The sequence below is a fragment of the Benincasa hispida genome, chromosome 5 (assembly GCF_027475165.1).
Source record: "Benincasa hispida cultivar pf3 chromosome 5, pf3_genome.v1.1, whole genome shotgun sequence".
Classification (NCBI taxonomy): Eukaryota; Viridiplantae; Streptophyta; class Magnoliopsida; order Cucurbitales; family Cucurbitaceae; genus Benincasa; species Benincasa hispida.
Window position 1 is genome coordinate 69,809,032 of NC_143482.1, and position 144,179 is coordinate 69,953,210.

Here is a 144,179-nt window from a genome sequence, read left to right on the forward strand (position 1 = left end):
TAATTATTCAAGCATGAGTGGTGATTCATGCAAGGTTGTTAGTTGCATGAAAGTCATGCAATATAAAGTTGGAATTTTGAGTGGAATGGAGTGATAGCAATCGTTGCTGAAGGATGAGAATTTATGTTTGAAGAAGTGTTCTTCACACTATGTAAAACCAGTAACCTCCTCTCCAATTCCCTTCGATTCAAGGTTGTTTTGAGTCCCACAACTCAATCTAAGGCTCCAAGAGAATAGTAGGGAAGATCTGGTGGTGGTTCACATCCAAAGAAGAAGGAGATTGCAATTAAAGATCGTGATTCAAGATGTACTTCAAAGGTTAGTGTTGAAACTCAGTTTTAGTTTATGAGCATGCTTAGTTTGAAGCCATAATTAATGAATTAGAATGCTTAATGATCCTGTTTTTCTTCCGCTACTTGCTTCCTGAATCCAACAAGTATAGAGGTAAATGTATAATTATTATTAAGTTTAAGTTGAGTTTTAAGTTCTCTATTGAGTTTGGTTTGGAGTTAAAAGGGGGAGTTGGTTTGTTTCAATTCATTAATGTTCTTAATTGAGTTTTGAATTCTATATTCATTTGGAAATTGGTATATGGTATATTGAGCATTAAACTCATTTAAATTTGTATTTGTAAGTATCTCAAAATTTATGTTGAGGATGCATCTCTCGACAGGCGTAGTTAGGATGTATAATTGTGTTTTATGTAGTTTGTTATCGTGTATTATTACTTTGGAGTTAAGGATTTTGGATGTTATGTATTTCAGACGAATAGTATTAGTAAGTTGTTTACTTGACAAACTCTTGAGATTCAAACATATTTTCTATATATTATTTACTATTATAGACATCTACTTGATTCTGGCAATTTTTATTTTAGTTTATTTGATATTTTTCAGATTCAAACAAGTATGACATTTGGAAAAAAAAAAAAAAAACAAAAACAGATATAAAATATAGAAAATGAAGAAATTTTTTTATGCGTTTTTAGCTTTTCCCGACGCTAAGTATGAAGGAGTAATCCAACAAGCAGCGGAATAAATCAGAATCAGTAAGCACTCTAACTACTCTTGATTTGAGTTTTAAACATGTTATTCAAAAGAAGTTCAAAGAGGATTTTAAGCAAGACTTACCTTTGAAGACTTAATCCACGAGTTCAGCATAATCACTTCAAGATTGGGCTTGAAACTTCAATAAGACCACCATCAAGATCTTCTCTACAAAACTCAAGAAGGAATGTGTGGCGGAAACACTCAAATCAAGCTGAATTTTTTTATGATTTTTTTATGGTTTGAGAGGGTTTTCAATTATTGTTCGATAGACCATTCTTTGAATCATTACCTCATCAAGTTGCATGGAGGTCTGATTTATACACTTAAATAATGCAACAAAGTAGGGTTGCATGGAAGGTAGCTCCTATTTGGAGAATTGATGAGAGCTTAATGGAATTTGATAATTTACCATAAAAAAGAATAGTGGATTTTTCCAAGATTGGAAAAATTCCCTATTCTTTTTATTTTAAAATCAATTTACTCAAAATTGATTTTAATTTTGATTTTTCATTTTAAATAAAACTATTTTATTTAAAATTAGTTTTATAATTTAATTCAAAATTAATTAATTTAAATAAAACTAATTTTATTTTAATTAAACCTTTTTAATTAAAATAATATTAATTTAATATCTTAATATTAAATTTTAATAAAACATCAATTCCACTAATATGACTCAATTTCATATTTAAATCATAATTTAATTGATTCTCCAATTAAATTTAACTTCATCTAAATTAAACGTTTTTAATTGTATCAAATACAATAAATTGAAAACCCTAATAAATGAATTTGAACATTTCAAATTCATAACCCTAATTCCAAAATTCATCCAATTTATTACTCAATTTGTTATTCCATTTTATAAGCCAGTAAATGGACGTAATGAACCTACAGATCATGAGCTCCAACGATTTGTAATTAATTCATTAAACTCTTTAATCAAATTAATTGTTATTCTTAACTATCAAGACGTACCACTATAGTTCGATAGTTGAACTCTTCTCACTGTAGATATATTTCTGTCCACATACACCATAATCAGTAAGACGATCCTTCACAGGTCGTTCGTAATTACAACTGGGTCATAATTACTGTTTTATCTTTGTAAATACATCTTGTTCCTTAAGTTCCCACTGACCCTCTAATAAACAATTTAATTCATAATACCACTTATGAATCATATCCTCTCTATCATGAGAAGGCGGGGCCCCAGTTGTTCAAAACCTGGAATCAGCACTGAAGAGAACAACCCATCTACTAACCTAAAAATGGGTAGGAGTGAATTCCATCTTGCAGAGCTATGTCCCCAGCTTCCCTCTCCGGCTTGCTCCACCAGTAGTAGGAGTCTCTGCACAGAGCTTCAATCGGGTATATAGCAGGTCGGATTTGAGATTTACCTCTCGGCCTTATCTTGTTCTCTTCCCAGATTTCTTCTCTTCAGCACTCAGCTCAGTCTTTTCTTTCTAAAATCTTACAGCACTTAGCCCAATATCCAATAGCATATTTTTCTCTAAAATCGCTGGGGTATTTATAAGAGCAGATCCTTTGACTCCGGCCTTGTGATCCCCATGTGATGTTTATGGTAATTCCGTAGATGGAGGGATATTATTCCTTCTGTTATGAAATTAGACTGTCAATTTTGCACAACCGTTAATTGTACACGTGTCTCAATCCTCCGCTCTCACGTTGTTCAGTTGCATCTTCGATCATGGGTTCGCATGAGGTGTTTGTTTTTATTACCGCATGCGGTCGAAGCAAAGCTCTGGACCGACTGTCGCATCGTGTCGTTACTTCGGTAATCGTCTCTTCATGGTTGATCGACGGGCACAATGTTACAGAGATGCGTTGATTAGTTTCTCATGAGCCTTGAGCACAAGCGGTAACTTGGTCTCCTGCAAAACAAAGTAAAGTTTGGCTCGTCCTCCATCTTTTTGGCATTAGTGGGTGTAATTGCAAACATTTATAATTATTGTCATACTAGGTTAATTTTCATACAATTGGCGCATAATTACTAACTTTTGGCTGCAATATCTAGATAAGGTGGCATAAATAACTTGTATTTATACAAGTTATCATCTATCTTTGTGATGATCACGTCTCCTCGGTGTACTATCTCTCTAATGAGATGGTACTTTCTCTCAATATGTTTTCCACGTTTGTGACTCCTTGGTTCTTTCGAGTTGGCAACAACACTACTATTGTCACAATACAGTGTGATAGGTAAGTGCATATCTGAAACTACTTCCAAGTCAGCTAAGAATTTGTGTAGCCATACTACTTCTTTAGCGGCTTCACATTCAGCTACGTATTCTGCTTCCATTGTGGAGTCAGCGATACAACTTTGCTTAATGCTTCTCCAAACTATAGCTCCTCCATTGAGAGTGAAAACTAATCCTAAAGTAGATTTCCTGGAATCCACATTAGTCTGGAAATCAGAATTAGTGTATCCAATAATGATAAAATCCTTAGGTCCATACACAAGCATATAGTCCCTCAATCTTCTTAGATACTTGAGGATGATTTTGACAGTAGTCCAATGGCTATGTCCTGGATTGGACTGGAACCTACTGACGTTTCCAACTGCAAAGCATATGTCAGGACGTGTACATAACATTGTGTACATCAAGCTCCCAACTATAAATGCATATGGAATTCTTGTCATTTCCTCAATATCTTGAGGTGTCTTAGGACACTGTTCCTTTGACAAATGAATTCCATGTCTAAAAGGTAACATACCTTTTTTGGAATTTTGCATATTATATCTTGACAACTGTTGGGAATGTCCTAGAACTCGCAGTTCGTGTTAAACATTCTATTTATCAATAATAATGACTTGTTGATTTTGCATCTTATTATGAAAATCCAATAAACATATACTTGGCTATAGTCTGAATATTGTAACTTTATGTAGTGACATAAAGGGGATTAAATTAACAGTATATAGCTCAAAAGGTCTAATAAGTATATGGTAAAATTGGATATCTCATCCTGGTAACACTATTGGATGCGACCCACTCTATAGTTGTTACAAGAAGTTGTAAAGTGCTACAAATAATGTGATCCACAGATCGTTCATGTTGAGACATGTGAGTGGGGATGTCCTATGCAATGAGTTTGCATATAGACTGGACCATGAAAATAGTCACTTTTCTTTATAACGACCGTTTACTGTTAAAATTGACTATTTAATTTATCAAATAACCTAGGTTAACTCGATCTTAATCTTAAACTAGCTATAGACTCCTGTTTGTTCGGGATTATCCTTTGATCTACAAACGGTGAGAGTAGTCCAACAACACTGCTCGATAAATTTTCCATTTTGGGGATAAGACCGGATGAATAGCTGGGGACATAGCCTCGTAAGATGGAATTCACTCCTACCCGATTTAGGGTTAACAGATAGGTTGTTCTCTTAAGTATTGATTCTAGGTCTTGAACATCAGTGCCTCGCCTTCTTATCGTAGAGAAATGATTTGATTCATAAGGATTATGAATCAGAATTGTTCATTAGAGGGTCAGTAGGAACTTAAGGAACAAGATATATTCACAGGAGTAAAATAGTTATTTTGACCCAGCTGTGATTATGAACAACTTGTGAAGGATCAACTTACTGATTATGGTTATAAAGTGGACATAATATATCTATATTGAGGGGAGTTCAAGTCTGGGCTACAGTGGAGTGTCCCATTAGTTAACGAATGGGGGTTAGATTGGACTAATGAGTTTAGCCGATTAATCTCGAATTGTTGGAGCCCATGATCTGTAGGTCTGCGAGCTCCCTCTACTAACTCGTAAATAGTTAAGCTTTAGAGTAGCTTAAGAAATTATTTTGAAACGTTCAAATTAAAATTAAACGGATTAGGAGAATATATATTTAAATATGATTTAAATATATGAAGATGGTTTTGTGCAAAAATTAATTTAATATTTGATATTATTAATATTTTTAGAAAATTAATTTTTCAGTTTTAAAATCAAAATGGTTTTTAAGTCAAAATTTTGATTTTAAGATAAAATTGGAAAATTGGAAAACATGCACAAAATGATTTTTCATGGTTTTCCATTATCATCTTCTTTATGCTCACACAAAAACCACTTCCTCTTCTTCATTAAACTCCAAGCATGAGCTGGAAGCCATGCATATTTCTTCTTTGCATGTTCATCTGCATATTTCTCCTTGTGTTTACATTGCTTTAAGTTGTTCTCGAGTCCCATAACTCAGTCTAAAGCTCCAAGAGGATAGTAGAGAAGATCTTGAGGTGGTTCACGGGGATCTTTGGAGAAAACTGTTGCTGTTTGATCGAGATATTGAAGAGTTCTACAAAGGTATGATCTAAAACCCTCTTATTTAGATGAGCATGCTTTAGTTTCTGCCAAAATTAGTAAATTTGAATGTTTTCGGATCCTTGATACTTCCGCTGCATGTTATTACACTCTAACAACAACATCTTGTCAATATAAGATGCCTAAGATAGTGCTAGGGTTCTATTCTTTCGATTCTGAAAGATCTGTGTTCCTAGAACGTATTGAGCATCACCCAAATCTTTCATTTGGAACTGTGTTGCTAATCATCTCTTTACGTCAGCAAGGAAGCTTGTCTCATACTTAATGAGCAAGATATTATCAACATAAAGAACTAAGAATGCTACAGTCTTATTGACTATTTTCTTATATACACAAGGTTCGTCAACATTCTGTTCAAAGTCATAAGATTTGATCGCAGTATCAAATCTTATATTCAATTATCTTGAAGCTTGTTTTAACCCATAAATCGATCTTTTAAGCTTATAGACTTTCTGTTCTTGTCATTGTTTAATGAGCCCTTCTGATTGAGACATAAAAATACTTTCATCAAGATGGTCGTTCAAAAAAGTTGCCTTTACATCAATTTTCCATATTTCATAGTCATAATATGTGGCAATAGATAGAAGTATTCTAATTGATTTTATCATGGCAACAGGAGAAAATGTTTCTTCATAATCAACCCCTTCTCTTTGGGTAAAACCTTTTGTTACGAGTCTGGCTTTGTAGGTTTGCACCTTGCCAGTTTGATCTCGTTTTCTTTTGTAGAACCATTTGCAACCTATAGGTTTAATCGCATGTGGTTGATCTACAAGTTCCTAGATAGAGTTGAAGTACATAGACTTCATTTCAAAGTCCATGACTTTTATCCACTGTTCCTTGTCAACATCTTCCATTGCCTTTTTAAAGGTTAATGGATCCTCTAATCCATCATCATGTATGATGTTTTTAGTTTTAGTTAAACCCATATAGCATTCAGGTTGTTGAACAACCCTCCCACTACGTTGAGGCATACTCAACTATTAAGACGGACGTAACGGGACAACAACAGTTGTTGATGCACCAGCTTGATCAACAACTCTTGTTGATTTTTCTATAGCATCTTTGGTCATTTCTTATAATATTAGTTACTATGAGGTAGATGATTTTTAATATGATTTTCTTCCAAGAATGTAGCATTTGTCGATACAAATACTTTATTTTATTGGGGATCATAGAACAATCCTCCTTTTGTTTCTTTAGGGTATCTTACAAAGAGGCATAACTTCGAACATGTTTCCAGTTTCTTAGGATTTTGTACCAACATGTGTGTTGGACAACCCCAGATACGGAAATGACGTAAATTAGTTTCGCGTTCTTCCCATAATTCATACAGTGTTTCTAAAACACTTTTTGAAGGAACAACGTTTAGAATATATACTGCAATCTGCACTGCATACCCCCAAAAGGATTGAGGTAACTGAGCATAACTCATCATTGATCAGACCATGTCTAACAAGATTCGATTTCTCCTTTCTATAACACCATTTTGTTGTAGTGTTCCAGATGTTGTGAGTTGGGATTATATTCCATAATCAACTAGATAGCTCTAAAATTGTAAATCCATATACTTACCATCTCGATCAGATTGAAGTGTTTTAATTCTTTTATTGAACAAATTTTTTGTCTCGGTCTTAAATTCTCTGAACTTTTCAAGAGTTTCAGACTTGTGACTGATTAAGAAAATGTAGCCATATCTCGAGTAGTCATCAATAAAACTGACAAAATATCGATAGCCTCCTCGTGCTTTTACACTCATCGGACTATATAGGTCTGAACGTATAAGTTCGAGAGGCTCTTTGGTGTTGGGATTTGTGTCTTAATTTTCTCGGAGTCTCGTAGTTTGTAAACTGTACACATTGTTATGAATAAAATAAGTTATTTTATTTTGCATTTACTCATATCCAATAAACAAAACTTCATGGTTATTGTATGTAAACTTAAGCATGTATATGAGATATATAAGTGGATCATGCCTTAAGTGATAACCTAAAAAGGTCTGTAGTATACGGATTAAGGAGGGATACCTAATCCTAGTGACACTACAGAATACAACCAACTTTGTAGAGGTTTACAAGTGTTGTGAACTACTACAGATGGTAGATCCTGATCATTCATGTGGAGACATGCGATGGGGGGTATCCTATATAGAGAGTTTATATAAGACCAGACCACGAGATGACTAGTCTTTTTATATAATGTCGTTGATACTTGAGACTTACATCTCACTTAAACGACCATAAGTGATATAACCTTAATCTTGAGTGTTTTAGAAACTCCTGCTTTTAAGGGCGGTCCTTTGATTAGTATGGCTGAGAGTGGCCAGATTGTCAACTCAACATGCATACCTTTTTAGGGATTTGTCTGATTTGGGAGCTGGGAACTCAGTTACACATTATGGAATTTACTCTTTCCCCGAAGCAGGGGTAAGTAGATAGATTGCTCCCTTAAGGGCTGATTCTGGGTCTTGAACATAGTGGTCACATCTTCTCTTTGGAAGAGAGGACTCAGTCATAGTAGGAATATGACTTATGTTCATTAGAGGGATCAGTGGTACTTAAGGAGTTAGATGTAACTACATGGGCATAACGGTAAATTGGCCTAGCTATACTTATGGGCAATCTATGAAGGGTTATCGCACTGTTGATTGGTTGATATTGACACAAAATATATCTATAGTGAGGAGAGTGTAGTTGTCGGTCTTTAGTGGAGTGTCCGACAATTAACGGATGGTGGATCCCGTCACTAAAGAGTTTAGTTAGTTATTCACGTACTGTTGGAGCTTCAAGCTACAGGTCCATAAGGTTCCCTTGGTAGCTTAATGGATTCAAGTTGAGAATAAGTTCTCGGGGTTGATTTGAAATATCAAATTGATAAAAGAAAATTCGATTATATATGATATAATTGGTGTGATGTATGAGATACATTAAGTGGAGGATTAATATAAATGCGATTTACATTAAGTACCATAAAATAGAAAAAGCGTTATGGTTTATATGTTTCATGAGATGAAATATTAAAACTATAGGTTATAAATATAATATGATAAGTTGATTATCATATATATTTATAATAATATTAATTATTGGATAATTATCTATTTTTCTCTAATAACCGATTGAGTAGTAGGTTATTGGTGGTTTTATGGTAACCGTGAGATAAAAGGAAAAGTGTGTTCTTAAATTTAGAAGAGTTGCTTAATTAGGAAAGGAACTCACGGATTTCTATTAAGTGGAATCATTTCACTAACACAATAGCTCATAAAGAGACTAAATGATCATGGAGTGTTACTATGCGATAATTCACTCAGCTGGTCGTAGCTAAACGATCGTAGAGCATTATCTATACAATAGGTTGCTTTGTTCTACACAATTGAGCATTCATCTATACGATAGACTCTTCTCATCTCCCACTTGCTCAATCGTCTACATGATTGTTGTTCCTCCAAGTCTCTTCCTCTAACCAAGTCCACACAGAGCCCACACTTTTAGATTCTCACACTGAAAATACCAAGGTAACCATTGTGGTGGTGTCCTCACTCAACTCGACCGAGTTTGAGATTTTAGAGGTCGTTCGTTGTGTGTTCGCATTGTTCATTTGGTGGTTCTTGTTGATCGTGCAATGTTGCGGTCGTTGTGTTCGAGCGCTCGTCTACTGCAGTATTGGAGACTGATCGAGCATTCGTGATCGAGGGAGTTTGAAGAATGAATCTTCAAAGGTATGATACTTTATCCCTCGATCTCATCTGTAAGCATACTGTAATTTCATATTGTGCACGACCTGTTAGTTTCCGTTTCTTGACTGTAATTGTTAGTGTTCAATTTCGAATGGAATTTGGAACGATCATTTCGCTGCTCATTGAAATCCTCATGTTTAATTTTCTTCATTTGGCATGAAGACCTTTGTCATAAAAAAAAAATCTTTTTGTCATTTTTCCCTCAAGACATGATTCACATGGAGGTAAAGAACTATTTTCTAACTGACTTAATGACCATTTTTTTTACTAATCTCTCAATCTTGTTGAGATTAATGTGACTAAGTCTGAGGTACCAAAGATAAGCGTTGGGATAAATTTTCGTTTTTTATTTTGAGTCTCAGCCGTTTTAAACATCTCTATATTTAGAATGACCTTTACTTCAGTTGGTTTTAATATGTACAAGTTATTTTCGAGTCTTGTAGAAAAAATATAAACACCTCTCGAAAAAACAAACACTTCATTAGATTCAAAAGATATTTTGTATATATTTTCTAGCAGACAGGAAATGGAGATTAAGTTTCTTTTCATCTTAGGTACATAATATACATTATTAAGTAAGATGAAAGATTTCCCAAAAATAGCTTGACATCTCCCACTGCATGAGCTGAAATGACTTCACTCATTTCCCACCATGAAAGACATTTCCTATTTAGAAAGTTGTCTCTAAGAACTAGTTTCCTGTAGAAAAGTGCAAACATGATTAGCGGCGCCTGAATCTAATATCCAGGTTAGGCGAGTATTCTCCACTAGACATGCTTTAACTACTAAGATATCTGAGTTACCTTGTTTTGCCTTTTTTCGCTTTCTTTTCTGCCAAATACTTTGGGCAGTTACACTTCCAATGCCCATCCTCTCCGCAATGGAAACACTTTCCTTTGGGAGTCTTTTTTTTGTTTTTCTTAGCAGTGGTTTTTTTATTCCCTTTACCCTTCTTCTTCATTTGTACAGATTTATCTTTAGAAGAAGAGGGAATAGACTTCTTGTTATCAGTGGGTCTTGTTCCAATATTCGACCATAACTTCTTAGATCAAGAAATAACATTTACTTCTTTTTCTTTAAGTTTCATCATCGACTGATATGTTTGCAACTCGTTCAACAACATAGTCAAATTATAAGTAATTTTGTTCATAACAACATTGGTTTTAAAAGGCAGATAACTCGACGGGAAAGATTCCAATATCATACTGACTTGACTTATCTCATCTATCATCGCTCCATGAGCCTCAACAATATTATAATGGACCATCATATCGAGAACATGTTCTCTAACATTGGAACCATCTTTCATTCGAGTACTGTATACATACTTAATGGCTTCATGTCGAACAGAGGATGACGGTTGCCCGAACATCTCCTAGAGCGACGCCATTATCTCATGGGCGATGGATATTACCTCATGTTTCTTATTAAGTACATCAGATATACTTGCTAAGATATAGGCCCGAGCTTTTTTGTTAGCTCTAACCCATCGATCATAGATGTCCCGAACATTTTAGTTCACTATTATATTGGGAATCAGAGGACGTTACTCTGTCAACACAAACCTCAAATCATCCACAACTAATATCGTATTGATGTTATATTTCCCTTTTGAATATCCTTCACTGTTAAATTTATCGGAAGCTAGTAGTTGTATAATTGAATTCGACATTGCTGAAAAATTTAAACAAATTCTATTAGATTTTATGCATCTAAATCCAAATTTAACAAATTAATAAAGTACCCATAAATCTTTATTCATTTGCAACGATACTTTAGTGATTTAGAATAGTTTCTACCATGGGGCAGTCAACAATTCCTTCACTGAAGCAAGACAATTCTTGACTAAATATTATATCAGAATAACTCTTTATTCCTATAGTTCTTTTGGTTATCGTTTTCGATCAAGATCTTTACTAACAATTAGTAATTCTTGTAAGTGTGACCCGCCATTTTCAGATTTTATAGAATGGTATGAACATGCCCCTGAGATGGAAGACAATATCCAAGACGAAACTATAAGACCCTATTTATTACTGAAGCTTGGGTTGTTCTGAATCCTATGTTACAACCTTCCGTGGGGATCGCCGTGGTTAACGACTAGTTAACAGCTGGGTCAAATTCATTTAATTTAATCTAAATTAAACATTTTTAATCGTATCAAATACAATAAATTGGAAACCCTAATAAATGAATTTGAACATTTCAAATTCATAACCCTAATTCTAAAATTCATCCAATTTAATACTCATATTGTTATTCCATTTTATGAGCCAGTAGAGAGACCTAATGGACCTATAGATCATGAGCTTCAACGATTTGTAATTAATTCGTTAAACTCTTTAATCGAATTAATTACTATTTGTTAACTATCAAGACATACCACTATAGCTCGATAGTTGCATTATTCTCACTGTAGATATAGAAAGCGGGCACCGATTGTTCAAGACCTGGAATCAGCACTTAAGAGAACAACCCATCTGCTAACTCTAAAAATGGGTAGGAGTGAATTCCATATTGCAGGGCTATGTCCCCAGCTATCCATCCAGTCTTATCTCCAAAATGGAAGGCTTAATGAGCAGTGTTGTTGGACTACCCTCACCCATGCAGAGCAAAGGATAATCTCAAATAAACAGGAGTTCATAGCTAGATCAGGATTAAGATCGAGTTATCCTAGATTACTTTAACATGAAATAGTCAGTTTTTAACAGTAAACGGTCGTTATAAAGAAAACTGACTATTTCGTGGTCCAGTCTATATGCAAACTCATTGCATAGGATGCCTCTACATGAATGATCTGTTGATCACATCATTTGTATTACCTATACAAAAATGGTCGCATTTAATAGTGTTACCAGGATGAGATACCCGATTTCATTCCTATACTTATAAACCATTTAGGCTATATACTATTAACTTGATCCTGTTTATGTCACTACATAAAGTTAGAGTATTCATACTATAGTCATGGATATGTTTATTGGATTTTCATAATAGAATGCAAAATCAACAACTTTATTGAATAAGATACTCAATAATATTTTATTTGATAAATAGAATGTTTAACACAAAATTTATGAACTGCGAGTTCTAGGACATTCCCAAAAAAGTAACTAACCCCCGACGGTATAAGGGGTCGGGAAAAGTATAATTGCACACTAAAATAGTCCCAATATAACTTTTGCCCACGGAAGCATCGTCGGGATAACCATTATATCTAAGCAGCGAAAAAGAGTCATCGGGGCTACCTTATCCCGATGGCCGTAAAACTTCTCCCGATGGCGTAAAAACACTGTCGACATTAACTAATATCGCTCGACAGTGACAATATATGTGCCAGTTAAGGGAGAGTAAAGCATAGGGGCGTGAGGAATTTTAGCAGCTCTTTGATGTACTTGGATAGTGAGTCATACGAAAGGATGCGTCCGATATTCATGTCCACGACCAATAAAAACCAATGCTGCTTGTAGTTGACTGGGCTATAGATGTAATCGACATCTGGCCATCTTGGCGGATGTTTAGGTACCAGTCTGAGCACGTAATCAAACTACGTGTGCTCTTTCTCCCATACTTTAACAACTTTTTCCATGGTTTTCCCATGTATGGTCTCGAACAAGCTATCTGGACTTTGGAGGTTCAAACGACTCTGCAAAATAGATAACAATAGGTTCAAGTGTATATCAATAATGCAAAATTGCACATTAAAATTTAAACCCTCTATAATACGTACCAATATGCCATGTGGCAATGTCGTGAATTGATGAGCATATATCTCCAGCCAGCTAATAAACTTCTGTCGAAGAAACATGAATAAAGAATCGAGAACTTGTAGTTTGCAAGTTAAGTCAAAGAATGGGAATAGTAATTAACAAGCATATAAATATAATAAAGGATGGTAACTTACATCATTTTCAACCCAATTACTATTACGTGTTAGCTCCTGGAACAACTCCATCGTGCAATTCGTCCTGAATAGAATTCATTCCCCAATCAGTGAGGAGCCATGTCCACGTTGTTCAACCAGACCATGAACTTATTCATCAAGTGCTATAGAATAGCGTGTGTCGGATCGTAGGGGACGATGTCAATCAGATGTTCACTGAGTTGAATATATTTCTGCCTTTTTCCAGTCGCCCTTACCGTGTCAACTGGAAGGTGTACGATTGTGTTGGCTTCCTCTTCTTACTTGTCCGTCTATGTTCCCTCTCATAGTTCATAGGCTCTGTTGAAGGTGGGGGAATGAGGTTCTAGATCTTGGTGGCTGATGGAGGAATGAAGTCACATGACTCAGGTTCCATTGTGTTGGTCTTGGTGGTGGGTGAAGGAATGGGGTCCTGGAACACTGGGTCATGGGACTTAGTGGCTGCTGGATGGGTAGGGTCACGGGTCTCAATGGAACGTGGAGGAATGAGGTCAACAGTCTCGGTGGACTCCATGCATAAACCTTATATAATTTATGAAGTATGTTAGGTCAAACACAACATGATATAGATTTATATCATAATAAGTTTAAGATTATATTACGTACCTGACACACGTTGTAGGCTGGTGATTGTTCGTACTTCGGCTTGAAGGACACTCAAGTCATACTTCACATCTTTCAAGTTTGACTGTACATCGTCCAATTTATGCTCCATCGTAGCCACTTTCTGATCTATATCATGGAGTGATATGCGAATGCCCATACCTCTCATGGGCTCAGAATGCGTTGTATTCAACTAAAGCAACCCTTGCTCCTCAGTTGAGGGCACATGCTCTTCAGTAGAGAGCTCGTGAGACTCGTTCTGAAGAGGGTGAATCTCATGCTCATCGGTAGGGAGTTCGTGAGATTGATGCTCATCGAGTTATAGCTCGTGACTCTCGTAGTCATTGGAGTGACTACGAGCATCCTTATCATGGTGTGATGTATATATCTCTAAGGATGTCGTCTCGGCATCAATGTCCGTATACGGGTAGTTCATCGACCCTAGTGTACCTATACCGCCCTTCCTTATCGCAAATGATCAATAGTGTGGGTACGGTCCTAGTTTGTACAAAACAACGAACAATTTGTTAGTTATATGTGTCATTTACCTTAAATCCAAGTAAACTATGATGTAATACACTAACCTCGATGGACTCAAACACGTCTCGCTCTATTTTTTTTGGTTGGAAGTGAGTATGTACACTCCCAACCCAGGAATGGAGGTACGACATATCCATTGAGTGGGTTGCAACTTTTTCGAGAACCGTTGAAATGATCTCGTATGCCCACACCTACCATAATTCATAAACGATTATAAGACAAGCATAAGTAGTAAGTGACATTAACACTAAAATTAGTAGATCTCCTATGACCAATGAATGGATATTACCTTAAAAGCATGAGGAAACCTAGGTAGGTTGTACTTGACGAGGTAGTTTTTTTTTTTATTTTATTTTTTTTTATTTTTAATCTTTTACCTTTTTTTTATAGTTCTTGAACTTGCCACTCAATCCTCTTTGTAGTCCAAGTACGGTCCTCTCCCACAAAACATTTCACCAATCCATGGAGTTGAAGTAATCTAAATCCTCCACGTCAATTAATAAGATCTTGTCGACATTGGTCTTCATCTTTTCCCTTCCCATCATAGCCAATTCAGTGTAGTAGATCAATGTCATCTTTACAGCATCCCTATCATTATCAAATTCCATCTCTTTATACATTGTCTCTAAGGTACCAATATGGATGTCCCCTGCGAAATCCTTCCCCAAGTACCTATTATATAGAGATTTAGTTCCTTCAGCCCTCCTCACAACTACTGGATTGGGTGACTGCCACAATCCCGTCACAATAGGAAGTCTTCTTTAGTGAATGTTACAATTGTACCATTCAAATAAAATGTCATTTAATCATTCATATGGTCTTCAACCTCCCTCAATATAATGTAGTGGACCAATGGACTATTGAAGATAATGTCCACGTCCACAAATCGGCCAAATACAGTCTTCTTGAAAAGGACAAGCTGAGTGAGAGTAAGCTTCTCTTTCACAATCTTGTTAGTCATCCCAATGTGAGAGGATAGGTTGGTTATTTGGTATGGGAAACGATCATGGGGAGGAATCTTGAATTGTCTAGCCATACTGCATAGAATAACAAAAAACAGGGAAAAATAAGCATTCTGTTCAATACTCGATACACGATGCACGTTCCTCGATGCACGATACGAGATACTCAATTTCTTGATACCCAATACATGCTACATGGTGTCCCTTACTTGCTACATTAAAAGTGACTAGATGGTCGATTGTCAAGCATTCAGTTTGATTTTCCACCTTCATGCATTATCGAACTTAAACCCTAAACTTCAGGCGGTCTGAAATAATAAAAATTTGAAAACTGAAACGAAACAAACTCGTGTTGGGTTGTATGTTTTAAAACTCGCAATTTGTAATATTAGACATATTCTATTATCAATAAAGAAGTTATTGATGTTTATTCGATAACATTGCTATTGAATATGTGAACTGTACTTGTAAAGTCTAAATCCAATAAACTAAAGATCCATGACTATTATATAAATACATGAACTTTATGTGGAGACATAAGAGTGGATCGGGTTTAGTAAATAGCCAAAATGGTCTATAGTATACGAATAAAGTTGGGTCCTTATTTTAATAACACTATCGGATACGACCCATTCTGTAGTTGTTACAATTTGTTGTAAAGTGCTACAAACGAAGTGATCCTGATTTGTTCATGTATTGTCATGAGGAGCGAGGGCGTCCTATGCAATAAGTTTGCATAAGATCGTACGAAGAATTAAGTCATTTTTACTTTACGATGTTGTTTATTGTTTAAGACTGACTATTTCAAAGCGATGATCTAAGTAACTTGACCTTAATTTTGAGCTAACTGTGAACTCCTATTTATTTGGGATTATCCTTAGATTTGCATGGGTGAGGGTTGGTTCAACAATGTTTGCTCAATAAGCCTCCCATTTTAGGGGTAAGATCGGGTAGATAGTTAGGGACATAGGGTATAAGACGAAATTTACTCCTACCCACTTTTAGGGATAGTAGAGAGGTTGTTCCCTTAAGTGCTGACTTTGGATCTTGAACAAGGGGCCTCACCCTCTCATTGGCCTGAGAGGGACTCGATTTAGTGATTGGATCACAAACCAATTATTCATTAGAGGAGCAGTGGGACTTAAGGAGCAAGATGTAATCTCGGGGGAAAACAACTTTTGACCCAGCCGTTATTACGAACAACATGTGAAGGTTGACTTACTTATCATGGTTATATCAAATGGACACAATATATTTATAGTGAGGGGAGTGCAACTACAGGCTATAGTGGACAGTCCTGTTAGTTAATGAATGTTAATTAACTTGGTTAAAGAGGTTGACCGGTTAGTCTTTGATCACTGGAGCCCATGATCTGTAGGTCCATCGAGTCTCCTTGATAGCTTAATACAGACAAAATTGAAGAACTAGGTGAAGTAAGAATTTCAAATGTTCAAATTTGGATTTTAGGAAAAGTTTTATTTTCTATGAGATATAATTTACAATTAAATAATTAATTTATTAATTATTTATTTTTGAGAGTATACTTGATCATTAGCATGAAAGCATTTTTTAAACTTGATTCATGTGATTAATCAAAGCTAGGTATCATAAACAATTTAATATGTGATATTAAAATTGTTTATTTTATTTAATTGAAGTTGTTTTAATTAAATAATTTTCAAATTTTCAAATTGTATTTCATTTTTTTTAAATAAAAAATTAGTTAGTGGAAAAATCCAATTGTTAGATTTTTCCACTAACTAAGTTGTTAGATTTTTCCACTAACTAAGTAGACTTTGAAGTGGCACTTCCCAAGATTGATACCTAGAGATTACATGCTAGTGAAGTTTGAGGTGGAAGACATGCAAAATGGGATTTTGTATTTGTTTTCTCTATAAATGGCTTTGTTTTTTAAATTTTCAAGACCAATGCTTCCACAACTTTTGACCTAAATTCTTCCACCTCAACTCTCATTTACTCTCATTCTTTCTATGGTGAAATTCCCTTATTTTCACTAACATAACGGTCCCACCACCGTGTTCTTCAACTGGAGAATAGCGAGGATTTTCCATTGGTGGTATCGATTGAGCTCGGAGAGGAAGTTTGTGGTGGAGTCTTCAAAGTTTGTATTTTCTATCACTTTTGCATGCTTATTCTTGTTTTTATTGCAATGAAGATGTTATCGATCCTTGCTTCCACTGTGCATGTGTTCTTTATATTCCATCAACTCGAAGTCCAACCAAACATGCAAGATATGAAAATCGTGTCAGTCAAGATCGAGCAATATGCAAATGCATATCGAGGAACATGATGCAGAGATAGTCGAGTTTTGAGTGAATGATGCCAAAATACAAAACACGAGAATAATGTTACTTGATGATAATCAAGTTAAACTACAAACAAGAAGAAAAATGTTACCTGATGCAGAGATAGTGGAGTTTCGAGTGTAGAGGTATTGTCGTTGAAGGATATACAATCGGATGAATAGAGAGAATAGTCTGAGCTCGTGGGAAGTGGTGAAATAATGGACTTCAAACGCCTTCAAACGGGTTTTGAATTCAAAATAATTGAGTGAGTATGACGTTAGTATGATTGAGTATACACGTGTCGATTTCAACCGTATCGAGTGACCATGAAGCTGGGTATCGAGTGACCGTGCGTCGAGAAACATGTGACGAGCCATTGAGGATCAAGTAAATTCGTATCGGCTCGTGCGAGAGGTGCATCTCAGGGGCGAATCGGTAAAATCACATATTATGACGTAAGCAGAAGACCACCTTCCATTATTTTCTTGAGACCATTTTTTATATGGGCCTCCTAAATGAGGCCATCCGTATAAAAAAACCCTTAAAATTCATACATTCTTAAAAAAAACACAAAGGTCAAAATTCACACCAATTTACAAAATTGAAAGAAAAGTTACATATTTATAAAAATCCCGGTTATGTAAGAAGAGCATTCCCATCCCAAATTACCTTTTTTCCGCTTCTCTCGTTTCCTTCTCCCTGCCGTTTCTGTTCTTGCAGAAAACCTTCCTCTTGTTTCCGTATTGCCGCTTTGGACGATTAATACTGACTCGCCGAGATATATTCGCCCGCAGTTGATCTGCACCGGGCATCTTGTACCCTGAATACAGATAAAATGGCCTATTTATTCATCTCTGACGAGGAGTTCTCTCGACACTCCGACGACGCCGCTTTTTTGGCCGAGAAGGCCGATGCCTTCATCCAAGGTCTCCGCAGCGAGCTCGAAACCGTCAGAGCCGAAGCTGATGCTGCTTCAATCACTGCGGAGCAGACTTGTTCTCTTCTTGACCAGAAGTTCATCTCTCTTTCCACTGAGTTCTCTGACCTGCAGTCTCAGAATGCACAGCTTCAAACGACCCTTGAACTCAGACTCTCCGAGCTTGCCGAAGTCAAGTCCCAAAAACATCAACTCAATCTACTTTCCGTAAGAATACTATTTTTTTCCTCTCATTACATTCGTTTACGCATATATAACGAAGCCCTCCATTTACATTGCCTTTCGTTAATATTAGATATTTCAAGCAATGGCTTATTTGATGCTTACAGATTGGGAAGGATGGGGAGATAGAGAGGTTAAATACAGAGTTGTCTGAACTTCATAAATCAAAAAGACAGTTGATGGAGCTCATCGAGCATAAGGACTTAGAAATTGGTGAAAAAGATTCCACTATAAAGTGTTATCTTGATAAGATTGTAAGTTCCTTTTACAACTCCGACTTGCCATCCATGTAATAAGATTTGTGGTATGAGTTAAAATTTCTGCTTTCCTGCTAAAAATGTTTATTTTTGATCGTTTTGAAGGTCAATCTGTCTGAGACAGCTGCTCAAAGAGAAGCCCGTATAAGTGAGGTCGACATGGAGTTGGTGCGCTCTCGGGCTGAATTCGCTCGTCTTTCACAGGTAACCACTTCCTCAATGTTGGTTTAACCTTCTCAAGAAACAGAACGCTCATTTTGGACATTTGAATTTTATAATTTTTTTGAAGAATTATCTCTATATGTGATTAAGTGTTTAGAAGTTGAAAAATTAACTTCCTTTGAGGTAAACTCCCATATTCCATCTCATGTCCGCTTCCCTCCCCTCTTTGTTGTCGTCCTCCATCGTTCCTACCTTCCTATCCAAGGGCTTATGGTGATCCCCCTTGGGTATCATTTTGATAGCTTCTTGGAAGTATTGTCTGCTTTGGTGTTCTGTAAGGTTGCATTTGATGAAAATTATGAAGTGTAGTATTACGAGAAATTCCGACTCTCAAGTTTTAGGAGGTTAACAACCTTTGCCAACTTAATTGAGCTTTATACTATAACTAGGATTGCAACATGTTCCCAAGACATCTAGGCCCCGAATTTTAACGTTTGTGTCTATTTGGTCCTTGAACTTTCAAAATTGCAAATTTAGTCGTTGAGGGGGTATTTGGGCCATTTACTTGGATTGAGTTGAGATGGGTTTTTAACTCAATTCAGTGTTTAGTCGACCTGTTTCATAAGTAGGTATTATATAACTCAACTCCACCAACTTCAATTGTGTTTATTATTGAAATTTGCACGTTTATCGAAAAACTTTGTCTTTCTCTCTCCCTCCCTCCCTCCTTCCAATGTTTCCAATAACTCCACCCATCAGCCACTACAAAATGACCAATTCTCGCGAACATCTTCGCCGACAATGACCACTTATGGTGGACAACTCCGAAAACCACTTCTGACATCCAACTCTTGGCAACAACCACCATCGGTGTCTATTATCGCCTCACTCTGGTGATGTGCTTTGACATCCACCTCTAATGGCTAAACTTTGGCAACCACCTCTAATGGGAACCACTCCAGCAATCATCTCCAACGACCACCTCCGACGTCCAACTTTGCGCGACTACCACCTCCGGCGGTCGACTTCGATGATCACCTTTGATTGATGACTAACTCCGACCACGAAGTCTTGCGATAATCTCCAACAACTAACTCTAATGACCATAACTCAGGCGATCATGTACCATAAAAACAAAAACAAAATAACTTGGTCGGTGAAAGTGTTTTTAAATGCAAATTTGAAATTGTTAGTTCATAATGTTTAATAGTCGTCTTACGTAGTAATTTAATATTAATAGAAACATTTTGAACATTTAGCCAACCAAAGCAAAATTATGTATAAAAAAACACATTTGTTTTGTTTCTAAACAGCTTTTATAGAAAGTGTTTGAATGCAAATGACTTTTTGAAATACATTTCATTGATTGTTCGAAAGCTGAATAACGGATGGATGCCACTGTGACTACATGTTTTGAGGCTCTCTGCTTCTTTAGTCGGCACCCAAGGATTCTATTGACATGACTAAGTCAAGACCCGACGCCGCTTTAATATCACTAGTTAGAGACAACGAACCTCCAGATATCTCAACGACGGTATGATATTGTCCATTTCGGCATAAACCTTCATGCTTTTGTGCGAGGTTCTCAATGCAAGTTAAATTTCTAAATAAGATCCACAAAATTTGGAAGATGAATTTTTGATAAGTGTAAGCAATGAAAAGCTTGAAAGAGAGGCAGCCGAAGAGACCAATGCTTTTGAAGACATCCTAGAGGACATGGACTATTCTTTGGACCTGTTATTTCAGTCAAAAGAAGATCATCCACAAGCTAAATGTGAAGATTTCCCCTGTCCTTCCCTAAACATGAAGGATATCCCCCAAAATTTGCATTCCATCCTGGCTGATTGTGATATGGCTCCTGCCTGATTGAAGGGGTAATAAGATACAATCAATATTCATATTTCCTGGGTTATCTATAATGTAGATTATTTCGTAGAATACAAGGGGTCTTGGGGAGCAATAAAAGAAGATTGATTCCTAAAAGATTTTTGAAAAAGATCAATCCTGAAATAGTATTGATTCAAGAGACAAAAGAGACTGTTTTGATGGAGCATTTATAAAAAGTCTATGGAGCTTGAAAGATGTAGGCTGGTCCTTTGTGGAAGCTAAAGAAAGATCAGGAGGAATACTCACAATGTGGGATAATAAAGGAGAAATTTCCATAGTAGACACCTTCAAAGCTGAATCTTCCTTGACAATTAAGTGTTTGACAATTTGCAAAACATAGTGTTGGATAACAAATGTATATGGCCCCATAGATTATAGAGGAAGAAGAAGACTTTGCACTGAACTGTCTTCCCTAGCTTAAATGTGCCCTGAGCCTTGGTGCATTGGTAGAGATTTCAATAGTATATGTAGAAGTTGCGAGCGGTTTCCTTTGGGAAGAGGCTTTTGAAAACTCAAGAGTGGCTAGGCAAGCAAGAACCATGTCCGATCACCTTCCCCTTCTTTTGGAAGCTGGTGCTTTTGGATGGGGGCCATCTCCTTTTTGCTTTTGCAATAGTTGGTTGAAAATAAAGGAAAGTTGTAGGCTGGTTGAAAGATCTTTAGATATGGAAGAGTAGCAAGACTGGCCTGGATATTTAATCTCCTCAAAATTGAGAACCAAAACATCACTAAAAAATGGCTAGCTGATTATGAGAAAAAGATGAAAAAAAAGGGAGGAATATATTTTAAAAGATATTGAAAGAAGAGACCATTTGACTGTTGATGAAGAAGCTCAATCTTGGGAAAAAGATATAAGAATAGCTTTTAAAGCAAAATTATTTGCAATTTACCAAATGGAAGAAAGAAATCTTATTAAAAAAAGTAAACTAAATTGGCTAAACTTGGGGGATGAAAACAAGGGGATCCGCGTTCTCCTTTCTTATTCCTTTTAGTAAGTGAAGTGCATAATGCTTTAATCACACGACTGCATGGAAAGGGGAAATATGAAGGCTTTAGGGTGGGAAAAGATAAAATCCATGTCTCCATCCTACAATTTGTGGATGACACTTTAATTTTTGCAAATATGAAGATGAAATGCTAGATAATCTTCGGAATACTTCTGATCTTCTTGAATGGTGCTCGGGCCAAAAAATTAATTGGGAGAAATCAGCTCTTTGTGGCATAAATGTAGAAAATGATAAGCTGATTTAAGTGGCTGCTAGATTCAATTGCAAAGTTGAACATCTCCCTTTTAAGTACCTTGGTCTACCTTTGGGAGGGTATCCAAAGAAGGTGGAGTTTTGGCAGCCGGTTATTGATAAAATACAAGGCAAACTGGACAAATGGAGAAGATACAATCTGTCTCGGGGAGGAAGAGCAACCGTTTGTAAGTCTGTACTTTCAAATCTTATCTACTTACTATATGTCTTCCTTTTTGATTCCAGGAAAGGTGCTATTGAAGTTGGAAAAAATTATGAAGAACTTCTTATGGGAAGGCCACACAGGAGGAAAGATAAAACACTTAGCCAAATGGGAGCTAGTTTCTAAGGCCCAAAGGATGGAGTGCTTGGTTTGGGAAGTTTAAAAGAAAGGAATTTGGCCCTTTTAGCCAAATGGGGATGGAGAGTTATGAATGAGGATTCCTTCCTTTGGTGTAAAGTTGTCAAGAGTATACATGGTAGAAGTTTGTATTGTTGGCACACCTCGGGCAAGGTAAGCTGTAGTCTTTGAAGCCGATGGATTAATATCTCTAGGTCGTGGCTGAAAATGGAGGTTTTGGCAGTGTTCAAACTTGGTAATGGTAGCCGAATAGCCTTTTGGTTGGACTCTTGGGCCGATAACATTCCTCTAAAAATCAGATTCCCAAGCTTATATCAAATAGCACTCCACCCTAATGGTTCGGTGTTGGACCATTGGGATAATAATACTTCCTCTTGGTCCATCTCCGTTAGAACTCTTGAAAGATGAGGAAATCTTAGAATTTCAAGGCTTGTTAAGCATTGTTGCAACTAAAAAAGTGAAGGAATGCAATGATAAACGATCATGGTCATTAGAAACAAATGGTATTTTCACTGCCAAATCACTAGTCACTCATTTATGCAAGGCTACTCCAATTGATAAAACTTTAAGAAAGGTGTTATGGACTCTTGAAAGATGAGGAAATCTTAGAATTTCAAGGCTTGTTAAGCATTGTTGCAACTAAAAAAGTGAAGGAATGCAATGATAAACGATCATGGTCATTAGAAACAAATGGTATTTTCACTGCCAAATCACTAGTCACTCATTTATGCAAGGCTACTCCAATTGATAAAACTTTAAGAAAGGTGTTATGGAAATCTAAAAGCCCCTGACGAGTAAATATTGTCTTATGGATAATGTTATTTGGAACTCTTAACTGCTCTAATGTTTTGCAAAAGAAGCTGTCCTCCCATTATTATCTCCAAATAGATGTGCATTGTGTAAAGGAAATTGGGAAGACCTACAACACCTCCTTTTGAATGCAGTTATGCTCAAAATTGCTGGGTTTTTGGAGGAGTTTTCAGGGACAATATCTTGCAGATGTTGGTAGGACCAAAACTCAAGAAAAATCAACAAATTTCTGTGGGTTAATGCAGTTAAGGCAGTGCTGGCAGATTTGTGGTTTGAAAGAAACCAAAGAGTCTTCCATGACAAGGAAACTCCTTGGTTTACTAGATTTAAGGTTGCTCGGCTAAATGCATCCATGTGGAGCTCTCTCTCTCTAAGGCTTTTGCGGATTATTCCAGCCAAGAAATTAGCTTGAACTGGCACGCCTTCCTCTCCGAGATGGTTGCTGGCTGTGTAGTTTTCTAATTTGATGGTTGCTTGCTGTGTAGTTTATAATTATAGTTGCAGCCTATGTATTTGTCTTATGTCTTAAGTTTTTTGGGTCAGGTTTGTGTTTTGATTAACTTCATATTTGTCTGGGCTGTATTGTAATATATTGTTCTGAAACATTCTAATTATGTCCTCAATTTTTGTCCTAGGAGATGATGATGGTGCTAAGGGGGTGTCAATCTAGTTGAGAATTCCTGGTGCACCAGCTGATCCAAAGTATTATCTTGTCGTATTTTTGTATTTTGAGCATTTGCCTCATTTCATTGACTTAATGAATAAAAAGACTTGTTTTCTTTCAGGAAAAAAAAAAAAAAAACATAACCTACAATTTGACATAAGATGCCATAAAATGGCCTAAACCCATTGATGGCCTACTTGATTTGTGTGGTTATTACACTCATACATTTCATCAATGTGAAAGTCTATTACAATTTTGTTGTTTGTATGAAACAAGAGTGTTTTGTCTATCTCAATTATAATGGTTAAATGTAAAAAATTCTAAAATATATGTAAAAGGTTTTAAGTTGACATCTTAATTGAGTGTTAAAAATCAGAGAAAATATGTGTGCCATTAATTGGAGGGGTAAACAAAATCAACCCCTAGAAAATCGTACTTTTTAGATTACAAAAAAATTCATCAGTTACCCTTGATTTAATAACTCAACTTTCCACCCGAAACACAAACTTTCTAACTCCAGACTATACCACTTTGCACCTCAAACACAAACTTTCTAATTCTACATATATTAACTCTAGACTTCAGAACTCAATTCAGCATTCTAGATAACCCTTGAGCTTTCAACTTTTTTCTTTTTTTTAAAATTATTATATATATATATAATTTTGATAATGGAGGGATCTACTCTTCACAAATTGAAGGTTTAGAGTTCAATTAGACATAAATTCAACCGACGGCAACAGGCGTTGGCATTCAAGATGTGACGTTCCATAGGAATTAGACAAATTCAAATTTATATCTAGATCAATTAGTTTCTTTAAAATTTTGAATTTGTCAGGAACTTACTAAACATGAAATTGAAACTTTAGGGACCTATTAGATACAAAACTGAAAGTTTAGGGACCTATTAAATACTTTTGAAAGTTTAGGGACCAAATGGACACGAACGTTGAAGTTCAGAGACTAAACCTGTTATTTAACCTTGATTTAATACCCTTCATTCAGTTTTTTGGTTCCATTTACGTGCTATATTTACATTCTTCTGTTTTTTGTGCAGGAGAAGGAACTTATTGAGAGGCATAACGTGTGGCTTAATGATGAGTTAACTGCTAAAGTAGGCAATATCATTGAGCTGCGTAGACTTCATTCTGATACCGAGGCTGAACTGTCTGCAAAACTTAGAGATGTATGTGGCTTTACAGGAGATTACATTCCACGTCTTACAAAATTTGCAGATGTTTATGCCTGCTGATCACTTTTTGGTAACTTCATTGATTTTAGGTTGAGAGACAGTTGGATGAATGCTCTAGCGCCTTAAAATGGAACAAGGATAGTGTGAAAGAACTTGAGATGAAGCTAACATCCGCACAAGAGGTGTTATATGTTCTCTTTCCTGCTCAAGAAGTTGAAATTTCTCCATGTTCTTCACTGCTGATGAATGCTAATTAATTGTTGCTTGTCCAGGAATTGTGTTCGTCAAGAAAAATGGCTGCGGAAAATGAGGAACGTCTTTGTGCTGAAATATCAACAGTGAGCAGTTTCTTGAACATTTATGTTTGACGTTAATTTTAATGCATCTACATGCTTTCTAATTATTGTTCTTAAAAGACACCCGTTGGCATTCAATTATATTCTTATTTGGACTTTGCAGTGTCAATGCTTGTTCCTTTTTGTTATTGTAGTGGCGTTGGCGATTGACTGTGGACGTAATGAGGTCCAATGAGCTGTAGCGTGTTGTTAGTTGTGGATGTTGGGTCAACTTTTTTTTTTTTTCCTTTTTTTATAGCTTTCATTGAGAAAAAAACTGAAAGAGTACAAGGCAAAAAAAAAAAAAAAAACAATGTCACAAAAACCCTACTAAAGAAGTTCCAACTCAGTAAAATATTCCGTATAGAGTAATTAGAAAAAGTGTTCGAAATTAAAGTCCATTAGTTTAAATAAGGAAGTTGAATCCCGAATGGAATTCGTGATGTGTGCTAGATGGGAGGTGCTGAAAACGTGAAAAATTAGTCACGTGAAGATTTATGAATTAAGAAGAAAGAAGCTTTGTGGGCTTGAAATTAATGATTTCTATGAGGCTCATTTGTTAGAGAGACCGGAAAGGGGTTGCATTGTCATAATGGCTTGGGCTGCTTTATCGTCTCTTCTTATGTTAGATTGGGTTTCATTTAGTGTCTCCCCTTACAATTTTGGTTTTATTGATTTGGATTGTTGGTTATATTATCAGTTTTGTTGAAGTTGAAGCTGGTTTTCTCTCCCTTGGATAATCTCCTAATAGTTGTCCTCATCACCTGGTTGTTTATTCTCTTTGTTTTAGATACAATGGTTTTTGGAATTTCATTCAAAGAGCCAATTTGTTCCGTTATGTGTTGTTTTGATTGTATTTGCTTTACTTTTCTAGACTAGTCTAGCTATGGGCTATATTTGGGGTTGTATTTGCTTTATCTTGCTAATTCTAATTTTGATTTTGGGAGTGGGTATATGTCACACCCCCTCCTGAGTTTTATCTCCCTATCCCGAAAGGAGATGTGAAGACAACCGACACCACCCTTGTGATATCAACTGTCCATCTTTTACCAACTCATAAGATAACAAATACGTATAATTTTAATTAACTTTTAGCAGCAGTTACAAGTATTCATTCTAGTACATTTCTAATCCTAGTTAATCCTAATAACTTTCAAAAGTAACCCGATTCGAGTTTCACTCTGTGAGAGAGTGGCAGTTCCAGACCTTGAGTGGCTTTTCTTAGAACGTTCCGCTTCCGCTACTTGGGGGAGGGGTGGATAAAACATTGGAAAACGTGAGCTAAAAAGCCTAGTGAGTGGTGTACTTTTTCAAGAAAATACGTTTGTTTTAGAAATTCTTTTTTGGAAGCGAATTTCACAATTAAACAATCATAACACATAAGAATGACCCTTCCAGCTTGATAACTGGCTATCCTTGGCATGATCATGTATTTCCTGGGGATTTCCGTGAACTTCCCGATATGCATGTTGAGGAAACAATCCCAGTACCCTTATAGCCCGCCGGATGTGTACATGTCGACAATTTTCCGTTAGACGTGCTTGAGACATACTAATAATTTCCTAGGGTACAATCTCAGTTTCCAATGCAATTCATGTTATGCAAAACAACAAGAATCAAATCAACAAATAAAGTCCAGAAAACACATTTTCCGATCATGCCAATTTCATATCTCACACACACACACACATATATATAAAATAACATGTATATAGTTCAAACATGTGAAATAGGAAAAACCCACTCACAGTCCTCTTGTTAATTCCCTTTACAATCCTCCTAGAACAGCCCTTGGTCTTGTTTTCCTGAATTTTACTTATTATTTCCAAAGAAATCCTAAATTAGCTTGAAATTCCTCAAATAAATCAATTTTAGCTTCAAATATATCCTTAGATTGAAATAACTAGCTTACCAAAAATAGGTCTAACGCCTTAAAACACAGCTTTTGAGGTTGTTTAGGCAGTCTAGTGGGCGTGGGCAGCAGTCTGTGCACTGGGTCCGTGGTTGGACGGCAGACCTCGCACAGACGCAACTTGACAGGGTCGCAGGACGTGGGCGTGTGTGCGCGAGGGGTTGGGCAGCATGCACAACGCAGGCATGCGTTGGGTCGCTGGGCCGTGCGCGCTAATAGGCGTCCATGTTGTCCAGATGCGCGCTTGCGCTGTGTGCCAGGCGTGGGCGTGTGCGATGGCGCCTGCCCTGTGCGTCCAACTGGGCCTTTTGCCTTCCAACGCCATTTCTTCACTCCTCACTTCTCCAAATTGAACGGCAGCCCAGGGTCACTTAGTACACTCCTTTCTCAATACTTCCACACAAATTTCACTGGATTTTCACGAGTGAATTGTGAGAGTTGAGGTCCCCTTGCTGCCCTATTTATAGAAGCCCAACAGCCCTCGATGCTTGACACCTCGCTTGCCCTGCATGTCCAGATGCCTTCACCATGCATGTGTCAACACCTCTACCTTGCCACCACCTCCTTGCATGTGGCTGAAGTGTCCTCATCCTCTTCAACCAATGCATAGCCTTCCTTTGCATGCTTTATGGTGCGCCCACCTCCTCCTTGCTTCAGCCCAAACTTCACTAGATTTAGCCACTTGCCCCGATTTGCTGTCAACTTAGCCTTGTTCCCCAAGTTTACTCAACTCAACGCATCACCCCTTGGCCGCATAACCTACTCATCGCATAGCCACACTTGAACGCCTATCATCTCACTTGGTCACATAGCTTTTCCCAACATCTAACCTCACTTGGGTGCATAGTCCACAATTGACCGCACACTCCTTCCAATGCCCAGTCTCCCTTGGCGCATACCCATTTCGTCCAACGCATGCCTTTGCGCCCAACGTTTAATGTCATGGCCTTCCTCCACGCCCCTTGCCTAGCCTACGCACAAGTCTTCCTCGCCTAAGGCCTATTCTTGCTGCATGTCAACCTTCCTAACCTCAACATGCTTGACCAACGCATGGACTTAATGCAAGGCCTCCTTCACCCTCGGCCATCACATATCACTCTTGGCTGCATGGTCTTGCCCAAGGCCAACGCCTAGGCCTTCCTAGCCCGTAGCGCCCTTGCCTAGCATCATGCCATCGCCTAGACAACACACTTATACCATCGCTCGGCCATGCCATTGCTTCATGCCTTGCCTTGTCGAGCACAACTCACCATCACTTGGTGTCCTCATGCGATCAACACTTAGCCAACAAGGCTAACTCTTCTAGGTGCTCGTCTAACCTCTAAATGACAAGGCCATCACCCATTGAGTCCTCACACAAACGCCTCCCATCCAACATAGTTTCCATACTTAGTCAATTTTTTGCCCCCCTTAACCAAGCTCAACTATATTCTATGTTCAGCCCTCGAAAGTTTCATACTCAACACTTAAGGTATTTTCCTTCTCTTTTAATCATCTTTTTTTTTTTAAAAGGAAACAAGCCTCCTTATTAGAAAAAATAAAATGAGACTAATGCTCAAGGTATAAGAGAATTATACAAATAGCATGAAAACAAAACAAAATAAAACAAAACAAAACAAAAAGGATCAGGAGGTGCACTTGGGCATCTCAACTAGGTTGACACCCCTTTAGCGCCCTCATCATGTCCATACAGGAATACCAAGACCAAAGATATAAGAGAAAAGCGATACAATGAAAATCCAAAGCTAAAACCTGACCAAAACTTCTAAATAGCTGGGTAGATGAAAGCCTGCCAATTCAAACATAGATCTTGTAAAGAGAAGCCTTAAAAAAAACTACTTAAGGAACACCATGCTGAAGCATTTCTTCGCGATGAGTCATAACGATCCATCCAACTTGTTTCTTTATCATGGAAAATTCTTTGATTTCTTTCAAACCATAAATCTGCGAGAAGAACCTTAACCATATTGATCCAAATTAACCTTGGTCGCTTCTTAAGAGAACCCAATAAAAGATGTTGTACATTACTTCTAAAATTGTCTCCGGACACCCCAACGAAGTTAAAGTTGGAGAAAAAATTCCACCAACAGCTTACTGGCAATTGAACCAGAGATGTTGCAAGTCCTCCCCTGCCTTTTTACATAAAGGACAAATAGAAGGCGACAAACAAGCCAAGTGGAGTTTTCTTTGCATGACCGAGGAGCAGTTTAGAAGCCCAAAAAGCATTATCCAGATCTGAATGTTAACTTTCCTCGGACTTTTAGTCTTCCATAGAGCCTTGAAAAGACTTTTATCCATAGGGGACGAAGGGGAGAGGTGAGTGGTGAGAGATTTAATTGTGAAAATACCTGACGCTTCCAAAGACCACGATCTCGAATCAGGGCTGTCCGAAACTGTCTTGCCTGAAAGAAGCAATAACAAGGCCTGAAAATGTAGTATTTCCTCATCTTTAAGCAAGTGATGAAAAACAATGGACCAAGAGTTCAACGAATGATCCCAATGAGAAGCTATGGAGCCCTTTGGCAACAAAGTGATCCTAAACAAGCTTGGATAATGAGTGGACAAAGGGATTGAATCAATCCAAGGATCGGTCCAAAAAGCGATTCGAGTACCATCCTCGAGATTAAAAGAAGCCAAGGACTCCACTTTTAACCAGCTTCTCAAGATACTAATCCATGGGCTTCTCAAGCTATTCCCACACTTCCCTGCTGAGTGCTAGTTGAAAGGGCCTTTTCCATGGATGCTAGCGATCACTTGTCTCCATAGGAAATTTTCCTCTTATCATAAAACGCCAACCCCATTTTGCAATAGAGCCGAATTCTTAATTTTTAGTCCCCCCAAGCCAAGACCTCCATCACTTAAGGACTGAGTGACAATGCCCATTTCACCAGATGGTTTGCTTTGCTTCCTTTGTGTCCTTCCCAAAAGAAATTTCACATTATCCTTTCTAATGTAGATATCACTTTTTCTGGCATTGCGAATAAGGACATATAATATGTTGGAAGATTGGAAAGAATTGAGTTGCATAAAGTTGTCCTTCCTCCTCTTGATAGGTTAAATCTTTTCCATTTATCCAGTTTTTTATGGACCTTATCTATCACTGGCTACCAAAAAGAGGCTTGCTTTGGATAACCCCCTAGTGGCAAACCTAGATGATTAAAAGGCAGCATTTCGGCCTTACAAGTGAGCAGACCAGCCATTTGTAGCAGTTCTCCTTCATCTATGTTGACTCCACTAAGGGCTGATTTTTCCCAATTCACTTTCTGCCCTGAGTACCATTCAAAAAGACTAATGGCTTCTTTCAGTTTTAATAGCATTCCGCTATCATATTTGCAAAATATGAGGGTGTCGTCTGCAAATTGGAGTAGTGGAACATGAATCTTCTTCTTTCCAACCACAAAGCCTTCAAATAGACCATTTCCATATAGCTTGTCAAGAATGGCACCCAACACTTCACTGACTAGAAGGAAAAGAAAAGGAGACAGAGAATCACCTTGTCTAATCCCCCTAGACGCAAAAATATGACCTCGAGGTCTTTCATTAATGATAATAGAGAATTTAGGATTTTGAATGCAACCCAAAATCCAAGAAATCCAACGTGAGTCAAAGTTTTTTGCAATTAATACCTTCTCTAAAATGATCCAATCCACCCGGTCGAATGCTTTTTCCATATCAAGTTTAAGAATCCACCCCTTTCTTTTTTTTACTCGATAATCTTCCACCACTTCATTAGCTATTAACACTGGATCTAATATTTGTCTTCCTTCAATGAAGGCATTCTGGGAAGGGCCGATAATGGAGTACATAACTTTCTTCAATCTTTCTGCGAGGACTTTTGGAACTACCTTATAGGTTAAGGTAGTGAGGCTGATTGGTCTGAAATCCTTTATGGAAATTGCATCCTCTTTCTTTTGTATTAAGCAAATAAAATTCTCTCTGACACAGGCATTTAATCTTCCATTTTCAAGAAAATCTTCGAATAACGCTATAAAATTTTCTTTGGCCAAATACCAAAATCTTGAAAGAAACTCCACTGTAAAACTATCAGGCCCAGGTGCTTTATTTTTCCCCAGTGATTTTAGAGCCACAAAAATTTCAGCTTCGGTAAATTGAGCAATTAGCGAAGTATTCTGCGACTGGGTGACACAAGGCCAATTTAAAAAGACCGGCAAATATCTGTTTCCAGGAATGCTTGTGTATAAGGTAGGTTAAAAGCTCAGAATAAGGCATTCCATTTCATGGAATGACTTGGGAGGCTCCCCCTGGTCATTTAGCAACTCAATGATTAGATTTTTCTTTTTCCTTGCTACCAAGAATCGATGGAAAAATCTAGAGTTTTCATCCCTCAATTTCATCCAATTCAGCTTGCATTTCTGAATGAAATCCCTTTCTGCCAGTCTGTAAATGGTCATAAAATCAGCTTTTAATGTAGAAATGTAACCGGCCACTTCTGAATCCCAACCCAAAATTTCAATCAGAGCCTCTTTCTCAGCTAAATCTTTTAACAAAGCTTCTTCCTTTCGAATTTGAGTTTCCTGGAAATCAGTAAACCAACTCTTTATTGCAACTTTAACCGATCTCAATTTTGCGTTAATGACAAAGCCTGGCCACCCATTCATATTGCTGTTTCTCCAAGAATTCTCAATGGATCTGATGCACTCCTTATTTAAAATCCTACTATTGCATAATCTAAAAGGAGAGGGGCTCCAAGCGATTGTACCTGCATTCAACAGCAAAGGATAATGATCTGAACAGAGACGGATCTGGCGAGTTACTCTTGTGTTAATAAAGAGCTCATCCCACTCTTTATTTATAAAGAATCTGTCTAACAAAGATTTAGAGGAAGACCTTCCACCCCTGGACCAAGTAAATCTTCCATTTGACAAGGGAATTTCCCGTAACTTGGCTGAATCAATAAACTTGTTAAAGTGCCACATCCCTTTAGTATTTATTCCAATGGGGGACCTTTCATGTGCCCATCTTGTTATATTAAAATCCCCCCCTAAGCACCAAGCCTCTGAACAGTAAGCTGAAAGGGCGAATAATTCAGGCCATACATACCTCCTTTCCTTATAATCGTTTGGTCCATATACATTGGTGATCCAACAAATTTTTTTGCACACAGTAGAACATTTGACTGACAAGGAGTATCCACCTTTGAGGGATTCATTTACCTCTACCTTGCTTTTGTCCCGCATAATTAATAAGCCACCAGATTTGCCAAAGGATTCCACTGATTCCCAACCAATTTCCTTAGAACTCCAAAGAGATTTAATGAAGGCAGCATCGAACTTCTCTTTTTAGATTCTTGGATTAAGACCAGATCCGGATTCTGATTCTGAGGAGCCTTTTAAGAGCTATTCTTTTGTTTGGATCTTTGAGCCCCCTTGTATTCCAGGACACTAGCTTCATTGCGCTTTAAACAATAGAGGACTGCAGGCAATGAGAAAGGGGATGCTTCGAACCAGAACAATTCCACAATCCTTAACAATGGATGTTAAGTGATCTGGAATTTCAGATGAGTGCAAGGGGGAAAAGCATGAAAGGCGTTGCTCCAATTTATTCACCTCAGCTTCATTAGAAAACAGAGTCTGTAGATCCAAATCATTGAGGTCTTCTTGGGCACTGTCCGCTTGGGCTGAAACAAGCTCCAAATCTTCCAATTCTTCACTGCTTACACTGAATGGAGAGTCTAAATCCGAATCACATTTTCTTGGTATAAGAGAGGGGAAACAAGGTGAACCTTTCAAGAAATTACTATTTGAGTTAGGGATGGTGAAGTTTGAGTGCTTGAACTGTTTGAAAGCAAGTGAGGAGTTATCAGAACTTGAGGAGGAAAAAGGGACTTGAATTTTTGTGCAACAAGCCTCCAGTAAATCTGGGTTGGTTTCTGTTGCTCTTGGTCTGATAAAGCTCAAATTCTCTTTAAACTGGCCATCAGAGGAGTCAAAAACTTCTAAGAGACTAAGATTTCTTCTTTCCATTGATTGTCTATCTTTTGTAGCTGTCCATCTATTAATGAAGGAAGTTCGTTTTCTGGCAAAATGCTTGAGAAAAGGTTTCCAAAGTCTGGAATGATTTAGTCGAGAAGCTGAGGAGACAGGGGCAAGCTTCCTTCTTGGAATATTCACCTGTTCTCCTTGTTATCCAAGTTTGACCTAACTTGCTTAAATGAGATTCGCGGGTTTACAGTATATGTGTATTTTTTGGTGCTTTACACCTTAAAGACAAAGTGTTTTGAAAGGGTGGGGTAATCTAAGGGTCCTAGTTAGGGATATTAGTATGATATTAATAAGGGAGCATAAGAGTAATTAGTTAGGGATTAGTTAGTGTATGTGGTTATAAATAGAAGTTATAGGAGTTGAAATACCTGAAGTCATTCTCTTGTTGGCAGAAGTTGCTGCGGGATATTATATCATCTTGGTGTTTTTTATTGAGATCCAAGCATGTCAGTTTGTTTTGGCTTCATTTTCAAGCTTCATTCGCTGCCAATGCTCTAAAACCTTAGAGTTGCTAGTTTTTCCTTTGATGGAAGTTTTTGGTTGGAAGGATCTTTTGTCTCAAGATTCTTGAAGCAGTGTTGAAGTCTCAGTCTCAGTTGGTTTTTGAAGTATCTCAGTTTCCGTTGGTTCTTGAAGTATCTTTCTGCACTACTTTGCATTGTCCTTGCTACACATGGTTGTTCTCATAGTTTCAGATTCTGTGGTTTTCGTTCAAGAGCCAATTTGTTCCATTATGGCTTGTATTTGATCGTAAATTTGTAATTGCTTTACTTCACTGGCTTTGTCTAGTTAAGGGCTTCATTTAGTTGTATTTTTCGTTATTTTGCTTATTCCGTTCCTTTGTATTTTGAGCATTAGACTCTTTCCATTTCATCGATGAAAAACCTTGTTTCCTTTTAAAAAAAACTTGAATTTGACTGTAATTGCTTTACTTTTCTGGCTCACGAGTTTCTCCTTATCACAATTGATCCCCCAAATCTAACATTTATTCATTAATTTTAAGCCCGAATACAGCATGAGAGAACCCCAACATATAGTTGAGAGTCGAAGGAATCCTCCTTTTTGATAGTATCATTGGAAACTAGTGGGTGAGACAGGGACACTTTCTCCTTAACAATTTTTAGGGGCTCAAGGGTCAACATATGCATTTACTAGCCTTGGCTGTACTTGATAGCAGATTACCATTTTCAACTATCGTACTCTTTCATTTGATCTTTTTCTTCTGTAGATGTTAACTTAATGTCTTATGATTTGCTTTGACACGAGGAACGTCATTGGCATTATGCCCTTGATCAGTATTTTGTTTAGGAGGATTTGGAGTATTTCTTCTTCTTTTGAAAAGACACTTAACAGTGCACCTTGTGTAGGGAATTCAATAGGACTTGGGGAGCCAAGGAATGATTCTTGAAACCTTCCTCTTTTCCGTTTTTAGGTTTCAGATGACTGAATATTCCTATGATTTTAGTCGGATGATTTTCTAACATGTGATATGACTTAAAAATTATGGAGCTTGGATGAAGCTAATTATTTGACCATTAGAGCTTTCGTCCATTTACATCGGGGACATTAGTGGTTAAGTCTCCCTGTATGCAACAAACATTATGTGCTTAATTTTCTTGTCAGGTGCCTGCATCTAGGCTAGAACCTTGTGAGGTTTAACATTTTACTTGTTTATTAATTATTCTTTTTTCTTAGGCTTTGATTGCACTTGTATTCTTTAATTTTTCTATGTGAAAGTCAGATTTTTCTATCATTTAATTTTTTTTTTATTAGCTGCTAATGCATAGGTGGATTTGAGTTCATATTTTCAAACTGGTGTGTCGTAAGATCTAGGTACCTTTGGGTCTTGAAAAGAAATTTCATTTCCAATTGATTTCATATAGAAATATGTGAAATTAATTTTTCTGATATATCTTGAAATTAGTGTTTTATTACATCCCAATGCCGTTAAATTTGCTCTTATACGGGGTTATCATTTGGAAGCAAAGAGATTAAATAGTGATCCTGACATTGGGTTTTTAATTTACTTTGTAGGTCAATAAACTTGTTGAACTTTACAAAGAAAGTTCCGAGGAGTGGTCTAAGAAGGCAACAGAACTTGAGGGTGTCATAAAAGCCTTGGAGGTTAGATTCTTTACCTCAAATTCTTAATCTCAAATATGATTTTTTTTTTTTTGGGTTTTTTTTTGTGTTTTGTTTTGTTTTTCTTTTTAAAATGAAACAAAATTATTCATGTCACAGTTAGGGGCGAAATATTATCAATAGTTATTGCCAAAATATCGGCAATATTATTGGTAAAATTGGAGGTTTGGTAACAATAGGGGGGGGGGGGGGTAAAACCATCTATATTTTACCAATACCGTGATATATTGTTGGTATTCTTGATATATTGCAATTCTCTTCCCTCCTTATTACCAGCATATACCCTAATTTCTACTTTGGGTGTCTGAAAAAAAAACCATATACCTTAATTTCTCACTTTAGAAAGTTGTAGCATGAGTTCTTGAGTTAGGCCAAGAATTTAGGGTCACAGATGCATTCACATATCATATTAAAAACCTTTATCTCGACCTCTCCTTCATTATTGTTCTTCTATCAACGCTTGGAGAGTTTTGTTGTTGCCAGGGAGAGAGGATATTCGTTTTGGAACCCTATTACTTTTGAACCGCTCTCATGTAGATCCTCTTTTTCTTTGTGAAACTAATCCATTTCCTGGAGTGATTTGATCTTTGCCTTGTTGTGGAAGTTAAAAGTTCTCAGATAGCTCAAGTTTTTTGTATGACAAACCATCCACAAAAGAATCAACACCTAAGGGATTGTTTGGTTGGAGGGTTTTTTGCATGGGAATTAGCATAGACATAAAAACCCAGGTTTGTTTCACGGATTTCAAAGAGATAGCTTATTCCCAAGCATCCTCATCTCTCAAAGACGAGTTTTCTATTCCCTTCTAAAAGTGCGGGTTTTCTCTTTTCCCCTCTCTATCTATTTTTTCATTTTGTAAATAGTTAATTAACTAATATTAATTTAACAAAAGTAATATAAATATTTATTTTAATAAATCAATAATGATCTATTAAAAATATTTACTTAGCTTATTTTTACAATAAAAGATTGAATGCTAATTAATGAATTAGTAACAATGTCTTAAATATATTTAATTAATAAACTAGGATTAGTTAAATTTAGTTAGTATGAAAATTTATTCTTCAACAGTAATAATTGATTAATTATTGTCTTTTAATTTTTTTTAATAATCTAGCAATTATTTATAGAGATTAATTTTAATTGATCTTTCATTATAAACATATAATTCTTATTGATTATTTATAATCGGTTAATTATTTATTGTGCTTAATTTTATTACTCCGTTCATTATTAACGTATTATATTTATAGAACTTTTTTAGTATTATTTATCAATATTTTTTTATTATCATATCATATTTTTATCTCATTTTCCTCTTTTTAAATAATATATTGTTTATTAAAATATATTTTCTTATATTATTTAATTAAAATTAAGATTACTAATGTTGAACTTATTGATTATAAAAATGACTAAGTATTAGATTATAATTAATATGACTTTCATTAAATATATTAATTAGTTATTTTAATTATAAATTACTCAATTTTAAATATTTGTAATTAAAATTATTATTGATTCTTAATTAATTAGCTTTTATCAATATATTGAATGATATTTATTTTTTAATTAATTAATTTATTACAATTATATAAGATTGTCATGTTTGATTTCATAAATTAAATACAAACATGATTTTTTCCATAAATTTCTGATAGCATTCTCCATGCATAATCAAACACAGTCATCTTTGATTCTTACGCTTCCTATTTCCAGACCTCCTTTATTCCTAGGCATCTTTAAAACCTTGAACCAAACGGCCCCTAAGGGGCTATTTGGTACAAGGGAATTTAGGATGGGAATGGGTAAGGATTTCTGGTACCTTTGTTTGGTACATGGTTTCTAAGTTGGATGTGAGAATATTGTATTCCCAGATATCCTGTTTTCTCAATATTCCATGCCCTTAAAAAGGGTGAACTTTCTCTTTTCCCACTCATTCATTTACTTTTTATTTTGAATATGATTAATTAATTTGAAGGATGTTTTCAATTATAGAAAATGAGCCAACTTATTTACAAGTATAGCAAAATCTCACAGTCTATCACTGATAAACAGTGACATTTTACTATACTGAAAATATTTCTAGCAGTTTTGCCATTTAAAACAATTGCCCTTTATTTTGTAAACTAATTGATATTAATTTACCAAAAATCAATGCAATTCATTATTGAACTTGAATAACTCAATAATATTTCACTAAAATATACTTGATTCAATTTTACAAATCAAACCTCACTAAATGAATGTAATTATTTATTCTCTTGAATTTGTTAATTAACTAGTAATCAATATCTCAAATATATTCAATTAGTTAATTAAGATTATTTATTTATTTATTTTTTGAAAAGGAAATTAACCTCTTCATTAAGGTAATGAAATGCGACAATAAAAAGTGAGAGGAATAGTACAATGAAGATACAAAATTGAATCCTAAGGATCAATGAGTGTATCGGGACATCTTAACTAGGTTGACACCATGAAGAAGCGGGACATCCAAGGTGAAGCGATGTCATGAAAAACGCGTTGATTTCTTTCAAACCACAATTCTGCTAGCAAAGCTTTCACTGCATTGGTCCAAATCAATCTTGATTTTTCTTTGAAAGTGGGGCCGATGAGAAGCTGTTCCACATTAGCCCTGAACATATTACCAAAACTTCAACTAATATTGAAACAATCAAATAAGAGATGCCAACAGCTTTGAGCATATCTGCCGTTGAAGAAAAGGTGTTGTAGGTCTTTTGAATCTGCCAAACAAAGGGGACAAACCTGCGGAGAGAGACAGTGAGAGGGAAGCTCAATTAAGGAGACCATTAAGCATAATCCAGATTGTGATGTTAATCCTCCTTGGGCTTTCGGTTTTCCATAGTGCAGAATCCAATCTTTTCCCAATAGGGGAAGCTTTAGAGAGATGGTTTATGAGGGATTTTACCGTGAAAATTCCATTATTTTCTAACTCCCAACTTCGCCTATCAGCAAATTGTGTAATTGAGTTTGCTGCAACAACTCAATTAGAGATTGAAATTCAACGCGTTCTTCCTCCTTTAACAACCTTCTGAAATTAATTGACCAGGAAGCGGTTGAGGAATCCCAAAAATCGAAGACAGCAGCATTAGGATTCGGGGATAAACTAAATAGTCCTGGAAATAGACTCTTTAGGGGTAAAATGTCTGCCCAAGGGTCAAGCCAAAAGGCTATTCTTCTTCCGTTTCCTAGTTTGTAGGCAACCAACGAATCGACTTTTAACCAAGTCCTTGATATGCTAATCCATGGACTACGAAGATTACAGTTAACCTTTCCACTGGTGTGCCACCCAAACAAGCTTCTACCGTGAATACTTTTCACAACTTGATTCCAAAGTGCATCTTCTTTTACCATAAATCTCAGCCTCATTTTGCTAACAAGGCTAGATTTTTTGTTTTGAGGCCTCCATGACCAAGGCCACCATCTGCTTGAGATCTGGAGACATGTTCCCATTTGACTAAGTGATTTATTTTGCCTCCTTTATGTCCTTCCCAAAAGAAGTTTCTTGATAATTGATCCACAATTAGGGCTACCTTTTCCGACATCAAGAAGATTGACATATAATAAGTAGGAATATGAGAAAGGACAGACTTACAAAGAGTAGCACGGCCACCTATAGAGAGGTTGGTATCTCTTCCATTTTCCAATTTTCCTTGAATTTTTTCAACCACCGAAAGCTAAAAATTAACTTGTTTTGGAAAATCACCTAGAGGCAACCCAAGGTACATAAAAGGGAGGTGAATAGCCTTACAATTTAACTTGGACGCCACTGCATACAGCTTGCTGTCATCAATGTTGATACCAAATAAAGCAGATTTTTCCCAATTAACCTTTTGCCCTGAGCACCATTTGAAGAAATCTATAGTCTTTCTTAAAGATTCTAACATTTCATCTTCATATTTACAAAAAATCAAGGTATCATTGGCAAATTGAAAGATGGAGACATGGACTCTATCTTTCCCTACCACAAAACCTTCAAACTTGCCTTTTTCATGAAGTCTGGCCAATAAAGAACTGAAAACCTCGCTGACTAATAGAAAGAGAAAAGGTGAGAGAGGGTCCCCTTGTCTACTGCCCCTTGTAGCATTGATTCTTCCCCTTGGTCTTCCATTAATAAAAATTGAAAATAATGGACCAGAAACGCATCCCATTATCCATGAAATCCACCTAGGATCGAAGTTTTTTCCAGCAAGAACTTTTTCGAGGAAGACCCAATCAATCCGATCGAAGGCTTTTTCTAGATCCAGTTTAAGAATCCATCCTTTTTTCTTCTTGGAGCGATATTCCTCAACCACTTCATTGGCTACAAGGATTGGATCTAATATTTGTCTCCCCCCAATGAAAGCACTATGTGTAGGAGCAATTATGCTTGGCATAATTATCTTTAAACGCTCAGCTAACACTTCCGCTATAATTTTGTAAGATATTGTGGTTAGACTAATTGGTCTAAAATCCCTTACAAAGATAGCGCCTTCCTTTTTTCTAATCAAACAAATGAAGTTCTCCTTAACACAAGAATTTAGTCTAGCATTGACATAAAAATTCTCAAAAAGTTCCACAAAATTATCTTTGAAGTATTCCTAGAATTTTAGGAAAAATTCTATCGTATAGCCATTTGGCTCGGGAGCTTTATTTTTCCCAACAACTTCAAAGCATTTCTGATTTCCACCTGGGTAAATCTAGCAACTAGCAAGGTGTTCAGGATTCGAGAGACAGTGGATCAATTCAGATTGAGGGGAAGGACTCTAATGCTTGAATCTTTAGAGTATAATGAAGCATAAAAGCCTATTATGAGGTCTTCAATTTCCTTGAATGAATTTGTTGGCAGCCCTTGGTCATCAATCAATTCTGAAATCAGATTTCTCCTCTTCTTTGCTGCTAAGTATCTATGGAAAACTTAGAGTTTTCGTCTCCCAAACTCGACCAATTTAGTTTACTTTTCTGTCTTAAATTCCTTTCATCTATACGATAAAGTGATAACAAATCAGCTTTCAAGGAAACTCTCATATCAGTTCCGGAATGGAATCTTTGTACATTTCTGTTTCATTATCTAAGTTTTCAATTTCTTTTAGCAAGGCTTCTGCTTTTTTCTTTTTAGACTCAAAATCAACTTGCCAGGACTTCAAAGCCGACTTGATTTTTCTTAATTTGGAGGAAATGAAAAGCCCAGCCCATCCTTTTTGAACTTCAGTATTCAGTGCTCTTTCAGCTTTCTTATAGGTCCAGCTAGCTATTGCAAAATCTGAATGGTGGAGGTCCCCACTCAAAGGAACCGACTTCAAGTAAGATGGGGAAGTGATATGAGAATGTACAAGTTTGTCTTGGCACTCTAGTATTAGCAAATAAGTCATCCCATTTATTTGAAATTAAGAATCTGTCTAGAAGAGAACGAGAGATGATAAAGCCTTCGCGTGACCATGTGAAACATCCATTGCTAAGAGGCATTTCCATTAGCTTAACCTTAGCAATGAAGTTATTAAATTTTCTCATACCTTTTGTTAATCTCCCCAAAGGAAAGTGTTCTTGAATTCTTCTAGTAATGTTAAATATCTACCAATGCACCAAGGCTCTTCACAGTAAGCCAAAAGAGAGTACAATTCTGGCCAAATAAACTTTCTTTCTTCGTAATCTCTAGGACCGTAAACATTAGTGATCTAGCAAACCTTCTTACTGACCGTCAAGCATTTAATCGATAATGAGTATCCTCTTTTCAGTATTTTAATAATCGAAATCTTGCTTTCATCCCACATTTTAGTAAACCTCCAGATTTTCCAAAAGCTTTGACAAAAACCCAACCAATATATTTGGAGCTCCATAACTCCCTGATGAAAGCTACGTCGAAAGATTCTCTCTTTGTTTCCTGTATTAAAACCTAGTTTGGCTTTATATTCTTCAAGCTTCTTATCAAAGCCAGTCTTTTGGAGACATCTCTTAAACCTCTTGTATTCCACGATAGAATCTTCATAGTATGCCAACGAGAGGTAGGAGCTCTTGACTGAATTACCCAAGGATAAGCTCACAATTGTCAACTACTGAGATAAGTTTCTGTGGTATCTCTTTCTTCTCTACTGTTTGAAAGTAGGAGGTTTCAGCATAGCCTACTATTTGATCTTCTTCTGAGTGAAATAAGAGTTGCAAGTTATTATAATGCCCATCCAAAATTTTTTCCTCCTCCCCAAATTCCTCTACTTCTAAAATCTCTACTTTTTCACTACTCGCACTAACTATAGAGTCTACTTTGAATGTCTTGTAGAGAATCCGGGGTACCTCGCACAAATGGCACGCTTGAGCCGCAATTTTGAAATTTGAAAAAATAAGATCTATCTTTAGTAGTAGAATTATCTGACATGACTTTGAAGAAACCAAGAATTTGAGCTTTGATGCAACAGTTTTCAAGCAAATTGTGGTTTGTTATGGCTGTCCAGGAGTTGCAAAAGGAAGTGTTTCTCTGGGTGAAGTGCTTTCTGAGAGGCTGGAGTAAGTGGGGTTTTCTTGTGTGAAATGAATTACGAGTACCTGAAGGGTCTTCACTTTTCTGAGGTTTGAGTAATAATGAGCTAAAGTTCGAAGACTGCAATCTTCTCTCGACTTTTGAAGTTTTATTCTGAGGGAGGCTAACAGATGGTGTTGTATTCAATGAGCGCCCACCCGACTTCTCATTTCCACCGATTGAAATCGATCCTTCTTCTTTATCAAATAGGGGAGACCTTTGGACTTCTCTCAAAGGCTTTTTACAAGCCGAAAATTTAAAGAAAGGTTCATTTGGCAGGAAGTCGAACTGTTTTCTTAAGGTGGCTCGGAATATGAACGACCAATGAATCTTTTTGTCTTGAAGTGTTTCTCTTTCTTCTTTTTCTTGAGTGTGTTCACATGGTTTGATCTTGGGGAAACGAGTTTTGTGTGTTCAATGGAATCTTGACTACAAGCAAACCTCTGGTTAGTCTCCGATTCAATCTGAGAGATGTATTTTAGCTCTTTTTCAACACTGATGCCTGGGCTTCTGGAAAACTTTGGCTTGCACCTTGATGGAAGGAGAAACTCGAACTTAGGACTTAATGAATCACATTCTATTGCCTCATCCTTCCTAACTTGATTTAAACGAACAATGTCAACTGGATTTGTGAAGTTAAACAAGAATAAATCTCCCATAAGCTGGATGGGTTAATTGACAAGAGATCACCAAAGTTCAAGAAGATATTACCCCTCTTTTCATCTGAAATTTCTAACGTTGCAAGGATAAATCCACATAAATTTTTCTTCACTTGGATTTTGGCCTCTGAGACATTAAGAAGATTTAAAGTTTCAATCGCAATATTCTCCAAACCACCAAAATAAGCGCCAATAGCTTCAAAAGTTTGTTTATTCCAGTAGTTGAGAGGGAGATTTTTAATTGATAACCACCCATCGTATCCTTTTGAATGCAACGGCCTACTATGAGTGAATTTGGCCCACTTTTCAAATTTCAGGTGGAAGGAGCTTACCTTCTACCATTTGCCAGGATTCTCGATTAGTTTATCCATTGGACAACGATCCATTGCAACTAGTGCGTTTTTTGCATATAATGGGTTGATTATAACATTTGATTGAAAGTATAGTTTGAGTGTTTTAGTGATTTCTAGCCAATTATGGAACTCAAATAGGCGTGTGACAACCCAAAGGTTATCACAATCTGCTTGGAATACTTCTGAATTTTTAATAACCCAATGATGTTGCATACCCTGTTCAGAGGTCTTGATACTCTGTTTTTCTGTTGAGGAAGAGGTTCTAGACTCGATAGATTTTCTCAATCTCCGATTCAAATGTGATGTACCATGTCATTGAATTCTTGCCAACCTGGCTTACCATCGCCGTAAGGAATATGAAGGTTCTTCCTTCCTCCTGTTGAAGGTCAGACCAACCACTCTACAAACCAATCTTTATTAACACGGAACTTTGAAAGGCGAATGACACTTTGATCGACTTTTTCCTTTAATAAGAAGAATCCGAAGGTTGGACTATTCAATAATTTTTCAAGCTAGTCTTTAGCCAATGCGCCATAGGCACTGAGAATAGTATTTTTTGCCCTTTCTTCATATCTTCCATGTAGAAACCAATGCTTTCTTTCCACATACAGAAGAAGTGATCACAGATATTACAACTTTTCACCTCCATGAGTTTAGAAACGATGGGTGCAAGGAATGAGGATGTGGAAATTGGAGTTGGTAAAAAGGTAATCTATCAAAATGGCAAGGAGCGGGTATGAAGGTGGTTAGATAGGAAGGAAAGGAAAGATTGAAGGATTGGAGATTAATCGGATGTGAAGGGAGGTATCGGAGAAGAAGAGAGGAAGCGGACGGAGAAGGGCTAGTCGGAGATTGATCGGAGGGGCGGTTTGAATGGTGCTAGAAAGGGATGGGGGAGGAGAGAGGAGAGAGCATTTTCAACAAACATATGCTTAAGTGTCATAGAGGATGCTTATTTGTTGAAGTCAATCCAGTCGAAAGAAACAGAAATCAAGGTAGATGCTTCTGTGACAGATTTGTGCAAAGAAAACTAAACATTTAAAAAAACAAGATTAGTTAAACCAAGTTAGTACAAAAATTTACTTTTCAATTACCACAATTAATTGCTTATTGATTACCTATAATTAGTTAATTATTTATTGTGATGGATTTTTATTACTTCATACATTATTAATATATCATATTTATAAAACTTTCTTTTTAGTGTTTTTATTGATATTCTTTATTAGTATATGATATTTTCATATTTTTATCTCATTTTTTTAATCACTTTTTATATTAATTAAAATATATTTTCTTATATTATTTGGTTAAACTTAATTAAAATAAAGATTACTACTGTTGAACTTAATTAAGTAAAAATAATTAAGTATTGTATTATAGTACTTAATTAATTATTTGATTAAACTTAATTAAAATAAAGATTCGTTAAATTTTAATTGGTTAATTTTAATTATAAATTTAAATTACCCAATTTTCAAATATTTACAATTAAAGTTATTATTGATTCTTAATTAATTATTTTTTTTATCAATGCATTGAATGATATTTACCATTTAAATAATTAATCTATTAAAATTATGTTAGATTATCATGTTTAATTTCATAATTTAAATACAAACATAATTTTTGTTCATAAAATTCTGATAGCATTTCTCATGTACAATCAAACACAGTCATCTTTGATTTTTAGACATCTTATTCCCAAGCATACTATTTTCGGGCATCCCTTATTTCCAGGCATCTACAAAACCTTAAACCAAACTATCCTTAAGATAGGGTTTCAAGGAGGGTTCCCAGCTTGATGGGCCCATCGTTTGCATCTTGTGTAGGAGAGCGGCTGAGAATATAGATCTCATTCATTCGGAGTTTTGCTTTGCTTATTAAGTTTGGGGTCGATTTTTGGAAGGGCTCTGTGTGAGTTTGGCTAGGCACAGAGGTTGGATAGTGATGTTAGAGGAGTTCCTGGTCCATCCTACTTTTCGTGGTAAGTTGGGGTGTGTGTGGTTTGGGGAGAAATAAACAACATAATTTTTAGAGGGCTTAAGAAGCTTCTATGTGAGGTTTCGTCTTTGTATTTGGTTCTACGTGTCTTTTTCGGACGTTGTGACCAAGAATTTTTTTGGTAATTATTCGCTTGGTCTTATCCTAAGAAGCACAGATACGAATACGAGACACGAATACCATACGACCTTGACACGGCGACACGACATTTTTTTTTTTAAATTTAGGACACAGATACGCCAAAGATACGTTTATTAAAACATAGTCTTGTGGACCATCCTTCCTTAGGTGCTTTGGTCTTTTCGGTCCTTTGGGGATTAAAGTTCCTAGGAAGGTGAGGTTTTTCACCTGGCAGGTGTTACATGGCCGTGTGAATACGATGGATCGTCTTTCCAGGAAGCTCTCCTCGCTTGTTGGGCCATTCTGTTGCATCCTTTGCCGAAAGGTGGAGGAAGATTTGGATCATATTCTTCGGCGTTGCGAGTTTGCTAGCTCTATTTGGGAGCGTTTTGTCCAAGAGTTTGGCATTCCGTTCGCTCGTCAGCGAGATGTTGTTACTACGATTGAGGAGTTACTCCTCATTTCACCTAGGGGGGAGAAGGATTGCTTTTTGTGGCTTGCGGATAATTAATTAATAAGCAAAGCAATATATCCTCCATACCGCTATTGTTTGGGTTTTTTGGGGGGGGGGATAGTAGGACTTTTAGGGGTGTGGATAAAGACCCTAGTGAAGTTTGGTCATTTCTTTGTGGGCTTCGGTTTCAAAGACCTTTTGTAATTACCCTATAGGTGTCATTTTGTGTAGCTGGACTCTGTTCTTGTAAGGGGTTGCTTTTGTTGGCGGGGTGTTTTTGTTTGCCCATGTATTCTTTAATTTTTTTCTTGAAGTTGTTATTCTTATAAAAAAAAACATACATTTTTAACATATATATTATTTTTAAACGAGAAGGAAATTTTAAAGTCAATGAGTTGTATTTATTTCTATGCTTAAAAAATTAATTCGATGTTTTTGCTCTCAACTTTTATTATTTTTATCATATATATGTTGACTTAGTATATCTATATCTTTGTAAGAAGTGTTTGATGCATGTATACCAAATGTTGGTCCTATTTTGGCTTTGAACAACTAGTATCTAACATATCTATTGCACTAACAAGTTTTTGATATGTGTCCAAAAAGTGTCGGAGTGTCCAAGTATCCGACATGTGTCGGACACGGACATGCTAGCCAAACTAAAAGTGTCCATGCTTTTTAGGTCTTATCTTGTTAGAGTGGAGGCCTTTTTAATAGATTGCCTCCCTTTTGTGTGCTCTCTTTTCTTTATATGCCTTTAATTCTTTCATTTTCTCTTAATGAATGAGAGTTCAGTTCTTGGAAAAGAAAAAAAGACATGTTAATTAATCAATAAAATTCGTTCATTTCTTAACATACTAGTTTACTTTCTAAGATTTCATTTATGAGCTCTTGTTTTAGGTTCACTGCTTAAGTTACTTTTCTGTTTTTGCTTTAAATTATTTTTATGCTTTAAGTCTCTTATTTTGGTTTATTATCGTTTCGTTACATTGTATCTTTTTATCTCAGAGCAATAGTCTCTTTTCATTCTTTTAATGAAAAGTTTCGTATCATTTTCTATAAAAGGATTTACTTTCCATTTTTTAAACACGAAACACAAATTTTTTATTGAAAAAATGAATAGAGATTAATGCTAAAAAAATTTGTTATTTTACCGTCTATTCTTATATTAATGTATATGTATGATAGATATGCTTAAAATGATTGATTAGGACTTCAATAAGTTTTCTGAATGCTTTATTAAGAAGTTCACAAACTTTTAACAAATTTATTTTATTTTTATTTTTATTTATTTATTTTGTGATATCCATGATTTTTTCTTGAATATTTGTTGATATCCAATTGTTTGTGGATATATTTGAAAGTTTGAGTTACCAAACTTTGACGTTGGTATTTGAAGCCTAAAGAGATAAAGAGGAGAATTCTTTATTATGAATCAAAAGTTGTTTACTAGAGAAGAGTCCTCTATTCATAGAGAATTAAATGTAAGATAGGATCCTAAAAAGATAACGAAAAGGAAACCAAAGTTTAATTAGGAAACTAAAATGTAATTTATCAAGGATTAATCAAAATTAATTTGAATTTACCAAATTATTCCAATCCTATTACATTAGTATTCTCATTATTGGTTACAAGGTAAAGTACGGCATGTAGGAGGTGCATAAGTATCCCCCATATACAATGAAAGTTATGTTTCTTATTAAAAAAAAAAAAATATCCTCCATACCATTTGTGCTCTTCATCATCAAAGTTCTGAGAATCTAAGTACTCTCATGTTTCTCTTATTTTTCCCTTTTTCACTTATCTTTTGTTCTTATTCATTGACATTTTTTTTTCCTTTTTATTAATCAAAGGAAAGTTCATATCTTGTTAATGAAGGAAAAGAAAAAGACATTCGACTCTAAAAAGGTTACAAAAGTTATCAAATTATGATTCTTTCTGATTTTTATTTTGTTTTTGCAATTGCTACTAGACACATTTGAGCCAAATTGAGAGTGATTACAAAGAGAAGCTTGCCAAGGAAGAATCTCAAAGAAATCGTTTGGAAGAGGTATGGACTTATTAACTAAGGCTTCTTTTACAAGAAGAAGCTAACAAGCAACCCTCTCCCCTCCCCTCCTCAACTAAGGCTTCTTTTACTTTTATTGTTGAAAGCAAGTGCAGGAATTTATGCAGTTATTTCCTCTCAGTTATGACTCATTGTAACATATATTTTGTTCACATAGTGTCAAAAGGCATTGTTACGAACACGTACAATACATGAGTTGTATTGTAACGTGGGCAATTCATTCAAATCATGCCTTTGATTCAGAAAGGAGATTAAATGTACGATTCAAAATGTTGAATAGTACAAATGGAACAGACTTGCAACTAGCCGATGCAATATCAATAAAACAAAATAGAAAAGTAAACCTAAAACTAACGATACCAGCAATTTATTTTGCATAGATGAAGCAACTGAAAAAGAAGGCGGAGAAGACAACGCCGATGACTAGCGTGGATGAACAAAACAATTAGAGAAGTTGGCGACGATGATTATTGTGGATGGGAAGAAGAAAACAGAACAGTTTGACACTATTGAAAAAAGAAGAAAAAGGTCTGGATGAACACGAAGAATGAAGAAAAAAGGAAATAGAAAGAAAGAGGAATACGGAAAGCTTGACACACGTATTGAAATCTAAAAGGAATAAATTTAAATAATAACTATAAGAAAGAATAGAGAGGAAATTTAAGAAAGAGGAAAATGAAAAGGTGGTCAGACACAAGCATTAAATCTGATTGGAAAGCAATAAATTAGAAAAAAACAGCTAAAATTTCATTTGTACTGTATTGGCTAATGGCTATTATTTTTTTGGGCTACATACGTAGGTTTTCATTAAGTAGATGAAAAGAGGTCGTTGCTCGAAGATACAAACTCCAAAAGGAGCAGAAGAAAACAAGACATAGAATAAAAGAAACTAACAAAGTATCTGACCGAGGAAGAGATTTATCATGAAAGATCCTCTAATTTCTTTCAAACCATATTTTTGATATAACTTCACCACGTGTAACCATAAAAACTTTGACTTGGGTGCCAAAAAAGGACCAACCAGCAACATCATACTAAGAGGGAAAACGGAAGGGGGAAGGGGATATATAATGATAGTAGTTTTTGTTTTGTTTTTTTGTTTTTTGTTTTTTGTTTTTTGTTTTGTTTTGTTTTTGTATTTTGTTTTGTTGAAGTACTTCAAAGCAATTTGAAGACCCGTTGAGCTTCAAATAATAATCTTTATGTGTCTAGAACACTTGGACTTCCTTATGGCTGAGTAAACCTCCTTTTTCATGGGGGTGGAAGCTGACAAATATTTTAGAGAGAATTCTTGCTGAAAACAATATTTTACTGCTCCCACTGTTGATTATAATTCTATGAGCTAATTCAACCATTGGGATAGTGCTACTCTCTCCTGAAATATTTTGTTTCTTCGCTTTCACAAGATAAGATGCTGGATTTTCAGAATTTGCTAGGACTTTTAGTTCAAAAGAAGGAGGCAGCCTTGTTTGTTTCAAGAAGCTGGTCCTTTATTTATTCGAATAATTTTACCGTGAATTCTCTCTAAAATATTTGTCAGCTTCTACCCCCATGAAAAAGATAATTGGGACCTTGGAAGGAGTTTTCAAAGAGTTCTTTGAGAGGGGTATCGTGAATAGATCTATTATGGAGATGTTTGTGTGCCTCATCCCGAAGCAGGAAAGTGCTAGTAGGTCAAGGACTTCTGACCAATTAATCTTGTCACCCTTCATCCACATTTTAGCAAGGAGAGTCATTTCTTGTGGTTTGCTGGGGCGTGTGTTCTGTTATGATGGGTTCTTTGGTAGAGCTTCTGTGGGCTTCGCTTTTTTATGCTCCTGTATTCTCTCTCTCTCTCTCTCTCTGTTGAAGTCCGTTGTTTCTATAAAAAAATTTGTATCTTTTCCTTTTCTTTTGTTTTGTTCTTGTGCCACTTGTTTTGTGGGATAAGTTATTTGTGGACTTTGGGATTGATTAAGTTAAGCTTAAGCCTTGCCATTGCGTCATCTGTTTGCTCATAGTAGTTGGATACTTTTCTTTGTCAAACTTGTGGTCTAGATTGCACTACTGACTCTATTACTTCGTGGTTATATTTTGTGACCTCTATTTCTTATATGGAAATTGCTTTTCTTTGTTTATTCTGATAATCTGTAACTATTTTCTTTTCGTGATCGGTAATAGGAGGCTACAGATTTGAAAATGAAACTGGAAAAGTGTGAAGCAGAGATTGAGCTTACTAGGAAAAAGAATGAACTCACTCTTTTTCCCCTCAGCAGCATTGCTCCAGATGCGTATGTTATACTCCTCATTCTGTAATAAGTCCCTTTTATACTGTTTTTATAATTCTTAATCAAGTTCGAAATGGGTTCTTGAACCCAAATTTTGAGTTTGTATCTTCCAGCATTAGTCTCTTTTCACTTATTTAATTTGAAGTTTTGTATCTTGTCGAAAAGAAAAAAAAAAGTTCGAAATGGGAACTGAAAGATATTAATTTCAACCTGTAGGGACTAAAAAGGCTTACAAAAATTGACTCCTAGTTCCAATAATCTTCTTTTCAGGAGTACATGTTGAAGAGTTCAAAATTTATGGAATTTAAAATGTTCTTCCAACTCCTTGTGTTTATTTAAAGGAATTTAAAAGTTACAAAAGAATTTAGAAGTAGAAGACCAAGTAAAAGCAAAAAGAGTAACAAAACTCTAAAAAAGGTCACAAATAGTTTCTTGAGCACAAAAGATTCTAGAGTTCCTTTCAAACCATAGATTCCAAAGTAGGGCGAAGATTCCATTGGACCAAAAGTTTTGCATTGAAGAATATATATATATATTTAAGGAACACAACTTTTCATTGATAAAATGAAAAGAGAGTACCGCTCAAAATACAAGAATACAAAATGAAGAGCCAGAAAACATAAGAAGTACAGTCCCAAGAGAACCAATCATGACAACAAAGGTTATCCAGAAGAAAAAACCCAAACAACAAACAAACTTGACTAGAAAAATACACAATCTTAGAAAGAGGATAATAAGGAAAAGCCAAGATCCTTGTAGCTTCAAAGCGAACAAACCAATGGAGGTATTAACATATAAACCCTTTGAATCCTCTCAAACCAAAATTCTTTGAAGAAATCTCCAAAGACCCAAATCAGATGAAAAATAGATAACAAGATCTTCCAACATGCTCCGATTGCGTAAATTAAAACAGTAAACAGTTGGATCAGAAATATCAACAAATCTAAAAAACTTGAACTCATTCATGCATTTAAGGCATGCCGAAGATAAATAAACATTGGACGCAGATATGATGAGGTTTAACAACCGGGACTGAGACCAACGCATAATGACTGCAAAATGACCGATGGCGAAGTAAAGAGATGAATGAGGATGAGGTGGTGCTATCCTTCGGGGCATTTAAATAGCACTTCTGTGAAGATACCTAAAAGAAAACTAAAACCCTAACCCATCCTCCAATTGCGTAAATTAAAAGGAGCAACCACAAAGCTGTCCGGAGAGACAAGTAGAAACTAATGAAACACGAAAATATCTGCAAGTTCCAACAAACTTCTAAAATAAAAAGCCCATGATGAAGCTTCTATTACAAGCCTTCCATACCAAGATCACCATCCATCTGAGAAGTGGAGACCAAAACCACAAGATCACCAACCACCCTCCTTGAACGTCAAATAGCTTCGAAGAGAAAGCCAACCACAACCTCTTTCCTTGATTTTTGATTAAAGTTAACTACAGATATGATGGATGTTGAGCTTTACAGTTCTGTCCGTTTTGATCTATCACAGGCCTCTATCCAAGTGATTATTTTATCACTTTTCTTTTTTGAAATGGAAACAAGACCTTTTCATTAAATTAATGAAATGAATAATGCTCAAAATACAAGATATAATCAAAAGAACAAAAAGAGCAAATGATTTTTATCACTTTTCAAAGCAAAACAGTCAACAGTGCTGCTGAAAATTAGGATGAGCGGCTCTACCAATCGTCAAACCACAATCCTCAATTAAGGATAGGGATGGATCAATCAAAGAGAACTTACATGATTGAGGCCGATTAGACTTCCCCAGAAGAGTTTGTATATAGCCTTGGTATATTTTCTTCAATGAAATCATCCACCCCTTCTGGAACAGAGTTCTAAGCCAAGATATCAGGTTCTTCACTGCTTATACTTACTGAAGAATCATCATCCGATTCGTCTTCAAGCAAATGGTGCTCTTAATTCAAGTGGCTTGACACCTCCTTGATGAACTTCACCTTTGAATTAGGCAATGAAATATCAGAGGTGTTGAGAGCTTGATCTGGTCGAAGTCTTGAAGAATTTTTTTGAAGATTTTTTTTTTTTACTGAAGAATTATCACCTGATTCTGTTTACAAAAACTACATGAAAGGTAATCCTGGTTAAAATCTTTCCAGGAGTAAAATTCAATATTAGGGGCAAAAGATTTTTTTAGCCTGACTAAATCTTATTGGGAGAACAATTCAGTATCGAGAATCCTGAGAAATGGATCTGAAATTTGTTTGGTATGATAAGGTCCCTAAATTATTGGACTTCAGTTTGGTGTTGTATTCATCTGTTGTCTCTTGTGAAGGATAAAGTATGTGATTTGTTTAATGCTGTGTGATGGTTGGAGATGGTTCTCAATGGGATCTTGTGTAATCTGGCTTTAAATAATTCTTTAATTCTGTTTTTGTGGTTTGAACTGATGCCAAATTATTCTTCTTGAAACTTTTTTGGCATAGTTTGATAAACGCGAAGGAAAGTAGTGATGTGGTTGGTGACCCCAGGGTTCCTGTAGGTGTTTCTGGGACAGCATTAGCTGCTTCGCTTTTGCGTGATGGTTGGAGTGTGAGTCTTTAGTTTTCACTGTTGTTATTTGCTTTTTTATATGTTCTTAATGTATGGTTTTGTTGTTCAATTAGAAATATGTGATGCTAGCAGTATCTTTATCGATCTATTTCTGGTTTAAGTGGAAGTTACTTATTTCTTTCCTACTAGTTAGCCAAAATGTATGCCAAGTACCAGGAGACTGTTGACGCTTTGCGGCACGAGCAGATGGGAAGGAAAGATGCTGAGGCAGTTCTGCAAAAGGTATGCTTTCACATGCAATTTATTTAATTTTTTCATCAATTGTGTTCTTTATGCTGTTACAATGAAACAATTGTCGAGATCAATGAGCCTAAAAGCCCATTTTAATGTTATGCATAATTAAAAAAAAAAAACATCTTCGCTTCAATATTTTCTTATTTTAGATGGATGTAGTTCTTTTAAAAATTTGATTCTTTAATTGCTTTTCCTTTTTTGTTTTGTTAACCTGCAAACTAGAATTATGAATGATGTGACTCCATGAAAAGGCCACTCAGACGAATGAGATGACAAAGACAGTGCTCTAAGGGGGAAAAGGAGTTATGAACACATAAAAGGAGTCACAATGATGGTGATGTACACAAAAGCAGTTGTGAAAAGACCACAATTTAAAATTTTAATGAAGTTTTGGCAGCATTTGGAAGAAGATTTCTTCCGGTTGTTTAAGGAGTTTCACAATAATGGTCATGTAAATTTGGGGTTTAAGTAGAATTTCATCTGTCTGATTCAGACAAAAGAATTGGTTGCATCAGTGAAGGATTTCAGGCCAATCAACTTAACATCTTCATAATTTTTATAGGAAGATCAACTTCAATTGCAAAAAAAGAGGGAAAGAATACAAGGGCATTTAAATAACTGAGCCCACAAAAAACCACATTACAGAGAGGGGCTCAAATTTAGTAAAGTGATAGAGAAATATTGAATAGAAGGTGCTAAAGCCTTTGTGCAGACAAAGGAAATTGAAGGATGATTCTTATCCTCCATTGCCTGCCAACAAAGAACACAAATGGACGGGGACAACATTATATTAGGCATATGAGTTGGGCTACGGACGAAATGTAGGGACTAAATCAAAAAGATATATAGGAGGGATCAATTCTCCATACTTTAGCATCATCCCAATCAAGACAAGTAGCAAAAGCAAGAGAAGATAGCAGTTCCTTCTAGGCTTCAAATTCGAAGACCTTTTGTAACTATTCTATAGGATCTATCTAGTATAGTTGAAGCCCCTTTCTTCTGCAAGTTTTCTTCTTTTGTGGGCGTTCTTTTTGTATTTTCGTGTATTCTTTCATTTTTTTTCTAAATGAAAGATGTTTCCATAAAAAAGAAAAAGAAAAGTAAAGAGAGGATAGCAGTAACATGAGCAAGAGAAGAATTCAGCTTCCTTGAGACCCCTTCTGGCTAGAATTTTCTAAGATTCAGAAGCTTCATCCCAGTAGTAAAAGATGTAACCATTTTGGTTTGAAATAATGCTCAACGAATGAAGAAATCAATTTTAAAAGAAGAGTCAGCATGGCAAATTGCGTCCCTTGAAAAAAAAAAAAGAAGAGAAAAAAAGGAAAAGAAAAAGACCACAGACGCCCAGACCTCCATTAAACAAGGATAAAAAAATCACATCCCAACGAACTGAATGATTCAATTTCTTACTGTTGTTACCTTCTCTCAACCTTCTGCCGTTCTTTTTTGGTGCTTAATAAAAGTTCCTTTACCTATATTATAAAAAACTGCTGGCCTGTAGAAATGTTTCTCTTGTTTTTGTATGTTTGTCATTAGAAATTTTGAATGATTTGCCTGGGTTGTTTATTTGTTTGGTTAAAATTCACCCTAAACGGTGATAATTTGTTGTTTTCAGATGCTAAACACCAAGTAATGTCTTCTTGAAAATTCTGAAAGGTTTGGTCTTAGTTTTGATGGTTATCATACCCACTCTTGAAAGTTCAATTTTTGTTTCCCACAGGTGTTATATGAACTAGAGGATAAAGCAGAAGTCATTTTGGAGGAAAGAGGTACATATCTAAGGGAATTTTTAATAGTAAACCCGATGTACTAGCAAGCCGTCTACTTCTTGATTTCAGGATTTTATTTGCCCTCTTTCATTATCAATCACGCTCTGATCTTTTGTATTTACTTTTTCTTTCAATATTTTTGAATTGCTCGTCTTTTGCCTCTTTTTTCTTTCTTTCTTTCTTTCCCCTTTGTTTTTCAAATTTTTTTGGAAAAACAAAATAAATAAGTGTTAGATAACATCATAAACTGATCTTTTATTTTTCCTGTCTAATTGGGTCATATTTTATTTATAATGTTCAAGCTTTCTATTGTTGTTTTCATTACTGTTTCTGGTTACCTTATTTCACTCCCTTATGGAGTTTGTATCTGTCGAGCATTTGTCTCTTTTCATTTTATTAACGAAGAATTGTCCCTTATTCAAAAGATAACATTGAATTTAATCATCATTTCACAATCACATTTTACTTTATCTAGCTCTAGTTTGGATGTTTGTTCATCTTCCTGCAAGTCCTTGCTGGGAATTTTGTATAGATATGTTTTGATATCTGGCTTGACATTGTCCATTTTGATTTTTGGATTACTTATCACATTTTTTTTGCAGCGGAACATGAGAGAATGATCGAGTCATATTCCCTGTTAAACCAAAAATTGCAGAATTCTATATCTGAACAGGCGATTTTGGAGAAAACTCTTCAGGAATTGAAGGTATGTATATGTCAGCAGTGACTTGTCCCTGGTATTTTATTTGTTGGATTTATACAATTGTTTTGCAGGCCGATTTGAAGAGACATGAGCGTGATTACTTGTTAATTCAAAGAGAGAACATTGACCTTTCAAGACAGGTAATTGAAGATAGCATTATTCTTCTAGAACTTTTTGATTGCATAAAGATGTTGCTACCCATATGTGAGTGTGTATACACACACGTTATATCACATTATATTCCGTTGAAGGTAAGGTCCACTAATTTGTGAAGACTTATAACTTGCGAAGCATGCCATTGTCTAAAAATTTAGTTCACCCACGTGGCAAAGACACATTTATTATATAACACAATTTTTTAAAAATATTTAAGGTTCACACTTGAAGAAAATTTATTAGCTTATATATTTGTATTATATGCTTAAAAGCAGGTTTGGTGTATATTGGTGTTGAAATTTATTCGATGTTAGGTTGTTTTTTCTGTAAGTAGCATTCCTCCTAAAACGATTAAAAGCCAAGGTCAATGTGCACTCTCCTCCCTCCTCTCTTCTCTCCCCTTCCCTCATAATGTTGATCAATGTTACGAAAGTCCTGCAGTTGAATAAGGAAGTCTCAGAGTCTCCCACTTTAGAGGAACATAGCTCAAGCTATGCAGATAGAGGAAGGAAATACTTTTCATCCTCTATTCCAAACACATCGACATTGAACGGGTTCTTAGATAAAAAGACGAGTCAGACACAAGTCTCTGTTTTAGTGATAGAAAAATAGAATATGGATGCTTTCTGGGTTCGAAAAAAACTATGATGTGTTTAATGTAGATTTTGACACCTTCGGGTTATATCAAGATTGTTTGCGTTTAATGAGCGGAAGGAGATAGTTAAGTTGTCGGAAAAATCTTTCCAAACCAAAGTTACCGTTAATCCTTTATGTGCTGAAAATGCTTTGATTGAGCATGATCATGATAGAATAGAGGTTTTGATGGAGTCTCCTAGGAAATGGCAAGAAATTGGTCCATTCCATCTGCTCTTCAAGAAATGGAACAAGCTTCGTTGCAGTCGGCCATTGCTTACAAAAGGTTATGGAGGTTGGATCAAGTTCAAAAACCTTCCACTAGACTTTTGGAGAAGAAGCATGTTTGAAGCTGTCAGAGCTTATTTCAGGAGACTTGAAAGTACTGCAATAGAAAAGCTTAATTTTCTCAACTTTTTTAAAGCAAAAATTAAAGTGAAAAGGAACATGTATGGATTCATGCCCTCAACAATTGAAATAATTGATGTCTCGCTCGGTAATATCTTCTGAAATTTGGTGATATTCAAATTATTGATCCCCCATCATTTGTTAAAAGAGAGTTATATGTTAAAATTTTTTCTAATCTCATTGATTTAATTCGAGTGAATCAAGCTCTGTAGGATGAAGGAATTGCTTGCAGTAATTTGTATTCTAAATCCTGATATGACCGTCCGTTCCTCTATTCAAAATATGCTAAGCTTTTTGAGAAGTCCTTTAGATACCCTTTCAAAGGAAGTTACTCAGTTGTTGAAATCCTTATTGGTATTTTCCCCTGTTTCAAATGTCCCCATGAAGTCAAAAGAAAGGGAGGAGACAATTGGTGTGCTTAAAAGATGCAATGGTAAAGAAGTGTCTTTATTGAAGAAAGAGAAAATTGGCGGCCGCTGGTTTGAGAAGACCTCTAAAGTCACTCAAGTTGGTGACAACTCTGGTAGCCCCATTTTAGTTTAGGTAAGATGACTCTTGAAATGCTTCTAAAGGAATCTCAACGGGCCATCCTCCTCAGCTCTAATATTGTTACTGGTGGCTCGAATTCCTCTTTTCAAGAAGCTAAATCTTCAATGCTTAATGATGTTGGCACATTTAATAAAGGAGAGGCATCTCTCTCCAAAAACCTTTTGGATAAAGAGATTGCCACTACTTTGTCCCCGAGCTCCTCGCTTTCTCTCGACAAGTACTAAAAACCATTGAAGCCAAATCTTAAGCACTTTTCAAGGAAAAGATTCTCAACCTACAAGACTCTCTCTACATTTGATCTCTGATTTTCTAGAAGAATACTGTGTTCGTGTCCAGGTACCAGACTTAGTTACTAAAAGTGAGTAAAGCCTCCACCTCCCTCTCAAATTTTCCAACAATTAATGATCAAATTACTGACTCAAAGGTACACTTTGTGAGTATTATAATTTTATAGTTAGGGTTTTCCATTCTTGTAAATATTTTGTGATATTTTCCTTTTCTATGCTTTGTACACTTGTATATATTCATATCTTTGGTGAATGAATAAAGTACTCTGATTCTTTCTCAAACCTAAGAGTTTACATGGTATCAGAGCTCTTTAAACAAACTTAGGGTTTTGTGAACTTTAGGGTTTGAGAATTTAGAACCTGTTTGTGATACGTTTAGAGTTTTGTGGAGAGGTGAGTTTACACTTTTGCTCACAGTCGTCGTCTTTGGTTCGTTCGCCGTCGTTAGTCACCGCCGCCGCAGTCATCAGCCGTCGCCGCCGCCGAAAAGAAAAAGCAGTTTTATTTGACACCGCCCAGTCCAACAGGGAGCCTAGCCGTCGATCTACAAAACCCCAAAGTTTGGTTTCCATCTGACTAGTGCCTGAGGCTCACGCACTGATTGTCCCATCTTGCCGTCCGTCCACGCGCCGGCGCGTGTAGGCGCATGCACCGTCGTTTTTTGTTCGTCTTCTGTGGGTTTCTTCAGTGTTGTTGACTCTTCTTGGTGGTGTGTTTGTTTGGGATATATAGATATACTCACTGGTTGTAAAGACATCTCTTCGGTAAATTAGGGTTTGATTTTCTGCTGTCCAGTGTCTATTTTTTTTGATTAGGTTGATAAGAAACCAGTAATGTCTGAGATTGTTCCTATGGTGTCAAAAGTAACCGAACACAAGTTTAATGGATCCAACTACTATTCATGGAGATCAAATCCAGGAGGTGGTGTTTGCTATTATTGTCATAATCCTGTCCATACGAAATGTGAATGCAGAAGATTGTTGAATAAGGGTCAGAAGATGCCGTCACCCTCTGCACATGTCGCCTCTACTCCTGATAATCTTTTTTTTTGAAAAGGAAACGAGACTTTTTAATTGAAAAAATGAAATGAGTCTAATGCTCAAAGTACAAAGAAACAAAAATAATAGTGAGAATACAATGGAAAATTCGCCACAACTAGAATAAGATCAAAAGAAAGGACCAGCCCTAAGAATAGGAAAAAAAGCAAAATCCAATGAACAAAATTCTCTGAATGAAACTGTTGACTGCTGTTGACAAAGAGATGAAATTGAAGCTTGAGCGACATGGGACTTGGAGAGCGAAAGAGGCTTGATAAAGAGATCATAAAAGGAATGGTTTGCAATCTGGACAACAAGATACCCTTAACATCATTAATTGATCACCCTCTAATTTTATACACCACCTTCCATCAACAATTTCCACTTCCAATTTCTGGTTGTGTAAAGTTGGCTGCAAGTTGACTGCTTTGCTTTCTTGATACTTTTGCCCATTGCAGGTTGGAAGGGATTGACCTTACTCCAATAGCCTTGGAATAAAGGGATGTATAGAAGTTGCTCTCCATTGGCAAGCATGATGTCAAAGACAAACACACAAATATCAACCTTTATGCTATCAACAACAACCAGTGAGCCTTTCTTGACAAGTCAATTACGATTTCTGTAGAGGAGTTTGCTAAATTTCAGCAGTATCAAGAGTCATTGAGGGCATCATCTTCTACTCCCATTACGACCATTGCAGAGACAGGTAATATTTCTAAATGCCTTCTTTCCTCCACGTCAAAATGGGTCATTGACACTGGCGCTACAGACCATATGATAGGTAACCCCAGTTTATTCTCTAACCTTTGAACATCTACCTCTTCACCTAATGTCACTATAGCTGATGGAACTTCTACTCTTGTTTTAGGATCAGGAACTGTCCATCTCACTGAATCAATTTCTTTGTTATCAATTTTAAATTTACCACATTTCTCGTTTGATTTGATTTCGGTTAGCAAACTCACTCGTGATCTTCATTGTTGTGTCTCCTTTTTTCCTGGTTATTGCTTATTTTAGGATCTTACGACGAAATAGACTATTGGTAAAGGGTAGGAATTTGGAGGTCTTTACATCTTTGAACCACAAACACCTATGGCCATCACATGCTCTAGCGTGTCGTTTCCCTTTAAAGAGCATTGTTGTTTAGGTCATCCGTCTATCTCTGTGTTGAAGAGTGTTCATCCACAACTTTAACATTTGTCTTCTTTCGATTGTGAGTCATGTCAGTTTGCTAAATTTCATCGTTTGAGTTCGTATCGTCGAGTCAATATACGAGCTAGTGCTCCTTTTGAATTAGTCCATTATGATGTTTGGGGTTCATGTCCTGTTAAGTCCAAAGGAGGGTTTAGGTATTTTGTTACATTTGTCGATGACTATTCTCGTGTTACGTGGTTATATTTAATGAAAAGTCGTTCTAAGTTACTTTCTCATTTTCGTAACTTCCATGCTGAAATTCAAACTCAGTTTCGTGGTGCTCTTAAAATCCTACGGAGTGATAATGCTAAGGAATACTTCTCTCATACACTCAAGTCTTATTTAGATGCCCATGACATTCTTCATCAATCTTCTTGTGTCGATACTCCATCTCAAAAGGGGGTTGTAGAACGAAAGAATCGTCATCTCCTTGAGACAGCCAGAGCTTTGATGTTTTAGATGCATGTTCCAAAATCCTTTTGGGTTGATGCTGTTTCCACAGCTTGTTTCTTAATAAATTGCATGCCCTCTACTATTCTTAAGGGTGAGATACCTTTTCGTACTTTATGCCCCACGCAACATTTATTTCCCATTCCACCCAAAATATTTGGTTGTACCTGCTTTGTTCGGGATGTTCGGCCTTAGCATACCAAGCTGGATCCAAAGTCCTTAAAATATATTTTCCTTGGTTATTCCCATGTCCAAAAGGGGTATTGGTGTTATTGTCCTAGTCTAAATAAATATTTTATCTCTCCTGATATCATGTTTTTTGAACATACCCCATTTTTTCGTTACCGTCTTAATAAGAGTCAGGGGGAGCATAAGGAATTAGAGGATGATTTCCTTGTCTACACAGTTATTTCTCCTTCCAATCCTCTTCTTGATTCATCTCTACCTGTGGCTACCTCTACTCTTCCACCCACCATTAAAATCTATACTCGAGGATAACCTCCTTCAGTTCCATGCCCTGTACCAGAGTCTTCTTCGTCATTGGATCCAGAAACGAGTGATGATCTTCCTATTGCTCTTCGTAAAGGTAAACATACATGTGCTCATCCTATTTCTTCTTTTGTTTCATATAACCATTTGTCGCCTTCCACATGTTCATTCATTGCATCCTTAGAGTCTATATCCATCCCGAAAATTGTTCATGAGGCTTTGTCTCATCCTGGTTGGTGTGCCGCAATGGTGGAGGAGATGACTGCCTTAGATGATAATTGTATTTGGGATTTAGTTTCACTCCCTGCAGGAAAGAAGACTATCGGTTGCAAATGGGTGTTTGTAGTTAAAGTCGATCCTGATGGTTCTGTTGCTCGGTTAAAAGCGCGCCTCGTAGCGAAAGGCTACGCACAAACTTATGGCGTTGACTATGCTGATACTTTTTCTCCTGTAGCAAAAATGGCTTCTGTGAGGTTGTTTATTTCGTTAGCTTCAATCAATCATTGGCCTTTACATCAACTTGATATTAAAAATGCATTTCTTCATGGTGATCTTCAAGAAGAGGTGTATATGGAGCAACCACCAGGGTTTTTTGCTCAGGGGGAGAATGGATTGGTGTGTCGCCTTCATAAATCCTTGTATGGATTAAAGCAGAGCCTACGAGCTTGGTTTGGTAAATTTAGTTAGGTGATTGAAAGCTTTGGAATGCGGAAGAGCAGGTTACATCATTCAGTATTTTTTAAGAGATCTGATGTGGTGTCATCTTGTTAGTTGTATATGTGGATGATATTGTGATTACTGGTGATGATGCTTAGTCTCTAAAGACCTTTCTTTATAGTCAATTCCACACAAAAGATTTGGACATGTTGAAATACTTCTTAGGAATTGAGGTAATAAGAAGCAAGAAAGGAATTCTATTATCACAGAGAAAATATGTACTTGACTTGTTGACTGAAACAGAAAAGCTAGGACCTAAGCCATGTGGTACCCCAATGATGCCCAACCTACAGCTCACAAAAGATGGAGAATTGCTAAAAGATCCTGAAAGATATAGGAGGTTAGTGGGAAAACTTAATTACCTTACAGTGACTCGACCCGACATAGCCTATTCGGTAAGTATTGTGAGTTAGTATATGTCATGCCCTACAGTTGATCAGAAGATCAACCTCAGAGTATTGTGTTTTTGTTGGTGGTAATTTGATTTCTTGGAAGAGTAAGAAGCAAAATGTGGTGTCATGTTCAAGTGCAGAATCAGAATATAGAGCAATAGCACAATCTGTGTGTGAATTGATTTGGATATATGAACTTCTTGTTGAGTTGGGATTTGAAATCACCACACCGACAAAGTTGTGGTGTGATAATCTAGCAACACTTCATATTGCTTCTAATCCAGTATTTCATGAAAGGACTAAACATATTGAAGTTGATTGTCATTTTGTACGTGAGAAAATTCAACATGGGTTGGTATCTACAGGATATGTGAAGTCTGGAGAACAATTAGGAGATATCTTCACGAAAGCATTGGATGGAAGACGTATAGATTATCTATGTAACAAGTTGGGCATGATTAACATATATGCTCCAACTTGAGGGGAGTGTTATAATTCTATAGTGAGGGTTTTCCATTCTTGTAAATATTTTGTGATATTTTTCTTTTTTATGCTTTGTACACTTGTATATATTCATATCTTTGGTGAATGAATAAAGTATTCTGATTCTTTCTCAAACCTAAGAGTTTTACACCTCTCAATCCCCTTCCAAGTTTGATTATTTGATTGAGGTTTTTTGAGTGGGTGACATTTCTTTGTCTTGATGTTCCACAATCAAATAGCTCAGGATGTAAAGTTGCAAGTTTTGCTTTTGTTGGAAGCATCCTCAGTTTGAGAATTCAAAGGGTCTGTCATGTTAATATTCTGCTTGGTGGGTTCGTTTTGAGATTGCTCGACTCAACGCTTCTTCATGGTGCATTCTTTTTAATGCATTTAATGCTTTCTTCATTCAAGGCCTTTGCTGATTTTGGGGAGCATTTATTTTTCCAGCCATTTGTTTTTTGGCTTATAGCGTCGCCTTTTCTGCCTTTCTTTTGCTTGGAGTATTTTGTTTTACGATCCTTGTATCATTTGTTTTTGTTTGTTTGTTTTTTTGCATCTTTCTGGGAGTTGCTGAATCAATGCTCATGATTATTGTGAAGGAATTCCTATGGAATTGGTTAAATCCTTTTAAGAATTTTCAATCAATCCCCTATCACCTGAATATCATTTGTCCTCCGAGTTGTGAATTTAGTAGTATAAGACATTGGGCTTATGTCTTCAAATCATTTGATATAAAGGTTGTTTTTCCTATTCTACTCTTGAGATGTTTTTTGGGCTGGGATGAACAATATTACATATAAATCTGTAGTTGTTTCAGTTGATTTCTTTTCTAATGTGCGTAAGAGATATTTGAAGTGACGGTTTCCATCTGAACCTTCAGATTATAAAATTAGATTGTTGCTGAATGGTGTTTTCCATCTGAACTTTCATATTATAAAATTAGATTGTTGTTGAAGTACAGACTGTATCCATTAATGGCACCAATTTATATGAGGGCCCGACAGGTGCTATTTAATCCGACCAATATCTAAAAAAAATTAAAATTTTCCTTTGGGAGCTTGCTCATAAAGCAGTCCTCACTTCCAACAAACTGCAGTGCCGCCTCCCCATAGTGACGCTTTCACCCTATTGGTGCTCCCTTTGTAAGAATGACATGGAAAACCAAAGTCATCTCTTCATGTTCTGCCCTTTCTCCAAGAAGCTTTGGAACCACATTCTTTGTGCATTCAACTCGTGTCAGGTCTTTCCTAATGATGTTACCCATTTTCTATACCTTGTTCTTGACAGCCACCCTTTCAAGGGTAGAAAGGGCCTTCTCTGGAAACAGTTCGTTAGAGCTTTTTTGTGGTGATTTGGCTCGAACATAACAACCGTCTCTTCAACAAAAAAGTCGAACACTTCCACGTTTTCTTAGACCATGTAATCTATATTGCTATCTCTTGGTGTAAATTGTCTAAATATTTCAAATCTTAATAGTTGTGATTCTCTTTTGTAACTCCTTTGGTTTGGGGACTCTCTCTCCCCTTTCCTTTTGTAATTTCATACATCAGTGAAATTGTTTCTTATCACTGTATATAAAATATAATATAATATAATATAATATATGTATGTATATATTTATATATGTATATTACTTGCTGCGAAGTGTTCCCTTGATGTGCTGAGTCACCGACAGTGCCATTTGTGCATAAATATTTGAGAACTGTGTACAATTTTCTTTTTGATGCTCTATTGCTACAATTTGGAAGCAGTCATGTATATACTATTTACCACTACATGATGAAGTGTTGTTTGAAGGTTTTTCTATTGTGTACTTGATATTGTTCCAGTACCATCACTAACCACGGTTTTATTAACATTTTTAGATTACAATTCTTCTAAAGGAATGTCGAGATGTGCAACTTCGCTGTGGATATGCAGGACATGATGTTCTTGAGAATCTTTCAAAAACTACGTCCTTAGAGATCAACGTGGAATCTGATGCTGATAGAGTTATTTCTGAATATCTTGTATGCCTCACGCTGAATATTTCTCAACGTGAAAATAATTAATATTAGTACTGCACAATTATTAATATCTTTCTGGTAAATAATTTAAGCAGTTAACCTTCAAGGACATAAATGGATTAGTTGAACAGAATGTCCAGCTTAGAAGCCTTGTACGTAAACTTTCTGTGCAGCTTCAAGATGCAGAGCTTGATTTCAAGGTTTGTCACCATTTCTTTTTCCCGATTGCTTTCTTCCTGTGATTTTTTATCGCAAGATCCTGAGTATTGTGGAAAAATAGGAGAACTTGGAGGTTGAACTGAAAAGGAAAACTCAAGAAGCTGCGTCTAGAGTTGAAGCAGTGTTAAAAAAAGTTGAAGAGCAGGGACAGATGATTGAGTCCCTTCATGCTTCCGTGAGTTTGTCTTGAATATCACTTCTTAGATGGTCCCGTCCCTTCCTGTTTTCTTGTTTTATTTCTTATCAAGTGCTTTTTTGGTTCTCAAAATCCTCAAATATAGCTTCACCTAGACTTATTAAATCTTGGGATTCTTGGCTAGTGTCATGGCTTGATTAGTAACTTTACGTCTGACATGGGACTTGTTTAATGGAATCTTGAGGAAAACAATATATTTAGATGTTGCAAACTTGCAAGTTTGTGTTGCATTAAATTCAACGAGAAAGTTTGAGGGCATTGTTGATTTGCATTAGATTTTGTGCTTTTTCTAATTGGTTGATGGAATTTATAATATTTTTGATGTAATACACCAAGAACTTAAGAGAATAGTCTGAATATATCATTAAATGGAAGCCTATTTATACATAATGAGGGTGACCGGCTGAACCAGTAAGTTGGTTTAATGACCTAGGCAGCGGGTTACAAGTATAACTACTCTTCTAAAATTAAGGTTCCGGCTTTAATAATTAATATTACAACAGAGGTTTATTAACTCTACATCAATTTTTCTGCTGCCTGTCCCTTCAATGTATTCTTAGTCCTTCGTTGCTGTTAATTTTATGTCAACTTAGGCATATACCTTTGACTAAGAGATCAGATGTTTGAATTTCCTAGCTCGAAATGTTATTGAACTCAAAATAAAATTGTTGCTCATTTTCTTTTCTTTTTCTATTTTTGGATATGGGATTGGTTCCATTATATATATATATGTATATTTTTTTTTTTTTTTTATATTTGTCCCTACCTGTTGATTTATTTATGGATATTTTATGCTCTTTCTTTCTCATTAGGAAAATCTTTGTGCTTTATGATCAATGTAGGTTTCCATGTACAAAAGGCTATATGAAGAGGAGCATAAGCGTAATTTGCCTCGTTCTCTGTCTGCTGGAGGTGCTCTAGGTTTGTCTTTATATACTTATTAATGCTATTTGAGTTGCATTTATTTGGCCTAAAAAACCCATAATTTTGTCGGATGGTAATCAACTGCACATCAACAAGCTATTAGGGATGATGTTTGAATTGGATCGCGCTGTTTTCTAACCACCACTAAGGTGCAATCCACCGAACCCTGTTGGGACTAGTTTTGGATTGTGTTGCGTGAGTTGTGTCAAAAAAGTAGGCCTGAACCTATCTTCTTTGTCATGAATTTCCTGGGTTGTCAAAAGATTGTGTTTGTGAAGCTTGCTAGATGGTTTTTTTGATGCTTCTCTTCATTCTTAGTTGTGGTTTCACTTAGGGTATTAATGGTAGACACATACTTCATTTGTTACGTCATGGGGGATTGATTGTTAGTGGGATAGCTTCGGACGGGTGCAATTTCACATCTTCCTATGGCTTATAAATTTTTTGCATGGATTTCAGATTCTTCTTCCATACCTTTCAATTTTCGTGTTGACCCTTCAAAGGCTATGTGTTCGTAGATCTTGGGCATAACTTCTTCCTAATTTGAATCATCAGAGGAGTCTCAATTCTCATTTTTTTAGTGTAAATTTTATGGAAACAACTTTTTTTAAAAAATGAAAGGATAGAAAGGCATACAAAAAATCAACCCCAGGAAAAGGGAGCTTCGTCTATGTAACAAAAGCCTAGAGAATAATTATAAAAGGTTTTTGCAATTGAAGCCCACAGAGAAATATGAAAGCGAGTGAGGGACCAAATCTCACTAGGGTTCCTTTGCATTCCTCTAAATACCCTACTATTCTGCTTACCCTACAAAACCCATAAGATCATTCACCCTTGCAAGTCATAAAAAAATACCTTTCTTTTGCCGAGACGGATTGAGGAGGAACCCCTCGATCATAACACTAGTATCTCTGTGACGAGTATATAAGATTCCACAAATTTGGAAGAATAAATTCCAAATGGAACTCGCAAACTCACAAAGCTAGAGAATATGGTCGAGGTCTTCCTCTGCCTTCCAACAAAGAATACAAAAGAAAAGTCCAACAAGCTAGGGTATCTTCGTCACAAGCCGATCCATTATGTTAGCTTGACCATGTAAAACTTGCCAAGTAAAGAACCTCATTTTCCTAAGGATCTTAATCCTCCAAAGCACCGAAAAGACCAACGCTCTTAAGGAGAAGGATCAACCAAACTACCAAAAAAAGACTTACACAAGAAGCCTCTAGAGGATTGGGACTTTGGATGCTCACATCTTTTCTCCCACGCCTAAAGGAGTACCCTCCGGCAAAGAAAGAAAAGAGACCACATCCATCGCTTCCCTATTGAAAAGAGAGCAACATGATTTTCGAGGGAAGTCAATCAAAATATGTCTCTTCCCTCCCTGACCACACAGTGGACCAAATGAATAAAAGAAGGGTGCAATTTGAGATGTGAACACAATTAAGTAAAAGTATATTTTGCAACTTTTTGGCACCTATTTATTTTATTATTTTTTTTTCCACCGTCCTTTTTTCTTCGTTTTATGGAGAACTATTTTGAAGTTCTAAAACAAATAATATGGTGGCAACTATTTAGACAGTAAAAAAAAATCCAACTTTCTGTTTCTTTTTTATTTTTTCCCCCTTTTTTCCAAGTTACGGTGTTAATTCACAATTTCTATTTCCAAAACAAAAATTTATATAAAAGTGGGTTGGGCAATTTTTACAAACTCAAGCCTAGCTAAACCAAGCCAACGTCCCAAATACCTCCTTAATCTTGTGTTGATTTTCTTTACATGATATTTGTCTTATTTGCCATGCTTTGTTGTTCTACTGTAATCGTTTGAGATTGTATTTCAATTTTGTTTAAAAAAATTTTACTTCCTCGTAGAATTTATACATATTGAGCGTTAGTCTCTTTTTATTATAACATTAAACTTTCTTTTCTTGTTAAAAAAAAAACCATCTCTATTATTATTATTTTTGAATAAAATATAGCTTCTTGTTGATATTATAAAAAGAAATTTATATTCTTAGGATACGAGCTCCTAGATGTAGTTAAAATAAAGAAATAATTAAAAGAGAATTTGAAAACTTGATCCTTTTAAGGAGATGTCCCTATTGAGACTTTCCTGCCGGACTTCCAAGTAATTTCCCTTGTTTATGTCCTTTGGCTGGCAGAAGTGGGGCCCCCATCCCCTTTAAATTTGAAAATATTTTCTTTGATCATCCATATTTTTGTTCACTTGTTTAAAATTGGTGGGATGTTATGCACGTGTTAGGGTGGCCTGGTTATAGATTCATGGAGAAGCTGAAGTTGCTGAAAAGCCTATTGATCCTCTGGACTACATCTTTCGGTAGAATTAAAACATTTTAGGCAAATTGACATTGCGGAAAACTGTTTCCTTCCTCGCAGAAAATGTTATTAAGGATTTTTCTGAAGGTGCTTTCTTAATTGACATTGCAGAAGGTACTTTCTTAGTGGGTTTAAATGTTATTAAGGATGAAGTGATGGATTGGGTTGTTTCGATGGGCTGTAAATGGAAGAGCTCCCAACTAATTACCTGGAAGTGCCACTCGGGGGTAATTTTTGATCAAAAGGCTTCTGGGTTCCTATGTTAGACAAGTTCAAAGCTAAGCTAGAAAAGTGGAAACACACCTGTCTATCAAAGGCTGGTAGACTTACACTATCAAACTCTTCCTTGAATAGTTTGCCCATCTACCGTTTTTCAGTTTTCAAAGCGCCTATTAAGGTGATAGTTGACATGGAAAAATTTGTGAGGAACTTTTTTTGGAAGGGTGAAGCTTATCAGATAGAAAGGAAGCCATTTGGTTAAATGGAGTTGGACTTCTCTTCCTCTTCAATATAGGGTCTGAGAGTGTGCAGTTTGCAGCAAAAGAACAATGCCCTTCTGGTAGCTTTATGTTTTTGTATCCTCTTTTGTAGTTTGAGCATTAGTCTCATTTCATTATTTCAATGAAAAATTATGTTTTTGTTTCCAAAAAAATTTAAAAAAGTTATGACCCTTTTTAATGGAAGAAAATGCACTATGGAAGTTGGTTATTGATAGTATTTATGACATGGGTATTCTTTCATTTTAATCTCAATGGAAGTTATTAATCTTGTTCCATAGAAAATGCTCTCTCCTCTCTCCCCTCTCCTTTCCCATCCCCTTCTACCATCCCCTTCTAGCTCCGGCCTATTCACCCCTCTGATCAGCCTCTGACTACTCTCCTTCTGTCCTCTTGCCTTCCTCCACACCCAATCTTCATGGCCAAGTTAAACCCCCTCCCAACCTCCTTACCCAAGATCCTTAACTCCACTTCCCCAGCTCAGCCGTTTAACTCTCCTTTGGAAGTCATTAGCTGCAGGATAAATGAAGTCCATTTCTGTGCTCACCTACCAGAAGAAAATTTCATCATTGAAGACGTGGAAGCCAAGAAGCATATATCTTTATCTACATCACAGCTTCTGTGGTTTGTGGAGAACATTTCTGCTCTTATGAAACTCCCAACATCCAGTTTCTTTGTCAAAAGTGGTTAAGACACTTATGGAGTAATGAAGCTTTCAAAAATTCGTGTTTCTTCAAGGTGGCTAATAAGATGTGTGGTTTGGCCGGCGACTGGAGGAAGACTCTTCATTCATGTTCCATCAGGTAACCTTAATTTAGGTTGGCTCTCTTTTGTTAACATGCTAAGCGGATCCCTGAAATTAAAAGAAGAAAGTGATGCTTTGAAAGACCAACTGAAGCCTTCAACTAGTTTTGTGGATATAGTAAGAGGTAAAAAACCCAAGGCATATCCATCATCACCACCCCTGTCTCAACATACTAGCCTGATAAACAGTTCAAAACAGAGCACCCTTCATGTTCTGGCTCTCAAAAATCAGAGCAAGGCAAAATTTTGGACCAAAAAAAATCAAGAAGTACTTAAAGAAGATTTCAGCAACTTATGGATAGTCTCAAGGCTATTCGAATCCAATCAATGGCTGGAAGTTTCAAAGGTAATTAAGACTTGGTCCAATTTTAATGTTATAATTAACCCTTTATCAGCAGAATATGCTCTACTTAAATTGGAAAAAGGAAATCTGGAAGTCTTAATAGAAACAACCGGGAAGATGGCAAAGAGTAGGGCATTTACACCTGAAATTCGAAAGATGGAACAAATCTCTCCACAGCCGACCAAGATCAATAAAAGGATATAGAGGGTGGATATCCATTAAAAACCTGCCTTTGGATTATTGGTGCAAGCAAACATTTGAAGCAATAGGTACTTATTTTGGAGGATTAGAAGCCATTGCAATTGAAACACTAAATCTACTCAATGTGGCTGAAGCAAAGATTAAAGTCAAGAAGAACATTTGTGGTTTTCTGCCAGCAACCATAGAAATATCAGAGGAAAACAGAGGTAATATATTTCTACACTTTGGGGATATAGAGTTCTTGGATCCTCTAAGAAAAGCTAAGAGAATTCTGGATGAAAATGACTTCCACAACCCGGTTGACTTAGCTCGTTTAAACTAGGTTAAGATCGATGAAGGCTTAAACCATTCAAGTGCAGGTGAAGATTGGTCTTTTCTTGATACAACAGTAAATCACACGAATTGTGTAAGGAATCCCCTGCTTTCAAAGGTATTGATGAATCCTCTAGATGCAAACAATGTCAGATCGCCGGAAAAGTTAGGCCAGGGGACATACTTGCAGGAAAAAGGTGGAGGCAGCTTGCCAGAAAAAATGGCTGGCCAATCAGAAGTCACTCTGTCCGAAGTCCATAACCGGTTAGGTGTGAACATGTGGAGAGAGAAGGAAGAGAATTCATTAAGAAGAGAGAAGGAAGAGAATAATGAGGAGTGAGGCAATAGAAACCCAAATCTCTCCCACGGGAAGTCCAACAGCCATTCCCTCGATTACTCCATCAGTCACTCCTTTACTTATTACTAAAAACACTTCATCTATAAGCCCTCCTAAAATAATTATTCCAGAAAAAAGCCAAAGACCCGACGGTTCAAATTCCTTGGAAGGACAGGAAATTAATTCGACTGTCTTATACCTCTCACCTTCAGATCTACCTGGCCCCAAAGTGAAAAAACTACCAGCATTTCGGGAGAAAGACCAACCACCCTGCGTGAAAACATATCCCAGTTCGACAGTAAACAAAATTTCATTTGAAAAGTCGAGGAAATTGAAGCATCACCCTCGGTTAAAAGTAAATGGCTGCTCAGATGATATCGAAGAGACACCTACATTAAATTCAAAAGAGGAAGAGCCTTCCCCTGTTCAGTTTACCTCCCCGGAAGTTGAATAAGTCCTTGAAGATTTTGGAAGGAGATTCAGAGGCCCTCTATAGCCGAAGCTCTCACCTTCTCAAACCATTTCCCAAATACTTCGAAAGAAGAAGAAGCTCCACTGTTAAAACATGGTCTTTAATTGCAAATTCTGATTTGTTGGAAGATTGTTGCGCCCGGGTGCAAGTCCCTCTTGACAAGTCAGAAAGGTCAGTAAATCCTCCCCCTTTTCCTTCTTTAGTCACTCCTTAGTTGGGTAAAAACTTAGATCCTTCTTTCCTTTATGTGCAAGGATCTCCTATCTCTGATTCTAGAAAGCTACCACAAGACTTTGATGAAGTCTCAATAGTTAGTGTCAGCAGTGAAGACCTAGACTTTGAGGATCATAATTTGAAATTCAAGGGCTTAGAAGATAAAAAAGATGCCATATTAAACCTGAATTTGCTTTTCCATAATGAGGAGGTACAAGATTCAGAAACTTTAACCCCTCCAACCCTTGCCGAATTACCCCAAGAGCTCAACTCTTTCTTAAATATTTGTGACATTGTCCTGGAATAATCAGGATTGCCTACTGCCCTTCTGATATTGTTCTGATACAAAATTAGCAAATGAAGATCATTTCAAGGAATATTAGGGGCCTTGGAGATAAAACTAAAAGATTAGTTATAAAAAAAACTACTGAGGAAAATAAATCCGGATGTTGTTCTACTCCAAGAATTAAAAAAGGACAGCTTCGACCTCCCTTTCATAAAAAGCATTTGGAGTTCTAAGGAGGTGGGCTGGGCATTTGTAGAATCACAAGGCAGATCAGGGGCATTCTCTTTTTGTGGGATGAAAGCAAGATTGTAGTTTTGGAGGTCTTCAAGGCAGAATTCTCATTAACATTAAAGTGCAGCACCATTTGTAAGAAATTATGCTGGATTTCCAATGTATACAGACCAAACAGTCTTAGTGAAAGAAGAAATTTGTGGGTTGAATTAACCTCATTAGCAGAAAGATGTGATAGTGCTTGGTGTATTGGTGGGGATTTTAACTGTATTCGAAGAAGACAAGAAAGATTTTCAGTAGGAAGAGCAACTAGAGAAATCAGACAATTTAATAATTTCATTAGAAATACAAACCTACTTGAAATTCCTATGTCAAATGGAAGATTCTCTTGGTCACAAGAAGGAGAAACAGTCTTAAGGTCACTCATTGACATATTCTTCATCACAAGTAATTGGGATGATATTTTTGAAAATTCAAGAGTCTCGAGACAAGCTAGACCAATTTCTGATCATTTTCCTCTATTGTTTGAAGCTGGAGCTGTTGAATGGGGCCCCTTCCCTTTTAGATTTTGTAATAGTTGGCTACTTAATAAGGAGTGTTGCAGAATTATTAAACGAGCTCTAAGCCTGGAGAATCAGCAAGGGTAGGCTGGTTTTATGTTCTCATTCAGATTAAGAAAACTAAAACAAGCCCTTAAAAGATGGTATGTTGAAAAAACTAAGCAGCAGAAAGCTAATGAAGATGCACTACTAGAAGAAATCCGAAAAAGAGATATGATCATGGAGTCTCGAGAGGAACCCTCTCTTAAGGAAGATTTAAGAATCTCCCTAAAAGCAGATTTAATTTTCTTTTACCAAACAGAGGAAAGAGATCTTATTCAAAAGAGCAAACTGAATTGGTTACTATTGGGTGATGAAAATACAACATTTTTCCACCGTTTTCTTGCAGCCAAGAAAAGGAAAAACCTAATAACAGAATTAGTCAATGGCCAAGGGGAAGCTACAAAGACTTTCAGAGAAGTGGAAACCCTAATTATCGACTTTTACAGTAATCTCTACTCAAAAAGTCAAGGATCACGATATATACCTCAGAATTTGAAATGGCCAAGGGTCTTTTCAGATCAGAATATGGGGCTGATTTCCAGATTTAATTTGGCAGAAATTAAAGAAGCAGTAAAGATGTTGGGGAGAAACAAAGCTCCAGGACGGGATGGATTCACCATTGAATTTATCCTAAAATTTTGGGATTTACTAAAGGACTTTATTTGATGATTTTTACCGCAATGGAAAGCTCAATTCTTGTATCAAAGAAAATTTTATTTGCCTAATCCAGAAGAAATCAGAGGCAGTGTTAGTGAAAGACTTTAGACCTATTAGCCTATCTACTATAATCTATAAGATTATAGCTAAACTACTTGCAGAAAGACTCAAGAAAGTAATGCCTAGCCTTATAAGTCAAACTCAAAGTTGTTTCAATGAAGGGAGACAAATCCTTGATCCGGTCTTAATAGCTAATGAGGCAGTAGAACACTACAGAAATAAGAAGAAAAAGGGTTGGATTTTAAAGCTTGACCTTGAAAAGGCTTTTGATAGAGTGGATTGCGATTTTCTTGAAAAAACCCTTAAAGAAAGGAACTTCCACCCCAAATGGATATCTTGGATTTTGGGTTGTATCTCTAATCCAATGTTTTCCATCTTCATTAACGGAAGGCCAAGAGGAAGGATTAGGGCTACAAGGGGAATTAGACAAGGTGACCCCTTATCCCCCTTCCTTTATCTTTTGGTTAGCGACTTGCTTAGTGTTTTGGTTGCCAGAATCCAAGAAAAAGGGCTGTTTGAAGGCTTTGTGGTTGGAAAAAACAAGGTTCAACTCTCTATTCTTCAGTTTGCTGATGATACTCTACTTTTTTGTAAGTACGACGATGACATGCTAGACAATCTTAAAAACTCTATTACTTTGTTTGAGTGGTGCTCGGGGCAGAAAGTTAATTGGGAAAAATCTGCCATGGTTAAATATTGAAGATTCTAAGTTGAGGGCAGTAGCTTCAAGGCTGAATTTCCAATTAACACACTTTCCTTTCATATATTTGGGTCTTCCTCTTGCGGGTACCCAAAGAAATTGTTGTTTTGGCAGCCGGTCATTGATAAAGTTCATAAAAAACTTGACAAATGGAGAAGATACAACTTATCAAGAGGTGGAAGAGCTACCTTGTGCAACTCAATCCTTGCCAACGTCCCAACTTACTACATGTCCTCTTTTTTTATGCCTAAAAATGTGATTTCAGCCATTGAAAGAATCATCAGAAACTTTTTTTGGGAAGGCTTTATAGGGGGAAAGATAAATCATTTAGCAAAGTGGGAGCTAGTCTCTAAGAAACAAGCAGATGGGGGACTCGGAATTGGAGGTTTAAAAGCTAAAAACATGGCTTTACTAGCCAAATGGGGTTGGAGGTTTCTAAAAGAGCAACCCTCCCTTTGGAGTCAAGTTATTTTGAGTATCCATGGTAGCAGTCAATTTGGTTGGCACACTTCTGGCAAGGTCCATTGCAGTCTTCGAAGCCCTTGGATAAATATCTCAAGATCTTGGTTGAATATTGAGGAGCTGGCAGACTTTAAAATGGGGAATGGAACCAGAATTGCATTTTGGCAAGACCCTTGGCTGGATTCTTTTAAGTTAAACGACAGATTTCCTTCCCTTTTTGGCTTAACATCACTTCCCAACGGTTCAGTATCACACTTTTGGGACTATCACACTTCCTCATGGACTCCAAACTTTAGAAGAGACCTAAAAGATGATGAGATTTTAGAGTTCCAATCCCTACTAGCACTATTGGTAAAGCAAAAATTATCCAATAGGGAAGACACTCGCATTTGGTCCCTTGAAAAAAAATGGCTCTTTTTCAGTTAAATCACTGGTTAATCACCTTTCTGAGACCATCCCAATTTCAGCCAGCCTTCACAAGAGTCTTTGGAAGTCCAACAGCCCTCGAAGAGTTAATATAACAGTTTGGATAATGCTGTTTGGAACCCTAAATTGTTCCTCGGTGCTGCAAAAAAAGCTGCCTTGCTATTCTATCTCCCCCAATTGGCATGTCCTTTGTAAATCAGCTGAAGAAGACCTTCAACACTTATTCTTTGACTGCTGTTTTGCCTTCAACTGCTGGAAAGAATTCCTTAATTGCTTCAACACTTCTTGGGTCTTTGATATTTCTTTTAGAAGCAATGTACAACAATTACTTTCAGGTCCTATGCTGAAGAAATACTCCAATTTACTATGGATTAATGGGGTAAAAGCAGTGCTGGTTGAAATCTGGTTTGAAAGAAATTAAAGAGTGTTCAATGGGAAGGAAACTCTTTGGTTTGCTTGCTTTGAGGTGACAAAACTCAACACCTCTCTTTGGTGCTCCCTTTCTAATTACTTTGAAGCCTATTCCTTGCAAGACATAAGTTTAAATTGGCAGCCTTTCTATCAAATGGAAGACTAATTGAAGCACCGGCGATAGAGATAGCAGCCTCTCTTTCATTAGTATTCTTAACTGTCTTAATTTCTTTGATGTAATTTAGATCTTTGTAGCTTAGTTCTTTACATTGTCCGTTTGCAAGATTTTCCTTGTATTGTCTCATTAGACTGCTCTTCCCCTACTGATCCTTTGGTTTCTTGTTTGATTCTTTGTATTCGCCTTTATTATCAAAGTACTCATCTCTTGTACTATTTTTATTGATTAATAAAGGCTGTTTCCTTTTCAAAAAAAAAAAAAATTTATGACTGTTTATGGCCTTGGGTTGAAATTTCTAAAAACAGTGCTTTCTTATGAGCTTTTTATCCATTTAAAAGCAAGGTGGTGGAAAAAAAAAAAAAAAAAAAAAATCAAATTTTGGCATGATAAGTGGATTGGTGAAACATCTTTGAAGGATGCATTACCGTGCCTGTTTCTTATTTGGAAAATATGTATGCCAATCTAGGTATTCATTGTAGACTAATAATGGAAAATAAAATCAATAAAAGCAAACCATGCTATGGGAATGGGCAAAGTTTCTTTATTTACATGATAGACTTTTTCTTCTCCCTTAGGTTACTCAAATCTTTTAATCCCAAAGGAGAAGTTAGCTCATTATGAAAGAAAATAAAAGCAAATTTATATCTTTTGTGCTGCAGATTTTGGTAGAAAGGAACTTGAGTTTGTTGCTGAAGATTCTCAGGTTAGAATAGCTGTGATATTTGAGAGGTTCAAGTGTGTAATACTCCTTGCTTCTTATAATTTCATTTTAACATTATTTAGGAAGCCAGAAAGGCTGATCAGGAGCAGGCTGCTAAACGAATAAGATATCTCGAGGAAGAGCTTGAAAAATCTAGGTGATTGGCTTCCCCTTGTTTTAGTTTCAAATTACTATCAAACACTTAAGTACTACTAACGAAAATTAAACTCTAATATTATTTCTTATTTTAAGCGACCATAGGTCCACAACAAAAGTGGATATTGTGGTGGGTAGGATGTAATAGTAAAAGCCATTTGATTATTTTTGTTTAATACAGTGCTGTTTATAGCTAAGGAAAGGATAAAGGAAGATTTTGCACCGTATAACCTCCCCCCTCCTCCCAACAAAACAAAAAGAAAAATATGCTTTTAATTAAAGAAATGAAAAGAAAACTAATGCTCTAAAGAATAAGAAACAAAGAAAAAGTAAACAGTCCCAATAAAGATGAAACAAAAAGGAAATAAATAGATTATAGAGAAATAAAGGCATCCCAATTTAAGCATATATCTTGAATAAAAAGCTCAGAAAAATGCTTAAAGTGAACAGCAAATAGAAGTCTTCAATTTTCCTTCGGTATCTAAGTCACCCCTGCACCCAGAAAGACCCAACAAGCAATATACAGAGAAATATATTCCCTGTGTTCTTCAATATATGGAAATATGGAAAGATAACAACCGGAGTTCACAAGATTTAACAATTGAAAAAGAGAGTAAAGACAAGTATTAAATAGAAATAACAAAGACAAGCATCCAGCTGAATTTGAGAGTGCCGTCCTCTCCTTGAGTTTCTGAGCCAAAATTCTTCACACCGCAAATGAAAACACAAAACCCTTCTTAAACTTCTCATCTGGTCCCCACAAGATCAATAACTGAATTGTCATCCTTCCTCTACTTTGCCTCCTGCAATTTTCCTTCGGTGCCCCTCCTTTCACACATGTGAATAATTGGGGGCCTAACAGAACCTTCCTTTCTAATTGAGGGTGGGATGATTTAAACCTATCCTCAGGATCATATTTATAAAGACTGTGGGAGCCTTAATCGAATCCTATTTAAAATTCTAACTTCCAACTCGTACTACGATTTTCTATCTCAAATTCCAACTTCCAATTTCATTTCTTAATTAAAAAATTGAACTTCCAATTATTTCTTTCTTTTTAGAAATTTATTTAAAAATGAACATCCAATTTGATTCCCTATTTATCTTTCTTTCTTTCTACTTTTCTATGTTAGGAAAATATTATAATAAATAATGTACTTATCTTTTAAACTAAAACTCAAGACTAATTATGAAATTACTACTTCATTAATAAAATATTATAATGCCCTATTCAAAATACTTGGAAACTTAATTCATTAATCTATATTTGAATATAAAATTAATCTATTCGTGATATCTGGGTGCGCCTTTGACTCTTCGTTCGCTTTTCGATTGCTCTTTACGAAACTATTGTATCTTAAGCATCAGTCTCTTTTTATCACTTCAATGAAAAGTTCTATTTTCGTTTTAAAAAATAAAATTACTGAAATTATGGGGTGTTATGCTATCAATTTTGGGGAGGGGTGACTTTCTGTCCTCAACACTGCTGTTGCCACAGTTTCCTTTTTATTTGTAGAGGTCAGCATCCTTGTTTGGATATGTGTGATGGCCATTCCTTTAATTGTTTTGTGTCTTGCTGTATATATGTGTCAATACTACTGCAACACAATACTCACTGATCCTATAGTTCTAGTGATCTTTGTATTTATCGATGTATTTTGAGCAATAGTTTCAATTAATTAATTCAATGAAGTGGCTTGTATCTATTTTTTTATTTTTTTATTTATTTTTTTATTTTTTTTTTGAAAAAACACTACTACAACACAGTAGTCTAAGTGGGATATGGCAGTCTTGTACTATGGATCGTGACACTTGTTTGTTGTGATATGTGTGGTGTTCATTTTTCGTCTTCATTTCAATTTTATTGCTAATAAGCCATGGTTGACATTTATTCCTCAGAAGCGAGGTAAATTTTGTTAGAGCTGAGCGTAACAAGTTTGAACTGGAGTTGGGTTTCGCGAAAGAAAAACTGGATAGTTTCATGAAGGAATTTGAACAACAGGTGACATAAAATGTTAGATTTCATTTGTTTGAATACAGGATGATGATTCCGTCCGTATTGTTTGTCTTACTTTCATATTTTTATGCAAATAGAGAGTAGAGATGAATGGAGTGTTAGCTCGAAATGTAGAGTTCTCGCAACTTATAGTAGACTACCAAAGAAAACTGCGGGAAGTTTCAGAATCCTTGCACAATGCTGATGAAAACTCCCGGAAATTGAGTATTGAGGTAAAACTTTATACTTAACCATTAAGTGAGGATTGTTACCATTCTCATCTTGTACATCTGTATTTTAAAGGTGTCTGTCATAAAGTCTGAAAAGGAGTTGTTATCAAATGCTGAAAAGAGAGCACAGGATGAAATTCGAAATCTGTCTGAAAGATTATTCCGTGTGCAGGTTAGTTTCTAATCGTTCCCCCCTCCCCCCTTCTTCTTCTTCTTCTTCTTCTTCTGGTCTTGCTACTTTTATAATGGTTCTCATGTTTTTATGAGTGCAGACTTCTCTGGATACTATTCGAAGTGTTGAAGAAGTTCATGAGGTTGATCATTTTACTTGTTTGTTTTCTGCTGTTGTATTTATTTTATTTTATTTGTTTTTGAGATTGAAATCGTAGATTTTTATTTATCTATACATTGTCATTTGGCTAATAGGAGACTAGGGTTGTAGAAAGGAGGAAACTGGAGGAACATGCTAAGCAACTTGAGGTTAGTTCAATTGAGCCCTTCTGTTTGTCCTATTACTCATTAGAGCAGGGGATATTGTCTTCAGTTGTAAAGTTCAAATGAGCCCCACGGTTTGTATTCCCAGGATATTGGGTAGTTTTAAGTTCTAGCTGCCCCACTACTAAGAAACTTCTTTTTTTCCCCTTCAAAAGGAACAGAAACAAACTGTTTATTGATTAATGAAAAGAAATAAAAATGTTCAAACAATACCAACTTCTTTAATGAATAAAAGAAGATTTCTAAAAACACGTAAATATTCTAAGAACGGAATATGAAGGCCTTCGTTTGGTCTGATTGCACTGTTAAATGTCTCTGATTTGATTTTAAAAAGATATTTTACGAGAGAAAATATCTCTCATGTTTGGTAAGATTTACGTTCTCAAAGCCTTCAATTTGTCTGTTAGTAGAAAATTCCATACTCTCTACCAAAGCTGTCGAGGTTTGTTTATCTTGTGTATAATTCAAAAAGTGGCTTATATCTCATACGATATACTCTTGTGAATGTCTATGATAAATTGTGCTTGAAGAGGGAATGGGCTGAGGCAAAGAAAGAGTTGCAAGAAGAAAGGGACAATGTTCGAACTCTCACTCTTGATCGTGAGAAGACTTTAAAGAATGCAATGAGTCATGTTGAAGAGATGGGGAAGGAACTAGCAAATGCACTACACGCCACTGCTACTGCTGAAGCAAGAGCTGCTGTTGCTGAGGTTCGCCCCCACCCCCCTTTCAATTTACTACCTCTGTGTTCGATGCTTTTCTTGACAGTTTTTCAGTGAGCATTGTTCCTTTTCTTAGATTTACTTACTTTTCTTGTGCTTCAGGCCAAACTGTCTGATCTAGAGAAGAAAATTAATGCTTCAGATAATCAGGTTTACATTTTAATTCTTTCAGCTTCCTTTAGTTATATAAATGTGCTTGTTTTCTTGCGACCACTAGTGTTTGTAGGCTCAAACCATAAATCCCCATCTTATTATTTTCTTGAGAGGGTGTAGTCCTTGACTCCTTTGTCTCTCCATTTTGTAACTACGTAGAATTTTCTGTTGTCATTTTGGTAATAAGCGAGTGTAGTTGTGCTGATCGTAATTATCTATTGACTTGTATCTGACCAAAAAAATGTAGGATCTAATGACAATACTAGAGGGATGAATAAGATTGTCTATGAATTTTAACTTTATGAGACTAGTTAATCCAAAGGTGACAACTAAATTTGAAATTTAGTTCAAGATGTTATTTCTAAGTTTAAGAAATTAACACCAAGTAAACTATTCAAGTTTATAGCTAAATCAAAATTATGCAAAACCATAAATCAATCCTAACATGCAATCTAAAAATTAGAAAAGAAACTAATTGGATAAATAAAGGGGTTGAGGGAAAAGAAGACGCCAAAATTTATAGTGTTTCAGTCCTTTGCCTATTCCACTGCTCAAGAGTCATTGAATATTCTCTCATGGGTGAGAACAAAATATGACACGACCCCTTTTTTTTCACCTAGGTCTACGTTAAAGAGAAACCCAATTCATTTTTAGTGGTTTATGATCTAACAAATTTCTTTTTCTCACAACCCAAAGTGTACCTACACCTTAATACTAAAACCCAATAAAAACTAAAACTCAAAATATCACCTTGGTAATATTTTGAAGAGAACAAGGGATGATGGAAAAATGAAGAATTAGTTGCTGGGTTTTTTTTTTTTTTTGGTTGATTTCTCAAGAAAGTTGCTAGGAGGATGAAAATTGGTTGGTTTTAAAATTTGAGTGTTTTAAAGTCAACACTTGGATCGAGGGTAAAAAGAGATGGATGGCGGTGATTAAATGGAGAGAGAAAAGGAAAGAGATTGAACAAAGAAGGGAAAAAAGAGAAAAGGAAAGAGATTGAACAAAGAAGGGAAAAAATGGGAATGGGGTTTATGGGGGAATCACGTTTTTTCCCTTTTGTTTATAATGAAAGATGAAAAGTCAAATTTGAATTGGGATGCCACATGTAGTAATCTCATCGGATTGTTTGTGATCCCACCCTTCTCTTTTTTCTTTCTCTTTCTCTTTCTCTTTCAACAATCTTCCACTTGTCATTTTTTATTTAGTTCATGCTTGCTAGGTCATTGCCACATCATCGATCGTATTGGATTTTACCTTCAATCTTCTTTTACTCTCATCTTTCTCGTTGAGCTCCGATTTAAATGATTCATATGTGTTTGAATCGTCTTTCCGAGCTCTACAATATAAACACCCCTGAAACATTGAAATCATCCGTGCAACAACTTGGGTTTGTTATCATCAAAATATTTGTTTGATTGAAGCCCTAAAACTAACAAAAGAAGAAGATTTGTTGCATTGATGGTTGAAAAATCCGTGCAACAACTTGGGTTTGTTATCATCAAAATATTTATTTGATTGAAGCCCTAAAACTAACAAAAGAAGAAGAAGATTTGTTGCATTGATGGTTGAAAAAGTGGATATGTATTTTAACTGTATACGTGTATAAAACTTTGATGGCACAACTTAGGTGGGTGCGCCTTTGCAAAGGAGAGTAAGACGTCTTGGTTACAGCTTATAGCAATCATATCTTGTGAAAACCAATTCTTTCAGAACCTTAGAAGAATTTTATTATATGGTTCAAATGACAATCAACCCTCTTTAAATAGACCCAAAGAGAAAGGGCTTGGTCACATCTTAACTACAAGAAAATTTTAACCAAAACTTAACAAACCTTGGTAAAACCAAAAACAGTAAAATAGCAATACAAAATGAAGAATAAAAGCATTCTATACAATCGATAATCTACCCAAAAAGCCCCTAAATCAATATCCTTTCTTATGCGAATAAGAAAAATTTGTTTAAAAGAATGATGATAGATAATGGGTGTGTCAACCTAGTTGAGATAATCGGGTGTGCCTGCTGATCCCTTCTTTTTGAATATATTTAGTCTCATTGTAATTCGAGCAATAGTCTCTTTTCATTTTATCAATGGAAAATATTATTTCTGTTTAAAAAAATGACGATGGATATGGTGTTGGAGTTTTTGGAAGATTCTTTTGAACAATAGTAGTGTAATTTTTGCTGAAGTCTCCGAACTATTGAAGCAATATTGGGCATTATAAAGAGTACTGGGCTAGTAACAATATGTGATACCTCCAATAATAAATAGATATGTTAGGAGGGGCAGATCAGGGAATTCACGTCCCACCCCTTAAACTGACGTTGTTAGTTTTCATATTTAAGCTTCCATATTGTACTTTTGTGTTTAAGTGATACTTTGTGTATTTGCATGTGGTTTGAACATAACAGTGAAGGAGATTTCCACCATCTCGAATTGGTGGCGCCTTGAACTCATATTCTGGTTAATGTGTAATATTACTCAAGGAAGCATCTTAATACAACAATGTGCAATAATGAGTATTAGGCTAATAACAACAGTGAGCTAATAATGGAGATAATGATTATTAGGGCATGGATCTGAGCTTAGGAATCCATTGCTTGGTTCAGTCTAAGCGTAATTTTTCTTGTTTGTTTTCATCTTTCTGGCAGGTGGTTGAGTTGGATGATAGGAGTGGACTTAAGTCTCAGCCTTCAAATCAGGTAGTTTTCTCATATAGTAATTGGTGATTGCAACATATATTTTGATTATTACTAATTTGCTTGGACAACATTAGCCAAAAAGGCTGTACCTATTCTATTAATATGATGAAAATTGATGACATATAAAGTTTTGATAATTTCTAGAATTTCTTATCATTTCGCACCTAATGATTCATTAAAAATGACAAGTTTAAAATAAATATGTAACAAACTTAACTTTCCTTATTTACAATTTGCCAAAATACTCTTAACTTTGACATCCATTCTACAATCCGTAGTCACCACAGTAATTAAAATAAATCTACAGTAATTCTTAAACTAATCTTCTAAAATAAAACAAGTTTTTCTTTTATAAGGAGCTCCAAGCTCTGGGCTTTGGTTTAGAGTTTTTTTACCCACATGAAGCATTTAGATTTTGTATTATATCAATTATATCGATATTTGATAAAATCTTTCACAACTTCCATGAGTCATTCTCATAGCATGTTTATGCGTAAATTCATCAGTCTAGTTATTTTTTATGACTTATTCTACCTTCTGTTTTGTATATTTGCAAGAGTTCTTATTTGCACGTATTTGCACAGATTGATCAGTCTAATTATTTATTTATGATTTATTGTTCCTCTTATTTAGCATATCTGAAAGAGTTTGTTCCTCTTATTTAGCATATTTGAAAGAGTTCTTAGTCTTAACAACTTCTGGTTGAATGTGGCCTAGGTTGCAACAGATTTACGTAGAGCAGAGGCAGAGATTCAGAAATTTAAAGAAGAAGCACAAGCTTGTAAAGATCATATGCTACAGGTGCATAACTTTCATTTTTATATAATTTGTTGTGGAAAAACGTTTTAGTAACCCGAGTTAAATTTTTTATCTTTCAGTACAAGAGCATTGCTCAGGTAAATGAAGAAGCTGTGAAACAGATGGAATGTGCTCATGAAACTTTCAAGATTGAGGTATTTTTGTACTTAGGACTGGAAACATTTGTTCTTTTTGTTTCCTTCTTCTTCATCTTCTTTCTTTCCGTTGTTACCAATACCTGAGTTGCACATCTGTAGGCTGAGAAAATGAAGAAATCATTAGAAGATGAACTTCTTCAGCTTAGACAGAGGGTTGCTGAACTTGAAAATGAATCTATTTTAAAATCTCAAGAAATAGCTTCTGCTGCTAGTTTGAAGGAAGAGGCTATTGCATCTTCTCTGGCAGATATTAGAGCTCTGAATGAAGAGAACGCTGCAAAAACGTGAGTAATTTTTTTTTAGAAAAGAAATTCTCCAATGTTGTCGTGTAGTTAACTCATCCAAAAGAGCAATTATTTTCTATAGGTCTAAGATTCAGGAAATGGAAATTCAGATATCTTATTTAAAGGAAGATTTGGAAAGGGAACAGCAAAAGTGGCGTACTGCTCAAGCTAATTATGAAAGACAGGTTAGATATTATGTCCATTCTTGTATTAATTTGGTAAATGGAAAATAAAGCATCTTGATTTTGCACATGAAGTGGTTACTTAATTCTTCTCGTTTGTCAAGAATGTTAAGGTCTCGATGGACTTCTCCTTCCTTTGTATCAGGTCATTCTCCAGTCAGAGACAATTCAGGAGTTGACAAAAACATCACAAGCTTTGGCTTCTGTACAAGAGGAGGCAGCCGGGCTTCGTAAATTAGCTGATGCTTGCAAAACAGACAATGTAATGTTTTTCTTTGCACTTCTGCTGCTTAAGAAAAGGCTCTTCAAATGTGATTTTTCCTTATCCCTTTAAGGGATTTTGAACAATTGTTTTCTTTTTTAGTTGTAACATTCAACCAGGTGTGAGGATTTTTTAGGATTATGTTTTATCCTTAGTCAAGTGGACTTTTGTTTTTTTCAAATAGTTCTTAGCAGCTTGTCAAGTGTACGGTTGAATACACAGTGCCTCTTCATAAAGAAAATTAGCGAAGAGGAGCTTACCTTTATAAATGCCTATTAGATGAGATAAAATTTGTTTATTAGATCCCTAATTTTCTTTTATTTATTTGTTCTTGTTCTTGTTTGTTTGTTTGTTTTTTTTTTTTTTTTTGGTTTAATTCTATACTATGCTATTGATTTTATTTAGTGTTATTATGCCATGTATGTATTTTTTACTTAATTTTTCTGCATGACTATGCTTGATGTCCTATGTAGGAAGAACTAATGGCCAAGTGGGAAGGTGCGAAAGTAGCACTTGAGGATTTCAAGAATAAGGCTGACAAGGCATATGCTGAACTCAATGAACAGGTAATTCCTCAAATAAGAGCTATGCTAACTTTTTATTGAATTAACGAAAAGAGACTAATAACTTGAGATGTCTTTGAAAATATACATGATGATCATGACTCTACTTACCAATTACCTTAAGCTTGTTGATGCAACAAAGCATCAAAGGAGAGAAATCCCCAAGAAAAATCTTCATGCAAGTTATTACTAATGTTAAGAAGCATCCAAATACCGAAGATGAATATCTACTTATGGAAGTGGAAGGTAACTTACTAACCCAGTTAATAATGAGAGACCAAGCCTTCAAAAACTAATTACAATAGTTATATTGATTAATAAAGGCTGTTTCCTTTTCAAAAAAAAAAAAAAAAAACACTAATTACAATAGTCCATGAGGCAAGAGATCCTTCCAACTGAAGAGACTTTCAGCAAAGGCCAAAACTTGGAACTTAACAGTTTAAGAGTTTTGACTATGGATGAAGCATTCTAGACAAGAAAAATTCGAGTTTGAAGCTGGAAGCACAAAAAAAGATCAAAGCCCATATGAAGCAAACTTTTGAAATCAATTGGATCTCAAGTAAAAATGTAGGGTTTAGGGTTTTACAACTTCCATTGAAACTCGAAACACGAAAAGATGAAAATAGTGACTTGGAACACAAGAGGTCTCAAAGATAGTAATAAAAGGCTGGCTCTCAAGTGCTTCTTAAAGAAAATTAACCCCTCAGTAGTGTTAATTCAAAAATCCAAGAAAGAAAATTTTGATGCAAGCTTTATTAAATCTATATTGTGTTCCAAAGAGATCGGCTGGGATTTTGTTGAATCTTATGGTGCTTCTGGTGGAATGTTGACAATGTGGGATACGAATTTGATTTCAGTATTTGAGACTCTAAAAGGAGGTTATTCCTTATCAATAAAATGTACCACTATCTGTAAAAAGAATTGCTGGATTACTAATGTATATGGGCCAACCGATTACAAAGAAAGAAAATTTGTGTGGGAAGCATTACTCTCTCTTGCAGCTTATTGTGAAGAGGCATGGTGCATTGGTGGAGATTTTAATATCACAAGGTGGGCACATGAGAGGTTCCCTTTGGGCCGAAGCACTAGAGGCATGAGAAAATTCAATGGATTCATAGAACAAGCAAAACTTTTGGAAGTCAGTTTGAGTAATGGGAGTTTCACTTGGTCAAGGGAAGACAGTTCAGTCTCAAGATCCCTTTTAGACCGGTTTTTTATATCAAAAGAATGGGATGAGTTATTTGAAAATTCAAGAGCCAATAGACAAACCCAAATATTCTCAGATCACTACCCAATTTTACTAGAGGCGGGCTCCTTCAGCTGGGGGCCCTCCCTTTCAGGTTTTGCAACAGCTGGTTGCTCAATAAGGAGTGTATCCAAATCATTGAGAAGGCATGGTTTAACAACAAAGTACATGGTTGGACTGGTTTTGTACTCAATCAGAAGTTAAAAGAAGTCAAAACAACAGTAAAAATGTGGCATTATAACTACAAGGAAGACCAAAAAAAGGAGAGGTTGTTAGCAGAAATTGAAAAATGGTATACTCTTGCTGAGATTTCCCCCCTTTCCAACAGTGATTATGCATTATGGTCATCCTTAAAATCAGATCTTATGTCTTTATTGAGGTCGGAAGAAATCAACCTAATTTAGAAAAGCAAGTTAAAGTGGCTCAAGCTGGGAGATGAGAATACAAGCTTCTTTCACAGATTCTTAGTAGCAAAGAAAAGGAGAAACTTCATAAATGAGCTAGTTGATGAGCAAGGAGTGCCAACAAAGTCTAGTTCAGAAATTGAAAGCCTAATAATCAATTATTATAGCAACCTTTTCCTAAAATCCCAGGGAGGAGACACATTCCTCTAAATCTAGATTGGTCATGTGTAAATTTAAATCAGAATTAGTCCTTGCAAGCCAAATTTTCAGCCACAGAAATTTTCTCAGCTATAAAAGCTCTCAGCAGAAACAAAGCCCCAGGCCTCGATGGCTTCACTTGAATTTTTGTTGAAATTTTGGATTCCTCTCAAGTCAAGCTTTGAAGACGCATTTGATGATTTTTGCAAGAATGGCAAGATCAATACTTGTATAAAAGAGAACTTCATATGCTGAATTCAAAAGAAGAAATTAGCAATCAAGGTCAGTGACTTAGGCCAATTAGCTTAACCTCCTTAATCTATAAAGTCATTGCTAAGGTGCTAGCCAAGAGACTGAAAGTGGTAATGCCTAACATCATTGCTCCCTCCCAAAGTGCTTTCATAGAAGGAAGACAAATCTTGGATCCTATTCTTATTGCCAATGAAGCTGTTGAAGATTACCGAGTGAAAAAGAAGAAGGGGTGGATCCTTAAGCTTGATATGGACATTGCACTCCTTGCTAAATGGGGGTGGAGATATTTCAATGAAGAAAATTCTCTTTAGGGCAAAGTAATCAGAAGTATTCATGGTAAAGACTCCTTTGATTGGCACACAACAGGGAAAGGTGGTAGAAGCTTGAAAAGTCCATGGATTAGCATCTCAAAGACTTGGCTTAAGATAGAATCCTTGGCCACTTTCAAACTTGGTAATGGCAGCCGAATTGCTTTTTGGTTAGATCCATGGGAAGGATCTTCCCCCTTCAGTACCAGTATCCAAGCCTATTTAGAATCACCTTGTTACCCAATGGTTCAGTTGTTGACCATTGGGACAACTGCTTAGCCTCTTGGTTCATTTCCTTTCGAAGATTGCTTAAAGATGAAGAAGTGCTGGCCTTCCAAGAGTTGTTGGGGAAAATTGCAAGTAGAAGTCCATCTGATTCTTTTGATAAAAGGGTATGGTCTATTTCAGCCACTGGTTTTTATACAGTTAACTCCCTTAAACTGCATCTCTCCCCTTTCTCCCCTTTGGATAAGTCCCTTTACTCGGCCATTTGGAAGATAAAAAGCCCTAGAAGAGTCAATATTCTCATATGGATAATGCTATACGGACAGCTGAATGTAGCTGATGTTCTTCAAAGGAAGCAGCCTTCAACCTCCCTATCACCCTCAATCTGCCCTTTCTGTCTCCAACATAGTGAAGACTCCCTTCACCTTTTTTTCACCTGCCCTTATTAAGCCTGGTGCTGGAAAAAGCTGCTGTGCTTCAACTTTTCATGGATTATGTGCAATGACTTCAAAGGCAACGTGCTGGAACTTCTTGCTGGTCCTAGCCTCCACAACCCTATCCGACTTCTTTGGTGTAATGCAATAAAAGCTCTCTTGGCAGACTTTTGGTTCAAAAGAAATCAAAGGATTTTTCACAACAAAGCTCTTGGATGTCAAGATCGCCTCGATTCCACCCGCCGTCAAGCTTCCTCTTGGTGCATCCTCTCAAAACCATTCAATGCTTATAGTCTATTGGATCTCAACCTTAACTGGGGGGCTATCATCTTCACTTCCCCCTTTGGACAACAATAATTCGTGCCGGACGCCTTGTTTCTCTTATTCTAGTTCCCTCCCCCCCCCCCCCCCCCCATCCTTTTTGAACTCTTTAATTATCCCCCTCAGTTTTAGGCCACTGTTTTGGCTCTATTTTAAGCCACTATTTTGGGTTTTGTACCTCGATTTGTACTCTCTTTAGTGTTTCTTCTCTCCTCTGTGGTTACATTGGATGTGACGAGGGTGCTAAGGGGGGTGTCAACCTAGTTGAGACACCTGGGTGCACCTCCTAATCCTAAAAGAAGTCCTAGTATTTCCGTTTTGCTTTGCTCATTGTATAACCCTCTTGTACTATGAGCTTTAGCTCTTTTTTATTTTAATATATTGACCTGTTTCCTTTTCAAAAAAAAATTTGCTAATTCCTTTGAATCTCCTGAAAGAATCCCCATTTGAGAAATTCCAAGGCTGACAGCTTACTTACAACCCACGAAGATAACCTGCCTCCATATTTTCTAATGTATCAACAAAAGCCCAGCCAAATTCTTTAGGATTCCAAAATGATTTTATAAGAAAACTAGCCACTTCCTCCGCCTTTGACTCTCGAGCTAAAACAACCATAGGGTGTCTTTGCAGAAACATTTTAAAGAGCTGTTTCAAAATACCTCTAAGTCCACGGGTGATCCAAGTGAAGAAATTTCATTAATGCAAACAAGAGACCAATACAATCAATAACTAGCTTTAGGAGTGTGAAAAGAGGCTTTCCCAAGAACCAAACCACACTCCTCAACCGAAGAAGAAAACTTGGAAGGGATTTGAGAGGGTGCTAGCGGAGAAAATGGCTTCTGGCCTGATTTATCCTTAGCCGAACTTTTAGAGTAAAGCTGCGAAATCTTCTCTAGAAATGTCCTCAGAATTGACTTCTTCAGATACTGAGTTAAAGCCATATCATGTTCATCACTACTTACACTTAATATGGATTCATCATTTGAATCTTCTTCAGGCTGGAAAGCTTCTGGTGAAGGATCTTTTGGCACTTCCTTAATCAACTTAATGTTTGAATCCGGAAAGGATATAAAACATTTGGAGAAGACTTGAGGAGGATGAGAACTTGAGGGAAGTGACCTTGTCTTTTTAGATGCCAACGCTAGAATTTGCACAAGAACACATCTTTCCTCTAAGACATCTGAATTTACCTCAGTATCTTTGAAATGGAGTGGAAATATCTTACGAGAGTAGTTCTTAGGAAGAGCGGGAATGGGCAAACTCTTTTTCTTAGAAGAGATAATTGCAACACCATCTACAGGAGAGTGAGAGAGGGGATAAAAGCCCTTCCCCTTCCTTTGCTATGGGCTTCCAAATCGACACAACCTTCTTTCTGACTTCAATTAGGTTGGCTGCAAAAAGTCGTTCTTCTCTGCCTTTCTCGAGAATAAGGGAGAGCTTTTTTCTTTTTTCTTTTTTCTTTTTTTATTTTTTAATATTAAATTTAATAAAGCGCTGTTGTCTTTTGATATTCCAGGACTTCAATAGTTAAGAAGAGTAGTCTTTTGAAAGTGATTCGAAAGGTTTCCTTGAAAATCTTGGAAGAGTTTGAAAAGAAGCAAGAAAATCAATGTCAGGATTTTGGGGAAGAGGAACTATTCCTTCGTCTTGCATAACTTGTTTAAATAAATCAATGGGATTTGAGAAATCATTTATAAATAGCTCCCATGAATAAACATTGAAGGATCAACTGCCTCAATATCACCGAAGTTTAAGAAAATCTTGCCCCTCTTCACATCTTTAATCTCAATAGTTGAAGGCACGAAACCACACAAATTTTTCTTGACTTGGATTTTTGCTTCTGTACAATTAAGAAGGTTGAGAGTTTCTGATGCAATGTTTTCAAGACCCCCAAAGTTCCCACCAATGGCTTCAAAGGTTTTTTTACACCAATAATCTAATGGAAGATTCTTAATTGTAGCCCATCCTCCAAACCCATTTATTAATAAAGGTTGACTGTGCTGAAATTTGTCCCACCTTTCTAAAAGCAAATGATAAGGACCGATCTCCTGCCACTTGCAAGGAGATTCAACCAACTCCTCTAACTTTCCTTGATAAATTTTGATCAAAGCCTTCTCAGCAAACAGGGGATTAATAATAACTTTGGTTTGAAAGTGCTTTTCCAAAGTCTTAGCAATCTCCTTCCAATCATTAAACACAAACAATCTTGAAGTGACCCATAAGTTGTTAAAATCTACCTTGAACACATTAGAATTTTTTTCGGACCCAAAAGAATCTATGTTCTGTTATTCCTTTGCCAAAACTTTGCCAAAACTGAGGACTTCGGCTGGGAAAAATCCTTCACAACATCTACAAAACTTTTATTCTTAACTCCTAACGTGGAAAGCTCTAAAGGGGGCTTATTTGTTTGCAAGGAATTTGATAAAGAAAGATGATGAATTTGTTGGATTAAAGACCATTTTTTTCAAGAAGCCATTGAGCACATCCAAGAAAGTCGGCCAACCCTGATTTGAAGCTTTCGTAGGAACATAAATGAAGCGTCGTCCTCTTGAAATAGGCCAAACAACATAGTTTAAAATCCAACTAGAGGTAGAGCGAAATTTTGAAAGCCTTGTTGCAACTGAGTCGTCACCATTTCTAAAAAAAAGGTTGCTTGGTCTTTGAAGGAGCTCTGAGGTATAGTCTACAAACGAGCTCATATCTTCCATATCATCCATGAAGGACAAGCCAGAATTTTACCAAAGGCAGAAGAATGAATCATTATTTTGCAACTTTCAACTTCCATTTTAGCAAAACTAAAACACTCGAGAAACGCCTAGTAGCTACCCACTGACCATAGTACTGCTCACGGACCTGAAAGGCTAGACAAAAGATGGAGAAAATGTTGGGAAGATGGTTGGAGGTACAAGATTGTTGAAGTTAACTCCAATAGTATTGAAAATGGGTGCACTTTTGCTCAAGTACCAACATTAGATTCATCAAAGACAACTTCCAATTCTTCGAGGCCACTTCGTTCTTCGCAAAAGTTTAAGCATTCAAATTTCCCTCTTTCGAAATGTAAGATGCAATTTAGTAGGAGTGTTCCTTGTTGTTCTTCTCCAAAAAGGTCCTTAATTCATACCGAATCTGATGATGATTTGGTTGTTAGTGTGAGTAGCGAAGAATTCGATACTAATGATGTGGTTCTAGCTTTTGATGAGAATTTTTTGTTGAATAATTGCAGTGAGGTGAAGTTTTTGCAATTTTGTTTCAAGGGATAGAAGAGTGGATGAATCACATCTCTAAGTCTTTCTCCTTTGTCTTATTTAATACCATCCCATCATTCCTCCACTGATTGTTTTTTTTATATTTGTGAGTGTCCAGACTAGCTTACGCACACCTCGATTAATCATACGGGACAACCCGCCTGACCTTATAACATTGGTATCAAGAAAACTCGTAGGAAATATATTTCTAGGTAAGTGGCCACCATGGATTGAATCCTTGACCTCTTAGTCATTTATTGAGACTATCTCCTTTATACCACAAGGCCTCTTAAACCACCGATTGAACAAAAAACTTAAGCTTATGAGTAAAGTAGATTTAATTATATATCTAACACTCCCATATTGTTCTATCTTGTACCGACCATTTGATTGGTCTAGCTAAGCATTTTGCATTGTTTTGGTTGCGTTTCAGCCATTTCTCGTCCTTTTTGTGTATGTATGTATGGATGTATTTTGGATATGATGAGGGCGCTATGGGGGTGTCAACCTAGTTGAGATGTCCGAGTACGCTTGCTAATCCTTAGGCCTATTGCTCACTTGAGCTTTTGTCTCACTATTCAATTAATATAGACTCGTTTCCTTTTAAAGAAAAAAACACTCCCTCACTTGTGGGCTTCTTGAAGAAGACCCAACAAGTGAAAATCAATATGGGGAGGAAACAACATTGCAAAGGCTTGAATACAGGACCTCCCTGGACCACCTACTCTGATACCATCTTAAACCACCGATTGACCCAAAAGCTTAAGCTGATGGGTAAAGGTAGATTTAATTATATATCTAACAAAGTCAACCCATGATGTTTATCTTTCCTCCATTGATGAGGTTTATGAATTGCAATTTTGTAAAACTCAACACAATTTGGATCAGGTTGTATCTTTGCAATCTCTCATTATGAAATTTATTTTGTGGAATACTTGAGGTCTTGGGAATTGTTAAATTTGTATATTATTGAATAAATTAGAGTAATTCAGAGTACATAATCAACCTTCTATAAGGTGAATAAATAGACATCAATAAACTAATAAAGGAAAATATCAAAATGGAAATAATGATGGAAAATAAAATAATGAGGAATAAACCCTAATTTCTTTTTAACACCCTCACTCAAACTCAAGGTGGTAGATTGATGAACAACTTGAGTTTTTAAAGATGACTTCCGAAATAAATCAGCAAATTTGGGATGGAAACAAAAACCCACGAAGAACGAAAACATAAAATAGGTTGGAAACATAAACCCACGAAGAACGGAAACAAAAACTTCTGGGCTAGAAACATTGGTCTTCATATAGAGATCTGTAACAAAACCTACAACAACTTCTGGGTTGAAAACAAAGATCCTCATAAGAGATCTACAAAAACCTAAAAATGACTGATTTGAGAACAGAACAAAGGCCTTTATGCAAACAGAGATTTGCCATAATCGTAAATAAACCAAATTGAACCAACTTAAACTAAACCAAACTGAACCAAAGAACTAAACTGATCGAACCAGAATTAATCGAACCAATATGACCAAAGTGGTTTTGACCAATAAATTGATCCAGACCTGATCTAGGCTGAATGGACTAGTTAAAATAAACCTGAACGGGACAGAGTGCAAAACTCACGAGATGTGTGAAGAAAGATGATGGACAAAGAGAGATAACGTCGTAGGGATTTGGTGCAACATGGATGGGTAACTTGAGTCGGACCTGGGCGGCGCGACGAACTTGGTCGATGGACGGACGCATCTGAGTGGTCGAGGATTTCACAACGGATGTGGGTGACACTATTGTCGACGGAGTTTTGCGGACAGATTTGAGGTCAAGGTAGCTGTGCGCATGCAGATCTGTGGTCGACGACTTGGAGGCACAAATCGGAGCATGGGGCAACTAGATCTGGCGTTGAACAAGTTGGAGGGCAACGGTGGTATAGGTCTGGAGCGGCGTGAATGGGTCAGAGTGGGATTTGAAGTGCGACGAGTGAAGCTGATAGGATGAAGTAGCGGCTGAAGCTGAAACCCTAATGCTCTGGTATGTGAGATCAGGATTTGGTAGAAGGGTCTACGTGGATCTGGGATGACGACAAGAATAACTATACTCAAACCCTAATGGGTGATGGGTCCGCCTCCATCGACCGATCGATGGAGGTAGAGAACTTATTTGGCTATGTTGGCTAGATTTTAATGAGACAAAATCCTAATAAACCTAATGCTCTGATACCATGTTAAATTTGTATATTATTGAATGAATCAGAGTAATTTAGAGTACATAATCAATCTTCAACGAGGTGAATAAATAGACATCAATAAACTAATAAAGAAAATACATAAATGAAAAATACCAAAATGGAATTAATGATGGAAAATAAAATAATTAGGAATAAACCCCAATTTTCTTTTAACTGGAATAATAAATCTAAGCGTATTGCTTTGAAAATTTTCTTCAGATTCATAATCCAATTTAGGAGACAAGGGAGAATTTTGACCTATTTTTCGTTAAATCTTTGTGGAGTTTTGTATGGTATTTCCGTACTGTTAGTAATATTAAATAGCTAAAACAGAACCGGAAGACTTCGCAGTCCAGCTTATAGTAGAGAGCTAGTCCTCTCCCTCTTCACGACTACGTTTCTATAGACAAAAAACATAAACCTCCCTACCCACTATACGTTATTTTATTTACTGACTACACTTACTCCCATTATTGTCTTAATGGGACCCCCATGCTAACAAACTTTTACCCTGGGTTCCCCTTTTTACCCCAAACATGAGTATTTCAGTAATACTGGAGACCTAACATCACCTTCCGAGGTTAGATGAACTTTGTCCTCAAGGTTGTAGTCAGGGAATTGTTGTTGAAAGTCCTTTAAAACCATCCATGTAGCTTCATGTTCGGGTAGATTCTTCCAACTAACAACTCCACATCTCCATATTGCACATCCTGCTAATAGTCAAATATGTCATCCGGTTCTGCTACCCACTCATACATATATGACAAAATTGGTGGCTCAACTTGTACCATTGAATGAGAGCCCACTGCCTTCTTGAGTTGAGATGCATGAAAAAATGGGTGGATGGTGGCTTCTGAAGGCAATTGCAACATATAGGCAATTGTTCCTATACATTCCTCGATACGATAGGGCCCAAAGAATTTGGGAGTCAGCTTCTCATTCCTCCTCTTTCTATACGGACGAATCTTTAGGTACACCCAATCTCCCACTTCAGTGGTTACCTCTAGGTGTTTGTGATCAGTAAATTTCTTCATTCTATTTTGAGCATTAGCTAAGTGAGCCTTGAGAACATCTATGGCCACATCTCCTTCCGCAACTGTTGATCATGGGTGGCATTCACTGTCTTCTAGGATCGTCCCGTTCCTATAGAACCTATCACTAAAATACCCCTAGAGGGGGATAGGGCTAAGCGGAGTGAAAAGGGTTTTCCATGAGATGGGAAATGAAAGTGGTAGTGCAATTATAAATATGATTTCTAATGATAGATTACAAGGTTGGGCTGGCTCTGTATTTAGCTTCAAACTGAGGAAATTTAGAGAAGCTTTTAAAGACTTCATATGCAGAATATGAAGCATCAAGGATAGGATGAGAAAAAGGTCTTCTTCTGAGTTTGAATATTTATTCTAGATATTTGATCTGCAATTGTAGGAGAACTATTGGAGCACATGTCTGGAAAATTTTCCTAGTTTATTCAGTTTTGTGTTATTACACAATGGTTTGATTTTTGTTCATTAGGATGCAAATACTAGATCATGAATCATTTTTCAGACAAATTGCTGAGAGATGAAGAATGTCTGGCTTTCTGTTTGTATCAGGTAAAAGAGTGGCTTTTCAACCTGATTGTCGAAGTTGAAATTTGGATTCCTCTAGAATTTTTGTTAGCTCCCTTTCCAATCACTTGACTGCGTTTTTATGGATAAGCCTGTTTGTGAGGCCTTATGGAATTCCAAATGCTCTAGTCGAGTTAGTGTTCTTATATGGATTTTTTCTTTTCAAATGGAAAACAGACTTTTTATTGAAATAATGAAAAGAGACCTCGCTCAAACTACAAATGTAGAAACAGAACAGTACTTACCAAGCACACTTGGAGCAAAACAAGAAGCAAAGCTAAAACTTAAGCTCGTAAGAAAAATGCAATCCAGTTTAAGCAAATGTGGCAAGTCTTTTTGCTTTGTGGATAGCTGAATTGCTACTCCTACCTTTGATGGAAGCTGCCCTCTCATTTCTTGTCTCCTTATGTTAGTCCTCTTTGCATGGCCGTTTGTTCTCCATTTCTCAATTCCAGTGGGTGTTTGGTGATTCGTTCTTAGTCATTATTGTTCTATTACGGGTTCTATTTGGTTGTAATTTATTTTTAGTTCTGTTATGGGTTGTATTTGGTTATAATTGTTTTATTTTACTTCTTTTTTTTGTTTTGTTTTGTTTTGTTTTCCCTTTTTTTTTTTTTGTTTTCGTTTATTCAAAAAATGTTCATCATACCAATGAAAAGTCTTGAACAATTCAAAGAAAAATTAAAAATTGGCGTAGAATCTACTTAAATTCCTGCATTTTCTGTCTACGTTGTGGAATATAGACAAACAAATAATAATAATAAAAAAACTTCAATTTTCTTTTGTTCGTGTGTATTTTTTGTATTTATCCTTTCGCTTCTTAGGTGTTTGTTTCCTTTTAAGTTTGTGGAAGTTGCTAGAACATGTGAAATCTCAGTTTGTTTGTTTGTTTTTTCATTCCTTATTTGTTCTAATGATGTTCATTTTCTAGAATAAAATTCTGCATGCTCAACTTGAGGCTTTCCACATTCGTTTGGTGGAGAAGGATCAAAAGTTGGCTGGAGTTTCTTCTGAAAGTAATACAACCGAAATGGTTGGGGATGCTGGTATTCAGAGTGTGGTTAGTTACCTCAGACGCACAAAAGAAATTGTAATGTTCCTTTCCCTTATTTTATTTTAAAAACATCCTATTCATGCTTCGTTGAGACAGCAATACTGCAGTGGTTTACTCCGGTGTTGTGTTTATGATAAAGTGGCCCTCCTCTTCCTATCAAAGATGATTATTTTGTGGTTTTGGACCGTTATTCTAGTAAATCTTTGTAGTTCATTCTCTTGATATAAGTGTCAATTGTGCTGCATTTTTATGGTAATTCCATAGATTTGGACTCTTACGAGGTTTGATCTCTTGTTAGATATCTTACTTCTCTTTTATGTTTTTATTTAGATCTTTTGTAATTATTCTATAGGTTCTATTTTGTTCGGTTAGAGTCCCTTCTTTTAGAGGAATTCCTCTCTCTTTTGTGGGGTTTGTTTTTTTGTGCCCTTGTATTCTTTCATTTTTATCTCAATGAAAGTCGTTGTGGGTATCCCATAGATTGCGTAGAATTTTTCTCAAGTTCTGTCTATCGGTTTGTGTATAACTTTTCATTTTTCTCAATTTCTGTCTATCTATAAACTATTGGTGCTTGTATAGATCTTGCAGCATAATCACTCATGTTCCTGTGTTCTCTTATTTTCTGCTTATAGTTGATTGAAAGCACTAAAATATTCTCATATTATTGGTTATGTAAACAGGCTGAAGTAGAGATCTCCTTGCTAAAGAAGGACAAGTTGAGATTGCAGTCACAAGTAGGTTTCTAAGTTGGCTTATGCACTACAGATTACGAACATCAACTTATTGTTTGTGTACGAGTTCCGAGTCATTTATACTTTATTTGTTGTATGTGCATGCTCTTGCTAAGAAGTGCATTCCTTGATACTAAACTATAAAATATGGCAGGGTTGTGTTGGATTTTCCAATAAAAGCCAATATTGATTTTGACTATCAATATTTAATCCAAATTCTAGATGGTATTAGAGTAGAAGGTTTGTGTTCAAACCCTCCCTATAAAGTCATTTCCTCTTTTATTAATATTGATTTCCACTTGTTGGGTTTTCTACAAAATTTCAAATCCACGAGTGAGGGAGAATTTTTCTTTTTAAAGGAAATAGGGCTTTTCATTGATAAAATTAAAAGAGTCTATGCTCAAAGTACAAAGGAACATAATAAACAAAATAAAGCAAATAAAGCAAATACGACCAAATATGGTGCATAACTGGACTAATCCGGAAAAGTAAAGCAAATACAATCAAATATAACCCATGAAGGAACATTGGCCCTTACAAAATTCCAAAAAACACAAGATCTGAAACTATGAGAGCAAACAATCATAGCAAACAATCATGTGATGAGGGCAAATCTTATGAAACAAGCCAAGGGACGGAATACAACACAATAAAAGACTCATGTTCCCACTCTTTCATTTGTTTTCTGGTAATAAGCCTGCGGGTATCCAATCCCGCCGCTGAGATGTCAAGCGGATTCCTGGGCGTTGCTAAGATTACGCATTGAGTTTCTGGTAGTAGATCCATAATCAAAAAAGTGTTTGTGATTGTTCCAGAAGAAATGAAACAAAAGATATGGTAGAGCTAACTTTGACAAAACCGATAAGAAATCTGGTAGGAATGGTAGTAGAGGAATATTAGGGTATATTAGTAATTAGTTAAGAGTTTGTTAGGAAAGTTGACCATAAATACAGTGAGTAGAGAGGGAGAAGATAAGCAATATTTGGTGAGTGAATTAGGACTTGAGAGTTATCTCAAGATTGGGAGTGTCCAAGTACCTCGAACACTTGGTTATCTTGTATTTCCGTTACTTTCTATATTTCAATATATTCGGGTTCTATCAATGGGTATCAGAGCGGTGAATCTTAGGAAGAGAACTTGCTTGAAGTGGGAGAAACGCAAGCATCAATGGAATCAAGGATGGATTCTCAATTCAAGGAGCTTAACGGAAAGGTTGGTTTTCTGTTGAAGCAGTTGAATTTGGTTTTGTATCACCTGGAGATTTGGATGGGCGATGATCCAAGGTCAGCTTCGTTGGAGGAAACGGTGACCAATAAAGGGAAAGGAATTATGGAATCGGTATCAATTGAGCCAAAAAAGTGTGGTGGAAACTGATTCTGTGCAAAAAGTTGCAAAATCTGTTGTCACAGAGGGAAAAATGCTGTAAGCAGTGAGGGAGAAGAAGAAAAGAAGCCTCCGAATCATCTTGCGAAGAAAACTAGGAAGGAGAACGAGAAATCGAAGAACAAAGGTGAGAAAGGATTAATGGAGAGTGATGGAGTGATGGAGGACCATAGAACAACCAACCAAAAGATCGTCGATGTTTACTTTCCTTCAAAAGAGTTGAAAAGGCATTGTAGGCGGGGGGGTAAGATTTCCCCGGAGAGATCGTCGTACGCGGATGCGAGGGTTGGAGACGACAACTTGGAAGAGGCGGCGACGGAAAGGACGAGCGGAGGTAGCAGAGGGATCGGAATGGGACCATGAACAAACTGTTGACGAAATCTATTGCCGACGATGATCGTAAAGACAAACCAAGAAAAGGTTTGGGGAAGGTGCTGCAAGTTTTGTTAACAAATAGTGGGAGGTATGGCAACCGGAGAATACCGACGGTGAAGAATACATTGGCGGATAGGGACGAAGTCGTGCGGAAGATGCTGCTGGAAATTTCATGAAGATGTGTTCTCGGTGATAGAGGCGAAAGTTATTCGAGGAAATCGCCGGCGATCGAGGGTACGAAGGTGTGAGATGATCAACTGGGAAAGGTGCCGATGCAAGGGTAGAGAAGAAATGACAGTGAAAGAGCGGTGGTGGACGGTTCACACGAAAATGGAAACAGACACCGGCATAAGCAAGTTTGGGCGGAGATGAGGACTAGGGGGAAGTGCAGATTTCGTGAAGATGAAGGGAAGAGATCCCTTACCCATGTGACATGTCAGAAGGTGGGGGTCATGGTCATGGAAAAAATGCAACTTAATTTTGGTTGGAATGGGCTTGATTTTAATTGCAAAGACCTACAAAGCAGCGAAAGTTTTTGAAGTGGAACCTGGCTTGAGAATTATTTTTTGAAGTGGGCTGAAGAAAGTGAATGAAGCCCATTATGCCAGCATGTTTACAAGACCAAGTTTCAAATCTTTGGCAATTTTTTCCCCTGTTTTTGTCTTTCCTGTTTCTTAGCCACACCTTGAGGACAAGGTGTGTTTTAGGGCCGGTAATAATAGGAACGGTAGTAGAGGAATATTAGGGGTATATTAGTAATTAGTTAAGAGTTTATTAGGGAAGTTGGCTATAAATATAGTGAGTAGGGAAGGGAGAAAATAAGCAATATTTGATGAGTGAATTAGGGCTTTGAGAGTTATCTCATGATTAGGAGGGTCCAAGTACCTCAAACACTTGGTTATCTTGTATTTCCGTTATTTTCTATATTTCAAAATATTTAGGTTCTATCAAAATCCAACCCATACAACCAAAAGCGAATGAAGGGACCAACTTGATTAGTGCAATGGGAGGAACGTTGTGCCTTTACAAAAATTTGAAATAGAGGCAGCCAATAACTTGGAGGGTTGGAGTCCTATGAAATTTGAAATTTGTTTTTATGTTTCTCATTGGGCTTTGATTTCAAAGGTGTTTTTTGTAATTATCCTATGAACATGATTTTGTATAGTTGGAGTCCATATAGCTCAATGGTAGAGCATCAATCTTGTATAGTTGGAGCTCTTTCAACAAAAATTCTAAAAATGAAATCCTCAATCCAAATGTTGTTGAGCTTTACAAAATTGCAATCCATGATCCTCTATTTTGTACTTTGAGCATTAGCCTCTTTTTATTATATCAATGAAAAGTTTTGTTTCCGTTTAAAAGAAAAATATGGTTTGACTATTTTGAGCTTGCTCGTGATGTAGCCTTAGTATTCACAAGGATTAATCTTCCAAGAATGAATCATGTGGTTCTTTTATTGAAGTGATAATAATTGTTTCATACAAAAGGGTAAGACTCCTATTTGTAGAGTTTTATTACAAGTGAGGGTAAAAAGGGAATTAACGTAGAATATTGTCCAATTAACCTCATTCTTCTTACATAATTCTACCCCTCCAAAAAGAAAACTCATCCTTGAGTTAAAAAAAAAAAGAAAAAAAAAGAAAAGAAACAATCAAGAAATAAAATAAACTTGTTTAATGGCACATTGCCAAACCAACCTCCTACATTTTGAACAAAATTATTCTGAATTAAAGAAGTAAATCCGAGACAGTCAAAATCATAGTTAGATGATGAATCACAAAAGAATTAACTTTTGGAGAGAACCCTTCAAGAATCATATCTTCATCATTTGCTTCAAGTTCTTTGGCGTTGTAGTAATTGACTTCCAATGCAATTGGTGTCGTTCTTGCTCAATTTTTTTTCCTTTTGCCTCGATGTCTAGAGTTTCAATGTTCGATACCTCTTTTCCATCTTCTTCGTCAGATTTCTCATCTTCACTTGAGACTACTTCAGAATCAGCATCTTTAAATTCTTCTTTTCTTCTACTTTGTTCTCATGATTTTTGGCTTAATCACTCTATTACCTCCATGAGTCTCAACAAGATTTTTCCCAATTTTATCTTCAAGATTTTCTATTTGAAAGGTTTCCAATTGTGATTCCTTTGTTGTTTTCCTTAATATATGGAATCAATCTGTTCTTGAACTCTTGCAAATGAATTGATAATTGACCTATATGTTGAGACATTTTCCCCAATGAATATTGGAGTTCTTTTGCTATTTTCTTTATATTCTCTAGTGCTACAGGATCAAAGTAGTCCTTTTATTGGGTTCTTGAGTATGTTTCCATCTCATAATAGGTATAGGACTGATTCTTTGATTTTCTTGAATAAGAATCAATCTTTCTTGGTCGTGACCAAAAGAGTAATTTCGAGCCTTGAACGTTCTTCTTGAGTTGTAAAATTCCATTCTCGATGATTCGTTAATTTTCTTCTTTCTTGACTTCAATTTTTAAGGGTTTCTATATATATATGTGGGTTGTTTGGCAACGAGCACAACACTCACAGCTCCCTCTTGTGATCGGCGTCACCAAGAATTTATTGGTCTGCCACCGACGGCATCAACATCAGCTCAGGTGGTGGCTCTGGTACCAAATTGATGTTGCATAAGTATTCTCAAGGAATAATCTTCCAAGAATCAATCTTGTGCATTTTTTATTGAAGTGATAATAATTGTTCCATACAAAAGGGGAAGATTCCTATTTATAGAGTTTTATTACAAGTGAGGGTAAAAAGGGAATTAACTTAGAATATTACCTAATTACCCTTTTTTTAATATGAAACAATCTTTTCATTGATATAATGAAAAGAGACTATTGCTCAAAGTACCTAATTATTCAATTAACCTCATTCTTCTTATATCAGCTCGAGTCAAAGCTTCCTCATGGTGCTCTCTTTCCAAACATTTTTCATATTATTCAATTCAAGACATTAGCTTAAATTGAAATGCTGTTATTTCCTCTTCTACAAGTTAGATTGTTTTCTCTTGTTAAGCATTTGACATTGTTGTTGAATTATTTGTTCATCTCCTATAATGTATTTTGAGCATTAGTCTCATATCATTGTTTCAATGAAAATGTTTTTTCCGTTTCCAAAAAAAAAAAAAAAAAAAAAAAAAAAAAAACCAAAAAAACCAAAAAAAAACCCAAAAGAAAAATGGATTTTCTTCGCTTGTGGCTGCTTGCGGGTTTCAATTACAGGAGATAGCTTCTCCTCAGACGGTGAAATCATCATGAAGATTATTTGTTGGAATACTCGGGGACTTATTGACGAATCCAAAATAGTTGCCTTCAAGCATCTTTTGCAGAATCAACACCGTTATTTAGTCCTGATACAGGAAACAAGTAGCCGGTTTTTGGAAATCAACAATTCATCAAATGAGTTTGGAGCTCAGATGGAATTGGCTGGACCTTTAACATTGAGGAGGCAGTTTAAGTTTTTAACTTTGTGTAATGTGGTTTTAGCATTATCTTCATTTGATGTGGAGTAGACCTTTTGTTGCTTTCTACGTCCTGGCTAGTTCAATATCCCTGTCCTGTTAGTTACTCAGCTGGTTGGTTGGTTGTTTTGTTGCTGGTTGTTTGTTAAGTAGATCTTTTGTTGTATTCATACTTGTTTACTAGTTAGGATAGTTGGTAAGTTGTAAGTTGTGCTGTGGCTGCGTGGTAAGTTGTAAGTTGTGCTGTGGCTGCGTAATCACCAACCTTTTTATATTCAACTGTACTGCTTTTGAGCTCTCTCTCATCTCTTTTTGCTTCATCACGCAGTTAGAAAGTGCTCTTAAAGCCGTGGAGAGTGCACAGACTTCACTTAATGCTGAGCGTCAAAGCTCAAAAGCATTATTGTTAACCGAGGAGGAAATTAAGTCTTTACAACTTCAGGTTGAACTTAATATCTTTCTTGGTTCATTCAGAAGACCATTTTATGTTGTGGGGAAACTAACGGACTACAGGAGGGAATAGCTGTATTTCCTGCTTTATTGTCTATGAGTTGTAGGATATGAAGGTTAACTTTTTTACAGGTTAGGGAGATGAACTTGCTTCGTGAAAGCAATATTCAACTGCGAGAAGAGAATAAGCACAATTTTGAGGAATGCCAGGTATCTTTAGGATACAATATCATGCATGATTTGAGGCCAAACTTTCTGATCATTATTTTTCCCTCTTGTTTTTTTATTCATTTCTACCTCCCAGTCACGTGTGGGTATTCATAATTTCAGCTCTTCCAGGGAACTTTTACTAATTTAAAAAAAAATTCTTGATCATAGAAATTACGTGAAGAATCTAGAAAGGCTAAAAGTGAAATAGAGAAGCTTGAGGGTATGCTGAAGATGAGACAAATGGAGGTGGAATCCTGTAAAATGGAAATTGAATCGCAGAAAGTGGAGAAGACTCACCTTGAAAGCAGAGTCTCTGAGGTAATATATCTGGAGATTGATTTTCTAATTTTATCAAAACTCTTACATTTCTCTGGATCCGATTCATTTACACACACAATATCCTGTTATTCCTTGGATGTCCATGTTCATTTCTGATTTTGGTTTGTGTATGTAGTTGCTTGAAAGATCTAAGAATATAGATTATGAAGATTATAATCGTGTGAAAGATGATGTTCAAAGAATGCAGGTATCCACTTATTCTTTCTTGTTATCCACTTGTTCTTTCTCGTTATCATGAGAACATCTATTTTTATTATATGTTACTTTTGTGTTTTTCTTTTTGTAGTATTGAGGCACTCTTTGCTTTATGGTCATGGTCTATTTCGTTTTGTTATCAACTTTTCACCAATGTTTTCAAAAATCAAGTCAAATTTTGAAAGCTAAGAAAAGTAATCTTCAAAATTTAAAACTCTTAAATCGCCAATTGACAAAAACACTGAAATCTAAAAACAAAATTGTTGTAAAATGTAGCCCAAGGTTTTAACTTGGAGACCTCATAAGAGATCTCTAGCTATCAACCTCCCCTACCACCAGAGCATTCCTTAGGGCATATGTTTTACTACAATTAACATTGAAATTGATAATGTAATGGATTTGGTCGACTTGGTTTTGACCAATATCCACTCTGAATCAACAAAATCTAATTTGATACATGGAGCTCCCAAGATATGAATAAAATGAGTTAGGGGGTGAGGTAGGTAATCTCAATTTTGGAATTAGTTTTTAAGGAGAGAGCCATCTTGAAAGGTTATAATCAGTGTATTTTTGTTTTATATTGCTGTTTAAAGATTGGGAATCAATCACGTTCTTTCAACTTCCTTGTACTAGATGGAGCTGAATGAGAAAGATACAGAAATTGCAAAAGTCAAAATATTAGTCTCTGAAAGACAGGAATCAATATCTCAATTGGAGCAAGATCTTTCTAATTGCAGATTTGAACTGAAGGAAAGGGAGAAGAAATTGAATGATATTCAACATATGGAGGTAGACGACTAAGGTTTAAGGTTTACATATTTTCCTATAGAACCAAACTACCAAGTTTTTATATTCATATGCATAATTTGTGTGCATAGGCCAATCTGAGGGCAGATATGGAGAAACAGAAGAAGTACTTTTCTCAGTTTAAGGTATCTCTTTTATATAACTGTAGCTATTTGGATCCTTACACCATCATTCTCATCCTATGAAAAATATACTGAACTCTACAATATTTGACATTGAGAAACATATGGAATATTTAATATATTAAGAATAGGCTTGAATCAAGGCATTTGATTTCACAATTACCATAATTTTTAATCAGAAATAAGGTTGATTTTATTAAGAGAGAAAAAAATCATATCATTATCACCCTATGAAAAAAATACTGAGCTCTAATATTTGACATTGAGAAACGTATATAATATTTAATATATTAATAGTAGGCTTGAATCAAGACATTTTAGTTCATGACTTCCATATTTTTTAACCAGAAATGAGATTGATTTCATTAAGAGGGAGAGAGAGAAAAACCATTATGAAAATAAGAAACCAGGGAAAGCTACAGGGGGTGAGTGTACAAGGTGCATACCAAGTAAGTTAAAACGTGATTTAAGCCTTTTTTTTTTTTTTCCGAAAATGGAGAATCACATCATCAATGAAGGTGGAGATTGGAACGTAGGACCTTTGAAAGGAGGAAGAATTGTCTTAATTACTAATTTATGCTGACATTGACTATATAATTTAATATTTAAACACATACAATGCAGCATATCTTAGAGTAACATCATAACCATGCTATAGTTGCCTAATAAGTACTTCTCACACTACATGTCCTTGATTGTGCATGTTTGATATAGCCTATTTCGATTTTGAAATTAGTTATTCGAGGGTTTTCTTTTAGATCTCTCAATGAGATCCTTGTTCTAGCCTAGATGTTCTTGTTTGTTCTTTGTAGGTTTTGTTATAAATCTCTATATAAGGATCAATGTTTCTAGCCCAAAAGTTCTTATTCGTTCTTCGTAGGTTTTGTTATAGATCTCCATATAAGGATCTATGTTTCTAGCCCAGAAGTTCTTATTCGTTCTTCGTAGGTTTTGTTATAGATCTCCATATAAGGATCTATGTTTCTAACCCCAAAGGTTCTTGGTTTCGCTTTTCGTGAGTTCCTGTTTCAACCTAGAAGTTCTTTAGGTTTGTTCTTCGTGGATTTCTGTTTCCATCCCAAATTTGCTGATTTGTTTCGGAAGTTATCTTTACAAACTCAAGTTGTTCGCTAATCTACCACCTTGAGTTTGAGGCAAGGTGTTAAAAGTAAATTAGGGTTTATTCCTAATTATTTTATTTTTCATTATTATTTCCTTTTTCTCCCGTACAAAAAATGGCATTTGTGAGGAGGTTTATTTCATTAGCTTCAATCAATTATTGGCCTTTACATCAACTTGTTATTAAAAATGCATTTATTCATGGTGATCTTCAAGAAGATGTGTATATGGAGCAATCACCTGGGTTTGTTGCTCAGGGGGAAAATGGAAAAGTGTGTTGCCTTCGTAAATCTTTGTATGGATTAAAGCAGAGTCCACGAGCTTGGTTTGGTAAATTTAGTCAGGTGATTGAAAGCTTTGGAATGCAGAAGAGCACGTCAGATCAGTCGGTCTGTTTTAAGAGATCTGAGAGTGGTATCATCTTGTTAGTCATATATGTTGATGATATTATGATTACTGGTGATGATCCTTTAGGTATCCAGTCCCTAAAGACCTTTCTTCATAGTCAATTCCATACAAAAGATTTGAGCATTTGAAATACTTAGGAATTGAGGTAATAAGAAGCAAGAAAGGAATATTATTATCATAGAGAAAATATGTACTAGACTTGTTGATTGAAACATGGAAGCTAGGGGCTAAGCCATGTAGTACCCCAATGATGCCCAACTTAGAACTTACAAAAGGTGGAGAATTGCTAAAAGATCCTGAAAGATATACGAGGTTAGTAGGAAAACTTAATTATCTTACAGTGACTCGATCCGACATAGCCTATCCGGTGAGCATTGAGTCAGTATATGTCATGCCCTATAGTTGATCATTAGGCTGCATTGGAATAGATTTTGTGTTATCTAAAGGTTGCTCTCGGGCATGGTTTATTATATAAGGATTATAGTCATATTAATATTGAATGTTTCGCAGACGCCGATTGGGCAAGATTTAGAGAAGACAGAAGATTAACTTTAGGATTTTTTTTTTTTTTTTTTTTGTTGGTGGTGATTTGATTTCTTGGAAGAGTAAGAAACAAAATGTGGTGTCACGTTCAAGTGTGGAATCAAGTAGAGTAATGACACAGTTTGTATGTGAATTGATTTGGATATATCAACTTCTTGTTGAGTTGGGATTTGAAATCACCATACCGACAAAATTGTGGTGTGATAATTAAGCAGCACTTCATATCGCATGATTCGGTATTCCATGAAAGGACTAAACATATTGAAGTTGATTGTCATTTTGTACGTGAGAAAATTCAACCAGGTTTGGTATCTATAGGATATGTGAATATTGGAGAACAATTAAGAGACCTCTTCACGAAAGCATTGAATGGAACATATATAGATTATCTATGTAACAAATTGGGCATGGTTAACATATGTACTCCAACTTGAGGGGTAGTGTTATAGTTCTAAGATTAGGGATCTTTATTATTGTAAATATCTTTGTTATATTTTCTTTTTATAGTCTTTTCTATACTTTCCTTCTCTGGTCGCTCTTGTACACTTGTATATATTCATATCTTTAGTGAATGGAATAAAGTATCTTGATTCTCTCAAACCTAAGAGTTTTACAATAACTAGAATAAATTAGGAAACTTGTTTTTATTTTTGAAATCATACTTTCCTTCAATCATTTTCTTTCCCCCAAAAAATTACACTGAAGCTTTTTTGTTTTAGTTTATATCAGTAAACTGTGCAAATGGCTATAATTTCAATAAGAGTACAATCAAGCAATCTATTCGATACAGTTCGGCTTGGTTGTTCATGTTATTTTCTAATTTGCAGAGAAAGCTTGAAATTGTCTCAAAGGAGAAGGATGAATTGAGCAAAGAGAATCAAGCTCTTTTGAGGCAGTTGGAAGACATTAGACAAGGTAGCCTAGTATTCTTCATCATTATGAATAAATGTTGTGGAGTTCTTTGTTATTCTTGGATGTTTTTATTGTGTTTGAACTTCAAATGATAGAATATAATTTTGTTTTTAAGTGAATGCTGTCGGGAAAAGGTCCACTGGAGATTCAACTGGTGAGCAGGCCATAGAAGAAAAGGACACTAAAATTCAGGTTGATTCAACATCACTTATTGCGTATATTCAATAGTTCCTCTCAGTTTTCATTTATTTTTTAAATTTTGCCGCAGATTCTTGAGAAACATCTGGAGAGGCTGAGAGAAGAACTAAAGAGAGAGAAGGACGATAGTCGTACTGAGAAAAGCAGGCGGTTGAAAATTGAGAAGGCCATAAAGGATTCTTATACTATAGTTGAGCAGGTTTCATAATCTCCATTTTAGTATTTGTTCCGCTATTTGATTTGTTAAATTAAACTCAGTTTAAATCCTCAAATTGTTCTTGGCAAATGGCAATTTAGCTTCTTGAGACTCGATAACAGGGCATCTTCAGATGAACATCACGCCATATTGCATATATTGTTGGCATGGATTGTCAATTGTGGACATTATGGTGGATCATTAGTGAATCTATTTATTTTGTCTTGTGAATCAATCCTAGTTTGGTGTAAGAAAGTGTCCTCTTTTGGGGTTAGAGTTGTGCCAAAGTCCTGTATTGGCAGTGTCATAATCTTTTGGCCTACTCTAGTAAGAAATGGCAAGTTTGGACCTATCTATTGAACTTTGAAGCCACCTGCCCGATATTAATATTAAGGGCCAAATATCAATCTACACCCCTGAACTTTTGGGGTTGTAGCAATTAAAACCCTAAACTAATAATTGTTTCAAGTTAAACTATGAATTTTTGTAAGTGTACCAATTTGCACCCTCCTCTAAGTTCCGTTCAACCAATATTACGTGAAACTTATGGTTTGAGTCAATTAAACTCCTAAACTTTCATAAGCCAGTCAATTTAGACATTTTATTGTTATTAGCTTTGACAAATATCCATGCATTGATTTTTAAATGTGTAGACTTCTTCAAATGTCGGTTTCACAAAAATGACAATTATAGTAAATACATGGGCAATTCTCAAATGAAATTGTGACCATTGTCTAAATTGATTATATATGAATGTTTTGAGATTTAATCGATAGAATTATAAGTTTTATGTGAAGTTTTTCCAAACGGAACGCAATGACGGGCGTAAATTGATACACCTACAAAAATGTAGGGTTTAAATTGATATTTTCACTTAAATTTATGATGGATTTATTCAGTTGATAAAATTTTCATGGTCTGTAAGGATGTTTAGTTTAAATTTATTTGACCTATACAACCTTAATTTTCTAAATTTTACCCAGGGATAGAATTTTGAGTTTTTTTTTTTTTTTTTTTTTTTACAAGAAAGAAAACTTTTTGTTGAGAAAATGAATAAAGACTAATGCTCAAAATATCTAAACTTTGTCGTGTGATTTAACTACTTGTCTACATTCTACAACATAAGTGTCTTTGTAAAAAATAGAAACAAGAGCCTGGTTATGCTGCTTCCTTTAATAGAACTCTCTGAAGCGGAAGATTTTGCAAATATGCATATGCCAACAGGCATCTTGGAAGTTAAACCGAACTTTTCTTTGCCATTTTTCCTGTTTCCCATGCATCCTAATAGCCTCTATCTTTAACTTCTTTCTAAATAGGAAAAATCAAAGATTTTAAATGATTTGGAGAAGCATAAGGGCAACTTGAAGCAGGTTTCTGATGAACTTAGACAATCTAAAAGCAATCTTGAGGTATGCATTGCTTGTACTAAAAATTTTGGTATGTAGTGCTTTGATCCCTTCCTACAGTCTTTTAACCCAAATTAAGCAGTTGGAATTCTGATATTGATTTGTTGATATGCATGAGAATTAATTTAGATGATATTCCTCGATAATTAATGTGAATAGATAGATTGGTAACTACCTCTCAAAACGTTCCATAAGATTCTTCTCTGGTATTGTTTGAAATAATTTCTTTAAAAAAAAAACAAAAGAGATTAAAATCTTGCTTAGCACTTTGGGATTTAGGATGAAGTTATTCATTTTTCTCTTTCATAGCACTAATTGTTTAAATCGCTGTTGATGTCGAGAATTTACGTGTGATTGTTGGTTATAACAGGATACTTTACCACAGCCTCCTTCAGTGATTGGTTTGGACGAGCTTGCTTCTACCTACATTTTAGCTGCTGAAAATTTTGAGAAGACTGTGCAGTCAGTTTTGACTGATCTTGGAGCTCAAAATGTCCCTTCAGAAGTTTCTCTAGTCACGGATGCTTCGGTACAAACTAGTACAGGTGCTTCGGTGTAACATCATATTTTTACACTGTAACAGTTCGGACTACTAGTGTTGCTTCTTCTCCCCCTCCTCTCTTTTTACATAATGTGAATGTTGTATACTTTGCAGGTCTTGATGTTCCTCCTCAAACGCCTGATGTTGGATTGCCTTTGGCTCCTGTAACAACTAACTTTCCTGCCAAAGCATTGGAAGAACGTGAAAAGAAAGCTCATGTATCCAAGGCAAAAGTAGAAACACGTAAAGCAGGGCGGAAGTTGGTTCGACCTCGTCTTGGAAAACCAGAGGGAGGACCTCATGGTGATATAGACATGTTAGCATCAGAACTACCGAGCAATGAAAGCAAGCGCGCAACTTCTGGAAAACCAGAAATTGAAGGTGAATCAACTACATCAACCCATCATCTGGCGCGCAAACGAGTGGCTGCATCAACTTCTGAATTGCATGAACATTCAATTATCCATGGGGAGATCAGTTCTGAAATGGCAGCTCCTGTCATGAAGAGGGCTAAAGGGTCTGATACCTTTGCTGATGAAGTTGGTGGTCCATCCTCTTCCTCTCTGGAAAGTCTCAAAACTCAGCCACCCTTTGAAGAAGTTTCTGATATCTGTGAGTTTCCTCAAGGCTCAAATGAGGAAGCAGTTATTGAAAAAGAGGTCGAAATAGTAGGGGAGAAGGCTGCTGATAGGCCAAAAGAACTATCATCCGATGGATCTATGAGTCATGATGAGATAAACATCGACAGAAAAGAAATGCTGGATGAAAATCTGGATAGGCAGATTGGAGCGGAGGTGTCAGATGATGGGTTAAAAGATCAAGCTGAACCAGACAACTGGCATCCAACTTCGGAGATCGGAAGTGAGAGAGAGGAAGGTGAGCTAGCACCTGAAGTTGCAGAACTCGAGGGGGGTAATAATATTGAAAGCATTGAAATAGGGGAGGATCATGCTGAACCAGTTACAACACCTGATGCTTCCCCATCTAGAGTTGAGGATGATGCTCCGGCTGTCACGGCCATGGAGATTGGTGAGATCAACTCTCCTGAGATTCAAAATGAAGAGAAAATTGATGAAGGTGATATGGCTGATGAAACTTCCGAAATTCTAGATAAGTCAACTGATTGTAACCAGATTGATATGGAGAGTGATCAGGCTGTTGAAACTACCACAGTAGCTACTGAGAATACTCCAAGTACACCCCCAGAAATAAATGACTCGAAACAAGGTAGTCCTACTGTTGCTAAAAGGTCGTCTCCTGTCAATAGTAGCACTTCTACTACAATAAATTTGCAAGAGCGAGCCAAGGAAAGAGCTATGCTGAGACAGGCTGGAGTTGTTTCTTCATTGGATAGACGCCCTGTGAGAACATTACGTGGTCGGGGTGGTCGGATCGAGCGTGGTGGCCGTGGTCAACGATCTGGGCGGGGGCCACCTGGTGAATCGAATAGAAGTTGACTGCAATGTTGGATGATTTTATATGAACGATCTAAGGTTTCAATCTGATTTTTTCTATTCCTACACCCGTTTTTCCACCCAATACCATTGAGCATACAACTTAGAAGTTCATGCACTAAAGGTCTTCTACATTGGAGCTAGAACTTAAAGCAGCTTTGTTACTAACTTGTTCTTGTAGTTCACTCTGATTTCTTCGATTTTCTGTTCTGGAGTGTCCATCTAAATGCTTTCGTATTTCTGTTATATGGTGTTGTTATACAAGACAGTCCAGTATCAGAATCGTTGGCCATGTTGGACATTTCGTTCTTATAGATCATTAACAGTGTTATTACAAGTATATCATCAATTAAATACGTTCATATAATTTGATTATTAGATGAATTGCCTATGGTACACCTGTTTTTATTAGGCTATCTTCTAAAGCAGTATATCTGAAGCAAGAGATTTGAACATGCAATGTTAAGATGCTCTCCAAATAAATAAATAAATAAATGTTCTGTCTCGTAGCTAATCAAATTATGTTAAGTTAGAATTTTGTATTTATTACTTGGCTTCTGGATTTGTGCTTGTTGTCTGTGAAAATAATCAATTTACATTTTAAATTCTACCCATTAATACTTCAATTTTCAGATTTTAAAATTATTTTTAAATTAATTCTTTTTTTAGAGATTTTTAAATTAATTCTTAAAATTTATTAGTGACAGCTATATTGATTTGAAATGTTCAATTAAGTTGTCATGATGATGCTAAAATGAGCATAACTCAATATACATATTATTTGTTTTATCAACTTCGAAGTTAAAAGTCCGATTGTTTAGAGTATTATATCTTTAAATGGTGTGTCAGATCTATTAATTAAGATTCTTAATTTAATAAAACATTTTCTACGGGAAGTTTATCATTTCTACTTACAGTATTAATTTTCACATCTATTCGTAAGGTCTCAATAAATATGTTAAATAATTATTTGACCGACCAAACAAATGACATTGTCAACTTGAGCATCATAGCAGGTGGAGTAATTGTATTCTTATGGTAATAAGGTCAGGGAGTCTTACATAGAGAGGAATATAGGATCTATTATACTATCTAATGCATTAAGATCTCTTAGAGACATTCGATTTAAGGTTTTATGGATACATAAAAATAAATGAGGCTTAAAAGTAAAATATTTGGTAATAAAATGTTCGAGAGTCAGATAATTGTGTTTGGTTGTACATGAGAAGTTTTATCAAATTTTATTATGAATAAAAATAAAAAGTAAGTATCTTCGAAATAAAAAGTAAATGAATGAGAGGAAACATAAAACTCAAATTTTTGCGAGGGCATGAATTCTGCCTTGTCCATGGGAAAAAAGATGTCTGTAAAGATATTTCCCTGTGTCAACCCAGAAACCTTATACCAAAAAAGGATGTTAGAAGCCACTACCAATTTTTATCCTCAATTTTTATGTACCAAACGGCCCTTTATGAGGATCATCATATTTTTTTAATCTTTCATTGATATCTTGATGATATTCTAATTTATAGCAAAATCACCTAAGATAACTCTAATCACTTTTGAACGTGCTTCGAAACGAATGAATAAAACTAGTTTTTTTTTTCCTTTCTTTTCTTTTCTTTTCTTTTTTTTTTTTTTTTTTTTTAAGTAAAAAGGGAAACAAAACAACCGAATTAAAGACAAAACAAATTAGAACAAATAGCAAAATTCTCAAAAAAGAATGTCTTCAAGCCAAACTACCGAATAACTAGAGCATGGACAACTAAGTTAGTTAACGAGCAACAAAGTTATCCCTACAATTAACCAATAGAAATCCAGGAATAAAACCAGTGACGAAGGACACGATCTTCTCGTATCAAAATTTTTCAACTAAAAGATTTCAAACGATCTGTGAATCAGTTTCACTCCAAAAGAGAAATGTTATCTTCAAGAGCTATACAGAGACCTTCAAATATGACAATGGTCTCAGTGTAACGACTCGACTACCTAGGACTTATACTAAGCTGTTACTATATGCATGCATAAATCTCAAAACGACTCTCTTACAAATTGTAACTAAATCAAACAAATTTTATTACATAAATAAGTTTTGTAAAATCTAAATAATTGACAAATCTTTGATCGGGGTCCCCCTAAAATATAAGTTCAAAATAAATTTTTTGAAGTTCTATAAATAAAAATTTCAACAATGGAACGCTAAGTTCAAACATCAAGACTGAAATTTAAAACTTTAAAACATGCCGACATGAGTGGAAGCATCTCTCTGGTCCCAATGGCACGATCATGGATTCCTTCTGTCATTCGTCGGTACTTCCTTGCACTTACCAAAAACATAACATAAAAGGATAAGTATAAAATATTCAGTAAGTAATCCCACTATTGGGGTTAGGCTAAACATCTATGTTCTCTAGATGTCACTCTCTAGTGGGACGTGCATAGACCTCTACTTTCCATGGGATGGCTAACTAGTGAATAGTTGAACCCACTAACCTCTAGTAAATCCCGAAGGAAACACAAATCTCTGGTGAAGTCCCGAAGGAGATCATCACCTCTGGTGAATCCCGAATGAAACACGAAACTCTAGTGAATCCCAAAAGAAATACAAAACCTTTGATGAAATCCCAAAGGAGATCACCACCTTTGGTGAAACTCAAATGAAACACAAAACTCTGGTGAATCCTGAAGGAAACACATCTAGTAAAATCTCGGAGGAGATCACCACCTCTGGTGGATGTCTAATTATGGTTCCAGTAGTAAGATTACTTATCTTAAATTGAATTTCCAAAACTAATCCAAGAAATCAACCTCCAACAAAAACTTGAACTAATGTCTCAAACGTTTTGTTTACTCCAAGTTTATTCTGAACTTCGCTCAAAGATTCCAATTTATACATAAACCATAATTTAGGATTTAAAATCCAATTTCAAACATTTATAACTAATCCAAAATTTTCATAGTCTTAATACTCACCAATTATGCAATTCAAAGCTCCTGAACTTGTTGAATAGTATACTAACGACTTTCAAAAATTTGAATCGATGCTTTAAATCTTATAGATAAATAAAATTGGCCCAAAATTCAGTGTGTATTAAAGAACCAATCAAGAAATCCAAAGAAAACTTTTCAACAACTCACCAAATAAAAATTCGGCAAGTAGCGGTGACCGACGGACGCACATCGATGAATGGTTGAAAAAAATGAAAGTAATGGGGATTTTTCTCTCTAATTGACCTCCCTTTAAAATGATGTGAATGGTTTGGAATGAAGTGAATGATTGTCTTTATGGAGGAAAAATACTCCTAATCCTAAATTATTTGAGATTCCATAACTTGAAGTAGTAGATAGATTAGATTTGCTTTTTGAATAAGACATTTTCTCTGATAGATAAAACTAACATACAACCGAATAAATCAAAATCAATAAGCAGTACAATTACACTTAATTTAAGTTTATAAAGTATGCTAAAATAGTTTTTGTAGAAAAGAAGGTTTCATGTTTGAATACCTTTGATGAACAGCTGAAAATCTTCTTCTCCTCTACGAATTGGGCCTCCAATTTGATAGTAGACCACCACAATGATCTTCTCTACTAAACTTCAACTTGGATTGAGAGGTGGAATTTCAAATTGAGCTTAATTTTGGATTAGGAAGGAAGAAGGTTTATGGAGAGCAAGCTGATATTCAGAATTTCATATGCATGAAGAACTTCAAAATCTGAAAAATTGAAGTTTTTAAACAAATAAATCATGCAAGCACTTTGTTCATCAGCTTATTGACAGTTCAACAACCACTAACTAAATGGATTTAGGTGTTAAATAGGGGTTAATATACCTCAAACTTGAAAATGTTGGAAAATTCTACTAAATGGAATTTTCTAATTTTTAATTTCTTTTCCAATTTTATTTTTTTATTTAATTTTCACTAAAATTAAATTCAAACAAAAATTCAAAATTGATTTTGAATTTTTCAAAATTGAAATTGTTTTATTTAAATAACTAAGTAAACAAATTTAATTAATTAATGAAATAATAATTTAATATCAAATAATAAATTAATTAAAAACATAATTTATACATGAATTCTATTCATGTAAATTAATATTTAAATATTTTAAATTATCCAATTTCATTTAATTTCAACAAAATTAAACTTTTTAATTATATCGAATATAATTAATCAAATCCTAAATTGAATTTGAACACTTCAAATTCAAAATCCTAATTTCAAATTTGAACAATTCAAATCTACTCAATTCATTATACCAAAACATATTTTACGAGCTAATAGAGGGACCTTATGGACCTACAAATCATGAGCTCCAACGATTTGAGATTAATTAGCCAAACTCTTTAAACTGAATTTAATCATTGTTTGTTAACTACCGAGACATATCACTATAGCTCGATAGTTGTACTCTTCTCACTGTAAATATATTTCTGTCTATTTTAACCATAATCAGTAAGTCGATCTTTTGTAGCGAGGTCAAAATTACTGTTTTATCCATGTAAATATATCTTGCTCCTTAAGCTCCCACTGATCCTTTATTGAACAATTTGGTTTATAGTCCAACTTATAAACCATGTCCCTGTCGATCGTGAGAGGGTGGGTCCCCATTTTTTAAGACCAGGAATCAGGGCTTAAGAGAACAACCTATCTACTAACCCTAAGTGGGGTATGAGTGAATTCCATCTTGTAGAATTATGTCTCCAGCTATGTATCTAGTCTTATCCCCAAATGAGAGGCTTATTGAACAGTGTTGTTAAACTACTCTCACCTATGCAGATCAAATGACAATCCAGAATAAACAGGAATTCATAGTTAGCTCAGGATTAAGATTGGGTTACCCTAAGTGAGTGAATTTGAAATAGCCAGTTTAACAATAAATGGTCATTATAAAGAAAAAGGGGCTATTTCGAGGTTCGATCTTACGCAAACTCATTACAAATGATGCCCCTACTCACATGTCTTCACATGAATGATTTTGGAATCACATCATTTGTATCATATACAAAGTGGGCCGCATCCAATAGCGTGAGGATGAGGTACCCAATCTCATCCATATACGTATAGGCCATTTTGACTATATACTAAAACTTGATCATCTTTTATGTCGCCACATAAAGTTAAAGTATTCATATTATAGTCATGTATTCGTTTATTGGATTTTTATAATAGAATGCAATATCAATAACAATTTATTGAAAAATACTCAATATTATTTTTATTGATAAATATAATATGTTAACAATGTTTACGAACTGCGAGTTTTAAGACATTCCCAACATTCTCTAATTAGGAAATCCATATTTTAATTAATTAAAAAATCCATCATCTAATTAATTTAAATAAAATCAAAATTTCTCTTATCAACTCAATTTAAATTAATTATCTTCTCTAATTTAGATCCAAACTCCAAAATTAGAGAGGATAAAATTTAGAACCACAATGTCCTTTTTCCTTCTTAAATTTCAAATTCCTTTTAATTTTCAAAATCCTATTTTTTTTCTTTTCTTTATTTTTAAATCTTTATCTAAAATAATACAAAAATGCCAAATCTCTTATTAATTTAATCTCAACCCAATTAACTTCTCCAATTAACTTAATTTTGGCTCCAAAATAGATTTAAAGGGAACATACAATCCAGTGTTGAGATAAATTACATTATTCCAAATATTTAATCAATTTAAACACACTTTTCCTAAAATAAATTAATCCAATTCTTCCTTAAAGTGAATTAAAATTTCAATTCTTTACAAATATCTTTTAAATTAATTATCTTGCCTCCCATATTAATTCTTTAACTCCAATTTATCAAAATAACACCCAAATATTTCATGATAATTTAATGTAAATTACCTGAAAAGTTCGGGATGTTACACTCAGGAAGTTCAACAAACCCAAACGGACTAAAATCTCTCCATGGCTTAGCATGACACCATGCAAAACCGCAAATGACACCCTAGATAAGAAACCTATAGGATTGTTCGTGTTCATTTTACGCCATGTAAAACTGCAAATGTGATGTCAAATTTTAATATAGTGATTGAGTTTGAGTATCGTCCACGGGATTGACAATTAGTTTAGTTAAGTACAATAACTATCTCTACCTCATTTTTCAGGACAATTAAACATGGGAAAATAAACGTGCAAGATTGATTTATTTAAATTAACACCACTTTTACTCTAATTAACTTTAGACTATATTCAAAGGGAAAAATTAAAAATCAATCTCATGCTTTAGATGTAATTTAAATTAATAGATTTTAAGAATATGCAATAATATTAACACTACTCCTAAGAATATGCTTTAAATGTAATTTAAACTAATTTAAATTAAACGTGCAAGATTGATTTATTTAAATTAACACTACTCTTACTCCTACTTAACTGAAAAATTAAAAAACAATCTCATGCTTTAGATGTAATTTAAATTATTAGATTTTAAGAATATGCAATAATATTAACACTACTCCTAAGAATATTTTTTAGATGTAGTTTAAACTAATTTAAAGTAAACGCGCAAGATTGATTTATTTAAACTACGCAAGATTGATTTATTTAAACTAACACTATTCTTACTCCTAATTAACTGCCGGCTATATTCAAAGGGAAAAAGTTAAAAATCAATCTCATGCTAATTTAAATGAATAGATTGTAAGAATATGCAATAATATGTAAGTTTTTGAATTTAATAAAATATCAGCATTCTCTTCTGAGTTCAATTAACTCTTATTAAATTATAAAATTAGTCTTCCAGTCTATTTTTTATAAATTAGCAAGGCATTAAGAAACTCTCTTTCATTACACCTAAAAGGCTTTCCAATCTATCATGTTTGTCACTAAAATGCACTTGAAAAGTGCTTTAATTGCCTCTAATTTAGAGTCATTATTGCTAGTCGGTGTGATTTAATGTATTTTTATTTAGTAATTTTGAAGGAGAAATTTTAGACCAATCACAAATTGTCACGTCATTCATGAAAAAATTCCAAATAATCAAATTTGGGACCAATTAAGAGTTGACATGTGTCCCAAATTGAAGTTGAAAGCAAATTTCGATGATACCACGTGGTTTCATCATGACCGTTAAATCAAATAAAATTAATTTCACTCAATTTGATATTATTATTTGGGTTTCCAACTAAGCCCAAAAATGGGCTGAATTTGACCCAAATATCTAATTGGGCCCAAAGGCCAGACTCATAGACCAACCAAACTCAAGTCCAATTAATCAAGCTCAAGGACCATGCCCATGGACTAACCAAACCCAAGCCCACGAGGCCCACCAGAGAACGTGTTTTTCTCATTTGTGGGGTTAGCAATTCTACATTCAGAGAGAATTCACCAACAAGCAGAAGACTCCTAACTCCTGAAGCTCCTTAAGATACAAAGACTTTTCCAAAACTTCTACTTCAAGAGCGTTTGGTGCTTTTCTTCTTCAAGTCAAGCGCATTCATTCAACCGAGAGAGAATCAGAGGATCAAGTACTAGAGATCGAACCACATCGCATCAAATCAACACCAATATCACACCAACTCAAGTTCAACTCCACGAAATACGTTTCTCCAGAAACCTCGTGTGAATAAATTGGCACGTCCAGTGGGACGTCTCTACCTCTCATCTCTCTCTCAGCATCTAAACAAAACAATGGCACCAAAGAAGATTGCATCCAAAGCTTCCTCCATAAGTAGCTCTTACACGGGACCTGTCACCCACAGTCGCTCGAGGGAAGTTATGTAGGAGCAAGAGCAAAGCTCCCTCATCGTGCACAATATCCTGAGGCAAATGACGGAGTCTCCACAAGGCGGCATTGTCATCAAGGAGAACCCCTTGTTTGAAAACTCTACTTCTGCCTCCAGCAAGCTGAAAAGGGATTCGCAGCCAGATGTGACTTCTGTCATGATGGAAGATGTAACGGCTGAAGCGAACATGGCAAAAATGGAAAGGAAGATCAACTTTCTGATGAAAGTCGTTGAGGAGCGAGACCATGAGATCATTGCCTTGAGAGAATATATGCAGTCTTGGGAGGCTGTTGAATCAAGCCAAGCACCTACAGTCAAAGCAACTAACAAAGGGAAGACCGTGTTGTAAGAAAATCAGCTGCAACAATCAACTTCGGTAGCCTCTTTGTCACTCCAATAGCTGCAAGACATGATCATGACCTCTATAAGGGCTCAGTATGGAGGTCCGACTTAGACTTCCTTCATGTATTCCAAGCCATACACCCAGAGGATCGACAACTTGAGAATGCCAGTGAGGTATCAACCTCCGAAGTTCCAATAGTTTGACAGAAAGGGCAACCCAAAGCAACAAATTGCCTACTTTGTAGAAACATGCGAGAATGCGAGAACAAGGGGAGATCTGCTAGTTAAGCAGTTCATTAGAACCCTCAAAGGAAACACTTTTAACTGGTACATAGACTTAGAGCCTGAGGTGATCAACAATTGGGTGCAACTTGAAAGTAAATTTTTGAACCGCTTCTATAGTACTAGACGCATTGTCAGCATGATGGAGCTGACAAATGCCAAGAAATGGAAAGGCGAGCCAGTCATCGACTACACAACCGATGGAAAGCTCTAATTTTGGATTGCAAGGACCGACTCACCGAATTATCTATCGTAGAAATGTGCACTCAAGGTATGCATTAAGGACTCCTCTATATCCTACAGGGAATAAAGCCCCGTACCTTTGAAGAATTGGCGACTCGTGCCCATGACATGGAACTAAACATCACCAATAGGGGAACGAAGGATTTCCTGGTCACCGAGTTGAAGAAGAACAAGAAAGAAGTAAAAGGCACCGAGAAGATTGTGAAAGGCACCACGGAGGAATCTATGGTCGTTAATACGATGCTGTTGAAGTTTTCCTCAAAAGGGAAAGAGAAGAAGACGGAAAAGAAAGACGAAGGAGGAGAAAGACCCGCCTAACTCTGAAGTGAAGGAACTCTTATTCAAGAGAATCAGTGAGCGGAAGCAAGATAGTTCCACAAAACCATTGTGAAAGAACAAAGCATTTATAAACATACAAGAACAGTTATGCATTATAGAGTAAACTACAACATGCTTTTCAGTTAAAAACAAAGGGAATCGAATAACATACCTTTGAAGAACTATTCTTCATGTATTCCTTCGATCTACACTAGTTACGCGTCCCAACAAACTTGATCATGAGCATGAATGCAACGAACAACCAGTGCAATACCACGAAATGTCAGATCATCAAACCCAATCGAGTAAGACTTGATCCTCGACCCTCGAACAACAATACTCAACACTACCACTCAGTTGCCTTGGTATTCTCGGTGTGAGAATCCAGGAGTTGTAGGCTCTATGTGGATTTGGTTGAAGGAATGAGGAAGTATACGATCGAGTAAGTGGGAGATGAGAAAACTCTATCGTATAGAGTTAGATACTCGATCGTCTAGTAAACGAGGCTATCGTCTAGTAAACTCGCTCATCGTTCACTCTCTCAAAGTGCTATCGTATCGCTCTTCTTTCTCTTGATCGAATGGTAAGCAATCATGAAAAAATGAAAACCATTTTCACCTTTATTCTTCAGTTATTAAAACTGATCAAAACTTCCCACTTGCAATCAATTAATGGAGAAAAGAATAACCACCAACAATTATCATATAATTGTTTTATTATAAAAAAATATATATAATAACTAATTTATCATATTATATTTATAATCTATAGTTTTAATATCACATCATATGTAATATTTAAACCATAGTTTTTTTTTCCTTTATTTAATATAAATCATATTTATATTAATTCTTCCAATTAATGTATCTAATACATCAAATAAATTATATCACATATAATTTAATTAATTTAATTATATCATAATCAAATTCCCTCTTGTTAATTTGAACACTTCAAACTAACCCAAAAACGGATTCTCAACATGAATCCATTGAGCTACCAAAGGGACCTTATGGACCTGTAGCTTGAAGCTCTAACGGTACATGAATAACTAACTAAACTCTTTAATCACGATATCCACCATCGTTAACTGCCACGCACTCCACTAAAGACTGACAGCTGCACTCTTCACACTACAGATATATTTCTGTGTCCATTGGATATAACCAATCAACAGTACGATTGTTAGGCTTGGTGTCCTAATTCTCCCAGAGTCTCGTAGTTTGTAATTCATAGAAATTGTTATGAATAAAATAAGAGTTATTTTATTTGGCATTTACTCATATCTAATAAACAAAGTTCCATGGTTATTGTATGTAAACTTAAGCATGTATATGAGATATACAAGTGGATCATGCCTTAGGTGATAACCTAAATATGTCTGTAGTATAAGGATTAAGGAGGGATATCTGATCCTGGTGACACTACGGATACGGCCCGCTTTGTAGTGGTTTTTAAATGTTATAAACTACTACAGATGGTAAATCCTAACCATTCATGTGGAGACATGCGAGTGGGGGTGTCCTATACAAAGAGTTTGTATGAGACCAGTCCACGAGATGACTAGTCTCTGTATATAACACCGTTGATACTGGAGACTTAGATCTCACCTAAACGACCATAGGTGACATGACCTCAATCCTAAGTGTTTTGGAAACTCCTGTCTTTGAGACCTTTCCTTTGATTAGTATGGGTGAGAGTGGCCAGTTTGCCAACTTAACATGCCTACCTTTTTAGGGACTTGTCTGATTTTGGAGTTGGGAACTCAATAACACAAGATGGAATTCACTCTTTCCTCGAAGCATAGGTAAGTAAATAGATTGCTCCCTTAAGGGCTGATTCTGGGTCTTAAACATAGAGGCCACAACTTCTCTTTGGAAGAGAGGACTCAGTTATAGTAGGACTATGACTTATGTTCATTAGAGGGATGAGTGGTTGATGACGGGCAGAAATGCACGTCATTATAGGCCTTTTCTTAGAATTATGAGGGATGTTAAGTAGAATATACGGCAATTATATTAGGAATTCATGAGAAAACGAGTTTGTGTTGATCGGCATTCAGAATCTCGGCTAACCCACTATTATGCGTTATTATGTGTTCAATTGTTTATTTCTGTAGCAACCGTAGAAAGCGATCGCATACGCGGAAGTCGGGCTATTGTAAAGACGATCGCATGTGGAGAATCTCTCCATTGCAGAGGCGAACGCATACGTTCGATGCATGGATGTTGCGGCCATCAACCGCATGTGTCCATCGCATAGAAGTTACGGCAGTCAAGCGAATGCGTCCATTGCATAGAAGTTACGGCTGTCAGAATAATAACCATAATAGAAGGACGATCGCAAGGTTGGTGGAATGCAAGCATGAACGCATACATTGGGTTTATCAAAAAGATGATGTTGACATTTCACCTACCACGCCGTTAGCAGCAGAGATTCAGAAAAGGACCATCACGCCGCGAGTGTCAGATTCATAGTAAGTCTATTAATGCTGTCGGCGATCAAGCTTTATAAATAAACGCCGCTGAGCAGAATTTCATATCATCCAGGGTTTTCCGCCTGAGGTTCCCTGCCTTGGGGTGGATCCTTATGATCTAGACCAAAGTGTGAGAAGATAGCTTGAGAGTTCTTCATCCCTTCAATCATTCCGAGTGACGACCGGAGCTTTCGCCAGAGTTGGAGCTTGAGAGAGTCTACTTCATTGCCCATCCATGGCACCACCGACAACCTTAACACACATCTGCTGGAAGCAAGTGATGACATGCAGAAATGCATGTCATCTTAGGCCTTTTACTTAGAATTATGAAGGTTGTTAGGCAGAATATGCGTTGATCATGATAGGAATTCATGACAATATGAGTTTGTGTCGATCAACATGTTGAAACTCAGTTAACCTGTTACTTTGCGTTAATTATGCGTTTAATGTTCTATTTTTGTAGCTAATGCAGGAAACGAACGCAAACGCAGAAATCAGACCACCGCATAGACGACCACATACGGAGAAGCTCTCCATTGCAAGGCAAACACATCGATCAACTTATGGGTGTTGCGATGATTAGCCACATGCATCCATCGCATGAGGATTGCGCTCGTCAGGCGATTGCGGTCATCATGTAGAGTTGCGGTATTAAGCGAATGTGGCCATTGAATGATTGCGGCTACACGACAATGAAAATTAATGGATCAACGCAAGGTAGGTGAAATGAACTCGTTAATGCATCTACCTCGAGAAAATCCAAAGCTGATGTTGACATTTCACCTACCACGCTGTTAGTGGCAAAGGTTCAGAAAGGACGAATGCACTGAATGTCAGACTCAGAGCAGTCCAATTAATGTTGTCGGCAACCCAAGCTCTATATATAGAGGCCAAAGAGCTGAAATTCAGTCATCCGGAGATTATCCCTCAATCGGGGATTTTTCCCGTGATCCAGAAAAAACGCGTGAGAAGATGGCTGAGAGTTCTTCACCTCCTTCATTCATTCTGAGTGACGACCAAAACCTTCGACCGGAGCTAGATCTCGAGAGAGTCGGCTTCTACGCCCATCCATGGCACCACCAGCAGCCTTGACGCACATCTGTTGGGAGTAAATCTTTGCTTCCAGCCAGTCATTTTCTTTCATCTATTTTTCTATATTTTATTGTATGACATTTTGAATTAAGGAATTATACAATCTGTTTTCAATGCACTTCTCTGTTTCCCTCAACTCTATCTCCATCTTCTTGCTTAGCATCTTTACTTTCATTACAACACTTAGTGGGATTGCTTGGGTATTGCATACTTAGTCATGTGGATTAGGGATATGAAGCATGTAGCAAACTACCAAGAGGTGTACGTTGCGTGAGTATGTGAGAAAACCTTATTTGCTTAGTGTGAAGCTGCTACAACGCCTGTCTATAGGCTAACGCATTGCTTTCTATGAGTAAAGTCAGCAACAATCAACTGCCCGGGAAGGTAAGCGGTTGGACGCATTAAGCAAGGTTTGCGTTGTTCACTAGGGATAGTAGCAACCTTGCGTCAACCAAGTTCATGTGATTGTCTTATAGTATGTATACCTCATTCGTCCATTAGGGATACTCGAGAGGGTAGTTTAAGAACAGGATCTAGGCTTGGGAAGGTCAGGTCAGAATCTAGACTCAGGAGAATCAGATTAGAACAAATAATACAAGAGATAGGCGCTTAGGAATGAGCACTATTTGTTATTAACCCATCACATGCATCCTAGAGATAGAATACGATTGAATGCGGTCACCTTGCTTTCATGCATTTTGCATCATCGTATAGGAAAAGAGTAGAGACTTAGGAATAAGCTCTATAGACACTTTGCGTTCAACACATGCGTCCTAGAATTAGGAGCACCGCATTTCCAATGGAAAATGACTTGCCGTGTATGGTTGTAGCATGAGTGCATTGGCTTGCATTGACTAGGGTTTCCCTCACAGTCACTCGTAAGGGTTGCAATGAAAACATCTCCGCATTTTATCTATTTTCCCACACATTTATTTCATGTCAAGGTTTGTCGCATAGCTACCTTTCATGCATAATTCTCATTGCGTTGTCTGTTAGAAAGGAGTAGGAGTAGGATTAACATAGCAATATCCCCTCTTTTCTTTTATTCAACCGCCGCATGCACAATGTTGTTTTTTTTATTACCGCATGCGGTTGAAGTTCAACTCTGGATTGATTGTCGCATGAGCCGTCATTGCATTGATTGTCTATTCATTCCTGAATGATGGGCACAATGCGACATAGATGCGTTAATCTTTTTCTCTTGAGTTGTGAACGCATATGGTGACTGGATTCCCTGCAAAAGAGACTTGAAATATTCTTTTCTACCATCGCAATGGTGTTAGTGGGTGTATTGACGACAATTTATAATTATTGTATTTCTTAGCCAATTTCCATACAACTGACGCAACTTTTATCTCTTTTAACTGCAATATCTAAATAAAGCAGTATAAATAACTTATATTTCTACAAGGTATCACACCCCCAAATTTAGATATATGCTTGTCCTCAAGCATATCTTCTACTAAGGCAAAAATACTCAATTCCTATCATAAATTTTTGCGTCGATTGGTTGCTCCGAATGCTCCACTTAGGCACATTACTTAACAACTCAATTTCCTTCTATCCTTGCTAATTCATATCGAAGCCCTACTTTATTCTTCTATACTACAAATTTCTACTCAAAAATGCTTTTCTAGTTTTACAAAGAATCTTTACCTCTTCTTGTCAAAACAACTTGATGCGTCCATATGCGGTGGTCAAACTTTGCGTCATTTATCAAAGACTGTTGATCATGGTTACACTCTTCATTTTGGCTTGTTCCCATGAGTGTCATGTGAACATCCAACTACGGTTGTGTGCCAATTTCAATTTTAACTCATGAATTTCAGAGGATTTATCTCTTGTATTCTTTTATTTTCTTTTTCTTATGCATTTTTCTCTATTCATATTGCGTTGTTCTTGGAAACCCACCTTCGTTTTGGCTTGCTCCCACGGGTGTCATGCGAACATCCAACTTCCTTTCACAATTAACTCTTATCATATTGGGAATGTTTCTGAGATTTTCCCTTGCACTGACATTGGAGTTGATATGAAAATGTTTTTTTTTTTTTTGTGGAAAATGAATGCATTTTCTTAAAGACTGCATGATCTTGGTCTCATCTACTCAGACCTTCCCCACCCCCAAATTTAGAGGTGTGCAAGGTTCTCATTGCGTTGTTTGGACAGAATAGACAAACACTTAGATAAAATTTCAAAATAAGGTTTGAGCATAATTTTGAAGGGTAAAAGGTAAAGCATTGCTAAGCTACGAATTAACTAAGTGTTAGTTAGAAAGTACAAAATATGGGAAATGTTTCCAAGTGAATGCATATTATACATCATGGCAGCACAATGAATAACGCAAAAAGAAAGATTAAGACTATCGCAAAGTTGACAAAGGATGATAAAGAAGAGGCACAGGCATAAAGAGAATTGTTGCTTAGTTGTATTGAAAATTAACTAAGTATTCAAATAATTACAAATAACGCAATACAAAAATTTTTGCCTGTACAAAGAATCAAAGAATTGAATTAAACAATGAATGAAATAAAGATAAAAAAATGGCCGCATAAAAAAATAAATGTAAAGATTATTGTTGAGGAGCAAGAGGGTCTGGAGGAGGGTTCTAATGCAGTACGGGTGGAGTCTCTTCGAAAACCAGTCGCTGCCTGAGATGCGGAGGCACCATAGAACCATGAAGATATGCTATTAGAAAATTAAAGTACTCATGGTTGCGCTCCGCAAGCTGTCTTTGGTGGCAATGGATCGTATAAATGTTACGTTGAATATTCATCAATGCCTCCCTTGACGTAGCAGCACTACGCTGTATATCGTCGACTTGCTCCATTACCACATCAAATTTCTGGTTGAAGAAGGCTTGTTGCTGAGCGAAGAGTTATTGTTGTTGGGAGAAGAGGGACCACATTTCTGCTAATTCAGCAGCCAAGGAGGTGGCAGTGGGCGGTGCCTACGATGTCTCGCCAGCAACGTTTTGGGGTTGAGAAAAGGTGCCTTAACCTAAATCGTGTGGGTCATCAACATGCAGCCGTGGAAGGGAATGTTGCGGTGATGATGCTGAAGGTGAGGATAGGGCTTCTGGGTATGCGGTTGGAGAATTTAGGGGAAGGAGAAGATTGGTAAAGTGCTTAGGAAGGGAAGAAGAAGGTTATGTGGAAGGGCTTGAAGGACGAATTATTAAGGGCAAAGGATCCAAGGGTTCTGGATCTTGCATTGTTTCTTCTTGGATTTTCTCCTTTCCCTTATCATCTCTGCACTGTCTTTTTGGCTTGGGCTCTTGCGGTGCATTCAAATCAATGCTAGGCCTCTTCAAAGGGAGTTCAGGGCAGTGTGGGGAATCTTTGAGGAGCAACCTTAAAATCTTGACGTTTATCAGGCCGTGATTTCTGCCATTGGCTCTTCATCAATGCCCACACCTAGTGATAGGCATAAACTTGAAACTATCCATGGGAAGAAGTACTTCCCTCTTATGTGCCCCACAAAACCCCTGATTTGTCTTGCGATCAACCGACCTACATCGATTTGAATGTCACACGCAATGCAATATGCGGCTCTAACTCGATCCCTTGAAATTATCTTGTCATGGGAAGTTGGGATCAGCCGCTGATAACTTGTAGAAATACAAGTTATTTATGCTGCCTTATCTAGATATTATGGCAAAAGAGAAGGAATATGCGTTGACTGTATGAAAATTAGCTCAGAAATACAATAATTATGAATTAATGCAATTACACCCACTAATATCGTCAAGATGGTAGAAGAGGATATTTTTACTCTGTTTTGCAGAAAACCAAGTCACCGCTTGCGATCAAGGCTCAACGAGAAACTGAACAATGCATCTCTATTACATTATGCTCGTCAATCAACAATGAAGAGACGATTAACATAATGACGGCGCAATGCGACAGTCGATCCCGAGCTGAATTTCAACTGCATGTGTTAATAAAAAACAACACCGCATGCAAGCAACCGATCGAAAGATGTAAATGAACAACGCAAATGTGGAGGATTGTGACACGTATACAACCAATCGTTGTGCATATTTGGCAGTCTGATTGCATAACAAAAGGAATATTTATTCCTCCATCTTCGAAATTTCTATAATAAGAAGTGGGGTCCACAGCCAAGAGTCAAAGCTTTTCACCTATAAATACCCTCATAGAATTCATAAAAGATATACTTGATACAGATATAATTGATACGAGGGCTATTTGCTGCTAAATTACTGAGAGAGAGGTTGAGCTGAGTACTGTTCGGAAGAAATCCAGGAAGAAAAGAGACAAGGCCGAGAGGTGAGTCTCAGTGCGAATTTGCCAGATCCCCATCGCGAAGCTCTGTGCTTAGATCCCTGCTATCGATTGAGCAAGCCTGAGAAGGAAGCTCATTCTTCCGCATAATCCATCCATACCGGTAAGTAAATCTCCATCCAGATCGGTGTTAAGACGTTGGCGCTCATTTGTATTTGTTTCTAACTCAATTTTCATCAAGTGTATTTCACCTTCTTAATCTCTTCATTCACAAGTCATGTATCAGATGCTGAATAGAAATGTTGAATGTCTCGATCGATTTCATATCCACTTCTCTGTCTATTTTCGTTCCTCCGTTTATCGCTTTCTTCATAAAGTCTTCTTAATCCCTTGGTAATTAATATGAATTAAACAAGTAACTTACTCTATGCTAAAGAAATAAGAAAGTTTAGCTAAAGCATGCTAGATGGCATCTTCACCTGTGAGAGCAGAAGTGAAGATGCCATTCTGATCTGTCGAGAGAAGGTTAGAAGAATGTGTTAACTAAGGCAAGAAGTACTTCCAGAGATGGGAGCAACCTTGCGTTCATTACGTTTGTCTCTGTTTCACCACAAAGATGTGGGAACGTGGCCGATCACTGAGAGGTGTACGTCACGAGAAAAGCGGAACGTATTTATGCCTTTAACACAACTAAGGAACTTGCAATGTTTGTATTAATTATCTTTTTTGTTTCTACTTCGTACATAAGTCTTGTCATCGCATTACACGATCTTTGAATAACCATCACAGCCAGCCTTGACCTCAGTATCTTGCATCATGAAACCTGTATCTTGTATCATCCTAGCTTAGATTTACTTTAATACAATTTACTTTAACGCAATTTATTTTATTATCGCATCTTTATCGCTTTACTTTACTTTATCGCATGTTCATATTCTTGTACACAACAACTTTTATTAATTGAAAATCCCTGGTCACATGTATCACAAGCATAATGCAATAACCTCAAACAGTCCCTGTGTTCGACCTCAGATCACACCGAGAAACTTGCGGTGAAATTATACTTGGTTTCAACACAAGGAAACTTGTGACAACGCACAGCATACTATAAGAACATTGTTAATTAACGCATTTCTAGAAGTAATATCACATGGATTTGAACCTTGCATCATATGCATCCATGTGTTGTGTGACATAAGATCAATTTCTGAGTAACAAGTTTAGGACGTCGTTGTCGGGGACTGGTTAACAGTTTATTGTTTGAGTACATTTGTGGTATTTTACAGGAAAAATCTCTGTGTATTGGCTGTTCAATGCGAAGAGCAGTCTGACGGCTTATGAGTGCTGGAGTGATCCACAAATTCTAAATGGACCCAAAGATCAAGTGTATTATTCGCACAAGAGTTCATCAGGGTCGAATTAAGTGGTGAAGAAGCATGGCAAATAATAACGAGGCTTCTGCAGGGAATCAAAGGGAAAATGGGCCAGTGCAAGGCTCCATATTTCTTGCTACTGATCATGAGGTCCCAATAAGAGATTATGCAGCACCGAATTTTTACAACTTCTCACCAGGAATCTCAAGACCAACGGTTGAGGAGAATGTAAGCTTTGAAATCGGACCAATCATGTTGCAGATGATCCAAAATATGGGACAATTTTGAGGATTACAAGGGGAAGACCCATATGTGCATTTGACAAATTTTGTAGACATGTGCAGTGCATTCTCCATGCCTGATGTGACTCAAGAAAGACTTAGGTTATATCTTTTCCCATACACACTACGGGATGAAGCAAAGAGGTGGGCTCAGTCATTAGAGTCGAACGAGATTAAAACATGGGAACAGTTGGTTGATAGGTTCATGAACAGATTCTTGCCTCCAGCCGTCAACGCAAGGAGACGAAGGGATGTGTCGAATTTTAAGCAAAAGGATTATGAAACCTTGAGCACCGTCTGGGTGCGATTTCGATAGTTAGTGAAGAGTTGTCCGCATATCGAGGTTCCCAATAGTATTCTGATGGAAACCTTTTACAATGGCTTAGACCAATCAATGCAAGCAGTTGCCGATGCATCTGCAGAAGGGGGATTAATGAAAAGATCATATACGAAAGCAAAGAATATCTTGGATCGCATCTCGCGAAATTTTGATGAGTGGATCGATATTGGGCTTGAGGTAAGAGGTCTAGAACAAGAAAGAGTAGAAAGTGTCGATGTGTCAACTGATGCGATGAGTGCACTAGTCAATCAAATGACCACAGTGACTTCATTCCTCCAGACGATGGCTAATCAACAGAAAACTCTCTCTCAAGGATCAGCACAAGTTAATGCGGTGTCTCATGTGGCCACAATGAATTGTATCCAATGTGGGGAGGGACATCCAGTAGAAGTCTGCCCATGGAATCAACAACCCGTATATTCTGTCTATGATGAATCATTTGGCAACATCTCTAACCCTAGTTGGTGGAATCACCCAACTTCAAGTTGGGATGGGAATCACAACCAGGAGAGCCAGAGTTTCTATCAGAACCGTTATCAAGGGGATAGAGGCAACCCTCCGGTCTTCATTACTCCGAACTGTAACCCAGGTAATTCTCAAGGTATACCACCTTGCGACCAACCGTTCTTATATGATACTTCTTGCAGCACCTCGTCTCTGGAATCATCTTTAAAACATATCATTGAAAAGAGCGAGGCAATGAGACAATCGCAAGCTGACTCCCTTAAAGAACTGGAAGAGCAGATAGAGCAGCTTACGAGGGAATTAAAGAAGAATGTGCCTGGTATGCGGCACAGTAACTCAGGAGCATCGGGGTAGCGAGGTAAGGAAAAATGTCACACAGTAACATTGAGTGGTAGAATAACAACCCCTATGCCGTCTGTACCAAATACGACAACAACACCAGTAGATTTGGCTATTGATGATGATCAATCAACTAATAGTGGAAAAATTACCAGTTCAGAAGCAAGTTCACCTACAAAAGATAAAGCTCCTCAAGACTTGAATTCTCAATCAACACAATCTCCAGATAATGAAACACAGTAAGAACAGGACCTCAGTAAGCAGCCAACTAAACAAGGAGAAAGGTGGGATCCTTCACCTTTCCCGTCCAGGCTGAGGAAGAAAGATGATAGCAAACAATTTCAGAGGTTTTTAGATGTTCTCCGATAGCTACACATTAACATTCCCTTAATAGAAGCGCTAGAGTAGATGCCGAGTTATGTAAAATTTCTCAAGAATATCCTAGCCAATAAAAGAAAGATTGGGGAAAATGAAATAGTTGCGTTAATGTATGAATGCAGCGCTTTGTTTCAAAACAATATCCTTACTAAAATGAAGGACCCTGGGAGTTTTACATTGCCCTGCATGATAGAAGGGAAGATGTTTGGGAATGCGCTGTGCGATTTAGGGGCAAGTATAAATCTAATGCCCTTGTCGATTTTTAGGAAGCTGGATATTGGCAACGCAAGACCAACCACTATCACATTATAGTTGGCTAATAGATCAATAAAGCATCCTGAGGGAAAGATAGAAGATGTACTCGTGCAAGTGGACAAGTTTATATTTTCGAAAGATTTTGTCATATTGGATTACGAAGCTGACACAGAAGTCCCTATCATCCTGGGTTGGCCATTTCTTGCAATAGGGCGAGCACTGATCGATGTGCAGAAAGGGGAATTGACCATCAGGGTTGACGATCAGGAAGTGAAATTGAACATATTCAATGCGTTAAAGTACCCAAGTGACATGGAAAACTGCCAATATATTGAGGAGCTGCAAGAGGAACGTTAGCATGAACCCCTGAAGGAGCTGGAGGAAGAAGATCTTGGAATTGGCGCAATATTGGAGGAGGACTGCGCTGCGATTCTTGTGGAATCGAATTTTGAAACACTCAAGTTAACTGAAAGGGCATCACAATGCATTAAGCCATCTTTGGAAGAGCCACCTGTGCTAGAGTTAAAGTCGTTGCCCGTGCACCTCAAGTATGCTTACTTAGGAAGTAACAACACATTACCAATTATCATTTCTGCATGACTGAGTAAGAAGAAAGAAGATGCGCTCATACAGATCCTAAGAAATAATGCGAAGGCCTTTGGATGGACCTTGGCGAACATTCGAGGAATCAGCCCCTCATATTGTATGCACAAGATTCGTCTGGAAGAAGGAAAGACAGGATCGGTAGAAAGGCAGCGCTGCTTGAACCCAGCTATGAGGGAGGTCGTAAAGAAGGAAATAGTGAAGTGGCTGGACGCAGGAGTTATCTACCCTATATCTGATAGCGGCTGAGTGAGCCCAGTGTAGTGTGTTCCAAAGAAAGGGGGAATGACAGTTGTAACTAATGAAAAGAATGAATTAATTCCTACAAGAACGACTACGGGGTGGAGAATTTGCATGGATTATCGCAAGTTAAACTTGGCCACTAAAAAGGACCATTTTCCACTCCCTTTCATTAATCAGATGCTAGACAGACTTATGGGGAATGAATTTTTCTGTTTTCTTGACGGCTATTCAGGATACAATCAAATAGAAATTGTGTCGGAAGATCAGGATAAGATAACATTCACGTGCCCATTTGGTACGTTTGCATTTCGACGCATGCCATTTGGACTCTGTAATACGCCAGGCACTTTCCAATGATGCATGATGGCAATATTCTCAGGTTACTTGGAGGAGTCAGTCGAGGTATTCATGGATGATTTTTCAGTCTTCGGCAATAATTACAATTCCTAACTATCTAACCTTGAAAGGATCTTGAAGAGATGCATGGCAAAAAATGTTGTTTTGAACTGGATGCCACTTTATAGTGGAAGAAGGAATAGTTCTAAGTCACAAAATCTCTAAAGCAGGATTGGAAGTTGATCAGGCGAAAATTGACGCAATTTCCAAATTACCCCCCACCAGTGAACGTGAAAACACTTAGGAGCTTTTTGGGACACGTTGGGTTTTATAGAAAATTTATTCGCAACTTCTCCCAGATCGTAAGGCCCCTAAGTGTGCTCCTTGAAGCTGATCAAGAATATAACTTTGATGACGCGTGCACCAAGGCATTCAACACATTGAAATATGCGCTCATCACTGCACCCATTCTGGTGGCACCAGACTAGACGCAACCATTTGCGTTGATGTGTTACGCAAGCAGATATGCTATGGGCACAGTGTTAAGTCAGCGTAAGGACAAGGTGTTGCATCCTATTTATTATGCGAGTAAAATGTTGAATGATGTGCAGGAGAACTATACAACCACAGAGAAGGAAATGCTCGCGGTGGTATTTGCACTGGAGAAATTCTGACAATACTTAATTGGAACAAACGTTGTGGTGTATACGGATCACTCTGCGATCAAGTACTTGATGACAAAGAAGGATGCAAAACAAAGGCTTATACTGTGGGTGTTGCTACTGCAAGAGTTTGACCTAGAGATCAAAGACCGGAAGGGCACTAAGAACCAAGTCGCGGATCATTTATCAAGATTGGAGAATTGCGAGGTTCAAGGAAATGAAAAAGATATTGAAGAAAGATTCCCTGATGAGCTGCTGATGTCAGTAGGCATTAATGTTCCTTGGTATGCAGACATCGTAAATTTCATTGTTTGCAGTTAAATACCAACTGACTACACTTACCAACAAAAGAAGAATTTAATACATGATGTTAAATTCTATTTCTGGGATGATCCATTTCTATATCGACTTGGTCCTGATCATATATTACGTCGATGCATTCCTGAGCATAAAGTCAAGCACATCCTAGAGTTTTTTCATGAATCTCCATATGGAGGACACTTTGGAGGGCAGCGAACTGCTGCAAAGGTCCTACAGTGTGGTTATTTCTGGCCAACACTGTTCAAGGATGTCCAAGCCTACGTTGTGCAATGCGACAGATGTCAGAGAACGGGGAATATGTCAAAGAGAAATGAAATGCCATTGACATCAATCTTAGAAGTGGAGTTATTTGATGTTTGGGGAATTGACTTCATGGGCCCCTTTCCACCATCAGAAGGTCATCACTATATTTTGATTGTGATTGATTACGTATCAAAATGGGTCGAGGCTATCGCATGTGCCAAGAATGATGCGACCATAGTGGCGAAGTTTCTTAAGAAGAATATTTTTGCTCGATATAGGATGCCACGGGCCTTGATCAGCAATGAGGGCTCTCATTTTATTAATCGCATAATTGCCAACCTGTTGACTAAATTTAACGTCAGCCATCGAGTTGCGACTACTTATCACCCACAGACTAATGGGCAGGTAGAGATTTCTAACCGAGAAATCAAAACTATCTTGGAGAAGGTAGTCAATACTTCTAGGAAGGATTGGTCACCCAAGTTTGATGAAGCATTGTGGGCTTACAGGACTGCCTATAGAACACCAATTGGCATGTCCCTGTATACCCTGGTCTTTGGAAAGGCTTGTCATCTGCCACTCGAGTTGGAACATAAGGTGATGTGGGCATGCAAGAAGCTGCAGTTTGATTTAGCAAGTGCGGGGAAAGTCCGGAAGCTACAATTGAATCAGTTGGTCGAATGGCGAAGGGACGCCTATGAAAATGCGAACACCTATAAGGAAAAAACCAAGAAGTGGCATGATGACCGTATAAATGATCGGACATTCACCAAAGGTCAACAGGTATTACTATTTAACGCTCGTTTGCGATTGTTCCCAGGAAACTTGAAATCTCGCTGGTCTAGGCTGTTCAAAATCAAGACTATCTTTCCTCACGGAGCAGTGGAACTAACAACTTTAGACAGGAATAGTGCGTTTAAAGTCAATGGTCAACGGATTAAGCCGTACTACGAAGGCGACTTCGAGCGACACATGGACACCATTGACTTGGGCAAGCAGGATTAAACCGCTTGCGGGGGAAGTGATTGCGGTAATTTTGAGAACTTCTTTCAATCAGCATCCCTATCTATGTTTACTTGCTTTCTTTAGAGTTTTTCTTTTACGGCTTTCTAAATCATGTTATTTACTGCTTTTTAGAAGTACAAGTTTGACGTTTTTTTTTGTAATTATCTTCAATTTAATTTTTCATGTCATGCTTAATTCTTTTAGTTTATATACATTAGTGGCGTTGTTCTTTAATTTTTGTGAATGACTGAATGAAACATTAGACACCGCAAGGTTTTTTCAACTTGTGTTTTTTATGACATAAAAGGAAAGGAAATTAGTATGTAATGCGATGATGGGTGCATTGTGAGTTAACAAGAGACACCTTGCATCCATTACACTCAAATACATTGCGTTGAGGGGTGTGTTGTACACGTATGTGTCCTTTGCCCATTCTTAGCTTAATGCACTATGTTGAGGTATCCTCCAAAAATGTGTTTAGTCAAGGGGTGTGTTGCGAGGGTGCATGCGTTGTTGCCCGTCCTCAGCAAAAATGTATTTGCGCTATTAGAAGCGGGGTGTCAAATTTTAGCATGCACCCATCTGAATCAAATTCTTTGATTCTTTGTATAGGCAAAAATATTTGTATTGTATTAATTTTTTTATTCTTTTTATACTTTGTTAATATTCAATACAATTGAGTACATATTCACTCCTTTCTGCCTGTGCCTTTTTCTTTATCATCCTTTGTCAATGTTTACGATGTTCTGATCGTTTATTGTTGCGTTATTCATTGTGTTGTCATGATGTAATATATGTTTATACTTAGAAACATTTCCCGTACTTTGTAAATTTTGACTAACACTTAGTTAATTCTTAGTTTAGCAGTACTTTACCTTTTATCTTTCAAAGTTCTGCTCAAACCTTCTTTTTCAAATTTTTATTATAAGTGTTTGTCTAGTCTATCCAAACAACGCAATGAGGACCTTGCTTATCTTTAAATTTGGGGGTGGGGAAGGTCTGAGCAGATAAGATCAAGAATATGCGATGATTAAGAAAATGCGTTCATTTTCCATTTCAAAAAAAAAAAAATTCTTACGCCAAACTCCAATGTCAGCGTAAGGGAAAACCTAAAAAATGTTCCCAACCTGATAAGAGTTTAGTTGTGAAAGGAGCCTGCTCATAGTTGGATATTCGTATGACACCCGTAGGAGCAAGCCAAAACGAAGGTGGGTTTCCAAGAACAATGCAATAAAAGAGAAAATAAAATAGTGTAAGAGACAACTCCTCTGAATATCATGAGTTAAATTTGAAATTGGCACGCAACTGTAGTTGGATGTTCGCATGACACCTGTGGGAAAAAACCAAAATGAAGAGTGTAACTGTCACACCCCGCCCTAAACCACCCTCCGAGCCTGAGAAAGGGCGTGACTGCAGCAGTTATCAACTCTTTTGTTGACACTTACTGTCTAATAACTCTTGCGGAAATAACTCTGATACCAATGAATAAATTGAACAGTCAACTGATTGAGTAGGCCCATTTTATTACAACAATGTAACGTTTATATAACTCCTAGACTTAATTACAAATGTACAAGAACAACTGTAAAACCCTCCGAAAGTGTAACTGTGGCGTGTGGCAGACCTTGACCTTAGCAGCACCCTAGAACTCCTCACTTTCTGCTACCTGGGGGGGAGTGTGGGTAAAACATAAAATATGGAAAACATGAGCTATAAAGCCCAGTGAGTGGTGCCTTTAGATAAACAAATAACTTTGTCAACAAAAATATATTTTTGGGAAAGAATGCATAGTCAACAAGAACATTACCACAAGTTCATTATTATTTTCCAACCAGACCGTTGGATTATACCCAGCTCAACTGCTGGTTAAAACAAACAACCCCAGCTTGACCGTTGGTTATCACATAATAAAACATCCCCAGTTTTACCATTGGTTATCCCTGGCATGATCCTACATTTTTCCCAGTGTTTTCACACATATACTCAAGCAATGTATCAATAATTCCAGTGGAAACTTTCCCTGTACCCTATTATCCCGCCAATGTGCACATCGACTATTTTCCCGCTAGCTATGCTTAGGTAACTTGACTATATTTCCCGTCGTACCTCACCGACTATCATTTTCCGCGGACCGAAGCCGACTATATTTTCCCGCCAAGTACCTTTTCAAGCATACTAACTATATATCCTGAGTACAATTCCAGTTTCCAACACAAACATACAAGCAATATCTTAACAAGCATAGTAATCAGATAAACATATATCCCTGATCATGCCAATTTAACATCATCCCCTATATATATTTACCTATATATAGTAATTATATCAACAATACAACACACAATAACCACTCACCTTGGTTAGTTAGGAACTTTCCTTTCCGAAGTTCCTTAGGTTTCCTTGGTTTTCCTTTTGAATCCTAAATTCCAAATTCAAATATCAGCTTAGATTACTCATAGTTCCAGACCTTATTTTAAGATACTTCCTTCTAAAAACATGTTCTAAAATGTCTCAGGAAGCTTACCATAAAATATTAGCTCATAACTCATTGTGGTTTGGCCGAAATCATCAAAATAAACCTAAGCTATGATGATACAAGATATAGGTTACATGATACAAGATACCGAGATTGAAACTGTCAGTGAAGATTATACAAAGATCGTGTTATGTGGTGGCAAGTCTTATGTGTGAAACAGAAAGAGAAAAGATAATTAGTACAAACATCGCAAGTTCCTTAATTGCGTTAAAGGCATAAGTACGGTTCCCGCTTTTTCCTTGGCGTACACCTCTCGGTGATCGGTCGCGTTCCCACATCTCTACGGTGAAACTGGGATAAACGTAATAAATGCAAGGTTGCTTCCATCTCTGGAAGTACTTCTCGCTTTAGTTAACGCATTCTTTTAACCTTCTCTCGACAGATCAGAATGACATCTTCACTTCTACTCTCACAGGTGAAGATGTCGTCTAGCATGCTTTAGCTAAACATCTTTATTTCTTTAGCACAGATTAAGTTACTTGTTTAATTCATATTAATCACCAAGGGATTAAGAAAACATCATGGAGAAAATGATTTATGAAGGAATGGAAATAGACAGAGAAGTGAAAATGGAAACGATCAAGACATTCAATAATACTATTTAGCGTCTAATACATGGTTATGAGTGAAGAGATCAAGAAGATGAAATACAATTAATGCATGAGAGTTAGAAACAAATACAAATAAACGCCAACGTCTTGGCATAGATCTGAAATGGAGAATCGCTTGCCGGCGTCTATGGAGTGAATGGAAAGATGAGCTTCCCTCTCAGGCTTGCTCAATCGATAGAAGGGATCTAAGTACAGAGCTTCTCGACAGAGATTTGGAATGATTCGCCCTGAGACTCACCTCTCGGCCTTATCTCTTCTCTTCCCAGATTTCCTCCGATCAGCACTCAGATCAGCTCTCTCTCAATAGCCTCGTATCAATTATCCCCCGTATCAAATATATCTTTCAGTGAATTCTTTGAGGGTATTTATAGATGAATGCTTTGACTCTCTGACTTGTGGTCCCCACTTTATTGTTATGGAAAGTCCGAAAATGGTGGAATAAATATTCCTTTTTTTATGCAATCAATCCGTCGAATATGCACAACAGTTAGTTGTACATGTGTAAAAATCCTCCGCGTTTGCGTTGCTCATTTGCATCTTTCGATCGTGTGCCCGCATGCGGTGTTGTTTTTATTACCACATGCGGTTGAAATTCAGCTCTAGATCAATTGTCGCATTGCGCCGTCATTGCGTTGATCATCTCTTCAGTATTGATTTAACGGGCGTAATGCGACGGAGATGCGTTGTTCAGTTTCTCTCTGAGCCTTGATTGCAAGCGGTGACTTGGTTTCCTGCAAAACAGACTTGAAATATCCTTTTCTACCATCTTAATGGTCTTCGTGGGTGTATTTGTGATAATTTATAATTATTGTAATTCTTAGCTAATTTTCATACAACTGACGCATATTTTCTCTCTTTTGGCCGTAATATCTGAATAAGACAGCATAAATAACTTGTATTTCTACAAGTTATCAATCTCCTCTTCCACCACTTCCTCTGCCACCACCACTTCCTCCGTCATTACCACTTCCTCCGTCATCACCACTGTCACCTCCTTCATAAGCAGTGGTTAGTTTACAACCCCAGCCTCGGGCAGTTCTTCTCCTTTCTCCAAGTTACTCAGAATGTTTTCAAATACCTCATTGTCATCTCGTCTCTTCTTTTCGCTTTCAGTGGAGACTGCTAGAGTTGGAAGTGGGGTGCTTTCAGTGCTTTGCCCCCTCTTGAACTGAAGTGGTCTGACGGCTAATGGGTTCCGCTGGGGTATTTCGGCGATTCTAAGAACAATGTGAGGTTCAGCAGCAAGACGGCGACTAGCCACAAGGAATGTTGCCTCTCGCATGGAGAGTTGGTCTGTCGAAGGTGTTAAGGGTGAAGCGAAAGGTTGGGAAGTTTGGTTGGCCATGGATGCTGAGGTGAAAGAAATCTGGAAAACATTAGGGTTTCAGGCAAGAAGAAAGCTCGATATGCAAGGGTGCTAGGGTTTCAGATTGCAAATGAGGCAAAGTGTGCTCACAGACGAGGAAAGTCCTTTTTATAGGTTGGGCCTTAGTAAGCCCAACGCTCTTTTTGCGGTGGCAGGACTCGCGACACTCAAAAGGCCCGCCGTTTAAACTCCCCTCATTTATGAGGTTTCAGAGTAAACGTCCTTTCGTCTGCAGACTCATCATTTCTTTGGAATACTGAACGATTGGACTTCTCAATTTTTCAAAAAGAATTATCTTTAATATTTTATTCGAATGGGCACAAGGAAAAGATTAACGCAATGTGTTCACCAACGCAAATGCATCTTTGCAAAGGACGGGCAACAACGCATGCATCCCCACAACACACCCATCAGCTAAATGCATTTTTGGAGGATCGGGCGCACGGTATTGCTAACAGTGCAACACTACCTCAACATAGTGCATTTTTCTAAGGACGAGCAAAGGACACACGCGTGCGCAACACACCCCTCAGTGCAATGCATTAGGGTTGGGTGAACGCAAAGTGTATCTTGTTGGTTCAAGATGCGTCCATTATCGCCATGCATATTGAATGTGTTTTATTTTATTATATAATTTTTTTTTCATCAATGCAAATTGCTATGACTTGCAGTAATAAATTTCTTCTCATTACTCAATCATTCACCAATTAAAGAATAATGCATTAATGATGGAAAAGTAGAAGGAATTAAAACAGTACAGAAATAAATGCAAGGACGGTAAATGAAGAACAAATTCATAAAGTCATGAAACAAATTAAATGAAGCAGTAAAGACAAAGTTCAAAAATTCATAAAGATGAGAATTAAAGAAAACATTTAAATATAGATGTGAGACATGGACCGAAAGATAGTGTTCTCTTGATTAACGCAATCCACATCTCTGTAGGCGGTCCAGCTTGCCTGCCCAATGTCGTTAGGGACATTGCTCCTTTCCTAGTCTCATCCCGCAATGTATACGGGAAGAAAGCTGATCTACTTCTTTTGGGAATCACACCAGTTATGGGGAATGCGTTGCACCTTGCATTCTCTGCAACTATAGATCTTGAAGTTCCGGTGTTTAATCTGGTCCTGATGTGCTCCTGCGCGAAAAATACACCTGATCTCTAGGTCAGCTTAAAATTTCTGGATCACTCCAGTACTCATAAGCCGTCAGACTGCTCTTCGCGATAAACAGCCAGTATAAAGAGATCTATCCTGCACATACTACAAACGTTCTCAAACAATAACCGTTAACAAATCCCCGGCAACGGCACCATAAACTTGATGACATAAAATGCGATGATTCCATAAACTTGTTGACATAAAAATTGATGCTTCTATTTTAAGCATGTGGACAATTATGAATATGAATGAATAAAATTAATCTTCTTATGTCATACAACGCATGGATGATTGCGATGAAATCCGATACTACTTCTAGATGTATGCATTATTAATGAATGTTCTTGTAGTATGATGTGCGTTGTCACAAGTTTTCTTGCGTTGGAACCAAGTATAATTCCACCGCAAGTTTCTCAGTGTGATCCGAGGTCGAACACAAGGATTGCTTTAGGTTGATTGTGTAACGTTTGTGATATATGCGACCGGGGGTTTTTCAATTTAATAAAAGTGTGTGTACAGGTATTTAAAAATGTGATAAAGTAAATTGTGCAGTAAAGTAAAGATAAGCGATAAAAATGCGATAATAAAGTAAATTGCGATAAAAGTAAAGTCCGATAAAATAAACCTAAGCTATGATGATACAAGATACAGGTTACATGATACAAGATACCGAGGTTGGGACTGACTGTGAAGATTATACAAAGGTCGTGTTATGCGGTGGCAAGGCTTATGTGCGAAGCAGAAAGAGAAAGGATAATTAATATAAACAGCGCAAGTTTCTTAATTGCGTTAAAGATATAAGTACGGTTCCGCTTTCCCTTGGCGTGTACCTCTCGGTGATCGGCCGCATTTCCCACATCTCTGTGGTGAAACAGGGACGAACGTAGTGAACGCAAGGTTGCTTCCATCTCTGGAAGTACCTCTTGCTTTAGTTAACGCATTCTTCTAACCTTCTCTCGACAGATCAAATGGCATCTTCACTTTTGCTCTCACAGGTGAAGATGCCATCTAGCATGCTTTAGCTAAACATCTTTATCTTTTTAGCATGAATTAAGGTACTTGTTTAATTCATATTAATCACCACAGGATTAAGAAAACATCATGGAGAAAGCGATTAATGGAGGAACGAAAATAGACAGAAATGTGGAAATGAAAGTGATCATGATATTTAATTATAAAATCAATCGTCTGATACATGGTTGTGAATGATTTAGACTAAGAAGATGAAATACAATTGATGAATAAGAGTGAGAAACAGATACAGAAGAGTGCCAATGTCTTGACACAGATCTGGATGGAGAGATTGCTTGCCAGCGTAGATGGAGTGAACAGAAGGATGAGCTTCCCTCTCAGGCTTGCTCAACTGGTAGAGTTGATCTAGGTATAGAGCTTTACGATGGGGATTTGGAATGATTCGCCCTGAGACTTACCTCTCGGCCTTGTCTCTTTTCTTCCCGAATCTTCTCCAATCAGCACTCAAATCAACCTCTCTCTCAATAGCCTCGTATCAATTATCCCGTATCAAGTATATTTTTTCAGTGAATTCTTTGAGGGTATTTATAGATGAATGCTCTGATTCTCTGCCGTATGGTCCCCACTTTATTGTTATGGAAATTTCGAGAATGGCGGAATAAATATTCCTTCTGTTATGCAATCAATCCGCCGAAGATGTACAACGGTTAGTTATACACGTGTCAAAATCCTCCATGATTGTGTTGCTCATTTGCATCTTTTGATCGTGTTCCCGCATGAGGTGTTGTTTTTTATTACCGCATGCGGTTGAAGTTCAGCTCTGGATCGGTTGTCACATGTGTCATCATTGCGTTGATCGTCTATTCATTCTTGAATTATGGGCGCAATGCGACGTAGATGCGTTAATCTTTTTCTCTTGAGTCGTGAACGCATACAGTGATTGGATTCCCTGCAAAAAAGACTTGAAATATTCTTTTCTACCATCGCAATGGTGTTAGTGGGTGTATTGACAACAATTTATAATTATTGTATTTCTTAGCCAATTTCCATACAATTGACGCAACGTTCCACTCTGTTAACTGCAATATCTAAATAAAGCACTATAAATAACTTGTATTTCTACAAGTTATCAAAAATATACATCTTTTAAAGACCTAACAAAATACCCCCAATATAACTCTTGGTCGTCCCGAGGAAGTCTAAACTAGAAATATGCATACATTCAAGCAAAAACATGAATATCAAATGTGCATTCATTTAGAGAACTCATTCAAAAATATTATTATGTCTTATATGGTTTACTCAAACATTTGATTCATATCTCTCTTTTCAACAATCAAGCAAACGAATGGTACAAATTTTAAAAATTTTCTAACAAAGAATTGAAGTCTATTTTTGAAAAGAAAACGTCTTTTTCTTGTAAATCCATAAAAGAAGAGACTACTCAATTTTAGTTTATTTAAAGGCTAAAACTAGTAGAAAGGTTATATCCAACTCTCAATTCCTCTTTGCCTACACTGACTTAGTTATCGGTCTATAGTATACCTATCTTGCAAAAAAGAGAGACAATTCTAGGACAGAGGTGCTTTTTAAACTCACACACACAAAATGTAAATGACATTTTTTTTACCTAGTGGGATAGCTTTCACACTCACACCACAGGGAACCTATCGCTCTTTTCTTGTGGGCCCTAACTAACATGATGGTGGTAGCTCTTTTCACCTTTATCCATGCACACACACACGTGTTAGTGAAGGTTATGTTAATTTTGCAAATTTTCTTCTTTTTTTTTTTTGTACTAGCAATTTTTTTTATTACTTAAAACACTAGGCCCTTTTTTTATCCTCTTTGTCTAGACTTATCTCTAAAACCAGATGGTTGTTCTTAGGCCAAATTTTTCTTATCGGGGTGATAAAGAAAATTAAGTAGATATGTCATTTCAAAGAGTTTGAGATTCTAAATAAATCTAAAGACTAAGTATTCAATTTTTTTTTATGAAGTTAAAAGAAAAAGAAAGATTTTTTTGAAAAATGAGTTTAGAAATTTTGTAAGAAAATATTTGAAGAAGTTTAAAATTGATTTGTATCATTGCTTGAGAGAATATGTCATCAAAGTTCATTGATAAGAATCAAAAGATTGAGAAAAACAAATGATCATGGCAAACAAAGTGAATGTTATTCTTGAATGAATGAACATACAAAGTAATGAAAAATGCATTGAAAGCAAAAGTAAGTCATTAAAAAGGAAAAATGTCAAGATAATGATATTGTATTTTTTAAGAGAATAAAAAAGAATGCCATAAAAATGTAATAGAGCCTAATCAAGATATATTTCATCAAGATCATAAAATCCACATAACCCAAGCTCAGGTGTTCAAGGGTTCCAGATATGCAAAGATAATAGAGATAATAGAGCAAAATTTTTTGTAAGTCTCATTTTTACGACCCTAAAAGAAAATGATAAAAACATGCAATGTATCCCACCCCAACTTAAAACTAAACATTGTCCTCAATTTTTATAAAACTAAAATTCCCTTGATTTCGCGCAATGGGTGGTGGTAGAAATTTTCTTTATTTGTTTTGTTGTTTTGATGTTCTTTTCCTGCATCAAATTTTTTCTTTTCTTTCATTTTTGTTGTTCCTAGAGAAAAGAGAAAAGAAAAAAAAACGAAAGGAAAAGAAAATCTACAAGAAAAAGAAGAAAGTTAGTCTATTTATAATTCTAGAAAGCTAATAAAAGAAAGCGAATAAAAGTTGTTTTATTTTTTACACCTGGCTACCTCTAGGAAGGGCGAATTTTTTACGTCGATTGCTTGACGCGATCCGTCTTTTATGCTTTTCAAGGTACATAAAAATTCCCATATTTCTTCGATCCTCTCTTGGATTAATCTATATAGCCTAGAAGGGCTATAAGAGAACTCATCCTCTTATGAGAACCAGACAAGTCGAATTTAGATTTTATAATATTTGGTCAAAAAGAGAAAAAGAAAGAATCAAAAGACTCAAATGACCCAAAAGAGTCGAAAAAAAGAAAAGACTCAACAACAGACTCTGACTCATAAGGAAAATATGAGCAATAATCGAAGATACAAGAAATTCTAGGACGAAGTAGGGTTCTAGGCTTGGAAGCCTCTAACTGTTTTACCTGAGATTCCTTAAATTATGGTGTGGGCTCATACTTA

General features: G+C 36.4%; 1 protein-coding gene across 2 annotated transcripts; it reads left to right on the plus strand.

Annotated features, from left to right (window-relative positions):
• The first annotated feature begins 18,100 nt into the window (after positions 1 to 18,100).
• NUA (nuclear pore anchor) lies at positions 18,101 to 111,149 on the plus strand. 2 transcript variants are annotated; one of them, XM_039031771.2, is made up of 48 exons: positions 18,101 to 18,606; positions 18,729 to 18,875; positions 18,984 to 19,082; positions 25,058 to 25,186; positions 25,282 to 25,374; positions 25,465 to 25,530; positions 35,476 to 35,565; positions 47,660 to 47,737; positions 49,916 to 50,025; positions 52,483 to 52,588; positions 52,739 to 52,831; positions 54,564 to 54,612; positions 55,215 to 55,318; positions 55,387 to 55,455; positions 63,976 to 64,119; positions 64,212 to 64,316; positions 64,397 to 64,510; positions 65,374 to 65,452; positions 75,641 to 75,684; positions 75,765 to 75,838; positions 77,737 to 77,839; positions 77,932 to 78,066; positions 78,137 to 78,235; positions 78,336 to 78,377; positions 78,490 to 78,543; positions 79,089 to 79,268; positions 79,383 to 79,430; positions 82,086 to 82,136; positions 82,854 to 82,937; positions 83,015 to 83,089; positions 83,192 to 83,376; positions 83,459 to 83,561; positions 83,704 to 83,820; positions 84,294 to 84,386; positions 95,787 to 95,945; positions 96,590 to 96,643; positions 102,200 to 102,313; positions 102,454 to 102,531; positions 102,700 to 102,849; positions 102,986 to 103,057; positions 103,699 to 103,854; positions 103,944 to 103,997; positions 106,892 to 106,979; positions 107,092 to 107,168; positions 107,245 to 107,373; positions 108,687 to 108,779; positions 109,147 to 109,321; positions 109,432 to 111,149. In XM_039031771.2, exons 1-48 carry the CDS (start codon positions 18,298 to 18,300, stop codon positions 110,772 to 110,774), a joined length of 6,213 nt encoding a protein of 2,070 aa, XP_038887699.1. In that variant the 5' UTR covers positions 18,101 to 18,297; the 3' UTR covers positions 110,775 to 111,149. The 2 variants fall into 2 exon arrangements, with proteins under 2 accessions (XP_038887699.1, XP_038887700.1); XM_039031772.2 differs by lacking the exons at positions 18,101 to 18,606; positions 18,729 to 18,875; positions 18,984 to 19,082 and adding an exon at positions 23,975 to 24,038.
• The last annotated feature ends 33,030 nt before the right edge of the window (positions 111,150 to 144,179 follow it).

Coding starts and splice junctions, on each gene's coding strand:
- NUA (XM_039031771.2), top strand. CDS start 18,298: ATGGCCTATTTATTCATCTCTGACGAGGAGTTCTCTCGACACTCCGAC. Junction 50,026..52,482: donor AGCAGCATTGCTCCAGATGC/GTATGTTATACT, acceptor TTTTTGGCATAG/TTTGATAAACGCGAAGGAAA. Junction 75,839..77,736: donor GAAGAGCTTGAAAAATCTAG/GTGATTGGCTTC, acceptor TTTATTCCTCAG/AAGCGAGGTAAATTTTGTTA.